Source organism: Vitis riparia, chromosome 16 (assembly GCF_004353265.1).
Source record: "Vitis riparia cultivar Riparia Gloire de Montpellier isolate 1030 chromosome 16, EGFV_Vit.rip_1.0, whole genome shotgun sequence".
NCBI lineage: Eukaryota > Viridiplantae > Streptophyta > Magnoliopsida > Vitales > Vitaceae > Vitis > Vitis riparia.
In genome coordinates this window covers 10307690-10451868 of record NC_048446.1, presented here as the reverse complement: position 1 = coordinate 10451868, position 144179 = coordinate 10307690, and the positions used below count along the sequence as shown (strand labels likewise).

The window sequence follows — 144179 nt, the reverse complement described above, 5'->3', positions numbered from 1 at the left end:
TACCTACATTCAACTAATTATTTTTCTTTGGAAAAAATATTCTGATAAAATTTCCTTCTTTACAATTTTCACAAGAGTTTTTTACTTTGATTGGGAGATTCTTATATCTCAAATTATACTAGAGACAACAAGAAAAACTATTGTGAAAGGTGACTTCTGACACTTAGGTGTACATGAGGCCCTTCCAGCCTATGCTTTATATTTGGCATACACATAACAAGGCTAGGTATATGACTCAAAAGAACACGAGTTTGAAACATCATTCAACCCATGATGATCATAAATCTACAAGAAAATTATCAGTTTGACAGCAAGAATTGAATCTATACTTTTAAATATAGCAGAATACATGTGGGCATGAGTTTGTTGACTTGGAAGAAAAAAAACAAATTTTAAACCCTTAATAATCAATATTCTATCTCATTGAAGTGCTTTTTTGTTGTTTTGCCACAAAATTCTCTATTTGTATTTTGCTGAAGTGCTCATTACCATATATCAGAAAATGTTCGCACCTTGAATTGTATCGTGCGAAATTTTCGCACATTGAACTGACAATTTCGCACCTTAAATGGAGTTTCGTACTAAATTTGGCACTGTGCGAAATTTTCGCACCTTGTTTCGCACGGTGCGAAAATTGGCTTGAGGTGTGCGAAATGACACTCGTGTGCCAGGAATGTGTTTCGCGCGGTGCAAAAATTTTCGCACCTTGAATAGTGGTGTGCGAAATTGAAATTTAGAAAATTCGCACCTTGGACAGGGATTTTCGCACCTTGGATTGAGGTGTGCGAAATTTTCGCACCTTGATTCGCACTGTGCAAAAATTGCCTTGAGGTGTACGAAATAGTACTCGTGTGCCAGGAGTGTGTTTCGCACGGTGCGAAAATTTTCGCACCTTCAATAGTGGTGTGCAAAAATTTTCGCACCTCAAGTGTGCGAAATTTTCGCACCTTGGATTGAGGTGTGCAAAATTTTCGCACCTTGATTCGCACTGTGCGAAAATTGCCTTAAGGTGTGCGAAATGACACTCGTGTGCCAGGAGTGTGTTTTGCACGGTGCGAAAATTTTCGCACCTTCAATAGTGGTGTGCGAAAATTTTCGCACCTCAAGTGTGCGAAAATTTCGCACCTTGGATTGAGGTGTGCGAAATATTCGCACCTTGATTTGCACTGTGCGAAAATTGCCTTGAGGTGTGCGAAATGGCACTCGTGTGCCAGGAGTGTGTTTCGCATGGTGCGAAAATTTTCGCACCTTCAATAGTGGTGTGCGAAATAGTGCTTTTGGAATTTCGCACCTTGAAATGCATTTTCGCATGTTGGATTCCTCCGTGCGAAATTTTCACACCTTGAAATGCAGTGCTCTTTCCCCTTTGCTTTACTCCCCTGCCTTGCTTTTGAAGGCTTCTCCACATTTTTCTTGATTTTTTTTCTGAAATTTAACATCAACATTGACTAGAATTAAGACAAAATAAACCAAGTTTGAGCAAGAATTAAAATAAAAAAAAATAAAAATAAAAATAACAATACAACTATATAAAACTATAAAAAATCATGGACTTAATATAGTCCATGAAACCCTGCTTTCCCTCAAAGTTGCGTGGTTCAAGGAGGTTGATCTCCTCCTTATCTGCATTGTAAGGCTCTATGAATGGCTTGAGACGATGACCATTGACTTTGAAGGTTTGATTGCCTTTGGGATTGAATACTTCCACCACTCCATTGGGATGCACTTCATGAATTATGAAAGGACCCATCCACCTTGATTTCAATTTTCCTGGAAAAAGATGAAGTTTAGAGTCGTAAAGCCATTCATAGAATGCACCCACCAAGGATGAGTGCACCCTCATGCATCGTGCCTCCTCTTGAGCAGTTGATCATAAGGCCCCATATTGTACCCCTCCTACCAAATTTCCATGGAATGGAGAGTGAGAACCCATATGCCCACGTCAAGGAGTTTGAGGAGGTGTAGAGAGGGAGGAGCTTCAATAAACTTGATGAGACTCAAGCTATTCCCTTTTACTTTGAAGGACAAGGCAAAGATATGGCTTAACTCTGGAGCATACAGGCCGAATTTTTTAAAAAAATTTTCCCCGTGAGTTGAAAATTTTTTTCCCCGCCAATAGGACCAATGGGTTGAAGAGACAAATCTCAGACTTTTCTGCCAAAGAAAATGAGAAGTTCCATGAATGTTGCTTGTGATAGAAACAACACACACCCCGACACCAGCGTTATTCTTGTGACAGATGGATTTTGGGTAGCCCAAAGCATGGGCTGTGATAGAAAAAAGACGGTTGATGTGAAGGTGGTAGGGATAGGTTTTTTTGATTGCCTAAAGGATAGGCTGTTGCACGGTATGGCATGGCCTGACATACTTGTCTTGAGCAACTAAAAATAAGCTTTAAAGAGAGGGTGGTATGGCTTATGGGTTAAGATACGTTTTCAGCCATCTGAAATAGCAAGAAAACACGATTGATGGGTGAGAGAAATGGGAAGCTAGGCTAACTACCTATGGAGACTATTGTTGGACGGTTGACGCATGGGTTAGATTAAGGTGTGTTTGCCTTGTTTTAAATTATATGAAGGCTAAATATAAATACTTCATAAAAGCATACAAGTTACATATATTTTTTTTTTTTAGAAAATTAATTTATTTTATATTTTGATGTGTGAATTTTAATATCATATATGGATTTTACTTATGATTCATGATATCTGAATATAATAATTATCTTGACATGTTTATTATAAAAAAAATAACACATTTTATTTTATATTTTAAGACATGAATTAGATAATCATAATAAACTGAAATTTTAATTTTGTTTTTGGTTCATAAAGTATTAAAAGGAGAATTGCTTTGATATATTAATAAACTCAAATCTTTATATTTTGATTTAGGATTCTTGTAATGTTAAAAAGGAAAATTATTTTATCATAAAATAAATCTTAGAATATATATTTAATAACTTTAACATATAAATTAAATAAGATGTAGAAATTCATTATGTTTCTTATATATTATTGTATTAGGATGGCATATTAAATTATAAATAAGAATTTATTGGAAAACAAATATAAATCGTGTTTAACTAACTATCAAATGAAAACTAGATGGAGCTAAATATAATTTTACAGTATTGTGTTTTCCTTTATTTGTATTTTATGATTTTTGATTTATTTAATCTTTTCATGTATTTTCTTTTTTTTTTTAAATAAGGGCAAAAATTTTCTCTTAAGAAGTTCCATGAGAAAACAATTGTATGATAATGATGTTAATTTCTACAAATAATTTTTAGTTTTTAAAAATGAAACTATAGTTTGAATGGTAGTACTATTAGAAAATATTGTTATGATTGATTAACTTGTCTTATCTAGTAAAACAAAAGGTTCTCTCTCCAAGTACAAGATGTCTGTTTTGAGATTAGTTTATTTTTATTTTTTCTTATTTTCTCTCTTTTTAATATTTCTTTTTGTTTTACGATTCCCTAAGCATAATATGTGTTTGTCTTTACATTTATTATAATAATTATAAGAGATGGATGAATGCACCTCCTTGTTTAAATTTTAATTTTGGGTGTTTAATGGTTAAGTTGTAATACCATTATATATTATTTCAGTTCTTCAAAGTACATTGATTTTTCTCATTACCCATTTAAAAAAAATAGATTAATACAATGAGCTTTAAAATTTCATTTTCATCTTGAATTTTTCAAATGAAATGTCGTGTTAAGAAAATTAGGGGAGAGAAAATGGAAGAATATGAAATTAAAAAAAAAATTATATTAAAACTTTATAAGTCCTTTTTTGCTATGTTATGTAATTTAAATTTATATATATTTTATATTAGAAAATGTAGTTTTTTTTAAAATATCCTATTATTCCAAATGGTGGTCATGGTAGTGAGATACTAAATGAATATATATTTACTCAATTCCAAAATTGCAACCAGCATGAGAAAGAGTTCATTGAAAAATAAATTGGACATGACAAAGAGTTCATTGAAAAATAAATTGGACATGTTATCCTCCCAGCCAGCAAGTGTAAAGTCAATGTTAGAGAAGGTTAGGAGCCTTGGAGGTAGTGGAGTCACATCATCATCATCCTAACTATTGAGTGCTATCAAGTGCTTATCGGCTGCATGACTAATGAGAAGTGGAGAATTGTTATTCTTAATAATTATTTATATAGAATGAGGAAAATTTTAACCTCTAATTTAGGAAAAATCAAATTTTTATCCAAACAAAGCCTTATATTTTGTTATATAAAGGAGTTGGGATTTTAAAATGCAAAATTAATAATATTAATTTTATGTTTAATAATGATTTTAGAAAATGTTTTTAATATTTTTAATATTATAAATTTACCTTCAAAAAGCTCTATTTAAGGTAGAATAAATAATCGGAATAATCATTATTAATTATTATTTAAATATAACTTCCCTCCCTCCCATTTTAATCCAAATTATTGATCATAAAAAAAAAAGGAAAAAAAGCAAAGGAAAAAAAATTATAATTCAATGGAAAATCAACAAATATGAGAGTAAAGGGCGTGAAAGGCGGGAGAAGGCGTTTCAGGAGCTAACAAGTTAGATAAAATGTGGTGGATGGGAGTAAAGCGGGTGTAGGCCAAAGCCAAACAGCATCCCCATCATGGAGACTGTGAAAGCTTAGGTGGGAGGGCTTCTCTACTCCCTTGGACCGGCTTGTTTTTTTTTATCTCTACTAAATCCAAAAATCAAAAGGCCACCCACTTCACTGGCTCAGGGATCAAGAAACCATTTCTGAAGTTGCCTTCCAGATATCTCTACTAAATCTAAAAATCAAAAGTCCACCCACTTCTCTGACTCAGGCATCAAGAAGCCATTTCTGAAGTTGCCTTCCAGACGAGAGAATCCCTGAAAAGGCCCTTGTTTTCCTCTGCCACTCTCATTCCTCGCAGGTACTAATCTAATCAGGTTATTATTATTATTATTATTATTTTTGCAATCCTTGTTTGATTCCCAAGAAAATCCATCCCCCATTCGATTTCCGGGAAGATTCATCCTCCTTTGATTTCTAAGAAAATCCATGCAAAACCCCCAAGGAAAACCAAAAATATTCTTTTTTTTTTTTTTGCTCCCTGTGTTTTCTGGATCTGTTCTAGGGGTCTCTTTGCTTTTGTGCCATTGGATTTAAATTTCCTGAACCCTAAATCCACGATTTTTGACCCAGGCTGAAAAACACAACCTTGGCCTGCAAATCAGGATAAGCTTACCGAATAGCATCTTTTTATTTTTATTTTTTAAAAACGGATAGCTTTTGTATCTTGTGCGTGGGTTGGAGTGGTCGGAAATATCGGTAAATTTCCCGAAATATCGGTAAAAATACCAATAAATACAGAAATATCGGAGAAATTTTAAAAAAATTATCAAAATTTTCTAAAATGAAACGAAACATAATAGTTGTTGACATGTAGGGATTATGTATTCCTATATGGGATAGGAACCACCACCTAAACTAGGAAGTTGGAGATGTTAGAATGCATAAGACATGTAGTATAAGTTGATATTAGTTTAACAAGATAGAATCATGAGAGTTAATTATGTTTCTTGGTTTAATATTTTGATATATAATTTTATTTTAATTTTACAGAAATATGCATAATAAATTATCTTTGACGATTCGAGAGTGCATAAAGACTTAAACAAATGTAAGATATATTTATTTCTCATTTGCATGGTAGCACATCAACTAGATAGGATCATAATTCTATAAGAGAACCACATTTATTACTTTGGTTCAATACCTAATGAAATTAAATGTATTTAATAAGATGAAATATCATGAAGTAATAGAAATTTTAAATTGATAATTTGTGGCATTAACTACAATGACATGAATTGAATAAGACAATTTTTATAATTAACTACCCCACTTTCATATACTTGTAGACAACATGGATATATTACATGATGAATCCTTTTGATATATGATACAACATTAACATTTCAAAAGTGTTAAAACAATTGCTTTTGTAGACAAAAAAAAAAAAAAAAAAAAGGTCTAATGCATGGAGCAAGAGCCCTTACTCTTAACAAGTTGATTCTAATGTTAAAATTCCTCATGATTAATTCATTGTGTATTTGAATCATAGAATGGATCGAAGTTGGATGTCTAAAGATAGAATGTCAAGGGAGTACGAGGAAGGAGTTGAATACTTCATTAATTTTGCATTAGAACATTGTCCCAATCAACGTGGAATTCGTTGTCCTTGTATGCGATGTGGAAACTTAATACATCATACACCTAACAAGATTTGGGAACATATGTTTTTCAATGGAATTGACCAGAGTTATTGTACATGGTATTGGCATGGAGAAGCAGGTCCTACTAGTAGCCAACCAACTGAAATGGCACAACGTTATGACACGATGGATTGTGGTGACGTTGCTAGTACAGTAGAAATGGTTCATGCTATAGAAGATGAGTTTATGACAGACCCAATGTCATTTAAAAAATTGCTTGAAGATGCTGAAAAACCTTTGTATCCTAGTTGTATAAAGTTCACAAAACTTTCTGCACTAGTTAAATTGTACAATGTGAAGGCACGGTATGGGTGGTCAGATAAAAGCTTTTCAGATTTACTCCAAATATTAGGGGATATGCTCCCGGTCAACAATGAGATGCCCTTATCCATGTATGAGGCAAAAAAAACATTGAATGCATTAGGGATGGAATACAAAAAGATACATGCATGCCCAAATGATTGCATACTATACAGGAATGAGTTAAATGAAGCATCTTCATGTCCTACTTGTGGAACGTCAAGGTGGAAGGTAAACAAGGCAGGGGCAAGAAACACTAAGAGGATTCCTGCAAAAGTGTTGTGGTATTTCCCACCCATCCCTAGGTTTAAGAGGATGTTTCAATCTCCCACAATAGCGAAAGACCTAAAATGGCATGCACAAGGAAGAGAAAATAATGGTAAACTTCGACACCCAGTGGATTCCCCAACATGGCAACTAGTGAACCAAATGTGGCCTGAATTTGCTTCGGATTGTAAGAACCTTAGACTTGTCATTTCAGCAGATGGTATCAATCCTCATAGCTCCATGACCAGTAGGCATAGTTGTTGGCCTGTTCTCACAATAACTTACAACCTTCCCCCTTGGTTATGCATGAAGAGGAAATTTATGATGTTATCTTTACTAATATCAGGCCCACGACAACCTGGTAAGGATATCGATGTTTATTTGGCACCATTAGTCGATGATTTGAAAACATTGTGGGAGGTTGGGGTGAAAGCCTATGATGCACATCAACAAGAGTTCTTCACATTAAAGGCTATTTTATTATAGACGATTAATGATTTCCCGACATATGGAAACTTGTCTGGTTGCACCGTTAAGGGATATTATGCTTGTCCAATATGTGGTGAAGAAACAAATTCACATTGGCTAAAACATGGGAATAAGAACTCATACATCGGCCATAGAAGATTTCTTCCATGCAACCATCCATTTAGAAAGCAAAAGAAGGCATTTAATGGTGAACAAGAGTTTAGGTTACCTCCAAAAGAACTTACTGGTGATGAAATATTTACAAAGGTTGATATGATTGATAACTCATGGGGGAAAAAAAAAAGGCTAAACAATGTGAATCCTTTGCTAATCCGACAAGTTGCTGGAAAAAGAAGTCTATATTTTTTGAACTTGAATATTGGAGATATTTTTATATCCGACACAACTTGGATGTCATGCATATAGAGAAGAATGTTTGCGAGAGCATCATTGGAACTTTACTTAACATTCCAGGTAAAACAAAGGATGGAGTAAAGTTTCAACTTGATCTTCTCGAAATGGGCTTAAGGCCTGACTTAGCACCAAGGTTTGGGTTGAAGCGAACTTATCTTCCTCCTGCATGCTATACTCTTAGTAGAAAGGAGAAGAAAATAGTATTGCAGACTTTAGCTGATTTGAAGGTTCCAGAAGGTTATTGTTCAAACTTTAGAAACCTTGTGTCCATGGAAGAGCTAAAGCTTAATGGTCTTAAGTCCCATGATTATCATGCACTTATGCAACAACTACTACCAGTAGCAATAAGATCCGTGTTGCCTAAGCATGTCAGATATGCCATTACAAGATTGTGTTTTTTCTTTAATGCACTTTGTGCAAAGGTGGTGGACGTGTCAAGATTGAATGATATACAACAGGACATAGTGGTGACTTTGTGCTTGCTAGAGAAGTATTTTCCACCTTCCATCTTTGACATCATGCTTCATTTAACAGTGCATTTGGTAAGAGAGGTTAAATTATGTGGACCAGTGTATATGAGATGGATGTACCCATTTGAAAGGTACATGAAAGTCCTCAAGGGTTATGTTAGAAATCATAATCGTCCAGAAGGGTGCATTGCTGAGTGCTATATCGCAGAGGAAGCCTTAGAGTTTTGTACAGAGTATTTATCGAGCATGGATGCAATTAGGATTCCTTCTAGTGTGAAAGATGAATGGAAATGTGGGAAACCATTACTTGGTGGTCGTGCAATAACTATTCATGATTATAAATTGGTGGAGCAAGCACATCATTATGTTCTACAAAATACAACCATTGTACAACTGTTTATTGAGTAAGTGTCATATATGTGAATATATGATTTTAAAACTCTAACTAATGTTTATACAAACCATGACTTGCCTATTTTTGCTTGATAGTGAACATATGAAATATTTGAAGACAAAATATCCTCGTCAATCAAAGAGAGTGAAGTGGCTAGAGGATGAACATGTGCGCACATTTAGTTATTGGCTTAGAAAAAAGGTATGAAACTATTCATACTCCCCTTAAAATTTAATGCTTACAAAATGTAAATTACATTAACTTACATATCATTAATGAACCTTATAGGTTTCAGATGACATAAGTAAGAAAGAACCTATTGAAAAGGAACTTAAGTGGCTTGCACAAGGACCAAGACAACAAGTTCTTACGTACCCTGGATATATCATTCATGATTGTCGTTACCACATCAAGAAGCGTGATGAGGCACGAGTCAACCAAAATAGTGGTGTTAGTATTGTGGCATCGACCATGCAAATTGCAAGTTCCAAAGATAAGAATCTTGTGCTTGGTGACATGTGTTTTTATGGGATTATCACAGAGATATGGGACCTTGATTATAACATGTTTAACATTTGTGTTTTTAAGTGTGATTGGGTTGATAGCAAGAATGGTGTCAAAGTTGATGAGCTAGGTTTTACATTAGTTGATTTGAGCAAGATAGGACATAAATCAGATCCTTTCATTTTGGCAACGCAAGCCCAACAAGTTTTTTATGTAGAAGATCAAGTTGATCCAAGATGGTCTATTGTATTATCAAGGCCAAAAATGGAGTTGTTTGACATAGAAGGTGATGACAACATAGCCGACAATTGTATGGAGCATCACCCATTTGCGAATGGGATGCCTAATATTAAGTCTTTTGATGAAGTTGAAGATTATGATGAAATTTGTATGCGTACTGATTGTGAGGGGATTTGGATTGAAAATTAAGCTTAATGCTTTTTTGTGGTTGTGATTGTGATTATTAAGTGTATTATGTGATTTTTGAGTTTTTGTTAATATACAATATGATGCTCAACAATGTTATGTTTTTATTTTATTCTTCTCAAATATATTTTTATTATTATATACTTGCTAAGATTAATTTTCATGTATTGCAAAGTTTGTACAACAATGATTTATTCATACTTATGAAATCATTTCGTAACTAATTTCTTTAGATTTAGTTGAGATACATTTTCAAGTGTTGTTTATTATTGCCTAATTCTGAATTATTTGGAACTTGGGAGAAAAGTGCTACATTTTTACGGATGGCTCCACCAAGAAGAGATAAAAACAGGTAACTATTAAAATATCATGTTTTACTTTTGAATGTAAGATATATATATATATATATATATATATATATATATATATATATCTATGTATGTATGTATTATGAGATTAATCACTTAGTCTTTTGATTGTCATGTAGATGGATGAAAAGGAAGGAAAACAGAAGATTACTTCACCAAAAAGGTTAAGAGGCCCAACTTTAAAACCTGAAATTGCTAAAAAGAGAAGTGAAGGACTGAAAATTAACATTCAATATAATGATGATGGTGAGGGAGTGGGTGAGGGATATGTACAGCTTGTATCATACATGGGTGTGTTAGCACGAACCATGGTGCCAGTTTATCATACTGATTGGAGAGTAGTGCCTGTGGAATTGAAGGAGAAATTATGGGATTGCGTTAAGGTATATAGAAATCTATTGAAATTATTTTTCTATATTTTGTGTAGACTGACATGATCATTAAATAACCAATATCTTCTTATAAAGTATGTAGTAATCTAATGAAATTATTTTCCTTTATTTTGTGTAAATAATCAAGATCTTATATTTTAGGGTGCATTCTTGGTTGATGAGAATAGCAAAAACAACGTCATGGCATCCATTGGACTAGCTTTAGGTCATTCAGGCATAGATTGACAAAAGAGTATATCCTGCCTTATAAGGATAAGCCCGAGTATCTTTTGCAGCCACCAACTGAATATAATTACATTCCAATTGAAGACTGGAGAAAGTTAGTGGCTAATAGGTTGTCAAAAGAGTTTCAAGTTAAATCAAAAAAAGGAAAAGAAAGGAGGGCAAAATACGTTTATATTCATCGAGTGAGTAGGAAAGGATATGCAGGACTTCAAGAAGAATTGGTAAGTTGAATTAGTATATTTTATTTTGTTGGACATTTACTTTTGTAAAGTTTAATTACTTCACTTTTTGTTTTTGATAGATGCAAAAGACAGGTTCGAGGAAACCTATTGATAGATGGGTCTTATGGAAGCTAGCAAGATTGAAAAAAGGTGAATATGATGAAGTTACGAGGCCTGTAGTGGAAAAGATTGTAAGTTGTCAAACCTTTACTTAGTTTTAGTCAATTTCATTTGTTTTTTTTTTTATTTAATATGACTTTTGAAGTATCTTATATTTTTTTGGAGGATGAGTTGACAAAGGATGTTGAGGAAGGGAAGATCACATGTGTTGGCCAAAAGGATATCCTCACTTTAGCATTGGGTACATTAGAGCATCCTGGACGGGTTAGAGGAAAAGGTGGAAAAACAAAGCCCAAACAATTCTTCAACACACCAAAACCCACAAAAACTCTTGAAGAGGAGGAATGTCAAAGGATGTTAATGGAGAAAGTCAAGAGCTTGGAAGAGGAGATCATTGCTTTGAAAGCTGGAAAAAAAGAACCCCTCACACCCCGCTCTGAAGTGAGCAGCACAAACATAAGGAAACAATTGTTGCAACATGAAGAAATAGGAGGGAAGACTGATGATAGTGCTCATGTGGAGAACCTATCAGCACAAGGGACTCGAAAAGCTTCTCCACTAACTCAGGTATATATGCCTTTTTCTAAGTTAAATTTATACAAACAATATATAAAATAACTATAATGAAACACTAAGGATTACAAAATATGTTTTTACAGGTTTATAAATGCAAATTAGCTCTTGAAACTGAAGATAACATTGTTGCATATGGAACTTATTTACGAGATTCACAGATTTCCATTGATGGTGCTGATATATTAGTGGTCATCCTTTACCCTCTTCAACCTAATGCACTTCTTCCATTCCCACTTTCTGAAAACATTAGGACAATAAGGGAGGGTGTTGGATATGAGGTTTTGTGGCCTATTGCATTTGTGATAAATGATGATGATGAGGTGAATAACGTTATACCCAAACTTTCAAAGTTGAGTTATATTTTCCTACACTCTTGGTTTCTTTGTTTTTCATTTTAATGTCATGCATCTATTTATGTGTTTAGGATGTTGGCAAGAGGAAGAATAAAATGAAGAAGATACAAGCATCCCCAAAGAAAATCAAATATGAGAATCCTAGAGATGTACAACTGTTTTCTAAAACAGTTTCAGCAATGTTGGAGGGTAAACCGGCACCCAAAGTTGACTTTCCAATCAATGTTTTTGGGATGAAATTTCAAACTTTCCTCTTGACAAGTGAAATGAATGATGTAATTTCTGCAAAAGAGTTGACTATGAATTGCATATGTTTCTATATTTGGTGAGATTTTGTTGTAAATCTTTATGTTACATTCATGATATAAATAAGTAGAAGCTGTTTTTTTTTTTTTTTTTTTTTTTTGTCAAGTAATTCTAAATTGGGTGATATTTCATTAGGCGGTTGCATGAACATCTGGATGAGACACTACAGGAGAAAATTATATTTATTCATCCAGGAATGGTGTCCAAGGTTGGAACAATAGCCCCACAAATTGAAAAAAGAGCAAGGTTCATTATTGATCGCCTAATTGACTCCAAATTGGCAGACTTGGTTTTTCTTCCATATAACCCAAGGTAAGTTGTTAATCATAATTGTTTTTAATTTCTTAGCCTTATAAATGCTATTTATCTAAATTATATGTTAATATATTGTAGGTTTCATTGGGTTTGGCTGTAATTGACCTCAAAGCACAAAGAGTCTACTATTTAGACTCGCAATTGCAACAGCCATACCAAGATATAAAAGATATTGTGAACATGTAAGCCTACCATAATTTTAGTTTTCATATCTCAAAACGAACACTAATGTAATCTTATTTTTTGTAGGAGGTTTCGAATTTTTGTATCTCAAAAGAAGAAAAGATCTAAAAAAGAGCTCAAGTGGATGGTTGTTGAGGTTACATTTTTTTTTCTCCAAAACTTTTTGAAGACTTACCTACATTTAAGTTGCTTTCTTGAATGAAAATTTACTTGATTTTTGAAATGTAAAGATTCTATATGGCTTTCTCTCACATGAATATAAATCTATATATATATATATATATATATATGAATTTTCTTAGTTTATAATTGTTTTTGTTATTATTTCCTATTTCTAACTTGAGTTGAGAAGGATACCATATATGTTTGTTTCACTACCTTACGAAAATATAATCTAAAATGCTATGAATACAATGTACTCATATGTCCATTTCCACTATTAATTAATGAAGTAGTACTAAAAAAGAACAAACCCATTTTTTCATGTGATTGAAAGATTTATGATCCATTTTTACCTTCTACAATTAATATTTCAAGAAATAGTAATAGAAACTAGAAGAAAAATAGTAAACTTTTTTTTAAAAATGCATGACTAGAATACTTTTTTCAATTGTATTATGATGTGGAAGATCAAACCTTAGAAAATTCAAGCATAAAAAAATTAATATATACATAATTAGTCAATTTGAAATGTTGGTCATAGGAAGAACAATTATTAAATTTTGATCACTATATCCATAGCATTTACAATCCTTTAGAACAATTTAGATGTGTGTGTGGGTAAGGAAGCAATGGGGATCCTTTAGATAGCTTTGATCATGTTACTTAGGTGTGAGTTGTTCTTTATATCTTTCTTTTAACCTTAGTATGTCTTATATACATCCTATATTTAGTTTAGATGTTTCTTGTAAGGCACAACCTCTCTCTCTCTCTCTTTCTCTCTTTAATCAAAACTCTTTACTCTTTTATCCATCTTCAATCAAATTGTTCATATGTAAAACATTTATTCCTTATAATTACTAATTGCATTTCTCTTCTATAATGTCAATCTATGAGATGTAAAATGAGGTTAATAGTACATATTTCCAAATATATTATCGATAATTGCTCTTGAAGCTTGATTGATTTACCTTAATGAAGTCTTCAAAGTCATGATCTTTTCTAAGGGATATTCTCACATAGACAAAAGTTAACTATTATATTTTTTAAAGTTAATCACTATTCTTAATAAATATAATTAATCATTACCTTTATCTATTCATTTTTTTTTTCTCCATATTTCACATATACATGGTATTGTACATTCTTATATTTTACCTAATTTAACCCTCCAAGTTGTAAACATGGGAGCTTAAGGTATTATGATAGACATGTATTGAGTATAATTTAGGTGCAAATTTAACTTGAAACTAACATTATGTCATTCATTCCTTTTTTAAATTTAAAATGTGAATGATGAAAAAATTGACCAAATTTATATGATGTCATATTTTATTGTGAAATTTTGTTGCTATAATTTTGCTCATAGGGGCCCAAACAGTTGGATGGTGTCATGTGCGGATATTTTGTCATGCGATACATGCGAGACATAATTGCAAATAGAAGTCTCTTAACATCTCAGGTTTATCTGCCTATGTATTTTCATAAGTACATGTGAACTTATACATATATTTAATGTTTCACAATAACATATTTTCTCTTGTCATATATTTTAGTTTGAAGGAAAAAAAACCTATTCACGAGCTGAGTTAGATGAAGTGAGATCTGAATGGGTCTCATTTTTGAGCACTCTTATCTTAGACCAAGTATAGTGGGTATGTTAATTTATAATTTTTTAATAAAATTTCAGACATAAATTTCAATTAATGTTGCATCTTTTCTCTTTGCAAGGTTTCGGGTGACATTTGCAGTTGTTGCAATTTTGAGATGACAAGATCATATGTAAGATCTTATTGTCATGCATAGATGCTGAAGTTTTGGATACTTTTGGGTACATACCTATATCTTTTAAAAGATACATTTGATGAAAGTACTAATTCATGTTTTTTTTTATTATGTATGTTTGTTGGATTCTTTTCGCATAAATTTTGGTACATGTTAATATCATTTTAGTAAAATTTCAAATATAGACTTAAAGTAATGTTGTTTTTTTTTTTCTTTTCTTGCAAGAGGTTGGGTGGCATTTGTAGCACTTGCAATTTTTAGAGTATAAAATCATGTATAAATTCTTGGTATCATGCATAATTATTTAATTTTTGGTTCTTTTTTAGTAAATATCTTATATATATATATATATATTTGATAATAGTATAAGATCATGTATACTTGTTAGGTTGTTTGTGGATACATTTTGATATATTTAGGATACATATTTATATCTCTTTAATGAACTTTCAAACACAAATATAAAATAATGTTGTTTTTTTTCATACTTGCAAAAGATTAGGTGACATGTTTAATATACATTGGATGTAGATTTTATGAATAAAAAATGATACATAATCTATCTAAAGCAGATTTTACTTGGCTGTCTTAGAAATGCTACAAAATGAGTTTAACCTTGCCTTTTGTTAATCTTGCAGGTTCATAGAAATGTTATCCAACATAAAGGAAAGTGCCACTCTTCCTCTCCATTGAAATGGTGTTCACCATGGAAGGATTAAGGTTAGCTCCTTGCTAGTGATTAAATTTGAGATTTCAAAATTTTCAAAGATCGTATCAACTTGAATTTGGTTTAGGAGTTGAATGTCTTAGTCCTACATGGTATGCATTTTAAATAACACATCTTGTCTTTCATTTCACATCCATGGAGTTGAGGTTGTAAACATGTTATCAAAATCTAAAGCTGTAGTCCTAGAAGTTGTCCCAAACAACAAAGGGCACTCACAACCAAGTAAGTTGAAGAATAATCTTTCAATGCATTTCTCTTTGGTTATTAATGTGTTGTAGTACAAAATAAGGTCATAAGATAAGTACATTATGAATTTTGTATATACAAACAATGGTCTTTGCTGATCTGATAAGATGTCTTATTTGTTGCACACCATCATGTTATTACTACAGATCATTCTTCTTCTCTGTTATAATAAAATAGGATCTCTTTCAAAGATGGAAAGGTCAATTCACCTCAAAACTTTCTTGCTAGTACCCACTTCGAGGTTGTTCATAAAAATCAAATGACTCTCTTCAATCCCCCATTTGTATATGGTTTTCTCACCTTTTGGACTTCAACTGCTTCTCAAGTGCCATCTTCTAAGTCATATATCAAGCAATCTAAATCAGGAACATACCTTGATTCCTTCATATGCCCAATCAAATTTTCCAGAACTTGATATATCCCCTCTATTTTGGGGCCCACCTCATCCCCAACAACAAAACTATAGACATGATTTCCTACCTCGACCCAGCTCCTACCAGTCTCCTTCTTATTTCCCATTCTTTTCATCAACTTTCTCAGTCTTACAAACTCCCCCACTTACCATCAGCAGCATATATATTTGATAGCATCACATAAGTCTCTGCCATATTAGGCCTCAGATCCAATATCCTGTGAGCAGCAAATTTTCTGGAATTGGGAAACCTGTGTGCTTTACAAGCTCCAAGAAATGGCCCCCAAACGCACTCATCAGGCTTGAATGGCATGCTCTCTATGAGTTCATAAGCTTCCTCAACTTTCCCAGCACGTCCTAGCAAATCCACTTCACACCCATAAATCTCCTGGTCTGGACTAATGTTATAATCACCCACCATTAATTTAAAATATCTCAAGCCTTCATCTACAAGTCCAGCATGACTGCAAGCACTAAGAATGCCTATAAACAAGACTCAGTCAAGCTTAATATCTGACCTGACCATCTTGTCAAACAATTCAACAACCTCTTCTCCATACCCATGAGTCTCATACCCAATCATCATGGTAGTCCAAGAAACCAAATCTCTACGAGACATACCCCAAAAAACTTGGTACGAATCAGCAATATTTCCACATTTGGAATACATGTCTATAAGGGCATTAGACAAGGCCAAATTCCCATCAAGGCCTCTTCGAATAATCCTCCCATGAATCTGTTGTCCACAATTCAAAAATGCTAACGTCACGCAGGCAGCCATAATGCTGGTAAATGTGAAGCTAACTAAGATAAGAAGAAATAACATGTAGGATAAATCACTCAAAGAGGGTATATCCGAAGTCTCAGAAGAATTTGACACTGGTCGGATAAATTTTATACTTATATAGAATGTCTACCCACCTGGTTTGAGTGAAGATCTAATGTCCCTAAAAGAGAAAGTGCCCCAATCTCTGCTGGTAGCAAAGACAACACATTATTCTTGAAACTTGAAGCCACAACAACTAGATGAATATCAAATATAAAAAGATTTAAAATGAAAGAAAATCTACGTACACCAGACACTCCCAAATATCTAAATTTTTTTGCAACAAGGAATGAGAATATGACCCCATATAAAACTCTGCAAGGGAACAACAACCCTTTATTGATACTGGTATTGATGAAATTCCTGCATAACTCAGATGCACATGTTTCATTAGAAGAGTTGAGAGAAAATAGTTCAGATAAAAGAGTATACTTAAAAACCACTATTAATTCCTCTAAAACTTTACATACGTACTGGAAAAACCTTGTAGAGACTAGATTCACTAACTGTTCTGATGAAAGTCAAGACGAATGAGACGTGAAAGCCTTCCAATATTCTCTGGCAAGCCAGTCAACAAGTTTCTTGCTGTGAAAATAGCAAGCAAACACAGTTTTGAGAATACTTTAAGTATATTTAAACAAAGAATCAGATATTGGTGACATCAGATAAAGGACTATTTACATGTCTCAGTTGGATTGGATCTTTCATATCCCGCGATCAAGGTGTTCCATGTGATCAAATCCCTTTGATTCATTTCATAGAAATATCTATTTGCTTCAGAGAAACAACTACACCTGCAATACATGTCTAGTATAGAATTCATGACAGGAAGATTGGATTCAAACCCATGTTTAGTCACTGCTGCATGCAGTTTTGGACTAATTGAATCGAGTTTCTCACTATGAGTGGAATTGGATGAAAATGAGTGGTAGATAGTAGTCATGAGTGGATACATCTAGTGTTCTAATCTTGGTTCAAAACTATGTTTTGGACTATTTGATAATAGTATAAGATCATGTATACTTGCTGGGTTGTTTGTGGATACATTTTGATATATTTAGGATACATATTTATATCTTTTTAATGAACTTTCAAACACAAATATAAAATAATGTTGTTTTTTTTTTCATACTTGCAAAAGATTAGGTGACATGTTTAATATACATTGGATGTAGATTTTTTTTCATTGAATTTTTAATAAACTTTAAAAAATAAATATAAAATAATGTTACTTTTTTCTTTCTTGCCAAAGGTTAGGTGACATTTGCAGTGCTGCAGTTTTTAGAGGAGAAGATCATGCATAAATTTTTGTTATCATGTACAACTACTTGATATTTGGTTATTTTTGGGTAAATATCTATTCTTTTTTCATATATATTTGACAAGATAACAAGATTTTATATAGTTGTTAGGTTGTTTGGGAATATATTTGGATACATGTTTATATCCTTTTATTAATCTTTCAAATATAAACATATATTGATTTTTTTTTCTTACTTGCAGAAGATTTGGTGGCATTTGCAGCAATTACAGCACTTTTGAAGGCACAAGATCATGGCTACATTATATTTATCATGTATAACTATTGGATTTTTGGGTACATATATGCCTTTTTTGGGATGTATGTGAGATAATATAAGATTATGCAAGGATATTAAGGTTTTTTTTTTTTCTTTTGTCAATATATTTGCTTACATGTTCATATTTTTTTTAAAGTATATTTTATACATTCATGTACTTTATATATATATATATAGACACACACACAACAGGTTCAATTTTGATGCAGATTATTTGGGCAACATGTTGACATGTTCCATATGCAACCTTGATATGAAATAAAACAATTTCCTTTATATGAATAAAGAAATCTTGACATAAAAGAAATTGTATTCCTTGACATAAGAATAAAAGAACCTTAACATATTAAATTTCAACTTTGAAAAAAAAAAAATAACAAATAACATCCTTGACATATGTGTAAATTAAATTTAAAAGCATATAAAACAACGTTGACATATATCATACTTAAGCTTAACATATATTGAATATAATCTTGACAAAACAATGAGTTAACCATCACATATTTTTAACCTAACCTTGACTAAAGTGGAAGAAACGTTTTAACATATGTCATATTAACAAGATTCCTACATTGATAGAAATAAGGTCTACTTAACATATGCATATGTCAAGCTAGCTTTTATCATTTCTTGACACTGGCATAGACGACATATGTGAATACTGATCTACCTTAACAGATATACCTTATCTTGACGATGAAAAACTGTCAATGAAGACATTTTTTCTTGTAGTGTCTCTACATTGTCAATTCTTTGACTGAGTTGAGCATTGATGGCTTTTTGGTCTCCAACAAAATCTCCCACAACCTTGCTGAGATTCACTATTGCTTGTTCAAGACTTGAAGATTGTTGAGATGGTTGAGCCGGCTGTTGGTACTGAGGTGCTCTTGGCTTCCATGAGAAATTTGGATGATTCCTCCAACTTGAGTTGTAAGTATTTCCATACAAAGCATTGTTATTGGGCTTGAATTGTCCAACAACATTTTCTTGATCTCCAAACATTTCCCTAGCAGCTGGAATTGTAGGGCACTCCTCCACCAAGTGTTCATGAGATTGACAAATAGGACATGGCTTTACTTGCATTGGTGTTTCAGCAACAGCTTGCACTTCATGCATCTTTTTCAGTTCTAGCTCCTCCAATCTTCTTGTCATAGCCGCAAACTTTGCTTTCATATCATGATCTTCATTCAAGGTATACATCCCAGCCTTAGCATTAAAAGCACTCGGTTGAGACTTCATCTTTCCCACTTCTCCTTTGTTTGGTTCATCCCATCCCCTTGAAACTTCAGCCACATAACTCAAGAAATCCATTGCTTCCTTCGGATTTTTGCTCATGAAATCTCCTCTGCACATTGTCTCGAGGAGTTGCTTCATTGAGGAAGACATCCCATCATAAAAATAACTCACCAATAGCCACGTATCAAAACCATGGTGAGGACAAGCATTGATGGCTTCCATGTATCTTTCCCAACACTCATAAAATTTCTCATTCTCTTTAGTTGAGAAGTTTGAAATTTGCCTTTTCAAGCCATTTGTTCTGTGAGTAGGAAAAAATTTCTTGAGGAATTCAGCTTGTAAATCAATCCAAGTACGGATACTCCTTGGCCTTAAAGAATTAAGCCAAATCTTGGCTGTATCCTTTAAAGTAAAAAGAAATAACTTAAGCCTCATTAAGTCGATTGAAGCTCCTCCTTCTTGGAATGTATTACAAACATCTTCAAATTCCTTGATATGTGCATAGGGTTTCTCACTTTCCATCCCATGGAAAGTTGGTAGAAGTGGAACAATATGCGGTCTGATCACTAGCTGCTCTGTAGGGGGCACTATACATGATGGTGCACTCATACGAGGTGGATGCATTCAGTCCCTCATTGATTACTACCAAAAAGTGTTATTTTGTAGACCTAATTATAATGGTTTTAAGCACCTTTGTGTAGTAATCATATTCATTTAACCCAATTAATTCATTAAGGTCCTTAGTAATTGGTTTTAACCATTTTGTGGCAAGTTTACATGTTTATATCAGCTTATGAATCAATTCAAGCATGCCAAATGATGGAGGAGCTACTTGGACAAGTTAAAGCAAGCTTTTAGCTAGACCAAAGCAATCCGAGAATGAGGGAGAGCTGTATATAGTTCATGGCAAAGCTTTTGGAAGCTCAAATTCATGAATAACCAAGCTTTGGAGCTCCATAGCCCTATGCCAAAGTCGTTCAAAGTATGCAAGGAAAGAACAACGGAGAAGAGGAAAACAGAGTGAAGAAAATAGAGGACAGCAACTGCAGTCTTCCTTCACACTTTTGAAGTACTTCCCGAAGTCCATTTTCTACATGCTATATACCATTTCAAATCTCAGGAAGTCAAGAATCCAACGCTTCAAACCATGTACGATTTGGAGCTGAAATGAGGAAGATATGGCCTTCGGAAGACAACTGCTCCAGGCTTGTGCGAAATTCGCACAGCACCTTCAGCTTGTGCGAATGGTGTGCGAAACTCGCACACCCCATTAGCTTGTGCGAATGGTGTGCGAAACTCGCACACCATTCGCACACCATTCACACAGCCCATGCGTGGTGTGAATTTTCCTCTGTTTCTGCTGACTCCACTTTAGATATTTTCTTTTAGATATTTTTGTATAAATTTCCATTCTTCTCCTTGTAATCCACCAATCATAAGATTTCTTAGCTAGGAAGGTTGGAAAAACTTCTCTATAAATATTCCCTTGCATCCGTTGTAATAGATATTGAAATATAGATATAGAAATAATAAAGCTCTGTTTTTTCTCTCTTCTCCGGTTCTTCCCCATTTCTATTTTCTTAGTAGCCAAACATCCTTGGTGGATGAAATCCCTAAGGATGAGAGGCTAACCTTTTAAGTTTCTCAAAGTATGGATGTTATGTGATGGCTTGGATGCATTCCCATGGAAATTTCTCGCACCTGGAAGGTAAGGTAGTCATTTTTCATTAATAGTTCATTAATGCAAAGTTTGGTTTTTATTTCCTTTGGACAACTTCCAACGGCCAATACTTGATAAGCTTTTGGATTTCTATCCATTAGTTATCTCCTACGAGCTATTGGAAGGTGAGGTTTTTAATTCCAAGCTTTGCATTAATCCATTAGAACCAATTTCAATGGCCATTGAAAGGTGAGTTTACCACCTGGAATGACTTTGAATTGCCAATATTTGGTAAGCTTTTAGCTTTAGACTATTAGTTATCTCTTACAAGCCATTCAAAGGAAGTCTAAGGTGAATAACCATTGATGAAATTCACTACCATCTGTTTTGCCATTTTAAAGGATTAAAACTTGATTTGCTAAATCCATACCTGTTCGGGAAGCAAGCATCACCATAGTTGCAACCCCAACGCGAGGAGCCTATCCTAAGATTTCCAATTTGCATAAGAGCCAGAGCATAGCTATCCTATCTTTGAGAAACTTGTTTTTACACCCTTTCATTTTAGTCTTTAATGTTAGCTTAAATTAGTTTAAATCTTTCTAAAACATTTACATCTTCTTTTAAAGCTAACATCTATAAGAAAATCACCTATTTTCCTAATTTGAATATCACTTGTGTTTGCGAAAACCCTTCCCAGTGAACGATCCTAGAACCACTATGCTATAGTAGCTTGGCTACTTTAGTAATAGTATTTAAGGTATAAATTTTGTTGATATGCCTTTAAAGCTAAGCTACCATGAGTCGCAATCAAATGGCGCCGTTGCCGGGGAAGGTGCCACAAGCACAGTGAAGCAACCATTAAGGGTAACTTGTGATCTTCATCACAAGTTTGGTGAGTTTTCTTATAATTTTTTTTTTTAGTTTAGTTTTTTAGTTAAAATTTTTTATTCTCTTTTCTTTTATTTTTGTTTTAATTTCAATTTGTGCATTCCTTGTTGGATTCGAGACCAAGAGGGAACCCTGGTACAAGTTGAAGAAAAGAGCCTTAGTTGAATATCATTTTTTAGAAATGGAAATTCCACATGAAGATCAAAGCTCTCAACATCAACCGAAAGACAAATTCGCATACCTATCCATGAGGGATCGGATTGAATTAGGGAAAAGGCAAGTTCAACAAAGCCAATGGGGTAGTAAGTATGCTTTGAATGGAGATGATTCATATGAGCATACGGTAGGGGAGTGCCCTACCATTCCAACTGTGAGAGACATGTGCGGTTACCAAAGCTCCTACACCTCAAGTTGGAATAACCATCCCAACCTTACAAACCAACCTCAACCTCAACCATCAATGAGTACATCTTCATTGGAGCAAGCCATTTTGAAGATAAGCAAAGTCATGGAGGACTTTGTAGGTGAGCAACAAAAGATCAACTCTCATCTTAATGAAAAGATTGATAATTTGGAGAGTTCAATAAATGTAAGAATGGAGGAGGTTTATAATGATCTATCACTAAGGATAGAAAAAGTTCAAGACTCCATTGAGAAGCTCACCAATCTCGACATAGCAAGGGGGAAAAGGAAGCTTCCTCCTCAACCCCACCATAACCTTCAAGGAACCAATACAAAAAGATCAAGGAAAGTGTTGAAGATCGACACTTTGGTGGGGGATTGCTATGACAACTCTATGGACCAACCTTCCATTGAAAATCATAAGGTTCAAGATGATAAAGGGTTACCTGAACCCTTTAAAGCATCCACTTCTACAGGGAAGAGAAGAGAAACGAATTCCCTTGGACCAAATGGGAAGGATGCCAATTTTGTTTGGGATCCAGGGAGAATTCAGCATGACGTGGGTGTGTGAGTAAGGATGAGCTAAATAGTTCATCTTCTTTTTGGGGTACATGCTATCAGCTTCATTTAAATTCTATGCTTTCTTTAAATTTATGCATGTTTTAATTTTGATTTCTTGCTTTAATTTTATTTTGGTTTGATTTAACTTTGGTTTTTTGATGATCAACACAAGGAAGCCAAAAACAGAGGAAAACAGAGCAATTCGCACCACCCTATTTCGGAAACTGTTGGGCACATTTCGATCACTTACTGAAGTTCATTTCATACGTACTATATCTCGTTTCAAAGCTTGGGAAGTTAGGAGTCTATAGCTTCAAACGGTGCTCAATTTGGAGTTGAAACGAAGAAGTTATGGCCGTTTGAAGACGACTGTGCAAAGCTTAACGGAAATGTTGCAGCCGCACCCATTTCACTACTGTTGGACACGTTTTTGGAGCACTTTCTGGAGCTCAAATTATGCATACCATATGTTGTTTCAAAGCTTGGGAAGTCAGGAGTCCAATGCTTCAAACGGTGCTCGATTTGGAGTTGAAACGAAGAAGCTATGGCATTTGAAGACAATCGAGCAAAGCACGACAATTTTACATTTGGCGGGTGAATAGTGCCTTGTGCGAAAAATTCGCACAACACCTTATGGTGTGCGAAACTCGCACAACACCTTATGGTGTGCAAAACTCGCACACCACCCTCCCTTGTGCGAAAATTTCGCACACCACCCCCCCTTGTGCGAAAATTTCAGCTTTTCCATCCCTACCCTCCTAATCCTAAAGCCTCTGAGCCTCATTTTTTTGCTCCATTATGCCTAAGACCCGAGGAGGCTATGCCTCAGCTCCTCAGAGCAGTCAAAGAGCCCGCGCACCCTGGGATCACACACATGAAGCCTCTTACTCCATTTCTGACCTCCTTAAACCATCAAAGCCCATAGCTCCAACTGAGAGCTCCAGTTGAGGAGACTATGCCATCTAAGGAGAATACCAGAATAGAGGCTAAAGTCCTGATCCAACCCACTCAGAAGGCCACCACAGATGCATCAGCTCCACAGGACCCTTCCATTACTTGATCATCTCTTTAATTTTTGTATTTACATATTAGTATAGATAATTCCATGTTTTGATGTTTTATATTGGATGTATTACTGATGATACATCATATATAGACATCATTTTTGTTTAAACTTGGCATTTTTCTATTTCCTCTACTCACTAACTCTTATGTTTTCTTTGAAACATGTGGTTTCTCCAATATGACTCAGACTCCATGTCACTCAAGAGGTACCACTTCCTCCCTATTTTTCAATCGCTTTTGTCACATTGAGGAAAATGTTCAGCTTGGTTGGGGGGAGAGTTGAGGAAGGAAGTATTGTTATTAATGCTAAGTTATTTTGGTAATTTAGTTGCTTTTTGCTTAATTTTAAAATTTTTTAAGTTTTTATTCTACTCTCCATGGTTATTAAGGAAAATTTCTCAAAAGTAAATGGGAGAAATTAAATTCTTATCTTATTGCCATAGTCTTAGAGTTTGTATTATGCTTACTAAAGTTGATGAATTGTTGAAACTTCTATTGAATTCAAGCTTAGTTCTTCCACTTTAAGTTATCCACACACCGTGCACAATAGGTTACGTTTATAAGATGAAAAACTATTTCCCCCTTTACTTAGGAAAATTTAGACTTGGTACCTTTGACCTCAATTAATAGTGTTGGGACACCTTGTAAAAGGCCAATGAGCCTTTGGAAAAAGAAAGAAAAAGAAAAATGTTTACTTGCCTTGAAACTCGAGCAAGGTCCGAGGGGTATATGGTGAAAATCTTTAAAACCTGGTGCCCTAAGCCTTAATTGGTTGGGAGTCACCGACCTCAATGCTCGTTACAAGGGTGGATAGGTGGAGTTTAACATACTGTAGGAGCTTGGGTATTTAAAATTCATTCTCAAAAGTCCGGGGTAAAATCCGAGGAGTTAGTGGTTGAAAAATCCTTAAAACTTGATGCCCTAAACCTTGATTGGTTGGGAGTCATCGATGGACCCCCGTTACATGGACAATTTAGAAAAGAATGCCTTTAAGCTTTGCACTCCTACAAGAAAAAATTGTGAAAGAAAAGAGGTGCGTTCTTAGCCTATTGGAGGTTGATTAGTTTGCTAAGCTTTGAAAAGAACTAGGTTGAGGGGAGAGATTAGTTTGACATACTATATCCGGAAACTAATAAATAACACATAGATTTTTGTGGAAGATTAAGAGTTGATCCTTTGGGAGTGAAAATTATTTTGATACTCAAATTTGCATAATGCCCGCTCTTTGCATGTTGTGATAGGTAAGTTATTTGATGACTCTTGTTGATGATTGAGTTTTATATCCTTGACTTGCCATGTGAGAGTTTGATCCAATCATGCCACTCATATCATTTTTTGGAGTGATTTGCATGATCCCTTTTATGTATAGTATTATAGTTTACTTAGTTTTTATCTCCTCCATTGCTAAGGGACTAGCAATGAGTCGGTTGGGGGGTGTGATTACTACCAAAAAGTGCTATTTTGTAGACCTAATTATAATGGTTTTAAGCACCTTTGTGTAGTAATCATATTCATTTAACCCAATTAATTCATTAAGGTCCTTAGTAATTGGTTTTAACCATTTTGTGGCAAGTTTACATGTTTATATCAGCTTATGAATCAATTCAAGCATGCCAAATGATGGAGGAGCTACTTGGACAAGTTAAAGCAAGCTTTTAGCTACACCAAAGCAATCCGAGAATGAGGGAGAGATGTATATAGTTCATGGCAAAGCTTTTGGAAGCTCAAATTCATGAAGAACCAAGCTTTGGAGCTCCATAGCCCTGTGCCAAAGTCGTTCAAAGTATGCAAGGAAAGAACAATGGAGAAGAGGAAAACAGAGTGAAGAAAACAGAGGACAGCAACTGCAGTCTTCCTTCGCACTTTTAAAGCACTTCCCGAAGTCCATTTTCTACATGCTATATACCATTTCAAAGCTCAGGAAGTCAAGAATCCAACGCTTCAAACCATGTACGATTTGGAGCTGAAATGAGGAAGATATGGCCTTCGGAAGGTAACTACTCCAGGCTTGTGCGAAATTCGCACAGCACCTTCAGCTTGTGCGAATGGTGTGCGAAACTCGCACACCCCCTCAGCTTGTGCGAATGGTGTGCTCGCACACCATTCGTACACCATTCGTACAGCCCATGCGTGGTGCGAATTTTCCTCTATTTCTGCTGACTCCACTTTAGATCTTTTCTTTTAGATATTTTTGTATAAATTTCCATTCTTCTCCTTGTAATCCACCAATCATAAGATTTCTTAGCTAGGAAGGTTGGAAAAACTTCTTTATAAATATTCCCTTGCATCCGTTGTAACAGATATTGAAATATAGATATAGAAATATATAAAGCTCTGTTTTTTCTCTCTTATCCGGTTCTTCCCCATTTCTATTTTCTTAGTAGCCAAACATCCTTGGTGAATGAAATCCCTAAGGATGAGAGGCTAACCTTTTAAGTTTCTCAAAGTATGGATGTTATGTGATGGCTTGGATGCATTCCCATGGAAATTTCTCGCACCTGGAAGGTAAGGTAGTCATTTTTCATTAATAGTTCATTAATGCAAAGTTTGGTTTTTATTTCCTTTGGACAACTTCCAACGGCCAATACTTGATAAGCTTTTGGATTTCTATCCATTAGTTATCTCCTACGAGCTATTGGAAGGTGAGGTTTTCAATTCCAAGTTTTGCATTAATCCATTAGAACCAATTTCAATGGCCATTGAAAGGTGAGTTTACCACCTGGAATGACTTTGAGTTGCCAATATTTGGTAAGCTTTTAGCTTTAGACTATTAGTTATCTCTTACAAGCCATTCAAAGGAAGTCTAAGGTGAATAACCATTGATGAAATTCACTACCATCTGTTTTGCCATTTTAAAGGATTAAAACTTGATTTGCTAAATCCATACCGGTTCGGGAAGCAAGCATCACCATAGTTGCAACCCCAACGCGAGGAGCCTATCCTAAGATTTCCAATTTGCATAAGAGCCAGAGCATAGCTATCCTATCTTTGAGAAACTTGTTTTTACACCCTTTCATTTTAGTCTTTAATGTTAGCTTAAATTAGTTTAAATCTTTCTAAAACATTTACATCTTCTTTTAAAGCTAACATCTATAAGAAAATCACCTATTTTCCTAATTTGAATATCACTTGTGTTTGCGAAAACCCTTCCCAGTGAACGATCCTAGAACCACTATGCTATAGTAGCTTGGCTACTTTAGTAATAGTATTTAAGGTATAAATTTTGTTGATACGCCTTTAAAGCTAAGCTACCATGAGTCGCATCACTCATTGATATGAAAGCATTGGGATTGTCCTGGTGACCATGGTGACTATGCTGATCTTCAGGTGTAGCTTCCATGATATTCAAGCTCAATTCCAATTCCTTGTTTTGAGGTGTATCACGTTTTACAAGCCTTCCTCCACTATCTCGTATCCAATTTGGCATACACAACTAGTATCAACTGTAACTAAAACAACAATAGAAGAAAACAAAACTACAAAAAGACTAAAATGAACTAAAAATAATGAATTAAAAGATATATTAAAATATGAACAAGTAAAGAAACAAATAAAAATTAGTAGAATGAAAGAAAAATCACCAAACTTGTGATGAAAATCACAAGTACTCTGAAATAATATCACCGTGAAATTGGCACCTTCCCCGGCAATGGCGCCATTTGACTCGTTTCCAATTGGTGTCCCTTTTACCAGCTAATCCATGTCCTCTCAATGGTCCCCGGCAACGACGCAATTTTGATTTCGCGCCTAGCTGGTGTACCTTGATTTTGGTCCTCTGATGAGAGTAATCAACAAAATTTATAACCTATTACACCATGTACTAGGATGGCCTCAGCTAGCATAGCATAGTGGCTCTAGGATCGTTCACTGGAAGGGTTTTCAATTTACAACTGATACCAATTCAAAGCTGAATTGGTGCTTTTTCATTTCAAGGTTAGCTTCAAAAGAAAACATAAACTTTGGTTGAAAAAGGTTTGGTTTCAAGCTAACGGAAAAGAAAGTAATGGGAATTACTTATAAAGAAAAGCATTTCTTGGAGTTTTAGGATCACTGGGGTCAGGCTCCTCATACAAAACAGAGTTCCGGTCACTTTGGTTCTTTTCCTCGTATTGGAGAATTAACATATAGTTCATTCTCCAACCAGTGTTGTACAAATGCAACCCATTTATGAATTTCAGCACTAATTCCCTCTCACTGATACAACTTGCAATGGCTCGTGCCTCTCACCTAGCATTTGCCATTCAAGGTGATCATTAACCTTGGACTTCCCTTCTCAAGCTCGCAAGAGATAACTAATGGATGTCTCCTTAGAGTCCAAAAGCTTACCAAGTGTTGGCAATTCTAGAAAATCCTACCTTCAAGTCACCTCCCAGAGGCTCGCAAGAGATAAATTAGTGAATCTCCATGGATAGAGATCACTTGCCTTACCAAGTGTTAGCCTAGGTGAATTGAAGGCGTTTTAAGTTAACTAAAAAGATAAAAACCATTAACGGGTTACCCTTTCTCTTCATTAATAGCTGAAACAACAAAACTACCAATTCTTGCATTCGACACCTTCCCCAGCTACCTTAGCTCCAGGAGACAAAAAGTCTAGCCACTCATTATCTGAGGAAACATCCTCAAAGCTTGTTTGGCTAGTAAGAAAAATACAATCAAAATGAAAAGGTAAGGCAGAGCAAAGCTCTGTATTTTACTTCCTTTAAAACTATACAAAAAGTTGATGTCTCTGAGAACAAGATCCCGAGAGATATCTATTATGAAAATTACAAGAACAATATATACATGGTTATTCACCCTTTTGTTCTTACTTAACAACTAAGGAATTCTATAATTGGTGGGTTACAAGGAGAAAATGGGGATTTAGACATCAAATATCTGAAGCAAAATATCTAAAAATGTTGGTCGCAAATATCTGGAAGCACTCAGGAGGATTTCGCAGGCGCACAAGATGGCTGTGAAATTTCACAGACGTACAAGATGGCTGCGAAATGATTTCGCAGCCAAAGGCTGATTTCGCAGCCTGCGAAATTGGCCTTTAGCTTGGTGTGATCGGCTTCCAATGGCTCTAACTTCTTCATTTCAACTTCGATTCGCATACCGTTTGAAGCATTGGATTACTGACTTCCCAAGCTTCGAAACGACATAAAGTATGCATCAAATGAGCTCTAGGAAGTGCTCCAAAAGTGTCAAATAGTTGATGTCCTCTTGAATTCTTCATGTTGCTTTCATCCTTGCATTCTTGATTTGTTTTTGGCAAAGGACTACAAAGCTCCAAAGCTTGAATTCTTCATGTAAATGAGCTTCCAATTGCTTTGCCATGGATTCCATAGAACTATCCTTAATCTTGGATTGCTTTGGTGATCAAATTACTATCAAAAGCACCAAAACTTACACAAATTGATTAGAAACGATTGTAAGGGTACTTAATATGCTAATTGAGTTAAAAGGTAATAACTACTACTCAAAAGTGTTTAAAAGAGTTAATTACAAGCTATCAAATAACATTTTTTGAGTAGTAATCATTTAGTAACAAAATTTTCTAGAAAATATTTGCATAAAATAAATAAAAGAATGTTAGATAACGAGATATAACCTATATTTTCTTTATCTCAAAAAGGAAATTCATCTTCACGGTACTAATGATGAAAATGTCGGTAATTACAGATATATCAGTACTTTGATTTTACGGATATATTGGCGAATATTTTGAAAAAAAAAATATTGATAGACCTAAAATTGATCAAAATTCATGGAAATATAAGAAAAACCTCATAGAAATGTAATTAGAAGTATAATAGACATCTTAAAATTGTTTTGTTGAAGAATTTGATATATGTATGATATGATTTATCACATTTGATAATAATATTATATGCATTGATAAAATATATGAATTTTATAAATGTATATTTATTATTAAATTACATCAAATATTATTTCATAATAATATTGTGATATTTGGCTATAATATGTCGAATTTTAAAATATATTTAATGTTAAAATATGATCCATTTAATTCAATTATTAAATGATATAAAATAAATGATGATATATCCCTGGTTATGATACTTAACAATAATGTTTATAATTCGAAAACATACTTTTTGCATATTCATCTAATTTGGATATATTTAATGACATAAAAGAAATAATGATAATTTGTATAAGTATTTTTTATTTTAAAATTTTGATAATTTTATTCAAAATTTTATATTTATTTTATATATAATTATTATATAAAAGTCACAATAACCAAAATTAATTTATTTATAATAATTTTATTCTAATTAATTTATAGTATTTGTTTATATATATAGTTAATATATTTAATGTTAATAATGTACACACACATATATATATATATATATATATATATATATATATATATATATATATATATATATATATATATATATATATATATATATATATAATATGTTCATTTAATCAAGTGAAGCAAGGTTGGTTGGCTGGTGTTGGTGGGGGATTCTGATTAATTCATAATATTTGTTTATATATATGGTTAATATATTTAATGCTGATAATGTATATATATATATATATATATATATATATATATATATATATATATATATATATATATATATATAATTTGTACATTTAATCAAGTGAAGCAAGGTTGGTTGGCTAGTGTTGGTGGGGGATTGTGAGCCCACGAAGTGGTGGAACGCAAGTGTGCAGTGCTCGGCTGGTGTGAGAGTGTGAGTTGGGCCTGGGCCCATTATAAGAGTTTTGGGGAGAGGGGGGGGGGGAAATGAAATGGGGATCAGCAAAAAAATAGCGATTTTAATGGAAATACCGTACCTCCGATATTTCACCAACCCTGTATGCTACTAAGTTAAAGGAAAAATAATTAACTTCACATTTGTTTTCCTTGTTAATGTCAAAATTTATTAAATTTTGATAAATGATAAACAAAATATATTTAACTAACTAATTTAATTAAAAAAAACAGTTATAAAGATTTTATATTTCTCAAATATATGTAATGAAAATATATAAGTTTCTAATTAATTTTAATTATATTTAATTTTATAATATATTTTTTGTAATAAAATCAAATATAAGAAAATCATTTATGTGTATTTGTATACACTTCAACCGTGTTTGGTATCGTGCGAATAAACATTCCATTTATTTTCTTATTTATTCTTATATTTGGATAACTCAAATGATGAAAATGGAATAAAAAATAATTCAAATGGAAATAAAATCCTACTTATAAGTAAGATTTCAATTATCTCAAACAAGAGGTACTTTGATTCCCTTTGTGCAAGTTGTTTTTAAAAGGATTTTTCATAAAAATAAAAAATCAACAAGTTACTTTTAAAAATGATTTTTTAATTTTACTTTATAAAAGAAAATATGAATTCAATTTATATAATATAAACTAAATTTAATTCAAGTCATAATTTTATAATTATAAATAAATTACAAATAAATAATTTTTATAAAATAAATCATAAATTATATTTTTTTCATAAATATTATAAAAATATAGATATTAATATCCTCATAAAATCATAATTGATTCTCTTTGTTAAAAATAAATAGTAATAATTATTAGTTATTAATTATTAATATTATTTTATTTTAAGTGAATTTGAAAACAAATGAAGTTTAATTTTTTAAGGAATAAATGAGTCAAATTTTTCATTGTATACATACATTTAGTACTCAATTACATATAGACAATTCTAAATTCTTTTATTTAATTTATAATTAATTAATTAATTAAAGAATTTAAAGCATTAATTATGCCTTACATAATTTAGAATACATTTATCTAATAATAAAATTTAGAAAATATAGTTGCATTTATAGAAGAAATAGTAAACCATGACTTATAATGTTTCAGCTTTGGTCTATTATTATTTTTTTATATAGTTGTTATATATCTTTTTTGAATTTAAAATTATTTTTAAAATTATTAGCCTCATTAAAGAATTCAGTGCATTCAATTTTACTTAATTTAGATTTTTCTAGAGAAAAATGCACAAATTTATTATTATATGTAAATAAATTAAAAATTAGCAAAGTCATTCAAAATTAATTTAGGTTTGTGACTTTTAGAGTTGATTTGATAGATTTTGAGTTCCATAACTTTTTAATATTAATTAGATCAACTTTTAAGTTTTAAATTATTTTTAAAAATTAATAAAATTTTTATTAAGTACTTCTTGATTTGGAATCAATTTATTTAATAAAAGATTAAAAGAATTAAAAAAAATACATATTTGAAAATTTTTCATATTACTATTGGGGTGGTGGAGAGAGAATGAGAGAAGAAAGATATCATATTATATTTTATTTGCTTTTTGTGGCTTTTAGTTTTTTTTTTCTTATTTCTCTATGTTTCCTTTTTTATAAGTAATGCTCTAAAAACGGTTGTATAGATATTTCTTTTTTTAAAAAAATTGTTTTTAGAGAACAACAACTAAACAATGTTATAAGTTTTTAAATATTTATTTATTTAATTCTCCATTCGCATTCTCATTGTTGCATAACATTGAAATGAAAACAAGTAATCGTTTGAACCTTACATTCATACATACATCCAAACACAATAATTGTAGTCACCAAATTCATTTCTATTGAAAGAGAAATAGGAATGAAACCAAATCATTCAATTCTACACCCATTCCCATTCCCATTCCCATGTACCAAATATAACCTTTGTATTTTGTCTTTTTAAAATAAAAAAACTTCTATATAAAACTGGAGTATCTTATACAAGAAATATAAATTTATCTTACTTAAGACTTTAAAAATCATTTTCATAAATTTTAAATTTGAGGTAGTAAAACTTTTTTGATACTTTAATTTTTTAAAACAATTCTTGAAACTTATATCTTAAATAATCACTTTCAAAATTTTTAAAATTTGAGGTAATAAAAATTATTTGATAGCTCTTTTTTTATATATATAATTTTTTAAAGCCATTACTATTTTGTGATTTTAAAAGTGAAAAAAAAAAAACAAAAACAAAAATACACACACAAAAAGTATATCCAAAATGGACCCTTATAATTTTTATTTTTATTTATTTTATGTTTTCTTAATATTTTCTTAGAATCAAATATAAACTAATTATTTTGAATTTATAGGACAACAATTGTAGTTTCTTATTCTCATTTGATTTCCAGTGTAAAAGTATATAAAATGAAAAATTACTCATTTATATCATTTTATTTTTAAAAAATATGATTACTCATACATAAATCTTAGAACACATACTTTTATTATATTATTATAATATTCATGTGCATTATTATTATTATTATTATTATTATTATTATTATTATTATAAGTTCCGAAATCAATGAATACATTAATTATTTTGGTAATATTTTTAACTTCAGTAAACTAATGATTAATTAATATATAATTATTTTTGAAATTTTTTATTTCCATCTTTTCCTTTAATAGATGAAAGTGTTAGGCTCAATGAAAGGCTTGTTAACATTCAAGGATTGTAATAGTCACTCATAAAGGAAAAATATTCTCTCATATTTTTTTTTTTCATAGAATATTATTTTTAAAAAAATAAAATATTATTAAACCTAATTAATTAATTTTTGAAATCATTTAGTTATGTTTGTGTAGACTCGTGGACCAAAGGTTTTTTTTTTCTCTTTTTGTTTACCACCTCGAGAAGAGCTGACAGCATGTTTTTGGAGTGGGGGACGACTTCCATAGGAGCTACATGCTAAGACGTGTGGCAAGGACTACCAACTTGCCATGGTGGTGGTTAAGGATGCTGACATATTTGCTGAACCAAGAGAAGTGGAATTGGGTAGAAGCTTGCAAGAGAAGATAGAGGGAGTTGTGGCGAGATTGGGAAGAAAGGGGGAAGGGGGGGGGGGAGAGAGAGAGAGAGAGAGAGAGAGAGAGAGAGAGAGAGAGAGAGAGCAAAAAAAAGAAAGAAACAGAGTACCAAGGAGAGGAATGAAAGAGACTTTTTGGGGCAAGCTAACTGTAGAGAGGACATTGAGGGAAAACAGAGCAAGGAAAGGTTTTTAGTAGGAGAGACTTTTTTTTTTCTTTTTTTTTTTTTAAAAGGAATGTGACAAAGGAGAACGGAAGAAGAGAAAAAAGATTTTGGCTTAGTTTGGAAAAGCTACAGAATCAAGTGCTTAAAGCCGAGCAATCCTTACTCGAGTGGAGTTATTAAGGTGCGGTCACTGCATACTTAGTTATCCTATTTTTGCATCATGTTGCTCTGTTTCTTGCTAATATTTAGGTTTGTTCTTGACGTTTGAGTGTGGACATTGGAAATCATGCATATATGAGATCATCTGCATACACCTTTGTTTGGTTTTTTGGTTTCTATAGAATCTGCAATCATGCTCTATTTCTTTGCTTTGTTTTGGTTTCTTTGTGAGATGCCTACCAATCATTCTTCAAACCCACCAGCCCTCAGGCACCATCCACAACCACAACCATGGATCTCATACTCATAGAGAAAGCTCTATTAGCAGTGTTCTGCACTATAATTCTGGCCACCACCATCTCTAAGCTTTTGGGGAAGAAATTTAAGCTGCCTTCAGGTTCTCTACCGGTGCCCATTTTCAGAAACTGGCTATAGGTTGGGATGACTTGAACCACCAGAACCTCTCCAACTTAGCGAAGAAATTTGGGGACATTTTCTTGCTGCGAATCGGGTAGCGGAACCTAGTGGTGTTGTTGTTGCCAGACTTGGCGACGGACGTTTTGCACACTCAAGGAGTGGAGTTTGGATCACGCACCAGAAAAGTGGTGTTCGACATTTTCAACGGTAAGGGCCAGGACATGGTGTTCATGGTGTATGAAGAGCATTGGCAAAAGATGCGGTAGATCATGACCGTCCTTTTCTTCACCAATAAGGTGGTTCAACAATACCACCAAATCTTCATTTCCATGCTTCTCTCACTTGCGCACCTTGACCTGACAGTTGAGCTTATGTAGTTGAGAAGGAAATATACAGAAGAGAAAAAGGAGAGTTGTTTCTCATTATATTAAGATTACATTGGCACAAGTATTTATAGGCTAAGTAAGGTGGTTAGTTAAGGTGGGTTTGGAGAGGTTACACGGTTGCTCAGTTACAACTGTATGAGAGGCAGTTAGGGTAGAATCTGTTTGGTTATCATCCTCCCTCAAGCTCAAAGGCGGGTAGGTGACTGTGAGCTTGCTACGGAGGTTACAAAATTGTGTAATAGGAAGGTGCTTTGTGAAAATATCGACAAGCTGATCACAGGAGGGAACATAGCAGATTTGAAGTTCTTGGCGTACCACCTTTTCTCTGATGAAATGTAAATCTAATTTGATGTGTTTGGAACGGGAGTGAAAGACCGGATTAGCAACAAGATTATCAGAAATGGTCTTCATCTTGAGAATGTAATCTAGCATAGAATCACCACCCTTCTTTGTGGTCTGAAATTCAAGGCGAAGCTGCATAATTCGAGCCTTGGACGAAGCAGAAAAAATCTTATGTAAAGCCATCCAAGCTTCATGGGAAGTCTGAAACCCAACAATTTGACCCATAATATCTGGGTTTAAGGTAGAATACATCCAACTAAGAACCATGCGATCAAAACGGCGCCATTGCACAAAATTAGGATTGAGATCCCCAGTAGGTAACTCCTTGGGCGGGCAAGATTTAGTGCCTTCGATATACTCTTCAAAGCCATTAGCATAAACTACATTTTCCATCTGAGTTTTCCAGAGAATGTAATTGTTACGGTCAAGTTTGATGGGGAGGGCATGGTTGAGGGAGAGCAAAGAGGCTGAGTTGTGGGTTGAAGGAGAAGATAACTGGTGTTCAGAAGACTGAGTGGATGACGACATCTCTGTAAAAAAAAATCAGGAAGACAAGGGTAGCTCTGATACCATGACAGCTGAGCTTATGCAGCTGAGAAGGAAATATACAGAAGAGAAAAAGGAGAGTTGTTTCTCATTATATCAAGATTACATTGGCACAAGTATTTATAGGTTAAGTAAGGTGGTTAGTTAAGGTGGGTTTGGAGAGGTTACACGGTTGCTCAGTTACAACTGTATGAGAGGCAGTTATGGTAGAATCTGTTTGGTTATCATGACCTAGGATGACTATTGCTTCCGTGACCTCTCTCATTTTAGTCTCTCTATTTCTTTCGCTTTCAAAAATGCAACCTCAAGTCCAATTCCTAAAACCGCTAAGCTCATTCTCCATCTTGAAAAAAGCCAGTCGGAATAGCTTGAGGAGAGTTGACTCAAGAATCTTATTAAGAAACATTCTGAATTTATCTATCACACCCCAAATTCTGGGCAACCTAGAACTCGACTCGTGACCCCAAGTCAAGGGTTTGACTCTAAGGGTTACTCCTATCTATGCTGGCAATTAATCAAAACAACCTGTTTTTTTTTTTTTTTCTAAACCAACCATCACACTATCTCCTTATCACAATTAAAATAAATCCACCAATCATCTTCCTACCCAAGAGCTCAAATACTTACTATAATCTTTAACTCAAAAAGAACATTTCCAACAACATTTTACAATTAACAAAACATAATTTAACTTACAAAAGTTCATTATACATGTCAAAAGGGTAATATACATTTTAAAACAACCATTATTATGGTTCTTTTGCTTTATGGAATACTTCTTGATCTTTTTGTGGTCCCTCAAAGACTATATCTGCATCTAAAAAATTTTAGAAAATAAAGGGGTGAGCATTTTCACGTTGCTCAATAGGGTGTGTTACACCCAAGTGGGTTAGAAATTCTAGGTCAATAAAACACAACCATATGCCAAAATATAATATTACCTTTACTTAATACACACTAAAAGAAACTCCAACCATACAAATTTAAACCAATCAAAATTATCATTTTCTTTATTCAACCAATGTCTAGCATATCAACAATTCTAAATTTACAAAATAAACAAGTCATTTTAGTCTTGAATAATATATTCAAACATACACTTGATAACTAATACAAATATTTCTTCCAAATGCAACCATGATGCAAATGCTTACACGCAATCACACAATGCACTATCGTTCTCGGGTTTTCACTGAAGGATACGCGTCCGTACCCAAATACACTCCCCATTCGGAGTATTCCCAGGGTAAATTTTTGGGTCTTTCACCCTAGGGATCTTTCTCCTTCTTAATTCGCCTCATATGGGCCTTTTCCTTTCATCACTATTTTATTTTTTTCTTTCTTTTTCCATTTCATACACTTTCACAGTTTTTATCCTTTCTTCACACAATCATGATGCAAATGAATGCCATGAGATTAATCACCCTCATTCACAAGTATCACCAATATTACATAAATTTCCAACTAACCCAAATATAATTGAAATCACAATCATACCACAAATCCAAAGTTTCCCAACAATTCCAATAATTTCAATACTCAAATATAATTATTTTTCAACAATAAAATTTCCAAAAATATTCCAACAAATTCTCAAAAATTCATGTATTAATAAATTATAAATTATATCACAATTTCGTAGTTTTCCAACAATTCTAATAATTTCCAATAATCAAATATAATTATTTTTCCACAATAAAATCACCAAAAATATTCCAACAAAATCTAAAAAAAATCACGTATCAATAAATTATAAATTATACCACAATTTCATACTTTTCCAAAAAATCCAATAATTTCCAATAATCAAATGTAATTATTTTTCCACAATAAAATCACCAAAAATATTCCAACAAATTCTAAAAAATTCACATATCAATAAATTATAAATTATACCACAATTTCGAAAATTTTCAACAATTCCAATAATTTTAACAACCCAAAAGCAACCATTCATCAACCAAAAAGAATTTCCTGAAATTACAAAAATTCCAAAAATATTGCCAATCATCCAATAAAATTCTTATACCACAAACATTACCTATTTAACTAATAACGCCAAGATCTACAATTTTTTTCAAGAAAGAAACATATTTAATTAATGTTTTAGGGTTAGGTTTCCCTATCACAAATTTATGAATTAGACCTTTAAAATCAAGATCAACCACCGTAGAATCATTCCTCTCGTCGAGTAGAACACCTCCTCAAATTTTCATATGAAACAAATGACGTTCGGCAGTCCAAGCGACCGACCAAAAATTCGATGGAAAAACCCTCTCCACAATTGCTGAGCTTCTGCCACTTCCTCCACTTCCTTTTCTCTTTTTCCTTTTTAAAATCTCAATTCCTCTTGTTTTAGCCACCAGCCAAGCCCACAACCCACACCAAATAAGCCTTGAGTTCTTTTTCTTTTTCTTCACAACTCCCACGCCAACAAGCCACTTATGGTATTTATATATATATATATATTAAACAATTTTGAAAATGCCATGCACATCCTTTCTCTTAATTAAATTAGAACCATTAATCTTAAACTCACCTTTCATAATTATGAATTACACCAAACTTATGATTTTCCACCTCATGAAACATACTACCGTATTCATAATTTAATTTACTACAGGTCTGCTATTCAAAAAGTATAATTTGACTATAATTACTTGAAGCATTTTTACTCTAAAATTCACTTAAAACATAATATAATAAACTATTAATAAAATTCAATTTCATAAAAATATTAAATACATAAAATAATTTTTCGGCAACCAAGAATTTGAAATTTGTAATAACCCCTAACCCATTAATTTTACTAATATTTATTTACCAACAAAAATTTAAGTAATTTTCTAAAACTTAATTTCATAAATTAATTAGTCATTCAATTTATAAAAATCAAATTCTCAACCATTTGGTATAACTTTTATTTAATTTACGTCATTTGTAAAATTTTTCAATCGCATCAAAATTTCAAAAGTTAAATTCATAAAATTCACATTTAATTAATTTACCCCTTTTACAATTTTTTTTTTTTAAATTCACATATCAAAATTTACTCTTAGTTTAATTTCAATTCAACTCCGTTTAATGTTACATAATTCTATACAGTTTAATTCAAATTATAAAAAAATCAAATTGATTCATTATAAAATTAAATTCAATTTCTTTTTAATTATCCATCATAACAATTTGATATAATATAAATTTTTACCAAGTTTTTCTTACTACGTTTTTTTTTTATAATTACCCGATAATAATTAAATTAATTCCCGTAACGTACTTAATATTCAAATTTTCAAAACCTAATCTCAATGATTTGATGGCTATATTTTTCTCCAAATCTAAATTTAATTTCTAAATTCCTACTTCTTACATATGACATGGAAAAATTTTCAAATTATTGACTTTTAACCAACTTTTCCAAAATCTCTTCCAATTAGATACTAACACATGGATCTTCACCACTCTTTTTGACCATTTGACCCACAATTTTATGAAAGACTTTATGCTCCTAGAATCTGACGTGTCCTTAAAAACCCGGGTATTACATATCAGTTGCTTTATTTCTCTTTAGTTTGAGAAGGACATTGAGAAGGAGATTTCTGTGACAAAGACGAAGAAGACAAAAAGAAAACTGGAAGAAATAAAGGTGGGGAAGTCAAGGTTCAAAAGGGTATATGTTTTCTGTGGAAGCAGCACTAGGAAGGGAAACTACTACAGAGACGTTGCCATTGAACCGACTCAAGAATTGGTCTTGAGGAGGTTGGATCTCATTCATGGTGGAGGAAGTGTTGGGTTAATGGTTTTGGTTTCTCAGGAAGTTTATTGTGGAGGTGGACATGCACTTAGAATCATCCCTAAAACTCTGATGTGTAAAGATATAACTAAGGAAATAGTATGAGAGATTTGACTTGTAGCCAACATGCACCAAAGAAAAGTTGAGATAGCCTACCATTCAAATTGTTTTATCGCATTACCAGGTGGCTATGGAGGGTTGAAGGAGTCATTGAAAGTCATTACATGGACCCAACTTGGAATCCATGACAAGCCTATGGGTTCGCTGAATGTGGATGGCTATTACAACTACCTCCTTACTTTCATAGACAAAGTATTGGATGATGGCTTCATCAAGCCCTCTCAACATCACATTATCGCCTCTGCTTTAAATGCAAGAGAACCTATTCAAAAACTCGAGGAATACGTGCCTATGCATGGTATAATAGTGGCACCACCACCACTAGCAGTGCAATCCCAGTCGCACATAGGGCCCCACTCCTAGAGTGCAATCCTAGTTACTCCCAGTCCCCACTTCTGCATGGCCACCCCAAGTATATTACCCCAAAGGGCCAAGTGTTTGGTCCTCTTAATTCTTCATCTTTTAATATTCAAAATTTAATTTTTATAAAAATTCAATTCTCAAATAATTTTCCGAAATTCCCATTTTTAAATTTAATTTTCAAAACTTCAATTTTCAAATAATTTTCCAAAATTCAAAATTTCAAATTTAATTTTTTTTTAAAATTTCATTCTCAAATAATTTTTCAAAATTCCAAATTTCAAATTTAATTTTTAAAACTTCCATTTTCAAATAATTTTTTCAAAATTTTAATTTTCAAATTTAATTTTCAGAACTCCCATTTTCAAATAAATTTTCAAAATTCCAATTTTTAAATTTAATTTTCGAGATTTCAATTTTCAAATAAATTTCAAAACTTTAGTTTTCTTTCAAATAGTTTTAATTCCACTCAAGTTTTCAAATATATTTTTTAATTGTACAACTTTTCATCTTTTATTAGGGTTTTAGGTAAAAACAAATCTCGTTTTTAATAAACTTGCTAACTTTCCCTTTAGGTAAGTACTTTCTCAAATTTTATTTGATTTTTAAATAATCTTTTGTTTCTCTTGATTTTAAAATAATCTTTTGTTTCTTTTGATTTTAAATAAGCATGAATATGATTTTTATAATTCTAAAACAATGGAATTTAAGGGATTAATTCATGCAAAAATCAACTGGGCTTTGGTGGGGGCCCTACAAATGAGTTTTCTCTTCTGATTGCCAACTGTTATGCTTAATGAATATTATTTGATCTTTGTCTTACTCTTTGATATACATGTGATAATTTTATACTTGAGCTAATCTTGTTTCCATGATAACGCATTATTACTTGTTGCTAAGGTACGATCTCACTCCCACTTTTCTTATTCTTATGCATGATTCGTTTTATTATTTGATCATTGCATTGGTATCCATTGATTTCCTTATCAATTGTCACACTTGCTTCACCTTCTTTAGTAGAGACCCATTTTTAGGGACTTAGATGGGTGCTACGGTCTTTTTACCGTACCTTCCCAATAAGTTACCTGACCCCCGGACTTCACTTTGGTTTTCCACAGACCGTCTTTTCCAAATAAGGAGTCACACTTAGGGTTTTCTTTTTTATTTTATTTTCCCTTAAAAATAAAACAAAGAGTGATGACTCCAAGTCTTTTCTAAAAATCATATTTTCACCAAATAAATAAGAAGCAAGTCACGCCATCGAGTGGGAACGCATCATCCAAAAATACGGGGTCCACAGTTTAATTCTCAAAAAGATTGAGGAAAAGTTAGAAGGAAATAAAATATAGAGAAAAAAATAGATTACTTCAAGATTGTTTCACTTATTTTTTTCCTTTTGTATATAAAAATTATCTTTTGTATTTTCTATAATAAAATGAAATATGAGAAAATTATTTTCCTTGATACTTTTTTTTCTTTCCTTAATACTTTATAAGAACCAATAACATAAATACATTTATAATGTACGAGAAAGTTTTAATTTTGGAAAGCATAACAAATATTAGCTTTTTATATTTTAAAACTAATTGAAAATGTTGGTTTTATAAATACTTAGATGAATGTGAATTATATTTTTGGATCCTGATAATATATATATATATATATATATATATATATATATATATATACATTGGAATTGATGGTAGTTTATTTGAGTTTTAATACAAATAAGAGGCTGAAATTCATTTCTAATCCACATTTTATAATTCTAATGTTGTTATTTTCATTGTTCAATGATGAATTTATAAAAATTTGTGAAATTTAAATTTCATTGAGAATTAGATGAATTATGATACAAAAATATTGTTGCACATGATAGAACTTTAGTTTTGATTTTTGAGTTTTAGGTATTTATTTTGTACTAATTCAAGTGATTTTCATGCTATTGATTTAATTTTTTAGATATTAATTCATGAGGAAACTTTATAAAAATTTTCAAGTATTAGAAATATTAAAAACACTTTCTAGAATCAGTGCTAAGCGGGCTCTTAATCTATTTTTCATTGGACCCCACATTTGGGTGTGGGATTTTTTATATTTATTTTCATGTTAGTTTTTGACAAGGACATTGTTGGTGACTTTTCATGGAAGTTCGTAGAATCCAAATTTAATTAATAAATTCAGGGTATGACCAACATCACCAGTTTGCCACTTATTCATTTCATATCAACTATCTTTATCTTCACAAGGAATTTTTCTTTTATCTCAAGACATGATTAGAGAGTTTAATGGAAGTGTTTTGTTCATATGGAATTGTTTTAAGACTTTCTTAGTGTATGTTGATTGGTAAATAATATTCCACTTGAAATATGCTCAAGATGTCGATGGAGCAAAATTTTGTCTTTCCAAAAGCTTTCACCTTAAATACCTTTTTTAAATAAATCTTTATTATCGTGAGCTCTTTAGGAATTTCAATAATATTTAAGTCATCAACTTATATATAATAATCAATTTTTGACTTCTTAATGAACACACATGGACAAATTAGATGATATACATATTCTTCATTTACTATATTTTTGCTAAGGTTGTTGTACCATATGTATGCAGATTGCTTCAATGTATAAAATATTATTGTAGTTTTATTGAGTATAAACTACAGAGTTCTAAGATTAATGCTTCAAGTATTTTAAATTTGTTAGAAATTTTTGTATATCTTCTTATATGATTTGTTTTATCATTGCTTTCCTCAAGTTGTATATTAGCCTTAAAACCTTCCCCATTGATTATCATGTCAATATTGTATATATTATTAGGGCGTAATACTTAAACATGTCCAATGAAAAATTTTGAATAATGACTTTGAGAACACATTTCCAAAAAAAAAAAAAAAAAAAAGGAAGAGGAAGAAGAAATTCAACCATTAATTTAGGCGGTGTTTGATACATACCAGAAAATATCTATATATTTTTTTAAATAAAATGTTTTAGATTTTATATAAAAGTTTTATTTTTTAGAAAAGAAAATTATATCCAAATAATACCGTACCTTTTTAAGTCAATATAACTTAGAATGATTTTGTCTTTCCTAATCTATTATTGTACACAAATTTTGATTTCAAGACAAAAAATCCAATAAAAGTTAAAAGGAAAAGAAAAAAAAATGAGACTCATCATTAAAAAAATTTCTTTTAATTGACTCATAGAAAAAAAAAAAAAAAAACACCTAAAAGAGACAAACAATATCAATGTGAAATGGTAGCATTAATACAATTGTTGATAATATTTTACTACTAATAATAAAAATAAAATGATCACTGGGTAGTTGGGCATTTTAAGAAAAGAATATGGGTTTGTATCTCCATTGACTTTGATATGAACATGGTGATTATAGATATTATTAATTCAATCAAAACCATCGAGGAAGTGTTGGAACCCACCCAATTAGGTATTGATAATATTTTACTAAAAAAATAAATTTATTGCATTCTCTAATTTAACATAATAAAAAGTCTATTTATAATAAACTAATCATACTTGTAATAGGACTCTAATTCCTATTAGACTAAAAGTTCTAATTAACATAGGAAGCCTAAATAAATAACAATTCCTAACATTTATCAAATTTCTAAACTTATTCTAATTTGACTTTAAGTCGGATTATAATTTCAATAGCTTCCCTTAATTCAAATTATAAAGTCAGTCACACCAAGCATCATCTTCAACTTCTCGAACACGTCTGTCTTTAATGACTTAGTAAAAATATCTACAACTTGATCTTCTGATCTACAAAACTCAAGTTCAATCTCTTGATTTTTCACAAGTTCCCTAATATAATGAAATTTGATGCTTATGTGTTTGCTTCTACCATGAAACATCGGATTCTTTGTCAATGCTATAGTAGACTTATTATCACACAAAATCTTTATAGGACCCTTCTGTTCATACTTCAATTCACTAAGCATCTTACATAGCCAAACGAATTGACATGTTGTGGAAGTAACAACCATGTATTCAACTTCTGTAGTTGATAATGCTACAACTTGTTGCTTCTTTGATGACCATGAGAATGCTCATGTTCCAAGATAAAAAAAAGATGTCCAATAGTACTCTTTCTAGTCTCTACATCACCTCCCCAATTACTATCCATGTAGCCCACTAAACTAAAGTTGTTCGAGTAGGAGTAGCAGATTCCATGATCATGAGTACCATTTACATACCTCAAAATTCGCTTTGCCACTTGCAAGTGTGGCTGATATGGTTTTTCCATAAATTGACTAATAATTCCCACTCCATAAACAATATCTGGTCCAATAAAAGTTAAATAACGAAGACTTTCTACTATGTCCTTGAAATATGTGAGATTTACTAATTCTTCAATGCCTTCCTTTTTCATTTCTAGTCGCTCTGCAATAGAAGTATGGATTGTTGATGATGATTCCATCTTGAATAGCTTTAGAATGTCTAAATCATACTTCTTTTGTGAGATAAAGATACCATCATCTGTTTGTTGGACTTCAATTCCAAGAAAAGAGGACTTTAATCCCAAATATGTCATTTCAAATTGTTGTTTCATTGTCTTCTTGAAATCTTCAAACATCTGTTGACAATTTCTTATGAAGATTAAATCATCCACATAGAGGCATACAATAATTACATCACCATTAGAATTTGACTTGACGTAAAGTGTCTACTCAAAATGACTCTTTTGAAATCCATGTTGTAATAGATAAGTATCAATCCATGTGTACCAAGCGCATGGTGCCTACTTTAACCCATATAATGCCCTATTGAGTTTGTAAACCTATTTCTCTTATCCTTTCTTGATATCCTGATGGTTGTTCAAACAAAACCTTTTCTTCAAGTACACCATTAAGAAAAGATGACTTCACATCCATTTGGTGAATTTTCCACATTTTTTTTAGTTATAAGTGGAATTATTATGCGAATGGTATCTAGTCTAGCAACTAGGACAAAAACTTTAAAATAATCAATACCTGGCTTATGTTTATAGCCTTTTGTAATCAATCTTGCCTTTAACTGATCAACTTTACCATAAGGTTTATATTTTGTCTTATAAACCCATTTAACACATATTGGCTTTTTTCCAACTGGAAGAGAAGTTATCTCCCATGTATTGTTCTTCTCTATGGATTTAATTTCTTCATTCATTGTTTGAATCCACTTCTCATCACTTGCTACTTCTTCATATGAAATAAAATCACAATATGCAAATAGAAAAAAGTTAACTAAACATTCATTAGTAATTTAAGTATCTTTCATGACTTCATAATCCTTTAGATGTGCATACATAATATGAGAACATTTTGGGTGACCTTGTGATTTAGACTACTACTCTGTTTCTATTTGCATAGGAGAAATTCTAATTGGAGAAGAAGTATTTGAAGTAGAAATATCTATTGTAGAATCCTTATGAAAGTAATTTAAGTATCTTTCATGACTTCATAATCCTTTAGTCATTTTTATGTTAATTGTCCCATACTCAACAAATTCCAAAAAATATTTGGAATAAAATATACATCTACTATAGTAACATCAATAGTCTTTAGAACATATTTTAACATTGCCTTTGCCCAAGATCGAAAATTTGGATTTGTTTCCAAAATTAACATCGTCTCGAATTGATTCATCTAATTGTGAAAACAATTCTTTCTTACCACACATATGATTACTGCATCCTGTATCAAGATACTAAACATCTTGTCAATCTACATTTGATGTTGCTACATTATAGGCCAATACCAAGTTCTGCTCTACATTGGTAGTGTTTTCTTGTTCACCTTGTTCATTTTGCAATTTTGTTCGACATTCTAACTTATAATGTTCATACTTTTGCATCTAAAACTGTGGATCCGCATTTTTCACGTGCACCCCCACTCAATAGTTTTGGAAAAATCGGAATGACCACTTATTTTATTTTTATTTTAAAGGGAAAATAAAACAAGAAATAAAACCCTAAAAAATGACTTCATAGTTTTTGGAAAAACATGTCTTTGAAAAACCCGAGTCTAGGTCTAGGGATCAGGTTACTTATTAGGAAGGTACCTCTAGGAGGTAGCACCCCTCTAAGCCCTATAAAGGTCTCTACTATCTAAGTTGAGGGAATTGGGGCAATTAATTGGTTGATTATGGATACTTAAGTAAACAAGGTGATTTAAAAAAATAGCATGCCAAACAAGAAAGCCAATCATAATCATAGAGAAGATTTAGGGTGCGTACCTGGGCTGCTTCTCTAGCGTTATCACAAGACATCAAAGTTCTCCAATTGGTAGTCGTGTGAATGTATCTTCTTTACGTGGAGATGTATGTTAAATCTTCTTTCAAAGGAGTGGTGCGGCTGGTTCTCAATGCATGGTGCGACTATGGTGAGTTCCTCTTCAATTTGCAGTTGTGAGGGTACCTTTGGGCTATTGGGTCGACCTTGGATTCATAGGGTCAAGGCTATTCCATATTCCATTCATTAGAAAGTGAAGTTTATACATGACATGCAGGTCATCATGGTACAGTCTCCTAGAGATATGTTTACCTCTTCCGAGTTTGTGCTTCAGATCATTCATAGTGAGGATGACCTATTTTTGACCGGGTTTACATTTGATGAAGTGTAGACTCTTGAGGTTAAAGACTTCTGCAGAGATTTTGTAGCTATATCATTTGATTGGCATAACAGTACTGTGATACTTGACATGATGGGGGGTATGTCTTTTATGCCTAACATGGGGCTAGAACAATGACAACAAGGGCCTATGAATTTTATAGCTACTGTTGACCATGATACACCATTTAGGCTTGGGTTTGTTCCTACAAAGGCCGACTATAGGTATGTGGCACGTCTGCACCAGGAGAGGGTGAGAGCCCATCTGACTTGCACACCATTCGATTATCTTATTCATCCTTATAGGATGAGCTTGGCAGACTATTTCACCAGAGGATCATAAGTTCATCCTCATATGGTGGATTTTGGCGTTGTGACTGATATAGAGGAAGTGGATGAGATTTAGCATCAGTTTCACCATTTACAGTTAGGAGATGAGACTTTTGGCGCACCAGTTTCAATGATGATTGCTCTTTTGTCATAAGATTGAGCCAACTTCTTATTTTTTGTGCTTTCCAGAGAAGACTACCGATTGTGGAGTAGATGTTGAGCCTATTGGGGAGACTGATGGAGTTTTTCTTCATGATGAGTATCGAGATGAGATGGATATGATGAGTATGAGTCAGATTGCCGAGATGGTTCAGCCTGAGCCTGCTTCACCATTCGACCTGTTCAGGGTGTCTGCTATCGAGGTTGCCGAGGAGATCCAGACAGTCCTTGCTTCAAAGCTTATGGAGGATGTTGCAGTTGGTGATGATTTGTTTGAGGAAACTTTTAGCTCTATTGAGGGAGTGTCCGGCTTTATGGACCCACCTCTTTCATTTGACATTTTATCGGGATTCATTTCCCATCCTGATGATGTTTATGATCCGCATTTATGGATTTGAGTATTTTCAAGTATTTGCCTGTCTCTTATGATAGTATTTGTACATTTGCACCCCACTCACTCACTCCATAGATACTTGATGTAGATGATGAGATTGCGCAACCCGATTCAAATAGAGAGTCTTTTGATCATGACTCAAATCCCATAGATGAAAGAGTTTCACTTGCTACATGGGATGTTGAGACTGTTGATTTTAGCACAGAGGATCAGCCTAAAGAGCTGAAGATTGGTTCATCCCTATCTACAGATGAGAGGAATAGACTTATTCATTTACTTGGGTCATACTTGGATGTCTTTGCATGGTCTTATGAGGACATGCCAGGTTTTGATCCCTCTATAGTCCAACACTATTTGCTTATCTTGCCATATGTCAGACCAGTTAAGTAGAAATTGAGGCGATTGCACCCATGTTGGAGTCTACAGGTGAAAGAGAAAATTCAGAAACAACTCAGTGTTGGATTTATATCAGTGGTTGAGTATCCAGAGTGGTTGGCTAATGTTGTCCTTGTTCTTAAAAAGGATGGCAAAGTTAGAGTTTGAGTTGATTTTAGAGACCTTAATAAAGCCAACCCTAAGGATGATTTTCCTCTCTCACATATTGATTTGTTGGTCGATAGCACTACAGGCCATTCAATGTTGTCTTTCATGGATGGATTTTTAGGGTATAATCATATTTTGATGGCTCCAGAGGATATGAAGAAGACAACCTTCATTACCAAGTGGGGTACCTACTGTTACAGAGTTATGCCAGTTGGGTTGAAGAATGCAGGAGCTACTTATCAGAGGGCCACTATTACTTTGTTTCATGACATGATGCATAGGAATGTGGAAGTTTATGTGGATGATATGATTGTGAAATCCCGAGGCAGAGCAGATCACTTAGTGGCTCTAGAGAGATTCTTTGAGAGGATTCAGAAATTCAAATTGAGGCAAAACCCCAAGAAATGCACCTTTGGAGTGACTTCTGGGAAATTATTGGGGCATATGGTTAGTGAGCGAGGCATAGAGGTCAACTCGGATAAGATCAAAGCCATACTTGACATGCCTGTTGATGTGCTGGTTCATAAGTATACAAATCATTCAAGAAATATAATTGTACCTAAGTACAGATATCGAACCCACAAGAACTATGCTACTAATTACTAAAATTTATTATTTCCACTACTATTTGATCAATTGAATTTTTAAAGTTGCAGAAGAAGGTAACTTAAACAGTTAAAGAAAATAAATTCAAACTCTTATGATTTAAACAATCTAGGGCTTTGATTTCATTACAAACACTTTCATGCAATTGATTGCTTAACCTAATTTATGTTATGCTTTATTTGAAGATTTAAATCCCTAAGCCAACCAATATTTTCTCTCAAAATATATTAGATTGCTCCTTAAATTACTAACCCAACATATCTCTATATGAATTTAAATCTAAAGGAGTAATTAAGATCTATGGAATTATTATAGATTTAACTATTAATCTCTTAGAAGATGGTAATGTATCTCTACTATTCATTCATTCTAACGTAATCTACTCTATGGATGTAATTTATATTCTAACTCTCGTTATCAACCTAAACCATGAATTCAATCAAAACTTGGGCCCTTAAGAATTGAAAGCTTTAAGTGTAGAATAGATACACAAATAAATTGATGCAAAATAGATAATTAAATTAAATTAATCAAAAACATAAATCGTGACTGAGTTACTTCTCAGCCCTAGACAAAGGAAATTAGTTCCTATTAAGATGAAGAATAAACATCCTGAATTTCAATCATAAAGAAAATGGAAGAATAAACCAGAAAAATAGAAAGAAATCTACCAATCCCCTTCTTGTTCTCTAAGCTCCTTCTTCTCCCAAGTCTCCAAGATCCTCAAAATAAACCTTACTTTTGTCTATTTATAGCCCTGGTATTGCAATAACGTTCCACCTAATTCGGATCTGAATAGAATAAGATAAGAACGAATAATTTTCAAATTTTAAATACTGCACTGTGGCGCTTAATGCTTCCCATTGCAGCACTTTAGTCTCGGGTCCTGAGAATTTCTAAAATTCCTTTAGGTGCCACAGCGGACAAGTTCCTCTTGCCACAACGGTTTTGTCTCGGGTCCCCAAGTATGATTTTCCACATGAGTGCGCCGCAGTGCTTAAGTACTTCCCGCCGCAGTGCTTTCCTCTCAGGTAAATTACATAAATTGTCACGTAAGAGGCCGTCGCGGTGCTTGAGAGCTTTCGCCATGGCAGTTTTCACATTTTCGCCGAACTTCATATTTTTCTTCCAATTTAGCCTTGTATTGCTTTCTTTTTGCACTCTGGGCTATTTGAGACCTAAAACAATAAATAGTAATGATTGCTAAGATAAAATTACTCTTAAACTAATGAAACATCAAGTTAAATCATAGATAATAAGTCGCTCTAAATCAACTTATCAAATTCCCCCAAACTTAACATTGGCTAGTCCTCGAGCAAAAACAAAATAATAATCTAACATAAAACTATCCTAAAAACAATTAAATCACAAACTAAATCAAGACTCAAAACTTCTCAAACTTCAAGAATCAAATTCATTCGTCAAGTTTAATTCATTATATTGTCTCAAAGATTACTAATAACACAACACCGTCAAGAATCTATCGAACATTACAAAAATTAGAAAGGTCACTCAAACATTCATTCCATTCAAACCTTCAATCTTCCGAAAAATCCAAGTAAGCAACTTTCAAACAATCAATTCTACTAGCCAGATAATTTTATAAAAACAATTGTAGACAAAGTTGACCTCTAAGAAGTAATGTATGATATCAAATCTAATAGGCTTGGCTTTCTTGTCACTCTCCACTAATGTAGACTCATCATGTTACCTCAGATCAAAAGGTCTTTAATAAGCTTGTAATGTTATGCTAAGGTGTTGGCTCACAAAGAATGGAAATGATAAATTCAAAGAATGAGAACACTCACAATTGAACAAAATGTAACAGACTCAAGAGCTTTTAATACTAACATCAGTTCATATCATCTTGAAACTTTTCATACTTTTCCTTTCTTTCGTGCTCATAAACACTTTTCCTTTCTTTCGTGCTCATAAACACTTTTCCTTTCTTTCGTGCTCATAAACGCTTTTCACATATTTCACCACTAATGCCATTTTTTTTTTCACACATTCTTCCTTTAATTCTTCAAAACCCCCAAACTTATTATAGTTGGGGTTAACAATACACTTTTCCATCATTTTCTCCTTAATAAAATATTTTTGCTCTCAAACAAAATAAATAACAAACATGTAAATGTTCTCATCAAGGGTAAGGATAAGTGTTTAGGCTTAACATAGGTAGGAAGATAGGTTTAAAGAAAGAAGAATAAGCTAGCATTATATAAAAGGGCTCAAATAGGTAACTAGCGGATAAACTATTCTGGGTAAGGTAAGAAAAGCTCAAACGATCCAAAAATAGCCTAAATCATCTCCTAAGTAACATGAAAATCTAGGATTTCACCTCGAGCAACAATCAACCAAGTTCTAAATTTTTTTGAGATCTCTAATCATCCAAAATTGTCTAAATAAAATGTCTCTAAGCATGCAAAATAGGATCGTTATCAAAATCACCATACTAAACCAACATCGAATCTCAAATCCAAGCAGAACAAACACCCAAATTATCCTCCAAATCTAAGTAATATGAAATTCCATCTCAACAACCACGCATCATAGCAATCAAGATATTATCATTGACTATATGAATCAACTCGAAAAAATAATGCTTAAAAATCAAGAAGTTACGAAAACATTTTTAACTGAACTTAGCTAAACCCAAAAGAAATTAATTGTTCCGCCCAAACTTAATTACTTTCATTGCCCTCAATGAACAAAAGAAAATAAAGTAAGGAAAAGAAAAACTCTGTTTTTGATGAATTTTTGGGACACATTGAAAAATCGCTCATTTCTCATTCAGTAGTGTCTAAAAGAAAAATAAAAAGAAAATTCTTTGACCAAATAAGATGGTTAGCTAATATCAGTAATCATAACTTAGATTATACAAACCAAAATAAAATAAAGTAAAAACTAAATAAAATAACAAAAATAGAAAATAAAACATAAAAATTTATTATAGTTTCTTATCATCATCCTCATCACCACTAACATCTCCGTCATCCTCCATTGGTTGTGAAGAGGCATGCTCCTCTGGTTGTAGACAACCCGGAAAAACTGGCATAGTCGAAAACTGAGACATATCCACCGCCATTCCAATTGCCAACATCCTCATCATCTCTCCAGTAGTATTATTTGAGGAATACTAATAATTAATCAATTGTTGTAGCTGCTCACCCTGTTGAGTAACCTGACCCTCTAATTTTTCCATATGCTCGACCATAGTAAGGGGCCTTAAAGAAGAAGACTGTCGCCTTGCCTGTGAACCTTGAACAACCGACCCTATTCTGTCATTCCCCTTCATTGCCTGCACCTTATTATCCGTTATTGCCAACATAGGAGTTTAAGCCTCCTCATTCGGTCCATATTGGACCCCACTAGCAGCGTACATAGCAATAATCAGTGATGGATAAAATAAGGACATGGATGAATGCTTAGCATACTGAATGATATGAGATGATAAAAATTTCCCCAAATCCAGAGACTTTCCGGTAACAATAGAATAAATAAGCACTACCTGCTCCTTATTAATGTCACTAAAATGTCTTATTGGCATCAACCTCGCTGCCAAGAAATAATACCAAGCTTTACATTCCCTAGTTAACTCAATACTTGGGAAGGTGATTGACTTATCATCTGACATCTTCCATTGAGTGCCCAAATCTGTAATAGTCCACAATACCTCTTTATAAAAAGACATTAATAGTATGTCTACTGAAACCTACTTATTTTCCTCTCACAAATACCTTTCGGTGACGATGTTTAGGCGCATTGGCATAAAATTCCCTAACAACCGGAATAATAGCAGCTAGAGGTTGAGCACAAAAATCATCCCATTTTCTCTCTCGAATATTAGTAGTAATGGTTGGCCAATTTATTCCAATTACACACAAACCCCTCTCAGCTATCGGGTTTTGGTTTGAAACAGAGTCATAATATCTATTCTGGGCATTTTGCCTAACAAATTTGGTTTTATCAAATTGTATCACACCCCTGGCCTTCATTTTCTTGCTACCAGATGCATCCATATTCAACACAATCTTCAATCCAATAACAAATCATAGAAACAAAAATCAAAGGTAGAAATTCTTACCAAATTGCAGCTAAAAGGTAGAAACAATCACCCTAAATCGCGACCCAACAAGAAGACGGACTGAATCTGCGAGTTTCCTTTCAAAATTACACGAAATGAATTTCAATCTTGCTAAATCTCTAAAACCCGTGAGTAATCCCAAAAGAAAACAAAGAATTTGAAGTTTAAATATGATTAGGATCGAAAGATGGAGAGGAAATGAAGAGAAGATGAGAAAATGAGCAAAACTATTTGTGAAAAATGAAAAAAGATGGCCCTTTAAAACACCTACTTACTCATCGCGTAGTGGCGCTCAAGTCATTCTGCTGCAGCATAAAACCCTAATTTTTACCAGATAAACTCAATTGGGGGTGATTGTTGTGGTGCAAAGCTTAGCCCACCGCGGCGGTTTAGCCTCGGGTCTTTTTATGATGCAGCATTTGAAGAGTCAGCTACGACACACAATGCCTCCCGCTGCGGCGCCTTTCTTTAGGTATGTAAAAAGCCCTTTTTTTCTTGAAAATAAAGAAAAAGTAGTTAAAAATAAATAAATAAATAAAATCTTAAACTACCAAACAATTAACTCTAAAAATTCACTAACTAAATTAAATTTGAAGCAAAATAAAAATAAAATTGATGAAAATCCTAACAACTAAAATAATTCAAAATTTGAAAATAAAAATTGCTCAAAATAAATTGGGTTGCCTCCCGAAAAACGCTAAAATTTAAGTCGTTAGCTAGACTTTCTCCACTCTTCTACTTTGGAATTGAAAGCACAAATGACACACTTTTGGTGATAAAATTACCTCCTAAAAAATGCTTTAATCATTGCCCGTTCACTATAAAAGTTCCCTTTGATGGATGATGAATTTCTATTACTCCTGATGGTAAAACCTTGCTAACTATGAATGGACCAGACCATCGTGTTCTTAACTTACCTGGAAAAAGCTTGAGACATGAGTTGAAAAGAAGAACTTGTTGAACAACTTCAAAATCGCGCTTCTGAATATGCTTATCATGCCATCTTTTTGCCTTATCCTTATAAATCTTAGCATTCTCATAAGCATTATTACAAAAATCTTCCATCTCATTTAATTGTAACAATCTCTTCTCCCCTGCAGTTCGTAAGTCAAAATTCAAAAATTTAATAGCCCAAAATGATTTGTGCTCCAGCTCAACCAGAAGATGACATGATTTACCATAAACCAATTGATACGGAGACATCCCAATAGGTGTCTTGAATGTCGTTCTATAAGCCCATAAAGCGTCATCCAACTTACTTGACCAATCCTTCCTAGAAGAATTAACTGTTTTCTTCAGAATTCGCTTGACCTCACGATTAGATCCCTCAACTTGACCACTTGGTTACGGATGATAAGGAGTAGTTATATGATTTGTTACTCCATATTTACCCAATAGTGATTCAAATTGACTGTTATAAAAATGAGATCCCCCTATCACTTATGATAGCTTTTGGTATACCAAATCTTGCAAAAATGTTCTTCTTAAGAAATTTAACCACCGCCCTAGCATCATTGTCTGCAATACCTCAGCTTCAACCCATTTTGAAATGTAATCTACAATAACCAAAATAAAATGATTAGCATAAGAGGATGGAAAAAGACCCATAAAATCAATACCTCATACATCAAACAATTCTATTTCTAGAATATTTGTTAAAGGCATCTCATTTTTCTTAGATATATTTCCAACCCTTTGACATCTATCACAATTGGCAACAAAATTAAATGAATCTTTAAAAAGAGAAGACCAATAAAATCCTGATTGTAAAACTTTGGCTGCAGTTTTAGTAGCTCCAAAATGTCCTCAAACTTCACGAGAATGACAATGATGTAGAATACTCTCCATCTTCTCTTCCGACACATATCTCTTAATTATTTGATTGACACATTGGTTATATAGGAAATGATCATCCCATATATAGTACTTAAGATATGAGAAAAACTTCTTCCTCCTTTGATAAGTAAGTTCGGGACACAATATCTTCTTAGCCAAATAGTTGACAATGTCTACATACCATGGCGCTTCTTGATGCGACTCATGGTAGCTTAGCTTTAAAGGCGTATCAACAAAATTTATACCTTAGATACTATTACTAAAGTAGCCAAGCTACTATAGCATAGTGGTTCTAGGATCGTTCACTGGGAAGGGTTTTCGCAAACACAAGTGATATTCAAATTAGGAAAATAGGTGATTTTCTTATGGATGTTAGCTTTAAAAGAAGATGTAAATGTTTTAGAAAGATTTAAACTAATTTAAGCTAACATTAAAGACTAAAATGAAAGGGTGTAAAAACAAGTTTCTCAAAGATAGGATAGCTATGCTCTGGCTCTTATGCAAATTGGAAATCTCAGGATAGGCTCCTCGCGTTGGGGTTGCAACTATGGTGATGCTTGCTTCCCGAACCGGTATGGATTTAGCAAATCAAGTTTTAATCCTTTAAAATGGCAAAACAGATGGTAGTGAATTTCATCAATGGTTATTCACCTTAGACTTCCTTTGAATGGCTCGTAAGAGATAACTAATGGTCTAAAGCCAAAAGCTTACCAAATATTGGCAACTCAAAGTCATTCCAGGTGATAAACTCACCTTTCAATGGCCATTGAAATTGGTTCTAATGGATTAATGCAAAACTTGGAATTGAAAACCTCACCTTCCAATAGCTCGTAGGAGATAACTAATGGATAGAAATCCAAAAGCTTATCAAGTATTGGCCATTGGAAGTTGTCCAATGGAAATAAAAACTAAACTTTGCATTAATGAACTATTAATGAAAAACGATTACCTTACCTTCCGGGTGCGAGAAATTTTCATGGGAATGCATCCAAGCCATCACATAACATCCATACTTTGAGAAACTTAAAAGGTTTTAGCCTCTCATCCTTGGGGATTTCATCCACCAAGGATGTTTGGCTACTAAGAAAATAGAAATGGGGAAGAACCGGAGAAGAGAGAAAAACCAAGCTTTATATATTTCTATATATATATTACATGTCTTCCATAAACGGATGCAAAGGAGTTTATATAGAGAAGTTTTTCCAACCTTCCTAGCTAAGAAATCTTATGGTTGGTGGATTACAAGGAGAAGAATGGAAATTTATACAAAAATATCTAAAAGAAAAGATCTCGTGTGGAGTCGGCAAAACAGGGGAGGGGTGTGCGAAATTTTCGCACACCTGAAGGAGGTATGCGAAATTCGCACACCATTCAGGAGGTGTGCGAAATTTTCGCACACCTGGAGCAGTTTTCTTCCGAAGGTCATAACTTCCTCGTTTCAGCTCCAAATCGTACACGGTTTGAAGCGTTGGATTCTTGACTTCTTGAGCTTTGAAATGATATATAGCATATAAAAAATGGACTTCGGGAAGTGCTCCAAAAGTTCCAAAGAAGACTGCAGCTGCTGTCCTCTGTTTTCCTCCTTGCTTTTCTTTGCTTCTCTTTTGCTTTTCTTTGCTTTTCTTTGCTTTTCTTTGCTTTTCTTCTTTGGTTGGCTTGTCTAAGTAGCTCCTCCATCATTTGGCATGCTTGAATTGATTCATAAGCTGATATAAACATGTAAACTTGCCACAAAATGGTTAAAACCAATTACTAAGGACCTTAATGAATTAATTGGGTTAAATGAATATGATTACTACTCAAAGGTGCTTAAAACCATTATAATTAGGTCTACAAAATAGCACTTTTTGGTAGTAATCACTTCTTCAACTACAAAAAGATGCTCATCAGGAAATCTTTCATTAATATCATCATCAACTCCTTCATTAGGCTCCTCATGATTCATTCTAGAAAGATGATCTACAACTAAATTCTTGATTCCATTCTTATCTTTGATTTCCAAGTCAAATTCTTGTAGCAATAAGATCCAATGAAGTAGCCTTGACTTTGCATCTTTCTTAGCAAAAAAATACCTTTAAGTTGAATGGTCGGTATAGACAATCACCTTAGAACTTATCAAATAAGACCGAAATTTGTCAAAAGCATAAACAATTGTTAAAAATTCTTTTTTAGTAGTTGCATAATTTACTTGAGCCTTTGTTAAAACCTTGGTAGCATAATAAATCAGGTTAAAAATTTTACATTTCCGTTGCCCTAAAACAGTACCTATAGCAAAGTCACTAGCATCACACATTAATGTAAAAGACAATTCCCAATCAGGTGCAACAATAACAGGAGAAGATATTAGTTTAGACTTAAGAGTTTCAAAAGCATTTAAACATTCCTTAGAAAAATAAAAAACTGCATCCTTAACTAATAAATCACAAAGAGGTTTAGAAATTTTTGAAAAGTCCTTAATGAATCTTCTATAAAATCCTGCATGACCAAGAAAACTTCTAACTCCCTTAACATTTGTAGGTGGTGGCAGCTTCTCAATCACATCTATCTTGGCACAATCCATCTAAATTCCTTTTACAAAAATACGATGTCCTAACATAATACCTTCTTTTACCATAAAATGACATTTTTCCCAGTTTAAAACTAAGTTTGTGTCAACACATCGCTTCAAAACTAAAGAAAGATTAAAAAGACAATAATCAAAAGAAGAACCAAAAAAAAAAAAAATCATCCATAAACACTTCAATGCACTTTTCAATCATATAAGAGAAAATGGACATCATGCAACGTTGAAAAGTGGTCGGAGCATTACATAAATCGAATGTCATTCTTCGGTAAGCAAAAGTGCCATATAGGCATGTAAAAGTGGTCTTCTCTTGATCTTCCGGTGCTATGGGGATTTGATTGTATCCTGAATGTCCATCTAGAAAACAATAATAGTCATGACCGGAAAGTCTCTCCACCATTTGGTCAATGAAAAGTAAAGGAAAGTGATCATTTCTTATAGCATCATTAAGCTTCCGATAATCAATACAAACTCTCCAACCGGTTACTGTTCTTGTGGGGATAAGTTTGTTATTATCATTCTTCACGATAGTTATACCTCCCTTCTTAAGAACTACTCGAACTGGACTTACCCATGTACTATCCGAGATTGGATAAATTATACCTACATCAAAAAGCTTCACAACCTCATTTTTAACCACTTCTTGCATAGATGGATTTAATCTTCGTTGTGGTTGAACTATTGGTTTCTAGCTTTCTTCAAATAGGATCTTATGCATACAAATCGATGGGTTTATTCCCTTGATGTCATCAATAGTGCATCCAATAGCTTTCCTATGCTCCCTCAATACTCTTAATAATTTTTCCTCCTCCAAATCATTCAAAGAAGAGTTAATAATAACAAGATAAAAACTAGAATCTTCTAAGAAAGCATACCTGAGATGAGATGGCAATAATTTAAGTTCAAGTTTAGGAGGCTCCTTCTTTAATGTATGATTGTTAGCATGAATGGCCTCTAATCCCTCAAATTTTAATTTTTTTTTAGAAACTCATAAGTTGGCAATGCATCAAGATTATTAATACATTCAATTATATCATCATCACCACAAAGAGTTCCTAAAGTTCTACCATTCATTATACAGTTTTCTAAAGGTGAAGTAGGAAGAGTTTCACTAAATGTTTCAGCTACCATCCTATCCAAAACACTAATTACAAAGAATGCATCAACATCAGATGGAAATTTCATAGCCTCAAAAACATTAGATGTAACTTGTTCATCTTGAACCCCTAAAATCAACTTACCTTGATGAACATCTATAAGAGTTCTACCTGTAGCAAGAAAAGGTCTTCCTAATATAAGTGGAACTTCCCGGTCTTCTTCCATATCTAAAATAATAAAATCAGCCAAAAATATAAACTTATCCACATTTACAAAAACATCATCAATAATGCCTCTTTGATGTTTGATAGATCTATTCACAAGTTGCAAAGATATCGTAGTAGGCTTCACTTCCCTTATTTCAAGCTTCCTGAAAATAGAAAGAGGCATCAAATTAACACTTGCACCAAGATCACATAAAACTTTATCAAAATCATAATCACCAATAGTGGAAGGAACTCCCTGTATCTTTTATCTTAGAAGGAAGCTTCCTTTGAAGAATGGTGTTGCACTCTTTAGTGAGTATCACCTTCTCATTGTCCACCAATTTCCTCTTATTCGATAACACCTCTTTTAAGAATTTAGCATATTTTGGCATTTGCGCCAACATATCTATAAAAGGAAGATTGATATGTAAGATTTTAAAAATATGTTTAAATTTAGAAAATTGCTTATCTAAATTTTGATTTTTTAGCCTTTGAGGAAATGGGATGGTATTAGATAATGGTTTTGGAGTAGATGGTTGTATAGGAGTGGAAGCATCTTGTTCCTTGGGAAACGAAGTATCCTCCTTATTTGCTTGCTATCTAACCTCCTTTGATTGTTGTAACTCTTTCCCACTTCTAAGAGTTATGGCCTTTACATGCTCCTTAGGATTTGTCTCAATGATACTAGGAAGTGCTCCTTGAGTTCTCTCCGTTAATAACTTAGAAATCTCTTCCACTTGATGCTCAAGGTTGTGAATAGTTGCACCTTGGTTCCTAAAATTTGCTTTAGTATCATCAATAAAATCGTTAGTCTTTTACATAAATTGGGTGAAAATTTCTTCCAAGTTTGGCTTCTTCTCTTGAGATTGGAAACCAGATGGTGGTTTTTTCACATTAGCGTTGTTACTCCATGAGAAGTTCGGATGATTCTTCCTCCCCTAGTTGAAATAATTGAAGTTGGGATTGTATTGACGTTGATTATTGGCCAGATAGTTCACTTGTTTGGATGAATTTGCTTCATATGGGCTTCCAACTTGACACTCCAAGATAGGATGACTACCTACACAATTTTCACAGACTAAATTAGAAACGACAACAACATTCATTTTCTTAAAATTATTATTTAAAATTGCAATCTGAGCAGTCAAATTATTAAAAGCATCGATATCATTAACACCGACTATCCTTTTTTGTGCATTCATATCCGTAGACTTCAAGAAATTGTTACTAGCCATCACTTCTATAAGCTGATATCCCTTATCTAGTATCTTATTAATAAAAGCTCCTCTGCTTGCTACATCCACCATGGTTTGAGTATTAGGGTGCAAAATATTGTAGAACGTTTGTACTTGCATCCACATTGGTAAGCCATGGTGTGGGCACTTTCTTAAAAGATCTTTGAACCTCTCCCAAGCTTCATAAAGAGACTCTTGATCTTGCTATAAAAAGTTAGTTATATCATTCCTCATCTTTATAGATTTTACCGGTGGGAAGTATTTAGCAAGAAAAATGTTAACCAGTCCATCCCATGTAGTGATTGTCCTTGGAGGTAATGAAGTTAACCATGCCTTAACCTTGTTATTTAGAGAGAATGGAAACAATTGAAGTCTTATTGCATCATTGGTCACACCATTATGCTTGAAGGTATCACAAATTTCTAAGAAATTTGCAATATGTAGATTAGGATCATCATTAGCCAATCCTCCAAATTGAATCATTTGAATAATTGCCGATTTGATCTCAAAATTGTTAGCTTGGATAGGTGGCCTTCAAATGCTTGAGACACCCATATTAGGAATAGAATAATCCTTGAGTGCCTTGGTTGGGACCCCATTATCACCATGATTCTCATCCCAATTGCAGGAAGCTCTTGAATTACTTATTGCTTGCGTTTTCAATTTAACTTTTGTAGTGTTTTGTTGATATCAAGGTCGATTGGTACTAAGTCCAAACTTCTTGTACGTCTCATACACTAAGAAAACCTAAAAAGAGAAAAACAAGTGAGTATGAATAAAAAGAAAATAACTCAAATTAGCAAATAAATAACTAGTATTAATATTTGTAACAAATAGTCCTCAACAACGGTGCCAAAAACTTGATGTGTTGGTTCTCAAGTATATGAATCGTTCAAGTAATATAATTGTACCTAAGTACGGATATTGAACCCACAAGGACTATGCTACTAATTGCTAAAATTTATTATTTCCACTGCTATTTGATCAATTGAATTTTTAAAGTTGTAGAAGAAGGTAACTTAAACAGTTAAAGAAAATAAATTCAAACTCTTATGATTTGAACAATCTAGAGCTTTGATTTCACTACAAACACTTTCATGCAATTGATTGCTTAACCTAATTTCTGTTATGCTTTATTTGAAGATTTAATTCCCTAAGCCAACCAATATTTTCTCTCAAAATATATTAGATTGCTCCTTAAATTACTAACCCAGCATATCTTTATGTGAATTTAAATCTAAAGGAGTAATTAAGATCTATGGAATTATTATAGATTTAACTATTAATCTCTTAGAAGATGGTAATGTATTTCTACTATTCATTCATTCTAACGTAATCTATTCTATGGATGTAATTTAGATTCTAACTCTCGTTATCAACCTAAACCATGAATTCAATCAAAACTTGGGCCCTTAAGAATTGAAAGCTTTAAGCGCAGAATAGATACACAAATAAATTGATGCAAAATAGAGAATTAAATTAAACTAATCAAAAACATAAATCGTGATTGAGCTACATCTCAGCCCTAGACAAAGGAAATTGGTTCATATTAAGATGAAGAATAAACATCCTGAATTTCAATCATAAAGAAAATGGAAGAATAAACCAGAAAAATAGAAGGAAATCTACAAATCCCCTTCTTGTTCTCTAAGCTCCTTCTTCTCCCAGGTCTCCAAGATCCTCAAAATAAACCCTACTTTTGTCTATTTATAGCCCTGGTATCATAACTAACGTCCCACCTAATTCAGATCTGAATAGAATAAGATAAGACGAATAATTTTCAAATTTTAAATACTGCACCATGGCGCTCAATGCCTCTTACTGTAGAGCTTTAGTCTCAGGTCCTGAGGATTTCTGAAATTCCTTTGGGCACCATGACGGACAAGTTCCTCCCGCCGCAACGGTTTTGTTTCGGGTCCCCAACTATGATTTTCTACATGTGTGCGTCGCAATGCTTAAGTCTTTCTTGCCGCAACACTTTTCTCTTAGGTAAGTTATGTAAATTGTCACATAAGAGGCCGCAACAGTGCTTGAGAGCTCTCACTGTGGCGGTTTTCACATTTTCGTCGAACTTCATATTTTTCTTCCAATTTAGCCTTATATTGCTTCATTTTCGTACTCTTGGCTATTTGAGACCTAAAACAATAAAAAAATAATGATTGTTAAGATAAAATTACTCTTAAACTAATGAAACATCAAGTTAAATCATAGATAATAAGTCGCTTTAAATCAACTTATCACCTGTGCTAAGGACTAAGAAAAAGATCAAGGGTTTTCTGGGTAGGTTACAGTACATCAGTAGTTTCATAGCTAGATTGATGGACGTATGTGAGCCCATCTTTCGTCTTTTGAGGAAAAATCAACCAACAGTTTGGAATCATGATTTCCAAATTGCATTCGAGAAAATCAAGGAGTACTTGCTTTCTCTTCCTATTTTAGTGCCTCCTGTGTCGAGACGTCCATTTCTTCTGTATTTGTTAGTTTTAGATATGACCTTGGGATGTATGCTAGCTTAGCTTGATGACTCAGGGAATGAGTGAGTTATTTACTATCTGAGTAAGAGGATGATGGAGTATGAGATGAGATATGTTATGATTGAGCACCTCTGATTAGCGTTAGTTTAGGCCACCAGGAGATTGAGGCATTACATGACTGAGTATTCGGTGTGTTTGATTTCTTGACTAGATCCATTGAGGTATTTGTTTAACAGACCCGTATTGACTGGTAGATTGATGAGATGGCTCGTACTTTTGATAGGGTTTGATATTCAGTATGTTTCTCAAAAGTCTATTAAGGGAAGCATTGTTGCCAATCACTTGGCCTCATTACCGATATCTAAGGGTAGACTAGTTGCTGATGATTTTCTAGATGAGGAGTTCATTGTTATGATTAGCTTATCAGGGGTGGTGCATGTACTTAAATGGTGCAGCCAACCAATCAGGGTTTGGGATAGTCATTTTGTTGATATCCCCCTAGGGTGATCATATTCCGAGGTCAGTTTGTTTGGCATTTTTAGATCGACATCCCACCATGAACAACATTGTTGAGTATGAAGCTTGTATCCTCGGTCTATAGACTACATTGGAGCTTGGCATTAGACAGATGGTGGTATTCAATGACTCCAATTTGGTACTTAGATAGATTTAGGGTGATTAGAGAACTCGAGACGTAAAGCTTAGGTCGTATCATGCTTATTTAGAGTTACTGGTTGGGAGATTTGATAACTTGAGATACACTCGTCTACCTAGAGTGTAAAACCAGTTTGCTGATGCCTTAGCTACCTTAGCTTCTTCTGTGGGCTTTCTGACTGGTGTGGTTATATGTTCATTGTTGATTGAGTCAACATTTGCACCCGCTTACTATTGTCTGACTGGAAAGACAAAGGTCCAGGATGATTTACCTTGGTATCACGACATGTATTAGCTTCTTAAATCTGGCACATACCTTGAGGCACCCACAACCAAGGATCGGAGGGCATTGAGGTAGTTGGCCACTAGATTTATGATTTGTAGAGAGACTCTATATAGCTGATTAGTTGATGGTATGCTTTTATTATGTTTAGATCGAGCCTCTATAGATCGAGTGATGAAAAAGATGCATGTGAAAGTTTGTGGTCCACACATGAGAGGACACATGCTAGCCCGTAAGATTATGAGGACAGGTTACTTTTGGTTAACTATGAAAACAGATTGTTGTCAGTTTGTTTAGAGATGTCTAGAGTGCCAGATTCATGATGATTTCATTCATGCACCGCCATCAGAGTTACATGCCTGGACCTCGCCATGGCCATTTTCAATATGGGGTATTGATATTATTTGGAAGATTTCACCAAAATCTTCCAATGGTCATGAGTTTATCCTAGTTGCCATAAATTATTTCACCAAGTGGGTGGAAGCTGTATCATTTATGAGGTTGACATCTGCTAGAGTTGCCAGTTTCATCATATCATCATCTGTCATTATGGGGTGCGACATGAGTTGATTTTAAATAGAGGGGTACAATTTCGAGTTGAGGTTGACACTTTGTTGCAGAGATATGACATCCTACATCATAAATCTTCTGCATACAGACCATATACTAATGGGGCAGTAGAGGCCACAAATAAGAACATTAAGAAGATTTTGAGGAAGATGATTGAGACTTCTTGAGATTGGTAAAAAAAAACTCCTTTTTGCGTTATGGGCATATCATACCTCTTTTCGCACCTCTACAGGAGCTACACCTTACTCTCTAGTGTATGGTATGGAGGTTGTTTTTCCAGTTGAGACAGAGATGGGTTCATTGGAGTAGCTCTCGAGTAGCAGATTTCTGAGACAAAGTGGGCTCAGGCTCGATTTGATCAGCTTAACCTTTTAGATGAGAAGAGATTAAGAACAGAAGATCATGTTCAGGCCTATTAGAGAAAGATGGCTCGTGCTTTCAAGAAACAAGTTAAGCCTAGACCATTCTAGAAAGGGGATTTGGTTTTAAGGATTCTCAAAGGCTTAGTTGGAGACCTTAGAGGGAAGTTTAGACCTAGTTGGAGTGGGCCTTATGTTATTCGACAGTTGACTCTAGAAGGGGTTGCATGGTTGACCGAATTAGATGGAAACTAGTTTTCAGAGCCTACCAATGCGGATCAGCTGAAGAAGTATTACGTTTGAGATTATGGCCAAAGGATGGGTGGCTATCGTTTTGGTTAGCCTTACACCTTATCACCTTTATTGATATATTAGATCATTGCTAACCCATTGAGCCTCACATGGTATGCTATAACCTTTTCTTTTCTATAGCCTTGCTTATCATTTCTACACCCGGGTTGGGACCCTTTGTTGTGTAGTTTTGCTTTGCTAGCAAAGTCTCATGAGCTTTGGACTTATAGGCTTATCTTCCTCATCCTTTATATTACCACCTCATCACCCTTTCTGCTACATTCCTTTATTTTCACATCTTCATCTGTATCTTGGCTTTCATTACTGGTCATTACACTTCATATTCTCTTCACTTGGCATGTTGATTCTTCACATATTGATGCATAGAGAGTAGTCATATCACCCCTTTCATTCCATTATTTAGCATCGATTCAGAGATTTCAGCTTGAGAGTTTGTCTCATGGGATAGGGTTTCATGTTTTCGTTAGTAATTTAAGGGGGTTCATTCATTCCTTTTAGTTTCTCATTGGAGTAAGACTTATTGATGACCAAGGTATGTGCATGCAAAAAAAAAAAAAAAGTGAAATGTTTGTACTTGACATCCTACTCTTTTGAGCATGTGTTGTTATTTAAGGGTTTATTGGGTTTGACATTGAGAGTTTGTGCGAGTTTTCCATGAGGACTTTTCATTCCTTGAGCCACTCTCATTATGCATTTGGAGTATCGAGAGCTCATATGAGAGGTTTAGGAGATCATATGCTTCTTGGATCATGGTTGATATATATTAGGTATAAGAGATGAGTAACCTTTTACTAGGGTCTCCGGATCATTGTCTTACCCACCATTCCATCATTAGTGATATGACTTTCCTTTATTGCACTGATATGCGTTGCTTATCATTCCTTTTTACCTTCTTACTACCTTCATTTGATTTCCCATCACTTCTTTCCCACTATTTATTCTTTTTTTTTTTCATGTCATTCCAACACCTATATACTTTCCTGATTCGACACCTTTCTTCACATCATTTACATGACTTGTTGATGGCTTGACCACTTCTCCTCCTTTCTCATTTCACCATTAACATTCCCATTGACCCCTTTTATGTTCACACGCTTATGAGGTTTTCCTATGCGTTGTACATATTGTACACGAGGGTATGGGTTTGATCATTGGGTATTTGAGACTAGTTTCCCTTCATTTCTTTCACCCTATCACCCTGGCCTACATTACATCCCGTGTCTTAAGACCACCCTAAGGCCACAAGATCAGACATTATCTTTAACGTTTTTCACTTAGACGGGCTTATGTAGATTGGTTGAAGTATATTTGTTACTATGTTTTCTCTTATGGGAAATAATTTTGGAAGCATTTGGTTCATTTCTCCTACTTGGTATATCGATGTTTGCTAGATTTTTGAGTTGGAGACAGTCCACTGATGATATTAGATTCATCATTTTGTTGTGCATCAGATATCCACACTAGGCCATATTTCCCCTTTGCTTTGAGATCCTTAGTCCTGGTTGGGTTGTGTGGCTATCCTTGATCTTGATCATTGAGATATTTGATTGATGTTATCAGGTGATTAATTAACGTTGACAGATGTTTGGTTGACGATGTCATGTTCTTTATTGTGTACCAGATATCCATACTGGGGTATATTCCCCTCTCTTTGATGAGATTGTGCATAGATAGATGATTATTATTGGTTGTTTACCTCATGATTTCGACATCAGATATCCATACTAGGGCATATTCCCCTCTCCTTGATGAGATTGTGCATAGATGGATAATCATTGTTGGTTGTTTGCCTCATGACTCTAACATCAGATACTATAATGGGGCATACTGCTCTCCTTGATGAGATTTTGTTTGCGTGGTGGTATGAGAATGGATGTTTGATGTTGGTTGTTTATCTCATGACTTTGACATTAGATCTTATACTGGGGCATATTTCCCCATTTTCTTTGAGTATCCTTAAGATTGGGACAATGACCAGTTTGGTTTTAGAGTGAGTACTAGTATGAGGCTTCCAATGATCAACTGTATCAAGACCTCCCCACATGGATTTGTTGAGATATAGATGGATCACATTAGGTTTCGCTCGAGGCGCATAGGTGGATCCTTTAACTAGATGCTCATGAGATAGATTGCTTTTATCATTGATTACCTTGTCGATTGGGTTATCCGGTTGAGCATTATTTTTGTGCACTTTGAGATTTTCTTTTAGATGAGTCATGATATACACACTCTGAGATTTACCTTTTGAGATTTGTCGATATAGTAGCTCTTGAGACATAGAGAGTTCTTTCAGTTCAGATTTTTCAGAAGTTCACCACGATGCATTGGTTTTTGACCCATTGATTTCAGTGGATAATTGATTCATTGGTTGTTTCAGTAGTGCAACCACCCTGGATATTGAGGCATATTTCTCCTCCTAAGTTCAGTAGTCCGACCCTCGACATTTCAAGCATAGGGATTTGAGCCCATTTGTTTCCTATCCACTTTTGAGTTGGTTTTCATTTCTTTTCCATTTAGAGCCTAGATCTCTCGACCCAAAGTCATTTTTCATTTATGACTCAGACTCATTTCTTTTCCATTTAGAGCCCAGAGCTCTTGACCTAGAGTCATTTTTCATTTCTGACCTAGAGTCGTTTCTTTTTCATTTATAGCCCAAAGCTCTTGACCTAGAGTCATTTTTCATTTATGATCCAGAGTCATTTCTTTTTCATTTAGAGCTTAGATCTTTCAACCCATAGTCTTTTTTCATTTATGACCTAGATTCATTTCTTTTCCATTTAGAGCCCAAAGTGCTCAACCCAGAGTCGTTTTTCATTTGTGACCCAAAGTCATTTCTTTTCTATTTAAAGCCTAGAGCTCTCGACCCAGAGTCGATTTTCATTTATAACCCAGAGTCATTTCTTTTCCATTTAGAGCCCGAAGTTGTCAACCTAGAGTCGTTTTTCATTTATGACCTAGAGTAATTTCTTTTCCATTTAGAGCTCAAAGCTCTCAACCCAGAGTCGGTTTTCATTTATGACTTAAAGTCATTTTTTTTCCCATTTAGAGCCCAAAGTCGTTTTTCATTTATGACCTAAAGTAATTTCTTTTTCATTTAGAGCCTAGAGCTCTCGACCTAGAGTCATTTTTTTCATTTATGACCTAGAGTCATTTCTTTTCCATTTAGAGCCCAGAGCTCTTGACCTAAAGTTGTTTTTCATTTATGACCTAGAGCTCTCAACCTAGAGTCGTTTTTCATTTATGACCCAGAGTAATTTCTTTTCCATTTAGAACTCAAAGCTCTCGACCCAGAGTCGGTTTTCATTAATAACCTAAAGTCATTTCTTTTCCATTTAGAGCCTGGAGCTCTCGACCCAGAGTCATTTTTCATTTATGACCCAGAGTCTTTTCTTTTCCATTTAAAGCCCGAAACTCTCGACCCAGAGTCGTTTTTCATTTATGACCCAGAGTCATTTCTTTCCATTTAAAGCCTAGAGCTCTCAACCTACAGTCGTTTTTCATTTATGACCCAGAGTCATTTGTTTTCCATTTAAAGCCTAGAGCTCTCGACCCAAAGTCGTTTTTCATTTATGACCCATAGTCATTTCTTTTCCATTTAAAGCCCAGATCTCTCGACCTAGAGTTGTTTCTCATTTATGACCCATAGTCGTTTCTCTCATCTATGGCCTAGAGTCATTCTTTTTATGTAGAGCCTTGAGCTCACGGCCTAGATTTGTTCCATTTTTGTCATTGCGACCTTGTGTTCTGAGCTTACTCTCGTCATGTGCTAGGACAAAATCTTTGGTCCCTTTCTTTTAGTTCTTCAATATAGTTCACTTTGTTTCACTCATTATTCGTATTTTACTCACATTCCCTACACTCGTGATCTCTACTGAAGAAGGGCATATTTGTAAACCCTCTATTTTGTCCTCCTAGCACATGTCCTATTAAGTATTTGTCCGGTACTTTACAGCAATTCCTTGGTGGCCCACTACTACTCGTGTAACCTATCTTTTCTAAGCCACCTTGGGGACTTTGGTTAAGGGATGTATCTAACCTCGTTGTGACTCTTGGCAGCCCTAATTTAGACTTAGGCTCACTTAACCACCCTAGGCCCACTTAGGCACCCTAGGCCCATTTGGATACACTTGGCCCATTAGGCACCACCTTAGGCCCACATAGGCACTTTAGGCCAATTAGGCACCACCTTAGGCCCACTCAGCCACCTTAGGCCCATTAGGCACCACCCTAGGCCCATTTAGGCACCCTAGGCCTATTTAGATACACTTGGCCCATTAGGCACCACCCTAGGCCCACTTAAGCACCTTAGTGTCACGGACTTAGTCGTTCACTAAGCTCGTGCGGCACTTAGACAAGCCAAGACACTTGATCTTGCTAAGTCAGCCTTGCTCCCCAATGCTTAGCTTGCTTGGCTAAGACACTTGCGACTCAAAAGCTCAAGAAGCTTGGTAGGCAACCCTTGAAAGAATGGAAGCTCTTTATTACTCAAAGAAACCTTTACAAGTGCTTGGATGCTCACTTGCTTGGTGCCTTGGCCAAATGAGGCCCTCACCTATTTATAGGCACCAATGGAACTCTCTGGAACCTTGGAGGGTTCCTTACAACTCAAGACTATTCTAGAATGTCCTACATCATTCTAGGTACAAGCCTATATACAAGTATATACAAGAGTCTTCTAGATTTCTCTAGAAAGCCCCGGACTCCTCTCGTGCCTTCCACCATGGTGTAGAATTGTGTGGATTCCTCCAGGCTTCTCTAGAACCTTCCACACTCTTCCCACTCTAGGAGTCTCCAAAAGCTTCCTGGCCCTTATATAAGGCCATGGGGAGGCTCATTTGAATAAGCTTGTGACATTAGGCCCACTTAGGCACCCTAGGCCCATTTAGGCACCCTAGGCCCATTTAGATACACTTGCCCCATTAGGCACTACCCTAGGCCCACTTAGGCACCTTAGGCCCACTTAGGCATCCTAGGCCCATTTAGGCACCCTAAGCCCATTTAGATACCCTAGGCTCATTTAGGCACCCTAGGCCTATTTAGGCACACTTGGCCCATTAGGCACCACCCTAGGCTCATTTAGGCACCTTAGTCCCATTTAGATACCTTAGGTCCATTTAGGCGCACTTGGCCCATTACGCACCACCCTAGGCCCACTTAGGCATCCTAGGTTCATTTAGGCACACTTGGCCCATTACGCACCACTCCAAGCACACTTAGGCACCTTAAGCCCACTTAGGCATCCTAGGCCCATTTAGGCACCCTACGCCCATTTAGATACTCTAGGCCTATTTAGGCACACTTGGCTCATTAGGCACCACCCCAAACTCGCTCAGGCACTTTAGGCCCACTTAGGCATCCTAGGCCCATTTAGATCATTTTTTGTATGGATGCATGGTTTGCATGGCTTGCATGGTTGCATGACTCGTATGGCTTGCATGTGCTTGATTTTGGTTTTTGTATTTTTTTTATCTCTCTCTATTTATTAGTTTTATTCATTTATTTACTTATTTTTAGAAAATTGCATGAGCTTAATAATCATATTAATTTTGTTTTTATTTATCTATTTATTAATTTATTTTGATAGAGAGTTGCTTGAGTTGATAATTCATTTTAGTTTTGCATGTGATCTATATTTTTAATTTCGTTTAAAATTGCATAATTTGAATTTTTAATTCTTAGTTACATGTTTTTTTTTTTATTATTATTCTAACCCTTAGTTTTCTTTTATTTTCCTTTTATTTTTTTATTATTTGTTTTGCATGGGATTTCATGTGCTCCATATGGGAAAGGAAATGGAGCATGCATGGGAAAGGAAGGAAACACCATTAGAGAAAGAAAAATTCTGACAAGTGGCTGGTGATTGAAATGAGAAGGATGGAGAAGAAAATGGAAGGTGTGTGTTGATGTAACAACACAAACATTCATCTTGTAACTGGAAATTTCCAATTACCAAATTGTTGTTCAGAGTAGTAGAACAAAAATTCTAAAATCTCAAGATATCAATTTTAAAAAACTAACACATCAAACCAAGTGTTATTGTCCAAATAACTCTAAACTCAAATAACTCAAATGAGAAATAAATTTTAACATCTAAACAATGCTCAAAATAAAGAGAGTTTTGATAAATGTCCTAACAAGCCAATTTCCTCTCCTAACTATCACTTCTTGCCCGAACTAAGGGTACCTAGAAAATTATCAATAAAGGGAGATGAGCTTAAAACCCAATAAGGAACGTTAATATAGTTTCACGGATCAAATATTTTCAATTATATTCACAAAGAGGAGATATAAAATACACTCTATTTATAAAACTTTTGAGTTAAACATGCTAATACATTTAAACTGTTCAACCAAACATTTTCGTATATATAAAAATCATTTCGTATCCATTTCAAATTAAATACATTTAAGTTGTTTTCACTCTGGTTATCAAATAATAAATAGTGCTCAATTAAGAGGGACTTTACAAATGGGTGGCTAGTCTCAAATGTTCCTTTTTAAGGTGGATGAAACCAAACACTACTAGTACTAGTAACCTCTAATCAAACCCCTAGAGGTTGGGGTCCAAATAAATTACATTTCTCACCATGAAAATGCAAGGGTGAACTATTATATCCCATTCACAAGAGACGAAAAGTCAACTATTATATCCCATTGACAAGGGCCGAACAAACCAAAGTCAAATTCTTTGTTTTATTCATTCAACTTACAAAAATAGAATATCATATCTCCATAATTTTCATTTTTCATAAATAAAGAAAATGTTCAAACATATTTTTTATACAAAACATATATTTGATCCACGCATAGAGATAAAAATGACATTTTTACACATTTCAAAATACAATATAAAAGAAATTTATTTTCTTTTACAAAATCCGCATTAATTTCCCTTACCTCAAAAGAAGTTCTCAAAAACTTTAGAGAAAAATAATTATGGAAAATCTACTCTTCACCTAACAAAGCATAAGAGAAATAACCATTACTATTTATCTAAAATTATAGGTTTGACAATCCTAAAATTTTAGGTATTCAAATTAATGTTTTTAATTATGAAAGACAATTTAATCTATTTCTATTTTAGAAAAATTAATAAATTTCTAATTCATATAAAACTTAAATTTTATTTTTAATTTATTTCTTGGGACACAACATAATTTAATTAAACTACAATTTATTTCACTAATTATAATATTTATCATTAATCTAATTATAATACTATAAACTTAACTAATTTGTACTTCACCTCGTTTTATTTGTACATAATTTATTTTACCACTTTCATATTTTCCAAACACAACTACCAATATAATATATATATATCATCTACCACACGGACAAACTCCATGCATAGTGCATGTCTTTCTTTTTATTATTATTATTATTTTCATCATTCTTCATTCTTCCCACATGCACACATTCTTCGTTTTTTTTTTTTTAAATGGCCACTATGAACAGAGTCTCAAAACTTGTTTATTATTATTATACACTTCTAAAAATCACCCAATACATTGAAATCTTATAAATTTTTTATCTTCCTAATATTTTCCATTCCCTTAAGCCACATATAATCATATATTTATTTACTCATTTAATTTTTGAAATTTCATTGCTTAGATCTATTCATCCAAGAAAATTTTGAATTTCCCTATTTTCATCAATGGAAAAACCTATATTCATAATTTCAATAATTTGACCTAAAAATTTTAAATAGATTAACCCTAGCCTAAATCAAAATCTTTCAATGATTTTTTTTTTCATCTAAATTAAGATTTCCCAATTGCCAACAATAAATCAACCTATAATCTTAAATTTGCAATATTTTGTTCTTAAAAAGAATTAAATGAACTAACCCTAATCTAAATTGAAAAATTTTCAAAGAATATCTAACATGTTCAGAACTAATTAACGAATATAATATATTAATTTAGGGTTAGAATCTTACTTGAAAAAATTTGAACTTCAAACTCCGAACCTCCAAACCTTCAACCCTACGATCTCCAATTCTCTAATTTTTGTTAATAGGGTTTTCTAAATAAAAAAGGCAAGAGGAAAATCTAATTTATGCCTAGGATTATTAGTTGTAAAAGGACTCTTTTACCTTTAATGAGTTTAATTAATTAATTAATTAATTACTTTGTAATTTATTATTTTTCCCATAGAGTTAATTTTGGGGTGTTACATCCTCCATTCCTTAACAAAAGTTTAGTCCTCTAAACTTGACATACCTGAGTCTTGAAAAAGATGTGGGTGTTTTTCTCTCATCTCCTCTTCTAATTCCCCAGTGGCTTCTCAAATACTGTGATTGCTCCATTAGATCTTTACTAACTTAACAATAACATGATGTAGTACCTTGTCCATCACATCTATAATCTGAATTGGTAGGTCTTCATAAGTCAAGTTTATAGAAATCTGAATAGGCTCCAACTCCATAATATGAGGGATCAAAAACATATTTCCTCAAAGTTGAAACGTGGAATACATTATGAACCTTAGATAGGCTTAGGGGCAAGGCCACTTTATATTCCAAAGTGCCTACTCTTTCTAATATTTCAAATGGACCCATAAATCAAGGATTGAGCTTTCCTTTTCTCACAAATCTCATCACAGAGTTCATAAGAGAAACTTTTAAGAAAACATGATCACCTACCTCAAACTCCAAATCATGTCTACAATTGTCAACATAACTTTTTTTATCTACTTTGACCTACTTTTAATCTCTCTTTAATTAAGGCAATTTTTTTCAATAGTCAACTGTACAAGTTCAAGCCCCAAAAGTTTCCTTTCTTTAACATCATCCTAACAAACAGAAGATTGACATTTCCTACTAGCTAGTCCCTCAAAAGATGTCATCCCAATGCTATCTTGAAAGCTATTATTATAGGCAAACTCTACTAAAGGTAAGTAATCATCCCAATTACCTTTTAGGTCTAAAGTACAAGCTTTCAACAAATCTTCCAAAACTTGAATGACCTTTTTTTAGGATGGAAAACAGTACTAAAACTCAACATAGTACCCAAAGCTTTCTGTAGACTATGCCAAAATCTAAAAGTAAAATGAGGATTTCTATCAGATGCTATAGTAACAGGTACACCATGCATTCTCATAATCTCCTTGACATATAAAGAAGCTAGACGGTCCATGGAGAAGTTGACTTTCATAGGTAGGAAGTGAGCAGACTTTGTCAATCGATCAACAATCACCCAAATAGCATTATTGCCCCCTAAGGTCCTTGGTAACCTTGTCATAAAATCCATAGTAATATGTTCCCACTTCCACTTAAGAATAGAAAGTGGTTGCAAAGACCCTGTTGGTTGTTGATGCTCAATTTTCACTTGTTGACACACCAAACACTAAGCCACAAATTGTGCAATATCTCGCTTCATACTTGACCACCAATAATTCTATCTCAAATCTTTGTACATCTTTATCTCTCTTGGGTGGATCTCAAGCCTAGAATAATGATCTTCCTCCAAAAGCTCTCTCCTTAAGTCTCCATCATTTGGGACACAAAGTTTAATCCTAAACCTCAAAATCCCATCATCTGATACAACAAAGTTAGGCTTGCAACCATTTTTAACCTCCTCCATAAGTTGCACTAATTTCAAATCATTCTTTTGTAGGGCCTTAATTATCCCAACTAAGTTTGGTTGGACTCTGAAATTCACCACAAGTACTCCTAAGTTCATAACTTTAATATGGATATGTGAACTCCTCAAATCCTTTATCAATCGCCTCTAACAACCTTTAATAGCTACTAGGGAATGAAATAATTTCCTGTTTAAGGCATCAACTACAACATTCACCTTCCCTAAATGATACTGAATAATGCAATCATAGTCCTTGAGTAGTTCTATCCAATTTTTTTTGTCTCAATTTCAATTCCTTTTGGGAAAACAAATACTTCAAGCTCTTATGATATCGGTGAATATTTCACAAGTTTCACCAAAAAGAAAATGTCTCCAAATCTTAAGTGCAAAAATCATTGGAACTAACTCCAGATCATGAGTGGGGTAATTTCACTCATAACACTTCAACTGTCTAGAAGCATAAGCCACAACTTTATCATGTTGCATAAGGACACAACCCAAACATTGATGAGAGGCATCACTATACACTACAAATCCTCCTGAACCTAAAGGGATAGTCAAAATAGGAGTTGTTTGTAATATATTCTTCAACTCCTGAAAGCTATGTTCATAGTCATCAGACCACTCAAACTTAACCCTTTTCTATGTCAACTTAGTCAAAGGTAGGGTGATATTAGAGAACCCCTCAATAAACCATCTATAGCAACCAGCAAGTCCCAAGGAACTTCGAATCTCAATCACAGTACTAGGTCTCATCCAATTTGCCACAACATATACCTTTCAAGGGTCAACTAAGATGCCATCCTTAGTTACCACATGCCCAAGAAAAAGACTTTATCTAACCAACAATCACATTTTTTCAATTTAGCATACAACTACTTATCTCTTAGAATCTACAATATAATACTCAAATGGCGCTCATGCTCTTCTCCACTCCTTGAGTACACTAAAATATCATCTATAAAAACCACCACATGTTAATCTAGATAGGGTTTGAATACCCTATTCATTAAATCTATAAAAGTAGTAGGTGTATTAGTCAGACCAAAAGGCATAACCAAAAACTCATGTTGCCCATATCTAGCTTGAAAAGTAGTTTTGGGTACATCCTCACCTCTGACCCTCAACTGATGATATCCAGACCAAAGATCGATCTTAGAGAATACACAAGCACCCTAAAGCTAATCAAACAAATCATCAATTTGAGGAAAATGATACTTATTCCTCACAATCATTTTATTCAACTCTCTATAATCAATGCAAAGTCTCATTGATCCATCATTCTTCTTCACAAATAAAACAGAAGCTCCCTAAAGTGAAACACTAGGTTTAATAAAACCCTTATCTAACAACTCTTGAAGTTGAGCCTTCAACTCCTTAAGCTTCACAGGTGGCATCCTGTATGAAGTCTTAGAGATAGGAGTTGTTCTAGTACTAAATCAATGGTAAACTCCACCTCCCTTTCTGGTGGCAAGCCAAGCAAATCTTTTGGAATAACATTAGGAAAATATTTTACAACGGGTATGTCCTCCAACTTTAAGTCATTTTCTCCACTCACCACATAAGCCAAAAAGCCTTGATAAACCCTTCCTAAGCAAAGAACTAGCTCATAAGGTTGAGATCATATGTAGTGGTCTATCCGCATGCTTCCCCTCAAAACTGAACTCAGGCTGACCAAGGATGCTAAATATCACCCTTTTCCCAAAACAATCAACAGAAGCATGATAGGAAGCTAACCAATCCATCCTTAAAATTGCATCAAAATCTTGAAGGTTAAGGAATACTAAGTCAACTGGCATTTCCCTATAACCAATCATCACAAGATAATCTCTAAGCATTTTACTGGTCACAACAGAATCTCCCATAGGAGTAGCAACAATCAAATCAAAGTCCATGCTAGCAACAGGCATACCCAACAAACCAACAAAAGATACTAAAACAAAAGAGTGTGTTGAGCCTGGATCAATTAGGGTTTTAGCAAATACAGTGTGGATTCGGATAGTATTTATCACCATTTCAGAAGTAGCTTGAGCATCTTGATGAGTCATAGCAAACACCCGCCCTAAGGCCCTAGGTTTCTGTTTATCCTCTTTATTCTCCTCCTTAGGCTTCCCAATGATAAACTTTTTATTCTCTGGACAATCCCGAATCACGTGTCCTTGCTTCCCACAACCAAAGCAAACTCCAGTCTCTCTATAGCATGGCCTACCGTCATGCTTCTTACCACAAGTAAGATAGATCACATCTAAATTTTGTGTTGTCTTCCCTTTATTTTGATTTCTAGTAGAGGCAGACCTTTTCTATGCTTGGTTACCATGAGCACAATCACCCTTATTCCTCTTCCTTTGTTGTTTCCTATACTAATAAAGCTCATCGTTACCATTTTCTACAATAAGGGCTCTGTCCACAACCTTTGAATAGATGCCAAGTTTTAGAATAGATATCTTGTTCTCCAAGTAGGGCTTTAACCCATCTTGAAACTTTAATGCTTTTTCCTCCTCTATTGCAATCAACTGTGGGGTAAAACATGACAACTCTATAAATTTGGCCTCATATTAGACCAATCATCTCTCCCTATTCTAAATGAATAAAATCTCCCACCTTTTATCGTCTAACGCTGTTAGGGAAGTATTTCTTGTAGAAAGCCTCCCTAAGCTGTCTCCAAGTTATAGATCCCTAATCCTTAAAAAGCTTCTTAGTCATACACCACCAATGATATGCTTTTTTGTCTAACATGAATGTTGTATAAGAAGTCTTTTGCTTCTCAAAGCAATCTATGATATAAAAAAAAATTCTCCATCTTAAGAATCAAAGCCTCTGTTTCTGTTAGATCTGAAGTGCCAGAAAAAATAAGGAGGACCTATCTTCTTAAAGTCATCAAAGGGGCTACCCTTAGAAGATGAGGATAATCCTTAGCCATTAGTCTCTGGCTCTCTAGCTTGATGCTCAACCAAACTACTTAAAGTTCTGAGTTACCTATAAAGTCCTTTTGCATTCATGGGAAGCAAATGCTCAAGTAGAAGAGGTACATCATCATTATCCTAACTGTTTTGGGAAGATGTTGTTCTTCTTGGTAGCATGATCTCCTATAATGCATAAGGTATAGCTAAATTAGTCACTAAGAAACCAATTAGACAATTTGGATTTATAAAGAAGAATAAGAGTTTATACAAGATGAAGTTAAAACTTAAACTAATGCACCACTCATCTATCCCCAAAGTAAACTAAAACAAGTTCCCAACAAGATCATAACCTAATGCTCTAACACCACTTTGTCATACCCCAAAATTCACTCTAAGGGCATGATGATCATTTCACACTTCAAACCCAAAGGCTCAAAGTGGAAACAACACAAACATTCATCTTGTAACTGGAAATTTCCAATTACCAAATTGTTGTTCAAAGTAGTATAACAAAAATTCTAAATCTCCATATATCAGTTTTAAAAACTAACACATCAAACCAAGTGTTATTGTTTAAATAACTCCAAACTCAAATAATTCAAATGGGAAATAAATTTTAACATCTATACAATGCTCAAAATAAAAAGAGTTTTGATAAATGTCCTAACAAGCCAATTTCCCATTCTAACCGTCAGTCCTCACCCAAACTGAGGGTATTTGGAAAATTATTAACAAAGGGGGGATGAGCTCAAAGCTCAACAAGGAACATTAACACAGTTGCAAGGATCAAATATTTTCAATTATATTTACAAACAAGAGATATAACATATACTCTATTTATAAAACTTTTGAGTTAAACATGCTAATACATTTAAACTGTTCAACCAAAGATTTTCATATATGAAAAAAACATTTCATATCCATTTCAAATCAAATAGATTTCAATTGTTTTCACTCTAGTTATCAAATAACAAATAGGGCCCAGTTAAGAGGGACTTTACAAATGGGTGGCTAGCCTCAAATGTTCCTTTTTAAGGTGGATGGAACCCAACACTACTAGTACTAGTAATCTCTAACCAAACCCCTAGAGGGTGTGGTCCAAATTAATTACATTCCCTACCATAAAAACGTAAAGGTCATGTATTATATCCTGTTGACAAGGCCTGAAAAAACTAGAGTCAAATTCTTTGTTTTATTCATTCAACTTACAAAAACAGAATATCATATCTCCACAATTTTCATTTTTCATAAACAAATAAAATGTTCAAACATATTTTTCATACAAAACATATATTTGATTCATGCATAGAAATAAAAATAACATTTTTACACGTTTCAAAATACAATATAAAAGAAAATTATTTCCTTTTACAAAATTTGCATTAATTTCCCTTACCTCAAAAGAAGTCCTCAAAAACTTTGGAGCAAAATAATTTTGGAAAATATACTCTCACCTAACAAAGCATAAGAGAAATAATCATCACTACTTATCTAAAATTATAGGTTTGACAACCCAAAAATTTTAGGTATTCAAATTAATGTTTTTAATTATGAAAGACAATTTAATTTATTCCTATTTTAGAAAATTAATAAATTTCTACTTTATATAAAACTTAAATTTTATTTTCAATTTATTTGACTAATTAAATTCTATGCTACTTATTAACTTAATATTTATCATTAATCTAATTATAATACTATAAACTTAACTAATTTGTACTTCACCTCGTTTTATTCATACATAATTTATTTTACGACTTTCATATTTTCCAAACATCACTACCATAACAACACTCACACAACTACCAATATAATATATATATCATCCACCACACGCACATCCTCCATGCACAATGCATGTCTTTCTTCTTATTCTTATTATTATTTTCATCATTCTTCATTTTTCCCACACGCACGCATTCTTCGTTTTTTTTTTTTTTTTTTAAATGGGCACTATGCGCATTGTCTCAAAACCTGTTTATTATTATTATACACTTCTAGAAATCACCCAATACATTGAAATCTTATAACTTTTTTTTCTTCCTAATATTTTCCAATCCCTTAAGCCACATATAATCATATATTTATTTACTCATTTAATTTTTGAAATTTCATTGCTTAGATATATTCATCTAAGAAAATTTTGAATTTCTTTATTTTCATCAATGGAACAACCTATATTCATAATTTCAATATTTTGACCTAAAAATTTTAAATAGATTAACCGTAGCCTAAATCAAAATCTTCCCAAGAATCTTTTTTTTTTTTTTTCATCTAAAAACTTATGATTTCCCAATTTGTAATAATAAATCAACCCATAATATTAAATTTCCAATATTTTGATATTAAAAATAATTAAATAAACTAACCCTAATGTAAATTGAAATTGTTTCAAAGAATATCTAGCATGTTCAAAATGAATATAATATATTAATTTAGGGTTAGAATCTTACCTGGAAAAATCTGAACTTCTAAACCTTCAGTGCTATGATCTCCAATTCTCTAATTTTGGTTAATAGGGTTTTTTGAAAAAAGAAGGCAAAGGGAAAATGTAATTTACACCTAGGATTGTTAATTGTAAAATGACTCTTTTACCTTTAATGAGTTTAATTAATTAATTAATTAATTAATTATTTTGCAATTTACTATTTTGCCCTTAGAGTTAATTTTGGGTGTTACACAAGCAATCAAAAGTGGAGGCTCGCAAAGTGTATGCTTGGCAATATAGCTGCATGGTCCACAAGTTGCAAGTAGGTATGTTTAAGAACCCCAAAAACCCTAAACTTGTCATGCTTTGAAGAATAACACCAGAACAAGTTTGTAAGTTTGTTCATAAAAAAATGGTGAGACCTCAAAAATAGTAGGAGTCTAATATCATGAGGAATATTTCCTTGGAAATGATTTTTAGATTGCTCACTTACAAAGTCAATGAATTTAACTCTTTCAAATAACTTAGATTGGTAAGGTGCTTTTCAAACACAACACCTTTGAAAAGGTTGTTGGAGCACGATGGATATTAGAAGGGCTCAAGGATTATATTTAGTCATGAGAATGATGACTATATAATTTATTTGTTAAATTGGACCAGCAAGCAATAATAGTGACAATTTTCTAGGGCTACGTTTTTGGTGTTGTGCTTAATTTAAATTTTCATTTACACCAAATTTTCTCAATAAATGAGTTATTAGCAACCATTATAAGAAACTAGGGCTACCGACAGTGATGTGTGAAAGTATTGTTACAGGTTTAACCAAAATTTACAAATTTGATTATCTAAAAATATAGCCTTTTGCTTTAGTAAATCAAATGCACTAAAAATGATCTTGAAGATAGTTTCAATTATTTTGTTTTAGATAACTAATTGGTTGATTTTCTTTGAATATGATTTACTAAAACATTAATAAGTTTACAATGTTTGAAAATCTATCTTCATAGTTAATTTTTTATGGTCATTTTTTTTATACATCTTATTGTCAAATAAATAAATGAATGAGAAATTAAGATAATGTGTTAAGTAGTAATGTAAAATTTGATGGGGTAATTGAAATTTTGTGGAAAATAACTCAATGCTCTATGATTACAAGCCTCACCCAATTAACCTTGATAAATTAATCCTTTCTTCAAATTTTGGTTTCTTGCATCTTTATTCCTATCTACTTATTTAGTAGGATGGCCCTGCAAGTTCATTGATAATTTTCAACAACTTTTTTTTTAACAATCTTAGAGTATATTTGAGACTATAGATGCTTTCCTAGCTCTAGTCATGCCTAACACATCTAAGATAGACCTATTTAATGGATCTCATTTTAAGAGATGGCAAGAATGCATGTTCTTAGTTGTTGATGTGGTTAACTAGGACATATATTTTGACATTTTAACTAATCAAAACTTGATGAAACCTTTGGTAATTATACTAATTGTGAATAGAGAACAAACAATTTCACTATGCAATATTGAGTACCCTATCAAATGAATTGTTTGATATTTACTTCTCTATGAAAAATATGAAAGATATGTAGAAAAAATTAAACAAAAAAATGTCCTACAAATTTTAGAAAATTTCAAATGATTGAGGATTTGGGAATTAGTCCTCTCATGTGTAGGATTTCCTCTTTCCTATTTATCTTGAAACTCATTGAACCAATAGGTAATGGGTGGAAGCTACCTCAACTCAAACAAACTTTCTAACAGCATTCCCAAGGGTAAGCCAATAACTAGAATAGGCTCCAAATGGTAGGATTGGATAGCCCTGAGAAAGCAAGCGGTCTTCCAAATAAAAAGAAAATTCTTAGTCCCATGGCAAATAGTTTTGATCACTTGGTTGAAACGATCTAATCAGAGCCAACAAACAAAGGGTTTGAGAGTACCTACTCCAAACAACATTGTAAAAATAATACAGAAAGAATGAGAGTAAAGTAAAAGCAAAATGAGAGACAACCGACTAACTTGGCCATACAAGCTACAAAGAAAACCTAAATTGCTTCTTGTCTTGGTCTAAGCCTTCTCATTAACTATAGATCAACAAACTAAGGAGGAAAATATCGCGATATGTCGGCGATATATCATCGATATATCGTGTATTGGAGGGTATCGATACGATATTTCATGGAAAAATATCGGTCCGACGATATTTCGGGAGAAATCCCCAAAAATCGGCGATATCTCGCAATATATCGGTGATTTTGTGCGAGATATCGCCGATTTTGGCGATAAATCGCCCATTTTTCCCAATATATCACATGGTCAATGTGGGTCAACGGAGGTCAAACGAGCTACAGTGAAGTCAAATATGCTACAGTGTCGGAGAAAATCCCATTGTTGTTGAGGGGATTTGAACCCCAAACCAAAAGGTTTAGGCCTCACTCCATTTACCATCCGAGCAAACTTATCTTTGATATATAATGTGCAGTAAAAATATATATAGTTAAACTTATTATATAAAGAAAATATTAAAAGAATATTTTAAAGAGCAAATTAATTATAATTATTTTATAATTAAATGCAAAAATTCTTTCAATTGATTACCAAAAATATAAAAATGATATAATTTTCTTCATAATGTTTTTAATATCATTAATAATTAATTAAATATTAAAAAATTATACATATATCATTATTTATTTTATATTGTTTAATACAATTGAATTAAATGGATCATAATTTTAATATTAATATATATTTTAAAATTAGACATATTATAATCAAATATCATAATATTTGTGTAATTTAATAATAAATGTACATTTATAAAATTCTTATTTTTATTGATGCATATGATATTATTATCAAATATGATAAATCATATTATACATATATCAAATTATTTGTAAAACAACTTAAAAATATCATTATACTTCTAATTATATTTTTATGAAGTTTTTCTTATATTTTTATAAATTTTGATAAATTTTAGGTTTATCGATATTTTTTCCAAAATATCCGTCGATATATCTCCGATATATCCGTAAAATCGAAGTACCGATATATCCGTGATTACCGATATTTTCATCCTTGCAACAAACAACTATTCTTCTCCCATCACTCACTGGAATCAAAGAAGTTAGATATTAGAGTTCAAGGATATTAATTTCAATTCTTGTGCAATTTCATTATTGAAGAAACAAATCTCTCCCAAACTTAGGTACCGTAGAGTTCAGAAATGCTACAAACATTAATAGTTGAATGATAATAAGGTGAAACCTAGATGGATGAACGCATGAGAAGCAATAAAAATGGGTTATAAGAGTTGACGTACATGGGCAAGCGAAATCCGACCATGAAGTAGGGTATAAGGATGATGTTGTCTCCTTTAGGGATGTCATAGACATGCTATTAGGAGAATGGATTGCTCAAGATAACACCTTTTGACATATGAAACTATCATATTGTGGTCTATATTGGTCTTGTTATGCTACATAAAAGATGTTGAGGGTTGAGTTTCTTGTTTAACTCGTAGAGGTTGAGTTACCTAGTCAACTTGTGAGGCTTAAAGAGGGCAAGATCTTTTTTTTTTATTTGTTAAATAATGATTTTGTCCCTTTAGTTATTGTATTTAACCCTCCTATAACTTAAGTTTTTGTAAATAAGTGAAAAGAAAATAGTGTGTAGTTGCAATTGAGAGGAGAAAGAGAGCATTCATCATTGTAACCTTTCTATCTTTATTTGATTAGTGAATTCTTGAGTGTTGGTGTGCCCTATAAAAGTAGGGATCACATTGATTGTTGAACCACATTAAAAATATCTTTCTTTTTTCTTATTTCTGTTCTGTATGTGTGTAGTTGTGTTAACAAATAGTATAAGAGCACCTAGGTTCACAAATCCAAACTTAACATGTTTGACCAATCGCCATTTGTGTGGAAGTAATGGGATTAGAGAAGGATTCACACAAAATAGAGAAATTTGATAGTATGAATTTTAGTTTTTGGAAAATGTAAATGGAGGATTATCTATGTAAAAAAGGTTTATATCTATTGTTACAAGGGAAACCAAAGTCGATGGATGAAAAGGAATAGAATTTGCTCAATTGCAAAGCCATTAGTGTGATTCGATTAACCTTGTAGAAATCGGTTGCTTTCAATGTAAATATAAAAAACAGAATATGTTGCCTTAGAGCCAGTATGTACTAATAGCCTTCTACAACAAATAAGGTACACTTGGATAAGAAGCTATTTAATTTGAAGATGTCTAAGAATAGGAATTTCAAGCAACACCTTAATGAATTTAATGAGACCATGGGTCAATTAAATTCAATTGACATTAAATTTGATGACGAAATTCAAGCTTCATTAATCCTTATTGCTTGAGAGTTGGAAGGGTGTTTTCATCTCAATCACTAGTTCATCTAGGAAATCCAAATTGGTGCTTCTGAAGATAGTGGACATGATAATAATTGTGGTGATCATGAAGCATGAAAAATGTATTTCCAACTCAAGATCAATATTAAACATGGAGAACGGAGGTAGAAATAAGAAAAAAGGTAATGCACACAACATATCTAAATTGAGAAATGGCATGTCAAAATCCAGAAATCCTAGGAATGTCTAACATGACAAGAGTAAGAAAGAAAGTGAATACTAAAATTGTTGAAAGTTGAGACACTATTAGAATAAGAGTAAGGCTGCCAAAAAGGATAATGTCAACAAGATTGACACTATTAACAATGCCTATCTATTTTTTATTATTGTTTTTGAAAACTTATTCTTGGATCACTCTTTTTTCTATTTAACAAAAGAAAATTTGCTTTTAGGTTTTTTTTTTTTTTTTTGGTTACTTGAGATTGAAAAAAAGATGTTATATTAAGTGGAGTGGCCTAGTTGAGTGGGGAATGCATGGAATTTACTTCTATGGACATAATGAACCTACATTAGGTTTCTGTCTTTTTGAGGAAATCAAGGGCGGCCAAAAAGACAAAAAAGGAAAAAAATAACAAAAAAAAGAAAAAAGAAAAGTAAACAAAGGAAAAAAAAGAAGAGGGCTACTTCATTTATCTTGTTTGTGGTTTTTGTTATTCCAATTTGATGATAAAATTAGGGGAGCTAAAAGACCACTTTGAGTCTTTTTTTTTTAATGTTATTTTGATATTGAATTTTATTCTATTTCTTTCACCTTTGGTTGGTTGTTGAAAAAATGAAGGAAAAGGAAGAGATAAAGATAGGCTTATGACTATGTATATTTATTCATATTTATGTATGCTTGTTTTTAATTATCTTGTCTTGATTTATGGTACAATTCACATTTTTGTGCAACATGCAAATCAAGTTCTCCTCATGAGAGGCTGGTGGTTAACTTTTTCAATTTTTTGAGCAGAGGCTGTTGCTGATGCAAACAGAGCAATTGAGTTGGACCCATCAATGTCTAAAGCATTCTTGCGGAAAGGGTAAGAACCTTGGACTTTGCAAATTGGTATATATATTTATTTTATGTCATCAGTGGTGGGGCCAATTCATTAAGCAGCATTTCAGCATATGCTTTCAGTGTACTTAAACTACTACTATTCAGCACTTGGCAGTCTTCTGTATGTGAACTGCAAGCACCTGATCATCTGTCTTGAGGGAGGAAGGATGGTGTGGAGGTCTATTTTATTAATCGTAGCATAAATATTTATATTGTTTTTAATCATTTTGATTTGAAAGTTTTCACAATATAGCTTAATGGATGGAAGTTATTTTTGTTAAATTACTTTGTGATATTTTGCAGGTTTTGCTATAAGCAGCATTTTGATCTTATTAAAATGCATGTTTACATTTTTTTTTTCCCTTGTAGACATGAATTAACTCAATGGAAAATATTATATTTCTCATTGATTTTCTTGACTTTTAAGTGTTAGAGGTGGTCAATGTGCTCTCATAATTTCTTATAGAGGCTTCCATAAACTTTTCTGATTGAAGAATACAAAACTAGCAATCATATATGATCTCTCAACAAGGAAATTCAACCAACCTATGCATGGTGATAAGGTTGGGTTCAGAGACTTCAAAAATATGATCCTAAAAGATTAACAGCATGAAAGATATACGACTTGTTTCTGGCAGATTTGGCCATCTTAGACTCTTTAATTTGCAGTTTATAATTACTTCATTAAGCTTGGTTTGTGGTTGATGGCTTTCTTTTTTCAGTAACCTGCATTCTCCGGATGTCAGTCTTCAATATGTGTTTGGGACATTGAAAGTTTGTTGTAAAGTTTTGCAGGAAGGAATGGAGGGCAACTCCAATTTGTTTGCTGTGGTGTATTTGAAAGGAGAAGAATAAGGAAACTTGTCAAGGGTTAGATTTATCATTCTGCAAGTAGACAAGAATTGTAAAAGGTTATAGTTTGTGCTGATGTAAGAATCATTTTCAGAATTAAGTAGCTTCTTTCTCAATGTTATTTGAAGATTGAGGGACGGTTGTTTTCGCTTCCTTCTCCATGTAAGTAACTACTTCGTGTAAGTTGTAAGATTTGAAGAAGTGGGGCAGGATTTTTGGAGGTTGCCTTGTTTTTTTATTTCGATGAGTTAGTTATAGTAGGGTGCATGGTCTTGCTATGTTTCACAAGTTGTTACATCATGCATTAGTATTATTGATTCTTCATTCACTCGTTATTGGTTGCCTTGTATTTCAATTTATAGCCCACTGCATTTGTGCCCTGGTCCTCGCTATCGTATACTGTAATTACCTGCTCTGAATCACAGTTGTCTTATGTTTTTACCTTTTTTGGCAGTCCTCTTTTAGCATTTCCCCAGTAATCTCATTTATTCATTGTTTTTATTTCAGAGCAGTGCATGCATGAAGCTTGAGGAATATCCAACTGCTAAGGCAGCCTTGGAAACAGGGGCTTCCTTGGCACTCGGAGATGCAAGATGCACTAATTGATCAAAGAAGGTGAAGAGCGCATTGCAGGTCAATTCTTGCCTGTAATCTGTATACTGGTTTCTGTTGTTTGCATTCCACAAGACTGATCTCTACAACTTTTTTCCAAGGATGGCAATCTGTACCTTCTGCCTTATGGTTAATTTTTTGAATTAATTATTATTCCATATTTTTTGTGCTTAGACCTGAATGCATTAGTATTACGGAATTGTTTGTTTCTCATTTATAATTGGGGGACTGTAAAAGTAATGCCTACCATGTAACTTGGTTGCACTTGTCTGGCCATGATACTGAAATTACCAAAGCATTTTGGAATGCTCCCTGAGAGGCTGTTGTTTGCAAGGTCTAAGACTTGAAGGGACTCAAGGTGACAGAATTCCATAGGAATACTCCCAGTAAATTTATTTGATCGTAGGGCAAGAACCATAAGATAGATTCTTCCCCACCCAAATCGGTATGCTTCCAGAGAATTCATTCTCACTGAGGTCTACAAATGATAAACTTTTGCAACCTTGCATGGAAGGCGGTAAAGTACCAGAGAGACTGTTGTTGTGCAAGTGCAATGATCTTAGCTGAAGCAGGGAACCCATCGAGCTCGGCAGATGTCCAGTCAGAATATTATTCTGTGATCTCAACACCGTAAGTAGTGTCCAGGACGCCCAACAGTCTGGAAGTTCTCCAGATAGAATGTTTCCGGAGAGGTCTAAAGACCACAAAATTTTCTCTTCATTGTTCTGTTGACACAAGATGGGTGAAAGGGATCCATTAAAGGAGCTATGGGAAAGATCTAATGAAAATGTCTTGGAAGAGATACGGGGCAGTGGGCCAGTGACTTTGTTTGAACCAAGATAGATCTGATATGCAGTTGGTAAGCTTGGAGCAGTGCCATAGATCCGGTTGTTCGCTAGGTTTATGTAGTCAAGATTGAGACTCAAGAACCAAGATGGGATGGCATCTTTGATTCACACTCTGGGTATGTCTAGATCCATCCGATCCTTTTGCGTTTGCAGCCATGCAGGAAACAAAGGCCCCAAATGCCAATATCCCATTTTCAAAATTTCTACTTGGAATGGAGGATTCCATGCTGGCTTTGATATTTTTATAAAATAAATAATTTTTATTTAAAGGGAATCTTATTACTATTTTTATTTTTTATCATTTTTCATGTTATTCATATATATGCAAATCATTTTCTATTATATTTCTCTTTTATTTAATTAGCATGTTTTAGGAACCAAACATCTTATTAAAATTTTAGAATAAGTTCATTACATAAATATTTAGAAAAACATTTCATACAAATGATGGCTAATAATATATAGATATATATATATAATTAAATATCAACAGTAAAAAATTAATAAGAAAGAAACAAGATTAAAAATACTTGTATTTATTTTGGGAATGAATTCTAATAAATGCTTTTGGAATTTGATCGAGAGACCAAGATTTTAAACTTTGAGAGTTTTAGGTTGAAAACATTGGATAGAGATGGTAATGTGGTGAGTTCCTGATGGATCATCCCCATTCGAATCCTATCTCATTTATTTATATCTATTTCAACTCATCCCCACCAAAAAAATAAAAAAATAAAAATTAAAGAGGGCAGAAAATGAGAAAGTATAAGACATTACTTTCTAGAAATCATTGAGTAGGGATGCTAAAGAAACGAGTTCCAGATGGATCACTCTCATCCCAACCTCGTCCCGTTTATTTATATCTATTCTCATCTTCGCTCCAAAAAATAAATAGATAAATAAATAAATAAATAGGGCTAGGTAGAGTGGGTATAGGAAATTCTTATACCTGCCCCATCTCATCCCATTTATTTTTATTTTAAAACTTTTAAATATATTTTATAAATAAAGAAATATTATAAATATCTATAATTTATTTTTTTGAAAAGTAATATTTTATGTAGGCTAAAAAAATTGAAAAAAAAATCAACTAAAATAATTTTTTATTTAGAATAATACATCATCGAGGTAGGGCGAAGTGGGATAAAGTTGTACCTAAACTCCCCCTAAACCCATCCAAGTTTTCAGAAACTTCACAAACCTATCCTGAACCCATTTATCTTTATCCCAATCTCTTTCTATTTGGGGTGAGGCAGGTAGGTATTCGGAAAAACCTATCCCATTGTCATCCCTACTATTGGATCATGATGAAATTATCATACTCTTATATTAAAGAGTAAAAATCACTCTATAAAAGTAGAGATACATGTAGCATGCACCTTGTATAAATCTAATGTATATACATTAATGTTATACCTATAACAGTATCATGACCTGTGCTTTCTCCGTGTGAAAAATTTTAAAATATCAAGGATTAGAAGGATGACTCTTTCCTGCCATGGTTCTCTTGCAAGTAATGAGAGGGACCGTGACAAAATTTTCCATGAAGAGAAGAAAGGATAACCATATGATCTTGTCCTTCTTGTGATTTGCTCTACCATATTGCTCAACTAGTAAAAAACAATGTCATGAGAATATTGTCTGTTTGCAATTAGGCTTGGCCATGCTTGATTAGCAAAGAGGCAAATGACAAAATCTTCTGGGTTTTGCAGTTTGCTGAGTTTATTAAAAGAAAAATGCAATTTTGCAAATGAAAATGTAATTTATAAGAGGATACATAAATTTGTCTCTCCTCACTCAATATGCCCTAGACACAAAGTAGTTTTAGGATCATCATTTTTTCCTCACTAAAAAAGAAGCTATTGGCAAACAATGATAAGTATAGCCATTAGCAGCAAAAAGAAGATTGCTGCAACATTTAATCACAGTTACTTAAAAGTCCATTAAAACTTGCTTGTATTTTCATCTTCATTTCCATGCAGAAAATTTGGCAATCGAAAATATAATATGCATCTGTATAGAACTTCACGTGTAAATCTAATTAAAAGGACATCTATTCCTCGATTTGCATACATAATAATCCAAATTATATGTTTTAATTATTTGGGTCAACCTTCCACATGGTTAGGAACAAATAACGAAAAAAAGAAGTCATCTATTGACTCTTCTCGATACCCAACAGCAGAAGCAGACAATTGGCCCGTAGGTGGTGAGGAATCTAAAGCTCAAAATGAGATGGCTTTAAAAAACTGCATCCAGAAATTGAAAGAAATGAAATTTTAAGCAGCACGCCAATGTGGAATCTAAAGCTCAAAATGTGAATGCAATATATATATATATATATCTCCTTCAACAGAATGGACAATGATCTTTGCCCGTAGGTAGTGAGGACATGAGCTTGATCCATAGGCTATGAAAATGAGATGGCTTTAAAAAACTGCTTGCAGAAATTGAAAGAAATAAAATTTTACTCAGCACGCCAGTGTGGAATTCTCATTGTCAATGCGTTTGATAACAAAGTTCAGACTCATTAAACTAAAAGTTTAGAGTAAAGAAAGAAATTGAACTTGAAGGTCAAGCCATGAAAAGCCTGGGAACTTGAGGGATTAGTTTTAAATTCAATTCAGCCAGAGACCAAAGCCATAAAAGGAACTTGGTTTCTCCTGTTGAGTAATGGTGTTTACATAAGTCGGCCCCTTTTCTCCCTCAATATGCCTAAGACAGGGTTGTAGGCTCTTTCTTACAAGAACTGAAAGAGCTGTTAACTGTGGTGACAGTAAACTAAAGTTATCTTGATCCTGGAAAGTTTGAAGTTATCTTGATCCTAGAAAGTTTGAAGACAAATGCAAGGGAAAGAAAATAAAAAAGAAAAGTAGAAGGAAAGAAACAGTTATTAAAGTCAATAAATTATTTTTATATACTATGAGAAACTTTGTTCATTTATTTAAATCTTTTATATAAATATTAAATAATTTTAAAATATATAAATTTCTCAAAAAAATTAATTATATTTGACTTTCTTTGACATTTTTTATTATAAAACCAAATATGAGAAAATAATTTTTCTTTCCCTACTAGAAACAATTCTATAGGTTTAATACCATTTGTGATTTGCTTATAAATTTATCCAGAATTGTATTTCATATCACAATGTTAAATGTCTATTTTTCCTTCATTACTTCATGTACTTCTTTTCAAATGGATAACCATTCTAGAGAATATTTAGCAATGTGAAAGATTAAGGTATTGTTTGATAAAATAAAATATAATTAGCAATGTGCACTTTAATCCTTTTTGCCATGGTTATTCCTCGTGTTTCAAATGTCCCTATACGTTTAGCACCTTAGCCTCTACGCTCTAAGCGAGCCTCAGCCTTACTAAGAGTGCCTCATGTTCATCCTTGTTGTTCATAACATTGAAGCCTAGGCGATACTAAGGCCACCCATGCTCTTGTATGGACGTGGCTGTCACTGACCTGTCCACCCTAAATTCCCATGGCAAACTTATGCTTAGATTCTCATGTTGTGTCTGGTTCTTTACTTTTCATGAAGTCTACCAGGAAATTTGCAACCATTTGTCTTCAAGGTGATTAGCATACATGGCTTTGTTAATTATTAATCATAGTTGATCTTGAAGAAACTTTCAGAGTTCTTGCCATTGTTAAAATCCTTCAATCTGGCATCAGGATTTCATCTTTGACAAGCAAACGTTCAGAATGAGACCTTTGGGTGATAAAATGATTATACAAATTGCAAAGGTTTGAACAAGGGTGTAGTTAAAAGTTTGAAGAATTCTAAATCCTTTTCGAGAGCTGCTATAACAAACCATGGTAATCAACTTTGTGAAAACTGAATGGAGTAAATTGCAGTGAGGCATCAACTTCATGAAAAAAGACAAGTCCAAGTTGAAGCCACAAATAGATAATAAATGGTGAATGAAAGGCTAGAGAATGGAGTCAAGATGATAAGATTGAATATGTGAGCAGTTGAAACTAATATGAATATTGAAAGTATAAAGCGACAATGAGGTAGTGAATTTCATTATCATTGTGGAAGTAGCTTGAAAATGCTGAACTCACCTACCTCAGAAGATACTTTTGTTAGCTTTTTTCCTATAATGTGTTGCCCTATATAATTACATTTGTGTAAATATTATTTAAGGGTATCAATTGATAGGTAGGTGAATCAATTGATTGGGCATCCAAGGGTCTTATGTATGGAAGACTCAAATTATAAATGGGGAGTTAGAAAATTTAACTCATATGAATGTGGTGTTACAACTTTTGTAACCCCATCATTATGAAATTTATTTTTGTACATTATGTTTATGAGTAATGGAGGAAAATGGAAAAGTTTAACCTATGCAATTATAAAGATGCATTCATGTTAATAACCCACCATTATCCATTAATTTGTACATAATGGGTGTAAATAATGAGTATAACTCCCATATAGTCTTTGATGGGAAGACTAAGAGTTGTATAATTTATATATATATATATATATATATATAGTTGAGATCCCAAGCCACACTCTCATTCTTATGTCATTTTTTGTTGTTTATTTTAACAACATACACCACACAAGTGAGCCATCCACTATATGAGAGTAGTGAGTTGAAGACCTTGACAATCCAATTCACAAGATGACTCAATCTCAGTTATCATGGATCAAGGTAAGAATATGATCATTATTTTAGTACTTCAATTTATTTTGTTTTATGTATCCAAAATTGTTTTAAAAATAATTATCAAAATTGTTTTAAAAATAATTATTTCCGCATAAAGTTTATAAAAGTTTGGTTTACAACTTTAACTGTGGTTGCCAAGAAAATTGAGTAAAGGCTATGGAAGAAAATAAAAATTTTAAATCAAAGAACCACCTGGGGCAGGTTTCATCTAGGAAGAAAGAAACATTTTAAGGGGCATTTTGCAATTACTCATAATTTTATTTCACAGATTGCTTCTCTTACATTTACAATGGCATGAGATTCGTTTGCAATGAATAACATTTTTCATAACTAGTTGTGTTAGACTGACATTATATATATATATATATATATATTCGTATATTGATGGCATCAAAACACCAGAAAATTAAGCAAGGTATAAAAATCTCTCATGCACAAACTTTAACTAATTAATATATCTTAATTCTTTAGTGTCATGACAATTCCCTAATTCCTGTTTCAGGAAATCTACTCAGAGTGATGATGAAGATTAACATGGATTTGAGCAAGATACATCTTTTTGCCTTTCAAGTAAAAGCAGTTATGTAATTTGATCAATTGGGGGAGTGTTATTGAACAAAAGTCTGGAATCTATTTATTTTCTGTAAATATAATGTTTAAGCCACTTCTCTTCAATATTTTAGTTGGTAGTTATTTTTGTCTTACTTCCTCAAGAATCAGCTATCACAAGTATTTTATCTCTACACCCCTATTAACTCTCCTCCTCACATTTCCTTATACATATATATTGGTTATAGGTGGTATTTAAAAGGGAAGGTATATTTCCCAGATTTTGCAGGAAAAAAATTCCTGGGAAAGTAGTACAAGAGAATTGCTCTAATCCTCTGTATCCCCTTGGGAAGTTCTACTTTGTAGCTACCCAAATCCAAAATCCAAACAATCCTAATGTGAGCTCATACTGACGTAACTAGAAATTGTTTAAATCTAAACAGACAAATGTAATGACGACGCTAACTAAAGCGAATAAAATAATATATCCTCAGGGAATCAGAATAAGCCACCCAAATCTCCTGAAATAGAGGTGAATATGCTATTGGTTTTCATCAGCGATAGTCCGATGGAGGGAACCACCACGGGCTCAGGTTCAACGGCTAATTCATTGAAATATGAATTACAGTTCAAGAACTTTGTTTAGCAATTGGGTGTTTGTTTCAGGTGTGGTGTTGTAACAGGGGCCGACAAAGGAATAGGATTGGAGATACGCCGTCAGCTAGCATCTAATGGGATTTTGGTCATATTAACTGCTTGAGATGAGAAAAGGGGTATCGAAGCTGTCAAAAATCTGAAAGCAGCTGGACTCTCTGATGTGGTTTTTCATCACCTTGATGTAAAAGACCCTGCCAGCATTGCTTCATTGGCAAAATTTATTGAAACCCATTGCAGAAAATTACATATCCTGGTGAGCTACAAATTCAATTCAAGAATTAATTTCATCTTTTCTCTTTAACTAATTTCATTTGAGAGAGAAATTTGAACATTTGTTGCTATTGATGCCTATGCCAACTTTGTTATAGGTTTTTGTTTTTGGTTTTTTTGTTTTTTTTATATGGTTAATTAACTATATACCATCTTATAAAATATTACCATCCATGCTTTTTTTTATAATTAATCATAACCTATTCTTGGTTTATTCTTCAATTTCAATTTTGTATAATTGTACATGACCAAAACTCTGTCTTTTGCTTTAGGTTTTAGAATGTGGGCTTGGTATTAGTTATAATTGTACTTTTCTAGGAACTAGGTAAATAAAACATATGTTTAGCCTTTTGCAGATTTTTGTCAACTATGAGACTTATTCAATGAGAAGTAGAGGAAGATATCCTCTTATGAAGCGCTATATTTAAAGATGTGATCCATCACAAAACCACACCAAAGTAAAGAGAAGAGAGGCAATGTGAAAGTTGGAAATGCTCAAAGTGTTGCTTTCTTTATCTCCACTTAGGAGGACTCCTATGTTGGTTCTTCTTTATGTGATTGTGAGAAATATTAAGGTAGAATTATTGCCTCCAATCCTATACATTTTAAAACTATTAGTATCATATATTTTGATGTTTTCTACCATTAATATTTTTAGGGCCAAGAACATCTATGTGAACTTTTTCATCTTCATCTGTTTGTTTGCAAATGCATTTTCTAAATAGACATTGTCCTTTTGTATTTGTTTTTTTTTTGGGCCCATCTTTGTTCTTATTTTAGTGATTCCAAGTATTTCATTTTTGGTTTCCTTTTTCATACTATTATCTAATCTTTAGTTCATTTTGTTGATACTCTAATGTCTGTTGCTATGAATAATTTCAAGTCTATGAGCATCTATGCCACCTTTACATTCATGTGGCCTTTTAATCGGCTTTAATTAGCTCATTATAGTAGGATTGCACCTTTTCTCTTGTCATTTATCAATAATACCAAATTATGTTTGGGATTGGTGATTTATTTCATACTTAAACTAAGCTTGCTTTTTTTTTGTGCCCGTTATTATGGACAAAAAATTTTGAAGTTTCGTTTACTATGCTTCACACAAGGAAAAATTGTTTTAAGTGGCCTTTAGATCATGTGATGTCCCAAAATGGAATATAGCACAGAAAAGGATTCATTCGTTCCATGTTAGTGTTACTTTTATTATTATTATTATTTCTTCCTATTCTCATCTTCATTATTAAATTTGATATTATAAATTTATAATCGACATTAAATCATATAATGGGAGTAGCTAGTAGTGAGAGTGATGATCAAAGATTCATAAGCATGCTACAATAGACATAATATTGTGCAAACTAACCATATCCTTTCTTTTGCTTTTTCTTCTTCTTTAAATATTTTTATTTCTTCATCTTGAATGCTTCTACTCATCCGGTGCTTATATTTGTTGTTAAAACTTTAATTTTTGCATTTGAGGGTTTCTTTAGTGTTTTCAGGTGTATTTTCATCTTGGTATGATAGATTCGAAATGAGAGAACCATTGATGATCGTTGAGGTTTGGCTGAACAAATGTGGAGAAAGCTTGTGAAAATAAAATATTATCACAACTGTGTAGTTTTGTATAGTAGTGCACAAGGGTCTACATAAGCTCAATTCAGTTATGCTCATGTAGAGGTTTGCACACACCCTCAGTTACCAAGTCTGTGTACTTGGGAGCCTCTTCAAGTCTACAAAGGCAGACCTACAGACCAACCAGTTGCCATTGAGTACTTCTCTCCTGCAAATTCAGTTATTTCTAATATGGAATATTTATATGAAGAATGTAAATAATTTTTTATTTTCTTCTATTAGTCTTATATTTTTGGGAAGAGTCCTATTGGGATTGTGCTAGTGGAGTCCCATTCCACTTATAAGTAGATTCCCCTTCCACTTTGAGTCATGTTCTAATTACAAGTAGAGTCCCATTGGGATTGTGTTAGTGGCCTATAAAAGTAGGTCACCCCTCACTCTTTATATACAAATACCAATTTTTCAGAGAGTCTTTCATACATCTATCTGGAGGAATTTTTTTCAGAACTGAGCTGTACACATCTCGCTTATAAAGTGCACCCAAGGCGAGATCTAGCTGTTGAATCCTAGAGGTAGACCACTAGTACCCTAGTGCACCGAGTTTGTCTTCAAGGATGGTGGATCTATTTCAAGGACAGTGCTTGTCATAGCTCAGCCGATAAGTTATTCTTCTTATTCATTTTGTTCTTTGTTTGTGTCTTTTAGGCTAGTCTTTTGTTTCTATACCCTTAAATCCAACAATCTTGAAATATATCCAAATGGAAGCTTCCTTAGTTCACACCTGTTCTGACACCTTTAAAATTGATCCCTTTAATGGGACATTCTTTAAGAGATGGCAGGAAAGGGTTTTCTCTGCAATTGATGTAGTGAACTTAGGACAATTTTGATTAAGCTAAAACCATAAAATGGTTCTCATCTGTTACCAACCTAGGAAACTGGAAATAAACAAGTTAGGCATGTTATTCTGAGTACCCTTTCTAATGAAATTTTTGGTATTTATTGTCAATTTAAAGTTGCAAAAGAAATTTGGGATGCAATGAATAAAAAAATATATTTTGGAAGATGCAGGAACTTAGAAATATTCCATAGGGAATTTTAGAAATTTTCAAATGACCAAGGATAGAAATGTATCATCTCAAATCCATGACTACCACTTGTTGACTAATGACTTAGCTATTGAAGACATTAAATTACCTAAACCTTTTGTGGCTGGTTATTTAGTAGAGACTCTTCCTAAGTCTTGGAAAGACTATAAGAATAACATGAAACATAAAAGGAAACAAATGTCCCTAGAGGATATCATAATCCAGTGATTGCCAAAGGGAAAGTTCTCCTCAAGCTAACCTCTAGAAAAGTGCTTACCCTTAGTGATGTTCTTCATGTGTCAGATATCTGCTAGAACTTGGTGTCAGTATCTTTGCTTGGAAAAGCAGGAGTGAGGATCTTGTTTGAGTCTAATAAAAAATAGTTTTAACCAAGAATGATGCATTTGTGGGATAGGCGAATGTAATCGGGGTTTATTTATGTTGAATGTTTATGATATTATCAATAATAATGCATCTTCTTCTTCTATTTACATAGTTGACTCTTGTGATATTTGGCATGGTAGACTAGGACATGTGAACTTTTCATATATGAAGAAAATGGTTGAATTGAGTTTAATCCCTAAACTATCTTTTGAAAACCATAAAAAATGTGAATCTTGTGTAGAATCTAAAACCACAAAGAAATCTTGCAAATGAATTGAAAGAGAATCAGATCTACTAAGTTTAATACACAGTGACTTAGGAGACCTAAAAAATATTATGACTAGAGGTGGTAAACAATTCTACATAACTTTCATAGATGACTACTCAAGGTATACAAGGGTATATCTTTTGAGAAACAAAGATGAAATAAGAGATGTTTTCATCAAGTGCAAAAATGAAGTGGAAAATCAACTAAGTAAGAAAATTAAAAGGCTTAGAACTGATAAGGGACGAGAGTATGAGTCCAACCCCTTTAATTTTTTTTTTTTTTTTTTTTTTTGTGAAGATCATGGGATCATTCATGAAACTACTCCTCCTTATTCCCTTAAGTCTTAAGACCTTAAAAGAAATTATGAATGCAATGTTGGTAAGTTCTGGAGCACCCTTGAACTTGTGGGGGGAAGCTATCTTATCCGCATGTCATATTCAAAATAGAATACCTTACAAGAAAACTGGTAAAACTCCTTATGAGTTGTGGAAGGGTTATGCACCTAATATAGCATACCTGAAAGTGTGGGGGTGTTTAGCTAAAGTTCTTCTCCCTGAACCTAAAAAACAAAAACTAAGTCCTAAAACCTTTGATGCAATGTTTATTGGCTATGCTGAGAATAGTGCAGCATATAGGTTTCTTGTTACTAGGTCAGAAAACAGTGTTGTAGATGTCAATACTATAATAGAAACAAAGAATGCGAATTTCTTTGAAAACATTTTTCCTATGAAACTAAATGGTAAACAACAAGTTCAAAAAACAAGTAGAGACAACTCTATTGAACCTTTTGAATTTGAACCTAGAAGGAGTAAAAGAGATAGGAAAGAAACAAATCTTGGAGATGGTTTCTACACCTTCTTAATAGATGAGGACCCTAGATTGTACAAAGAAGCTATAACTTCTCCTGATGCACCATTCTAAAAGGAGACCATTAATAGTGAAATCGAATCAATGATGTATAACCATACATGGGAGTTAGTAGACTTACCTCATGGTGCAAAGACTATTAGTTGTAAGTGGATCTTTAAAAGAATGTTAAAACAAGATGGGTCCATAGAGAAGTATAAAGCTCGTTTAGTTGCCAAAGGCTTTAAACAAAGGAAGGATGTAGATTACTTTGACACCTTTGCCCCTATGACTAGAATAACATTAATTAGAGTATTGATCGCTCTAGCTTCCATTCATAATTTGGTGATACACCAAATGGATGTCAGGACTGCAATCTTGATTGGGGATTTTGAAGAAGAAGTTTATATGAAACAACCTGAGGGTTATGTAGTTCTAGGGAAGGAGAAAAAAAGGTGTAAGTTGGTTAAATCACTATATGGGTTAAAACAATCTCCCAAACAGTGGCACAACAAGTTTGATCATGTGTTAGTAACTAATGGATATTCCATTAATGATGTTGATAAGTGTATCTACAACAAGTATGAGGATAACACATGTGTAGTCATCTGCCTTTATGTTGATGACATGCTGATCTTTGGAACTAGCCTAGAGGTTGTGTGTGAGACCAAGAAATTCCTAGGTTCTAAGTTTGATATGAAAGACTTAGGAGAGGTAGAGGTGATTCTAGGAATTAAAATAACTCGAACACCTAATGGGCTTAAACTCTCTCAAGAGCACTATGTTGAAAAGATCCTAAGGAAGTTTGAACCCTTTGATTGTAAACCAATGTCAACTCCTTATGATCCCAGCTCACAATTGAAGAAAAGTAGAGAACATAGTGTTGCCCAAATGGAGTATGCTTAGATCATAAGGAGTCTAATGTACTTAATGAACTGTACTAGACCTGACATTGCTTATGCAATAGGTAGATTGAGTCGTACACCCAAAGTTCTAATTAGGACCATTGGACTGTTGTTCGTAGAGTCCTTAAGTATTTGAGAGGCACCATTAACTATGGTTTGTGCTATAGTGGATTTCCAAGTGTCCTTGAAGGATTTAGTGATGCAAATTGGATCTCTGATTTAGATGGGATGAAATCCACTAGTAGATATGTTTTCATCCTTGATGGAAGTATAGTTTCTTGGAAGTCTGCCAAGCAAACTTGCATTACTCGGTCTATTATGGAGGCCAAGTTTATTGCCTTAGAAAAGGCAAGTTTTAAGGCTAAGTGGCTTAGAAATCTCTTAGCATATATCCCTTTATAGACAAGATCAGCCTCGTCTGTGTCTATGCGTTGTGATAGCTAAGCTGCAATTGCTAAGGCTAAGAGTCAAATATTTAATGGGAAAAAACAGACATATACACCTAAGGCTTAATATTGTGCGACACCTGCTTCAAGCAAGGGTTATATCCCTAGAATTTGTGAGGTCAAAGTTGAATTTGGCCAATCATTTGACCAAACCACTAAATAAGAAACTAGTGGAAGAAACATGGAGGGAGATGGGGCTTATGCCTATTACAGAAGTCAAGAGTGGCGGTAACCCAACCTATTAGAATGGAAATTCCATGAAATAGGTCCATATGGGTAATAACAAATCACTTGTTGACTTGATGTGATCTATCAACTCTAATTGTATGAGAATCTATCCATATGGTGTAGATAGAGCATATTTCGCATTGATTAAGGTTGAGTGTTTACTCTTAATGAATACCATATTCCTTATGGATGGTATGTTTAAATGCATAACATACTTGATGGATTCACCAATAGAAGAGTGGAGGTGGGGCCGCTTCCTATGAGAACTTAGGCATGTTCTCTATAGCTCTCATGAATATCCAGGCAGGGTGCATGGCCTATTTGTGCCAACCTGTTTTATACAGCTCGTAGTGAAGTTGAGAAAACCAATGTGGACAAAAGTCCCTTGAGTTACATCAAGAAACACTGGTTCATAGAAATTTATTTTCACCGTGTTTTGTGATTCAATACTTATTTGTCCTAAGACTGGTTCATAGCCCTTGGGCATCAGTACTGAGGCATTGGATTTTTTTTTTTCCTCGAAAAAAAAAATGACGTTTACACTCTGTAGGGGACTGTAGGAAGAGTGTAAATAATTTTTATTTTATTCTATTAGTCTTATATTTTTAGGAAGAGTCCTATTGGGATTGTGCTAGTGAAGTCCCATTCCACTTATAAGTAAATTCCCCTTCCACTTTGAGTCATGTTCTAATTACAAGTGAGTCCCATTGGGACTGTGTTAGTGGCCTATAAAAGCAGGTCACCCCTCACTCTCTATATACGAATACCACTTTTTCAGAGAGTCTTTCATACATCTATTTGGGGGAATTTTTTCAGAACCAAGCTGTACACATCTCGCTTATAGAGTGCACCCAAGTCGAGATCTGGCTGTTGAATCCTGAAGGTAGACCACTGGTACCCTAGTGCACCAAGTTTGTCTTCGAGGAAGGTGGATCTATTTCAAGGACAATGCTAGTCACGCCTCAGCCGATAAGTTTTTCTTCTTATTCATTTTGTTCTTTGTTTGTGTCTTTTGGGCTAGTCTTTTGTTTCCATACCCTTAAATCCAACAATATTTAGAAAGCATTAAAACACCAATAAGACATCATTCCATAAAGAGATCTTCTTCTACCTTCATCGCCATTGCAGCTACCTCTCATTAATTTGTGCTTTTATTTTCCAGTTTTCTCTATGATTTGTAGTTGAGTGTTTTAGTTTGGATTTGGCAAACTACCTTTAGTTCATAGTTCTGATGTAAGCTTTCTTAGCTATAGTAAGCCTTGATTATCATTTGATTAATGAATTTCAAGTTTAATTTTAACATTTGAGTACTCTTACATTATCTAGTTTATGTAATGTTCTTTTGTGTTTTTCCCTCCAGATAGTCTCATGTTACAATAAAATGTTGGTACTCGAAATAATAGTCATAAAAATTGCATAAGAGCAAAACCTATAAAATAATGAATTTTTCAACATTAATTTTTATGATAGGAGTGGATCATTTATTTAAAATTTTAATGTATTCAGCGTTTCTTTGTCATTAAGGGCATATTTGACAACTATTTTTGAAAGCGACCTTCTGTTCTCCAAAACAAAAAACCTGAAAAATTCATTTGATAACCAAAAACTATTTTTTATTTTTTGTTCTTAAAAAAAAAAAAAACACAGTGTTTTCATATAACATTGTTTACTTTTTTTTTTTGTTATTTTCACTTGTTTTCTGGGGTTTGTTTTAAAAAATAATTATACAGAGATTTAGAATGATTGAAAATAAAATACTACACATAAAAATTATTTTTAAAATTTATTTAAAGATACTAAAAATAAGTATAAAACATTTTAAATTTTAAAATAGATCTTTGTTTTACAAAACATCATAAGACAGTATTCAAAACTATTCTTATAAATCTTTATTTTTTAAAATCTATTTTGAAAAATAGTTACCAAACATACCCTAAATATCTAAAGTTATTTATTTATTTACCCTGGTTTAACATGTATCATATCAAAGCAAAAAGCAAATGATATGCCATGCACCTCCCATTATCATTAAATCAAATTAAAAATAATTAGATGAGATCTTATGGAATTAGTAAAGTAAATATGGGGTCCATCTCCCACTATCATTACAACCAAAGTGGAGGATTTAATAAGTAAATGGCCATCTTTGGCTCTTGGAAAACTCATAAAATGAATTGGGTCCCACATTTCGCTAGTATTATTGGGGTCTGAAAAGCCAGAAAGCAAGATTGCATCTTCTTTGCCTCATGTTGTGCTTGGAATCCGGACCTATACCATTTAATATTTAATTACGTCAATATAAAACTTTATGTTTGTAAAGGAATAATAACGAGAAATAAAATAAAGTATAGAGAGGAGAATAAAGAGAATTGGAGACAATCGTTTTGTCCTCCATGGTTTTAATAGATGGATGAAGAATCTTAAAAATGCCTTTTATAGGCTTATAAAAGGAATATGAATGTGTTATATTTAATATTGACCCTTAAGATGAGCAAAGGAGAGAATGTGGTGACATCCTCACTTGTTCTGCTTCCAATACTCCAATTTGGATGTACCATACATTAACAAAAAAAAAAAGTCTCATGGAAATCTTGTTAGAAAAATTTTGTAGAAAAGAATTAATAAAAAAAAGAGTATAATATTTTGTAATTCTTTAAAATAATCTTGAACTATTAGGATTTCCTGGTTAAAAATCTTTCTAATTCAAATCCACCGAGACAAAACTTGGCTAAACAAAAAATCTTGTTGTAGAGATCTTCATGATATAGTAGTATCGCCACAAGTAAATATATATCCTCTTTGGGATTGACTTTATGAGGAGGATTCGAAAAATAATTTGCATTTGCACATCTAAGTACTTTTGATTTTAAATTTTTTGAATAAAATGAGCTCATATTATTTATCCCGCGAAGATTGCATAATACATGTTTGACATCATTCTAATATCTTCTAGTTAGAATGAAGTTATATCTAGTAAATTAACAGAAAAAACAATATCTTGTGTCTACAACTTATAAGATAAATAAGGGTACCAATTACATTGTGATATAATTTTTTGGGACCAAGCAAATATTTGTCATCTTCACAAGGACAAAATGATTTTTTAAGTAAATGGAAAACCATTACGGAGTTGAATAGAAAAGTTTTGTCCATATGAGAGCACTTTGGGACTTTCTCTATGTATGTTGATGGACAAATATTCCACTCCAAACATGCTCAAACAACATGTCAAGCCAAATTTTGTCCTTTCAAGTATTTTTTTATCTCAAATTACTATTTCAAATAAGTCATTGTTCTTGTAAATTCTTGTAGAGTTCCAATAAAATTTAAGTCATCAACATATACTATAATAATTGTAAATTTGATTTTTTGACTTAATAAGCATATGAACATATTGGACTATTTACGTATCCCTTTGATAAGACATTCGTTAAGGAGGTTATTGTACCACATGCATTTTGATAACTTCATTATGTATAAGGATTCTTGTAGTTTACTTGAGTACAAACTGTGAAGTTCTAAGATAAATGCTTCAAGTATTTTAAATCTATCAAAGATTTTTACATATCTATGCATGTGGTTTGTTTTTTCTTTACGTTTTTACATTAAAATGTTAACATTAAAAGTATAAACACTACACAATTTTGGGGGTGCAACTTGGGCGGGTTAACCCGATCAAACCTGAACCTAACCCAACATTTTGGCAAACTTGGACAATCATTTTCAATACTCAAGTTGAGCTTTGGTTAGGTTTTTTCAACTTGAACTCAATTTGGGTTAGGGTTGGGCTAAGGCTAGGACAATCGAGCCTAATACGAACCCGATTTAATGTTTTTATAATATTTATAATGTTTATTATCCTATATAATAATAATACTCATTTTTATATATATATTTTAAGAAAAATATCATATTAGGTTACACCATTTTTTTTTTTCATTTTTAAGAAAGATAAATAAATTTATCTTTACTTTTTTGTTGCTATCTTGGAATTTTGTTTTATTTACTATTTAATTTTTTTTGTTAAAATATATATAAACAATTTTAAAAAAAAAATACTATAGATGGATTTTCAATTATCTAGCTCAATTAATTTGTCCAACCTAGGTCTAACTTGACCAACCCAAATTCAATACACGTTTGGAAAAAAATGAGGTTGATTTCAACCAAGACGAACCCAACCAACTGAGACTTGCTAAGCAAGTTATTTGAAATTGCCAAAAGAGGCAATGCTCTTTGCTAAAAGCCAAGAGACAGATTTTGACACAAAAAATATAGGCTAAGCATGCACAAACGCATAACAACAAACCATCAAGAACATTCAAAAGCAGAAATAGCAAATGCAATCTCCAAAATCAGAAAGCTCAAACTTAAAGAAATCTAAATATAGTAGTTGAATATTGCACTACAATGAAGACAACTAGATAGAAAGCACTAACCTAAAAGGAGAAAGATTGTCGATGATAGTGTTGAAAGCCAACGATTAAGTCAAAATCATCGGCGGCAATGGAAAAACATTGGACGTAAAACCTTTGAAGTGAAAATAGGAAGAAAAGCCCAAAAAGCAACCCTATATGAGGCATGGGCTTGCATCAAGGCATTCGAGCAGACACGTCGCCTGATAAGTCGCCCTATTATGACCCCTTATGATGCGCACAGTGGACGCGTGTCCCATGGCGCCAAAAATTTGAACTTAGTGGGCAACAAAATTATTTCCTTTGGCCTTCTGGAGGCTAGTCAGACCCAATTGCAAGAATTAGGGGGCATTGTGGGGTGTTCACTATCGTCCAACATAACACATGTTGTGATAGTCACCATGCAACACCATCCGTCTACCTTATGGTACAGAGAAAAACTAACTAGGTACCATGCATTTCCGTTTGACAAGCATTTACTACAATAGGCATTAAGTGCATTGATAGACACAACCGTTACGAAGCTAAAAAGCTAGACTTCAAGGCTCATCAAGGCACAATAACCATTATGAGCCGACAATCATTGGCATTAAAGAAGGTAAAAGCATAATCAAAGGCACAATTAAGGTACTAAGAAGACGTTACTCTTGAGTGAGGACAAATAGCCATTATTTAACAAAAGAAAGGTATGCTGCCACTTTTCTTAAAAAATCACTTGCTCAAGTATTCCAACTCTAACTTAAGCTTCGAAGGGACGTGCTCGGAAAACCCATTCGAACATTCCTTTGTGCAAATCCATTCGTCGTCTAGGTCAAGTGGAGGCCATCCGAACACTAAATTGTCTGTCATGCACCAACACCTAGGTCATTTTTTTGTGCTTTAGTACCTAGGTCGCATTTTTGGTACCTTAATATCTTGGTTGCATTTTTCATACCTTAGTACCTAGGTCATATTCTTTGAACTTAGGTCATATAACAAATAATAAAAAAATATTATTTCTACAAAATATAAAAAATGATTCTTAAATTAATATTTAATTTTTCAAATTAATAACTCAAATTTTAAACTTATATTATTTATTTAGTAATATTAAGTGGTTTTTATTTGATAAATTTTTTTTATAACATCGAATGTTATATCAAATTTGTTTGCATTATAATAACATTATTTATGTCATCATCAAGCTGGATCCATAAAGCTTGTTTTTTTCCCCCTATATTTATATAACTCTTTTTCTAACTCATTGGATGCCCCTTTATCAATATATTTTTTAATATCTTTATAGAATTTCTTATTTTATATATTATTTCTTGAATTTTTTTTTGTTTGAAATTTATATAAGTTTTGGATTTTTTTTTTCAAAATTTTGTTCCATTTTTATAGTATTTCTCAAAAATTTTATAAAATCCAATAATCTCCTATATTTTAATCCTTACTTAAATCAACCTACTTTTTTTTTTCTTTTTTTCTTTTTTTCTGTTTTAAATTTTCTTATGATTTTCTATAAAATAAAATAAAATAAACAAAAAAGGAATAATAGAAATGAAAATGAAAATAACAATAAACAAATAAAAATTTTAAAAATAATAATGAAAAGATAAAAGAATTAATTAGTTAAAAGAGATGAATTAATCTTCATATTTGTAAATTTAACTTCTTCCATGTTTTTGTTTGAAGTGTAATCCATTATTGACATAAATGTCCTTAACTATTTCAAGTATTTACATGCATGTTCTAAAAGAATTGGTTATTTTTACAAAGAAAAAATGAGGGCATTTTTATCAAAATAAGGCTAAAAAATGATAAAGGATTAGATTTTTAAAATTGGGTATTCAATGAGCTTTTTAATCAAATAATCCAATTAATAAAATTGGGTCTATATCATTCAGCGAACAAAATCAAGCATATATAAAATGTTTGAACCCAATGAAAAATTATTTAGCTTTCAAAAACTTTTTTCTTACTTTGACATTATTTTCTTTCAAAATCTATCAAGAAAAGTTATCATATAAATTTTACATAAAGAATTATTATCATATAACTAACAATATTTGTGAAGTTTGTATTAATCTTCACAACCACGTATGCTTTTTGTGAATGATTTTTAAAAATGGTGTCCATTTGTTCAAATAAAAAAATTAGTAATAGATTTTAACTTTCTTTCAAAGTTGATTTTGGATTTAATGCAATTTTCATAATATAGATATGCATTAAATGCATTTTTAATGTTAACTGGCATTTGGAGAGTATGGCTATCCTAAGAAAAATTTGAATATGAGATAATTAATGGGAAAACAAGAAACATAGATAAATAAATTTATAAATGAATCTCAATCTGTTACATTATGCCATGCTTTCTAGGGATCAATTCCAACAAACTCCCACTAGCCCTAAAGCATGTTAGAAACACATCTGACAATTAAACTATCCCTATGACTATCAAAGCCTCTAGTAGACAAAATCTTCATGAAGGCACCTGTCAGGTTCTCCGAAGAAGTTATCTTCTACATAGCCACATCTCTTCTTATTACTATCTCATATATCAAGTGATACTTCCTCTCAATGTGCTTACCCTTTCAAGGGTTTCTTGGTTCTTTAGACTATGTCATCGCTTCACTATTATCACAAAACAATATCAAGGGCAATATAATCAAAGGAATTACCCCAAGTCCCATTAGGAATTTCCAAAGCTAAATAACTTCCTTTGTTGCTTAAGAAGTAGCAACATACTCAACTTCCATAGTAGATTAAATAATACAAGATTGTTTCACACTTCTCAACTAACAACCCCACAACGTAAAGTGAACACAAACCCTAAGATAGACTTGCAAGAGTCTTTATTAGACTAAAAGTTCAAATCTGTGTACATGAGGGGTAACAAATCATCACAATGATACACCAACATATAATCTCTCGTTCTCCTAAGATACTTGAGTATATGCTTGATTGTCATCCAATGTTCCTTGCTCAGATTGGACTGATATCTAATCATCAAATATCTAGTTTAGTACATAACATTCCATATATAAGGTTACCCATTGTTAAAGCATAGGGTACTACTACCTTCATGTGATCTTTCTTCTCAATGGTTTTAGGACACTGATCTTGAGAAAGAAGTAGACCCTTCTTAGAGTTCTGCATCACATACTTAACCAAAAGTTTATCAATATGTAGGTAGCCTGAGACAATGCAACCTTCTATTCTTACTATTTCAAAGGACCTTAATTCCAAAAATATATTGTGCCTTACCTAGATCTTTCATCAAAAGATTATTTTATTATTATTATTATTATTATTATTATTATTATTATTATTATTATTTTGCACTTTACCATCATAAAACTAAACTAAAATTGATAAGGTCATTAAATGAAATTGCGATCTTTAAAGCTTCTATGATTAAGATCTCAGTAAATTGATTTTTGCTTTTCTAGAATGGGTATAAAGATTAGGGATGTCAAGTCACAATGCAGTTACATTTTTAAATTCATCTTTGAACAAGCATCATAGTATATACACCATTCTTTGATGTCAAGTCAAAGATTGCACATGCCACACTATCACCACAGTCGCACCAATAAAAATTCACCTTTAAATCTCTTTGAAGGTTTTAAGATATAGAAGGCAACCCTTCCAAGAATCTTAGGTTACATTTCATTATAAAAAGGAAAAACGCTAAGAGTTCGGTTTTTGAAGAGTACATAAAAGAAAAATAATTCTCTCCTATTTGGTTTTCCATGGAAATTATTTATAAAAGAAATAAAATAAAATATTGTTAAAATTAATAAGAAACTCATATATTTTGAAATGATTTAGTTATATTTGATTCCCAAAAAATTTGAGAAAAAAAATTAGAAAGAAAGAAAATAGAGAGAGAAAAATTAAAGAAAAAAAAAATAGATTTAAGTTGATGAATTATTTTATATTACTTCAATCTCATTTCACTTATTTTTTTCCTATTGTGTATAAAAAATTTCTTTTGTATTTTCCATAATAAAACAAAATATGAGAAAATTATTTTTTGAATAGTTTTTTTCTTTTCTTTCTAAGAACCAATAAAGAGAAAAAAAAGTTGATGAAAACATTTTTTTCATATTTGGTTTTATCATAAAAAATATAAAAAAAGTCAAATATAATTAAAATTAATAAAAAACTTATATATTTTAAAATTATTTGATCTTTATATAGTAAAGTTAAATATATTAAATAAGTTTAAAGTAATATATAAAAATAGTTATTAACTTTGAATTTACATTTTATTTTCCTTTATTTTTGCTTTCCTACCACTTTTCCTCTATTTTTTTTCCCTCACATCTCCTTCAAATTTTCTAGTAACCAAAATAACCATTAACTTTTTGAGTTTTACCGTAAGAGTCAACTTTCAGGACACATATATACATATACAGATACTTTCCTCATCTCAACTTAATGGACAACCATTCTATCTAAAAGAATTGTCTATATATGAGTATTTTAAGACTTTCTTGGTTGTTGTGAGCTTAATGAACAATATTCAAGTCATCGGCATACACTATAATAACTGTGAATTCAATTTTTGACTTCTTTATGGAAACACATGGACCAAATGGGTTATTTGCTAAGGTTGTTGTACTATGTGTTTGAATTGGTCCAACTATATAAAAATTCTTGCGGTTTAATTGATAAAACCTTCCCATGTGCAGGGCATTCGAGGAAGACTTTGAAGGAATTATTGGGAGCACATGGCGTGTTTTAACTTTTAAAGGCTGTGGACCCAAACTGCATGAAATTATTGATGTCCTTCTGACAACTTGGCATGATACCCCTCAGTCCTAACCAAAGAGAGGGTAGTGGTGGTAGGGCCCAGTTTGAATTATTGAACCCATAACATTTTGTAAATTTGCAAAGATGATTTCTGATCATCTCATTTATCTTGGGAGTTGCAAGGGCTGACCAGTGAGCAGTCATCAACAACTTCAGCGACATGGCTGAATCGTTTTTGTTTAGCATTGCAGACAACGTCGTGGGGAAGATCGGCTCTGTCACTCTCCAAGAAATTGGCTTAGCATGGGGCGTCAAGACTGAATTGCAAAAGCTGGAATCCACCTTAACCGCTATCAAATCCGTCCTCCTGGATGCTGAGGAGAAGCAGTGGAAGGATCGACAGCTACGTGATTGGTTGGGAAAGCTCAAACATGTGTGCTATGATGTGGAAGATGTGCTCGATGAATTTCGGTACCAAGCTTTGCAGCGCCAAGTGGTGAGTCATGGCAGCCATAAAACAAAGGTACTTGGCTTCTTTTCATCTTCAAATCCGCTTCCATTTAGCTTTAAAATGGGCCATAGAATCAAGGAGGTGAGGGAGAGGTTGGATGGCATTGCAGCAGATAGGGCTCAATTCAATCTACAGGCTTGTATGGAGAGGGCTCCTTTGGTGTACAGGGAGACCACCCACTCATTTGTGCTTGCTTCCGATGTTATCGGAAGAGATAAGGATAAAGAAAAAATTTTGGAGCTTTTGATGAATTCAAGTAATGATGATGAGAGTATTTCAGTCATTCCCATAGTTGGTCTTGCAGGTCTTGGAAAGACTACTCTTGCTAAACTAGTGTATAATGATCAGTGGGTAGTTGGGCATTTTAAGAAAAGAATATGGGTTTGTGTCTCCAATGACTTTGATATGAAAAAGGTGATCATAGATATAATTAATTCAATCAAAACTACTGTGGAAGGGGGGAGTGGTATTGGTTTGCCAAACCACACTGATTTGAATATGGAGCAATCACAAACTCTTCTTCGTAGTACTTTAGGGAATGAAAATTTTTTTCTTGTCTTGGATGATATGTGGAATGAGGATCGCCAAAAATGGATTGAACTCAAAACTTTGTTAATGAATGGTGCAAAGGGCAATAAAATTGTTGTAACAACGCGGGGTCAGCCGGTGGCTTCGATCATGGGCACTGTTCCAGCATATATTTTAGAGGGTCTTCCCCATGGCGATTGTCTGTCTTTGTTTCTAAAATGGGCATTTACTGAAGGGCAAGAGAAACAACATCCAAACCTTGTAAAAATTGGGGACGACATTGTAAAGAAGTGTAAAGGAGTTCCTTTGGCGGCAAGGACTTTGGGGAGCCTACTGTTCTCAAAATTTGAGCAAAGGGATTGGTTATATGTGAGAGATAATGACCTATGGAAATTAGAACAAAAGGAAGGTGATATTTTACCTGCTTTAAGGTTGAGTTATGAACAATTGCCCTCTTACTTAAAATGTTGCTTTGCATACTGCTCAATTTTTCCCAAGGATCGTGTGCTTTATAACGATGAATTGGTTGACATGTGGAGCGCACAAGGGCTCATTGAACCATCCACAAAGAAGCAAGAATTGGACAACATTGGAAACAGATATATTAAAGAATTGTTATCGAGATCCTTCTTTCAAGACTTTGAAGATTGTCATTCTTATTTTAAATTTAAAATGCATGATCTGATGCATGATCTTGCATCATTCATATCACAAACTGAGTGCACTGTCATAGATTGTGTAAGCCCAACTGTCTCTAGAAAGGTTCGCCATGTGTCATTTAGTTATGATTTGGATGAGAAAGAAATCTTAAGAGTTGTTGGTGAGCTAAACGACATTCGTACAATTTATTTCCCCCTTGGGTTAGAGACATCACGTGGAGAACCATTTCTTAAAGCTTGCATCTCAAAGTTCAAATGCATTAAGATGCTAGATTTATCGTATTCGAACTTTGACACATTGCCAAATTGTATCAGTAATCTAAAGCATCTCAGACTTCTCAACCTCAGTGGCAATAAGAGGATAAAGAAACTTCCAAATTCAATATGCAAGTTGTTTCATCTGCAAATGTTGTTGCTTCTGGATTGTAACGGACTGGAGAAGCTGCCCAGAGAGTTTGGGAACCTCATCAGTTTGAGGCATTTACGGATCACCATGAAACAGAGGGCTTTGACAGGGATAGGACGCCTGGAATCTCTTCGTATTTTACTTATTCACCAATGTGAAAATCTAGAATTTCTGCTTCAAGGGACGCAAAGCCTCATTGCCCTTCGGTCATTGCATATTCGCGGTTGTAGGAGTTTGGAGACTTTGGCACCTAGCTTGAAACAACTGCCCTCGTTAGAGCATCTCATGATTTGGGATTGCAAAAGGCTCAATTCACTAGATGGAAATGGGGAAGACCACGTTCCAGAGCTCGGGAATCTACGAGTTTTGAAGCTTGTAAAATTACCAAAGTTGGAGGCATTGCCAGAGTGGATGTGCAAGTTCACATCCCTTGACAGACTTGAGATTAGAAAATGCCCTCAATTGACCGAAAGATGCAAGAAAACAACAGGGGAAGATTGGCATAAAATCTCTCATGTCTCAGAGATATATATTGATGGCGTCAAAACACCAGAAAATTAAGCAAGGTATAAAAATCTCTCATGCATGACCTTTAACTAATTAATATATCTTAATTCTTTGGTGTCCTGACAATTCCCTAATTCCTGTTTCAGGAGATCCACTCAGAGTGATGATGAAGCTTGACATGGATTTGAGCAAGATACATTCTTTTTTCCTTTTTTTCTTTTTGCCTTTCAAGTAAAAGCAGTTTATTCATTTATGTAATTTCATCAATTGGGGGAGTGTTATTGAACAAAAGTCTGGAATCTATTTATTTTCTGTAAATATAAAAGTTAAGCCACTTCTCTTCAATATTTTACTTGGTAGTTATTTTTGTCGTAATTCCTCAAGAATCAGTTTGTTTTGAATTGATGGAAGTGGACTTGTTCAGCCCAAAGAAATGAGGTGATTGATTTTTTATTTTCCTTTTCTGCTTAAGGTGGTTTTGAAAGCCCAAGACTTGGCTTCATTGTTCCACAGTCATAACCTCAAAAGGCATAAATAAAAGCTTCATGTGTCTAATTCAGAAGCAGATAATATTTGTGAAAGAGGAGAGGAAAAGAGCGGAGAGCCATTAATCATAGTAGGTTAGTGCTGTAAGTGTCTGGGATCCTGCATCCTTCCTAGTGAGGTAAACTCTCTTCCTATGGAATTTCATGTTTTCTCTGGGACCTCTTTCAGTTTTCCATTACTTTATACTCAAATATTGTTGAAAAGCATGTGCAAATAAATAGTTATCACTCCTATCCATGACACACTAAGTAGTGGTTTTGAACTTGTTCATTTTATTATTGTAAAAATACTGTCTTAGGGGGACTTGTTAATTAAAATATTACCATTTATATGGTATAAGATGCCTATACCATCTTATAAAATATTACCATCCATGTTTTTTATAATTAATCTTAACCTATTCTTGGTTTATTCTTCAATTTCAATTTTGTATAATTGTACATGACCAAAACTCTGTCTTTTGCTTTAGGTTTTAGAATGTGGGCTTGGTATTAGTTATAATTGTACTTTTCTAGGAACTTGGTAAATAAAACATATGTTTAGCCTTTTGCATATTTTTGTCAACTATGAGACTTATTCAATGAGAAGTAGAGGAGGAAGATATCCTCTTATGAAGCTCTATATTTAAAGATGCAATCCATCACAAAACCACACCCAAGTAAAGAGAAGAGAGGGAATTTGAAAGTTGGAAATGCTCAAAGTGTTGCTTTCTTTATATCCACTTAGGAGGACTCCTATGTTGGTTCTCCTTTATGTGATAGTGAGAAATATTAAGGTAGAATTATTGCCTACAATCCTATACATTTTAAAACTATTAGTATTATATATTCTGATGTTTTCTACCATGCATATTTTTAGGGCCACAAACATCTATGCGAACTTTTTCATCTTCAACTGTTTGTTTGCAAATGCATTTTCTAAATAGACATTGTCCTTTTGTATTTGTCTTTTTTGGGCACATCTTAGTTCTTATTTTGGTGATTCCGAGTATTTCATTTTTTTGTTTCCTTTTTCATACTATTATCTAATCCTTAGTTTATTTTGTTGATACTCTATCTTTGATGTCTATTAATGCTATGAATAATTTCAAGACTATGAGCATCTATGCCACCTTTACATTCATGTGGCCTTCTGATTGGCTTCAATTAGCTCATTATAGTAGGATTGCTCCTTTTCTCGTCATTTATCAATAATTCCAAATTACGTTTGGGATTGGTGATTTATTTTGTACTTAAACTAAGCTTGCTTTTGTTTTGTGCCCGATATTATGGACAAAAATTTTTGGAGTTTCGTTTACTATGCTCCACACAAGGAAAAATTGTTTTAAGTGGCTTTTAGATCATGCGATGTCCCAAAATGGCATATAGCATAGAAAAGGATTCATTCGTTCCATGTTAGTGTTACTTTTTTTCTTTTCTTTCTTTCTTCCTATTCTCATCTTCATTATTGAATTTGATATTATAATTTTATAATCCACATTAAATTATATAATGGGAGTAGCTAGCAGTGAGAGTGAGGATCAAAGATTCATAAGCATCCTACAATAGACATAATATTGTAGCAAACTAACCACATCCTTTCTTTTGCTTTTTCTCCCTCTTTAAATATTTTTATTTCATCTTGAATGCTTCTACTCATCTGGTGCTTATATTTGTTGTTAAAACTTTAATTTTTTTGCATTTGAGGGTTTCTTTAGTGTTTTCAGGTGTATTTTCATCTTGGTATGATAGATTCAGAATGAGGGAACCATTGACGATCGTTGAGGTTTGGCTGAACAAATGTGGCGAAAGCTTGTGAAAATAGAAGATTCTCACAGTTGTGTAGTTCTGTATAACAGTGCACTAGGGTCTACATAAGCTCAATTCAGTTGTGCTGATGCAGAGGTTTGCACATACCCTCAGTTACCAAGTCTGTGTACTTGGGAGCCTCTTCGAGTCTGCAAAGGCAGACCTGCAGACCTGCAGACCAACCAGTTGCCACCGAGTACTTCCATAGAGAGATCTTCTACCTTCATTGCCATTGCAGCTACCTCTCATTATTTTGTGCTTTTATTTTCCAGTTTTCTTTATGATTTGTAGTTAGTATTTCAGTTTGGATTTGGTAAACCATCTTCAGTTCATAGTTCTGATGTAAGCCTTCTTAGCTGTAGTAAGCCTCGATTATCATTTGATTAATGAATTTCAAGTTTAATTTCAGCATTTGAGTACTCTTACAATATCTAGTTTCTGTAATGTTCTTTTGTGGTTTTCCCTCCAGTTAGTCTTATGTTACAATAAAATGTTGGTACTCAAAATAATAGTCATAAAAATGGCATAAGAGCAAAACCTATAAAATAATGAATTTTTCAACATTAATTTTTATGATAGGAATGGATCATTTATTTAAAATTTTACTGTTTTGAGTGTTTCTTTGTCATTAAGGGCTTATTTGACAACTAGTTTTGAAAACGACCTTCTGTTCTCCAAAATAAAAAACCTAAAAAATTTGTTTGATGATCAAAAACTGTTTTCTATTTTTTTATTCTTAAAAACAAAAAACAAGGTGTTTTCATAAAATATTTTTTACTTTTTTTTTTTTTGTTATTTTCACTTGTTTTATAAGGATTGTTTAAAAAAATAATTATACAGACATTTAGAATGATTGAAAATAAAATACTATACATAAAAATTATTTTTAAAATATATTTAGAAATACTAAAAATAAGTTAAAAACATTTTAAATTTTCAAATAGATCTTTGTTTTATAAAACATCATAAGACAGTTTTTAAAACTATTCTTAAAACCCTTTTTTTAAAATCTATTTTGGAAAATAGTTACCAAACATACCCTAAATATCTAAAGTTATTTATTTATTTTACCCTGGTTTAACATGTATTAAATCAAAGCAAAAAGCAAATGATATGCCATGCACCTCCCCTTATCATTAAATCAAATTAAAAATAATTAGATGATATCTTATGAAATTAGTAAAGTAAATATGGGGTCCATCTCCCACTATCATTACAACCAAAGTGGAGGATTTAATAATTAAATGGCCATCTTTGGCTCTTGGAAAACTCATAAAATGAATTGGGTCCCATATTTCGCCAGTATTATTGGGGTCTGAAAAGCCAGAAAGCAAGATTACATCTTCTTTGCCTCATATTGTGCTTGGAATCCGGACCTATACCATTTAATATTTAATTACGTAAATATAAAACTTTATGTTTGTAAAGGACTAATAACGAGAAATAAAATAAAATATAGAGAGGAGAATAAAGAGAACTGGAGACAATCGTTTTCTCCTCCATGATTTTAATAAAGAAATATGAATGTGTTATATTTGATATTGACCCTTAAGATGAGCAAAGGAGAGAATGTGGTGACATCCTCATTTGTTCTACTTACAATACACCAATTTGGATGTACCATACATTAAAAAAAAAAAGTCTCATGGAAATCTTGTCAGAAAAAAATTAATAAAAAAAAGAGTATAATATTTTGTAATTCTTTAGAATAATATTTAACTATTAGGATTTCCTTGTTAAAAATCTTTCTAATTCAAATCTATTGAGACAAAACTTGGCTAAACAAAAAATCTTACGAGTTAAAAATCTTGTTGTAGAGATCTTCATGATATGGTAGTATCGCCACAAATAGATATATATCCTCTTTGGGATTGACTTTATGAGGATTCGAAAAATAATTTGCATTTGCACATCCACGTACTTGTGATTTTAAATTTCTTGAATAAAATGGACTCATATTATTCATCCTGTGAAGATTACATAATACATGTTTGACATCATTATAATATCTTCTAGTTAGAATGGAGTTATATCTTACTAGTAAATTAACAGAAAAAGCAATATCTAGTGTCTACAACTTATAAGATAAATAAGGGTACGAATTACATTGTGATGTAATATTTTGGAACCAAGCAAATATTTGTCATCTTCACAAGGACGAGATGATTTTTTCTTCAACTCAAGTAAATGGAAAACCATTAGGGAGTTGAATAGAAAAGTTTTGTCCATATGAGAGCACTTTGAGACTTTATGTATGTTGACGGACAAATATTCTACTTCAAACATGCTCAAACAACATGTCAAGCCAAAATTTATCCTTTCAAGTATTTTCCTCTCAAATTAATTTTTCAAATAAGTCATTGCTTTTATAAGTTCTTCAAGAGTTCCAATAAGATTTAAGTCATCAACATATACCTAATAATTGTAAATTTGATTTTTGACTTAATAAACATATGAACAGATTGGACTATTTATGTATCCTTTCGATAAGATATTGGTTAAGGAGGTTATTATACCACATGCATTCTAATAACTTCATTCTGTATAAGGATTCTTGTAGTTTACTTGAGTACAAACTATGAAGTTCTAAGATAAATGCTTCAAGTATTTTAAATCTATAAAAGATTTTTATATATCTATGCATGTGGTTTGTTTTATCTTTACATTCTTACATTAAAAGCATAATCACTACAAAATTTTAGGGGTGCAACTTGGGCAGGTTAACCTAATCCAACTTGAACCCAACCCAACATTTAGGCAAACTTGGACAATCATATTTCAATACTCAAGTTGAGCTTTGGTTAGGTTTTTTCAACCTGAACTCAATTTGGGTTAGGGTTGGGCTAAGGTTAGGACAACCAAGCCTAATACAAACCCGATTTAATGTTTTTATAATATTTATTATCCTATATAATAATATTCATTTTCTTTTTAGATTTTTAAGAAAAATATCATATTAGATTACACCATATATATTTTTTATTTTTTAGAAAGATAAATAAATTTATGTTTACTTTTTTTGTTGCATCTTGGAATTTTGTTTTATTTACTATTTAATTTTTTTTTTTTTGTAAACATATATATAAAAAAGTTTTAAAAAATACTATAGATGGATTTTCAATTATGTAGCTTAATTAATTTATCAAACCTAAGTCTAACCTGACCAACTTGAATTCAATCCACGTTTGGAAAAAAATGAGGTTGATTTCAACTCAGGTTGAGTACCTTAGGTTAGAGGTGGAGTTGGTTGAACTCGAATGAAATGTTTCTTAGTTCTACTTGGGCTAGTTGTAGCCCTAGACAGTTTTGACCAATATATTATGTCAATATTAATTCAACCATTAATTTAGGTGATATTTGATACATATAGCTTTTCTCCCTTTTAAAAACGAAAAATTAAATCTAAAAAAAATATAGAAAATCATAATCTTAGAAGGAACATAAGTATTTTTAAGAGCAAACTTGCAATGTTGACTTCTGATCATCCCATTTATATTGGAAGTTGCAACCTGTCTTATAGCTACCAGTGAGCAGTCATCAACAACTTTAACACCTTAGCTGAATCGTTTTTGTTTAGCAATGCAGATAACGTTGTGGGGAAGATCGGCTCTGTCACTTTCCAAGAAATTGGCTCAGCATGGGTCTTTAAGACTGAATTGAAAAAGCTGGAGGCCACAATAACCACCATTGATCAAATCGGTTCGCTTGCGGAGGAGAAGCAGCAGGACCAAAAACTACGTGATTGGTTGGGAAAACTCAAAGATGTGTGCTATGATGTGGAAGATGTGCTCAATGAATTTTGATGCCAAGCTTTGCAGTGCCAAGTAGTGAGTCATGGTAGCCTTAAAACAAAGGTACTTGGCTTCTTTTCATCTCCAAATCCACTTCCATTTAGCTTTAAAATGGGTCGTAAAATCAAGGAGGTGAGGGAAAGGTTGGTTGCTATTACAATAGATTGGGATCAATTTAGTCTACATACTAGTATAAAGAGTGCTCGTATGGTGTACAAGGAGACTACCCACTCATTTGTGTGTGCTTCGGATACTTGGGCATTGTAAGAGAAACAATCATGGAAGGGGAGGGGTGGTATTGGTTTGCTAAAGTACAATGATTTTTGAAGGTTAATTTCAATGATAAACTATACTTTAAGGAAGGGTGAACAAGTGCTTTTAAACATATTCAAGATGTAACGACCCGCACCCAACCATGTAGATATTGTCCGCTTTGGGCCCAAGAGGGCCCTCACGGCTTTAAAACGCGTCTACTTGGTTAAGAGGAGTCTCTACATATATAGCGCCAGGAACTTGCTCCCCTATCCGATGTGGGACGTTACAAATACCCCCTCATGCAGACACAACGTCCTCGTTGTGTCCCATGGGATTGCGGGGCCAAACAGATAAACACCCCTTACGGAGCCAAACAAACCCCCACACCGGGGTTGGGGATCGGCTCTGATACACAAACCCCCACACCGGGGTCGGGGATCGGCTCTGATACCATTTGTAACGACCCACTCCCAACCGTGTAGATATTGTCTGCTTTGGGCCCAAAGGGGCCCTCACGGCTTTAAAACGCGTCTACTTGGTTAAGAGGAGCCTCTACATATATAGCGCCAGGAACATTCTCCCCTATCCGATGTGGGACATCCCTCACGGCTTTAAAACGCGTCTACTTGGTTAAGAGGAGCCTCTACATATATAGCGCCAGGAACATTCTCCCCTATCCGATGTGGGACATCACAAACACCCCCCCATGCAAACACAACGTCCTCGTTGTGTCCCATGGAATTGCGGGGTCAAACAGACAAACACCAGGCCAAACAAACCCCCACACCGGGGTCGGGGATCGGCTCTGATACCATTTGTAACGACCCGCACCCAACCATGTAGATATTGTCCGCTTTGGGCCCAAGAGGGCCCTCACGGCTTTAAAACGCGTCTACTTGGTTAAGAGGAGTCTCTACATATATAGCGCCAGGAACTTGCTCCCCTATCCGATGTGGGACGTTACACAAGAGGTCCCTAACACATTATCTTACCTTAGAATTTTTCATAGTTTATATTCTTCTCTTGCAATACTTTCCAACAATGATTAAAAGTTATATGCAAGTATAAATACAACAACACTCTCCCAATAATTTATAAATGTAAGTCACATGCAAATGCTTCAACACTCCCCAACATAAATATATAAGAACAATTTCTTCCTTTAACACATCTCCAATTACTACTTGATATCAATCAAATTGAGCAAGAATTATTCAAGAATACCAAAGGATAATCACACCTAGTTCAGTTCTTTTTCTTGTCCATATAATGTACATGTTCAAGTAACAAATGATATTAATTATTACAAATAAATCAAATAACAGAAATAGAGGGAGAGAGAGAGAGAGAATGACACCAGATTTTACATGGAAAATCTATTGAGAGATTAAGAACCAAGAGTTTACTGTCAACCCCTCAAACTGAGCATGTCGGCACTATAGTCTCATGTGGGGCAGCACCTTAGCCCCTTGAGCAACCTGTGAGCAATGCAAGGTGCAACGTGTGGGATGGACACCTCGGAATGGTGTGCAAGCTATTAGCGCACATGGGCAACAACAACACATAGGCATGCTAGCGCAGCAGCATGCAAAGACCCACACACATGTACAGGCTCGATGCCTTCATGTGGCACAACCTGTGGGGACAACAACACGGAGACCGTGGGAACGTAGATGGGATGCCTTAGACAAAGAAGCAAAGTTGTAGTAGGGATGAGCATAGCCTCAATAGTAAGGGCCTTGATATGTGAGCCCAGCACACACAGATGCAGCACCACATGAGTCATGTGCAAGCAGACTTAAGTTAGATCATGTAAGGTATTCTTGGCATCGGGATGGGTCTAAGCAAGGTGTGGTCTTCTGTAGCAGGAAGCACAATGAGTTGATGCATCCTATGAGCAAGACTCCTTGATTCATCCCCAATTGGTGTACTCTTGATTCAGTCCTCAGACGGGAGTTATCAATAAAATTTATAAACCTATTTCACCATATACTAGGGTAGCATAGCTAGCACAGCACAGTGGTTCTAGGATCGTCCACAGAGATGAGTTTTCATTTCACGCATGATATTAGTTTAAAGAATTGGATTGGTGCTTTTCCTTTTATAAGTTAGCTTTAAAAGAAAACATAAAGATGGTTGAAAAAGGTTTGGTTTAAAGCTAACAAAAAATAGTAACTGATTTTAATTACAAAGAAAAGGTTTCTTGGATTTTCAGGTCGCTAGGTTCAGGTTCCTTATACAAAAGGGGAGATTCCGGATCTTTTCCTCGCATTGGGGATTTAACCTATAGTTATCCTCCCAACTGGTGTGTTACAATTGCTTCCCATTAATGGTTTCAATGCTAAATCCCTCTCACTGATGCATCTTGCAATGGCTTGTACCTCTCACCTAGTATTTTCCATTCAAGGTGATCCTTAACCTTGGATCACCCTTCAAAAGCTCGCAGGAGATAACTAATGGATGTCTCCAGGGAGCCCAAAAGCTTACCAAGTGTTGGCTATTCTAAGTAATCCTACCTTTAAACCACCTCCCAAAGGCTCGCAAGAGATAACTAATGGATTTCTATGGATTGAGTCCGAAAAGCTTACCAAGTGTTGGCCTAGGTGATTATACGGGATTTTAAGTTAACTAAAAATATAAAAACCATTATCGGGTCACAACTTCCTCTTCATTAAAAACTGAAACAAGGAAAACTCCTATCTTGAGGTAAAAATCTAATGAAGTCGGTGCAAAATATCTGAAGATTACATGAAGATTTCGCAAGTCAGATATGGAGTTGCGAAAATTTCGCAAGAGGAAAAGGAGTTGCGAAATTTTCGCAATGCTTAAAAGAAGTTACGAAATTTTCACAATGCTGAAAAGGAGTTGCGAAAATTTTGCAAGTGGTGAAAAGGAGTTGCGAAATTTTCTTCTGTCTTGCAAAAATTTCGCAAGTGGTTGCAAAATTCTTTAGTGTTAGATTCCTTCTCTGATTCTCTTCCTTGCACACTTGATTGATTTGGCAAAGGCTTTGAAGCTCTCCAAAACTTGGATTCTTCATGTAATTTAGCTTCAATCTTGCTTTGCCATGGATTATACCAAGTTCTCCCTCATTCTTGGCTTGTTTTAATGATAAAAAAGCTATCAAATCAAAACTTGCCAAAAACTGATTAGTAACACTTGCAATGGTCCTTAATGTGCCAATTGAGTTAAAAGGTAATAAATACTACTCAAAAGTGTTTAAAAGAGTTTATAAGAAGCTATAAAAGAACACTTTTTGAGTAGTAATCACTCCCCCCAACCGACATATTGCTAGTCCCTTAGCAATGAAGCAGAGAAAAACAAAAAAATAAGACAGTAAAATAATTTACAAAATCATGTTGATCACTCCAAAAAATCATAAGTGGCATGATTGTAAAACATACTCTCACATGGAATATGAAAGAAGCAAAACTCATCCTTCAACAAGAGGATATAAAAAATCTTACCTGATCATAATTCATAAAGAGTAGGCATTATGCAAATTTAAGTATTGAGAGGATTTCCACTCTCCTAGGCTCAATCATTACTCTTCCACAAAAATCTATGTGTTAAGCTTATTAGTTTCCGAATATAGTACTCTGAACTAATCTCTCCCTCCAACCTAGTTCTTTCTCAGACTTTAGCAAACTGACCACTTCCAATAGGCTAAGAACGCACCTCTTTTATTTCACAATTTTTTTTCTTGTAGGCGTGCAATGCTTAAGGTATTGTTTTCTAAAGTGTCCGTGTAACGGGGATCCATTGATGACTCCCAACCAATAAAGGTTTAGGGCATCAAGCTTTAAGGATCTTTCAACCACTTACTCCTCGGATTTTACCCTGGACTTTTGAGATTGGAATTTAATACCTAAGCACCTATAATATGTTAAACTCCACCTATTCACCCTTGTAACGAGCATTGAGGTCGGTGACTCCTAACCAATTAAGGCTTAGGGCATCGGGTTTCAAAGACTTTCGCCATATACCCCTTGGACCTTGCTCGGGTTTCAAAGCAAGTGAAACACTTTGTTCTTTTTCTCTTTTTTCAAAGGCTTATTGGCCTTTTATCAAGTGTCTCAACACTATTAAAATGAGGTCAAAGGTACCGAGTCTAAATTTTCCTAAGTTCAGGAGGTGATATAGTTTTTCATCTTATAATCGGAACCTAATGTGCACAGTGTGTGGTAAGATTAAAGTGGAAGAAATAAGGTTGAATTCAATAGGATTTTCAATAATTCATCAACCTCAATAAGCATAATACGACTCTAATATTCAAGTAAAAAGGTAGGAATTCAATTTCTCCCATTTCATTTTGAGAATTTTTCCTTAATAACCATGGAGAATAAAGTAAAAACTTTTTAAAATTAAGCAAAAATTTTAAAATTAAGCGAAATGTACTATTTTAACAAAATAAATTAGAATTATTAACAACTTCCTTCCTTTACTCTCCTCCCAACCAAGATCAACATTGCCCTCAATGTGGCAAGAACAATTGTAAATAAATGAAGGAAATGGTACCTCTTGAGTGACATGGAGTCTGAGTCGTATAGGAGAAACCACATGATTCAAAAAACAAAAGATTAATGAGTAAGGGAGATAAAAACAATTGCCAAGTATAAACAAAAATGATATGTATATATTACTCTGAGAAAGTACAATGAGATATGATCATGTAATACATCTAATCCCAGAATATAAAATATCTACACAAGTAATAATGCTTACTAATATAGTAAGTAAATACAAAATAAAGAAATGATTAAGGAGCGGGGTTCTCTGGTGGAGATGATGGCTTAGTGGTTGTGTCGTGAGTGGCCTGGGGTGGAACATCGGCTCTGATGGTCTCCTTAGCTGGAACTCTCGGCTCTGATGGTCCAGGAATGTCAGTCTAAGGTGGTGGTAGTCCTAGATGCTGTTGAATCTGACGAAGGATAGCAGTATGCTGGTTCTGCTGAGCATGTATGTCTGCCATCTGCCGGAATAGAGCATTGTGCGTAGCGATTAGTGTCCTGAACAACAGTACCATGGCATGAAACTCCAAGCCATGGTACGGTGATAAAGTCCTCTGATGTAGGAGGTGCAGCTGGTAGAATAGGGGGTGTAGCAGGAGGATCAGTAGAGGTGGTCTGAGGCATAGATGGTGCAGCAGGGGTGAATGGAATAAACTCTGTGGGACGCTCGTCCTACTGTGTCTGCTCAGGTTGTGATGGTATTGGAGATGCTGGCCTGAGTGGGACTGCTTCAAGTGCTGACTCCGTCAAATTCTTACCTACCAACTGTGTCCATTGGTCGAGAGTGAAATGCTCTCAATAATGGTGGTGACGCTCAAGATGGGGCTCAGTAGGATAGCCCATATGCTCCAATATATGGTAGAGCAGCCTCGGAAATAGCAATGGGATAGTGTCGGCTCACTATAGCTTCTTTCTGTGAACTTTCTCCTCAAAGTATAGGAAAATGGCCATAATCAGGTGATGTGGCCCAAAATAGAGGCCCTCAGATATCCTTAATAACGCATCCAGGATGGGTCCTCACCTCTGTACTAGATGCTGAAAAAGGAAAATGGACTGCAACAATACATCTACTAGGAACATCCCAGATGGAAGCTCCTTACGTAGAAGGAATGAATCTCCAGAAGTTCCTCTTGATAGAATGCAGACCATGTCTCACTGAGATATAGAGGACCACTGTTTGAAATGTGCTGGATCCTCTGGCTAAAATGGAAGATGGAGAGCCTCAGCAATGTGCCTAGCCTCTAGAATACCCTGGCACCCATCAATGTTGAAATGAATGGCGGTGGGACTCTAGGCGCCCTGAGTAGTCATGGACTGATAGAAGTTCATTGCCACTTTGGGGTAGAAAAACTCCCTAGGAGTCATCATGGGCTCGAGATGGTACCTCTGGAGTAGTCCAAATGAATCCCGAAGCTCCGGCTGTTGTCGCATAACCTCAATGTCGAAATAGAGCTTAGAATGAAATGACCTGACTCTACAATCTGAATTGCCCTCAATGGGCGGCGAGGTAACCATAGGTCTCTTGATGATGGCTTCCGGAGCAATGCCGGAAGGATACTGAGAATCCGTTGGGCCCTGAGAATTAGGTTGCGCATGCCTAGATGTCTCTCTAGGGCCTGAGGTCCTGGCTCTCTTTGGTGGAATGCGGTGTACTAACGACTCAGGGAGTGGAGAGGTTGGTGGTCTCCATGTCAAATATTGGCGCTGAGGAGGGCTAGAGGGCACCCCACCCTTAGAAGATGGAACGGTCGGGGCCTGAGGGGCCTGAGATGAATCCTGAGGAGCGGAGGCGCTTGGCCGAGCCTCACGAGATGCTGACGGGTTTGTATGGCCTCCTATGATGCACTCCATGGCTGAAATGGGCGAGGGGCGGAGGTCTCTTCTTTTTCTTGGTGGTCGTGGGGCGTGGAATGGCAAGGAAATTGCTTCGCAAGGTGGCGGTGAGCTTTTTGCAATAGAAGATGGGTCGTGCGAAATAAACAGAGGCTTTGGAGGTCTTTAAACAGGATTTTTAAGTGACCTTTAGCTTTCCTCCTGACCGTTGGTATTTCGTACGAGAGATCGTTGACATTTCGCATGGGTTTCACAAGGCAAAAACGGGTTACGAAATTGCTGGTAGCCTTTGCTAAAATTTTCGCAAGTGAATTTATGGGCTACGAAATTTTCGTAAGTGGATTTGGGTGTTGCGAAATTTTCGCAAGTGACTTTTAGTGGTGTGAAATTTTCGCAAGTGATATTTGGTGTTGTGAAATTTTCGCAAGTGACATATGGTGGTGCGAAATTTTTGCATTCACTGGGAAATGCTCTATTTTTCCTCTGTTTTGAAATTCCCCTGCATTTAATCATCAAGAATTAAATTAAGTCATAATAAAATAAAATTAAAGCAAGAAATTTCAATTTAAAACATATACTAAATCAGTAAAACTTGAAATTAATATTAAAACAAATATATATATATATATATATATATATATATATGGACTTAGTGTCTTCCGACAAACTAAGTCCATTTAACCATTTGTCTTTTCGAGCTTGATGTGGTTCAAGGAGGTTGATTTCCTCCTTGTCTTTAGAAAATGGCTCCAAGAATGGCTTGAGACATTGGCCATTGACTTTGAAACTCCCGGTACTGTTGAGTAGCTCTACTACTGATTCGTGCCCAGCTGGTGTATGTCCTGTTGATTGGTGTTCAATCAACTGGTGTACCTTGATTTCGGTCCTCAGATGGGAGTAATCAACAAAATTTATAAACCTATTTCACCATGTACTAGGATAGCCTTAGCTAGTATAGCATAGTGGCTCTAGCATCGTTCACTGGGATGAGTTTTCAAATTACAACTGATATTAATTCAAAGCTGAATTGGTGCTTTTTCATTTCAAGGTTCGCTTTAAAAGAAAACATAAAGATGTTTGAAAAGATTGGTTTTTAGGTGAAACCAATAATAAAGGAAATTACTTACAAAGAAAAGTGTTTCTTGGAGTTTCTAGATCATTGGGCTTAGGTTCCTATTAAAAAAATAGAGTTTCGGTTACTTGAATCTTTTCCTCGCATTGGGGATTTAACATATAGTTATTTCCCAAACTGGTGTGGTACAAATGCTTCCCTTTTATGGATTCAAACACTAATTCCTTGTCATTGAATCATCTTGCAATGGTTCATACCTCTCACCTAGTATTGACCATTCAAGGTGATCTTAACCTTGGATTACCCGTCAAAAGCTCACAAGAGATAACTAATGGATGTCTCCTTGGAGTCTAAAAGCTTACCAAGTGTTGGATATTCTAGAAAATCCTACCTTTAAACCACCTCCCAAAGGCTCACAAGAGATAAACTAGTGTATCTCAATGGACGGAGACCACTTGCCTTACCAAGTGTTGTCCCAGGTGAATTTAAGGCATTTTAAGTTAACTAAAAAGATAAAAACCATTAACGGGTCACACTTTCTCTTCATTAAAAAATGAAACAACAAAACTTCCAATTTTTGCAACCTTACCCAGCTTCCTTCACTCCAAGAAACAAAAATCCTAGCCACTCATCCTCTGAGGAAACATCCTCATAGTTTGTTTGGCTAGTGAGAAAAATACAATCAAAATGAGTAGGTAAGGTAGAGCAAAGCTCTGTGTATTACTTTCTTCAAAACTATTCAAAAGTTTGTCTCTAAGAAAAAACTCTCGAGATCCCTTTAAAAGAAAAATTACAAATGATTATATCGAAGGTTATTCACCCTTCCTTCTTACTTTCTAACTAAGGAATCCTATGATTGGTGGATTACAAGGAGAAAATAGGGATTTAAACAACAAATATCTAAAGAAAAAATCTAAAAGAGTCGGTCGCAAATATCTGGGAGTACACAGGTGGATTTCGCAAGTTGAAACATGACTTGCAAAAATTTCTCAAGTTGAATTGTCCATTTCGCAAGTTGGACCTTGATTTTGCAAGTTGACTTTTGTGATTTCGCAGCTTGCGAAATTGTCTTTCAGTTTGGTGCGGTTGTCTTCAAATGGTCATAACTTCTTCATTTTAGCTCCGATTTGCACACCATTTGAAGTGTTGGATTCTTGACTTCCCAAGATTCGAAACGACATATAGTATGTATAAAATGGACTCTAGGAAGTGCTCGAAATGTGTCATGAAGCTGATGTCCTCTTGAATTTCTTCATGTTAGATTTCTCTCTCTATTTTTCCTCCTTGCATTCTTGATTTGGCTTTGGCAAAGGACTACAAAGCTCCAAAGCTTAGATTCTTTATATAAATGAGCTTCCATTTGCTTTGCCATGGATTATACAGAGCTCTCCCTCAATCTTGGATTGCTTTGGTGATTAAAAAGCTATCAAAAACACCAAAACTTAACAAATTTTGATTAGAAACGATTGCAAGGGTCCTTAACATGTCAATTGATTTAAAAGGTAATAACTACTACTCAAAAGTGTTTAAAAGAGTTAATTACAAACTATAAAATAGCACTTTGTGAGTAGTAATCAACTACTCCATTTGAATATACTTCTTGGATAGTAAACATACCTATCTACCTTGACTTCAACTTTCCCGGGAAGATATGGAACTTAGAGTCATAAAGCAAGACTCTTTGTCCCTTCTGGAATTCTTTACGGGAGACCAACTGATCATGCCACCTTTTCAATCTCTATTTTGCAATGTTTGAATTGATATAAGCGTTATTTCTCAATTCCTCAATCTCATTAAGTTCTAGAAATCTCTTCATGTCGGCTCTGTTCAAGTCCATGTTGAGAGTCTTGATTGCCCACCAAGCTTTATATTGCACTTCAACAGGGAGATGACACACTTTGCCATAGACTAGGCGATAAGGAGACATTCCAAGAATGGTCTTGTAAGCTGTTCTGTAAGCCTATAGTGAATCATGAAGCTTAACAGACCAATCTCTTCTGCTCGTATTCACCACTTTCATCAATATGTTCTTGATCTCCTGGTTGGCTAACTCAACTTGCCCAAAAGTATGAGGGTGGTAAGGTGTAGCTACCTTATGCTTCACCCCATACTTGGCTAAGAGAGTTTCAAACGACTTGTTACAAAAACGAGTACCCTCATCACTGATTATGGCTTTGGGTACTCCAAATTTGGAGAAGATGTTCTCTTTGAGAAATTTGAGAACAACTCTATGATCATTTCGTTTGCACGGGATTGCTTCAACCCATTTAGAAACATAATCCACTCCCATCAAGATGTAGGAATAGCCAAAGGACATAGGAAAAGGTCCCATGAAGTCAATGCCCCAAACATAAAAAATATCAACTATTAAAATGGGGTTCAAAGGCATCATGTTCTTATGTGTTAATTTCCCAAGCCTCTGGCATTTGTCACAACTCCTATACATGGTGAGGGCGTCTTTGAAAAGTGATGGCCAGCAAAAACCCAATTGCAACACCTTCATAGCTGTCTTCTGAGAAGCAAAGTGGCCTCCACATGCACTTTCGTGGCAATGACTGAGGTTTCCCTATTGCTTTTGCTCAGGGACACACTTTCGTATTATTTGATCTGCACAATATTTGAATAGGAATGGCTCTTCCCAATAGTAAGCATGAATTTTTGCAAATAAGTGCTTCTTATCTTGTGCTTTCCACTCACTGGGAACTTCTCCAGTAACTAAATAGTTAGCAATATGAGCATACCAAGGAGCGACTTCTATCAACATGAGTGACTCCTCTGGAAAATCATTATTAATTGGAAAACTATGGGAATTATGTGCGATGGCTAGCCTCGACAGATGGTGGACTACCACATTCTCGACTCATTTTTTGTCTTTGATCTGAAGCTTGAATTCTTGAAGTAAGAGAATCCATCTAATCAGCCTTGCTTTTGCATCTTGTTTAGTCAACAAATATTTCAAGACCGAGTGGTCAGTGAAAACCACAATGAAAGACCCTACTAAGTAAGCGCAGAATTTGTCTAAGGCAAAAACTATAGCCAACAATTCTTTCTCTGTGGTTGTGTAGTTTCTTTGCGCTTCATTCAACGTTTTGCTTGCATAATAAATCACATAGGGATTTCCATCTTCTCTTTGCCCAATAACAGCTCCTATAGCAAAGTAACTGGCATCGCACATCACTTCAAAGGACAATTATTGAGATTAGAGCTTGATGATAGGAATGGAGAGGTTAAGTGCTCCTTATAGTACTCAAGCACTCTTAAGGGCTTCTAGCACCCTTCGAGAGCTCAGTGACTCAAATTTGCTTCCAACGCCCTTCTAGCGCTCAAAGTGCTTGAGCTCTAATCTAACTTGGAGTGCTCTTGTGCATGCTAAAGGCTATAAAATGTATTTCAACACCTTGTTGTGTTCATTTCCTCTATCCCCAATCATTTCCTACGCTCTTTCTTGGTGTCTACTTGTCTTTTATCATTTTTTTGGTTTGGTTTTCACTTGTTCCAACTTTGTAAGAGTGTTGTTGCTTTCTTCTTGAGCATTTCTAATGGTTCATTTTTACCAAGTAGCTTCTAGATTTTCATGTGTCTTCATTTTTCACTCTAGGCTAAGTGTGTCGAGTCATGGGCATCCTAAGGAGTCATCTCCTACCCCTTTATTCCATGAGCCTACCATAGCCATCCCCTTGACCTTGATGATCTTTCAATTGAGTGTTTCTTCTTTATGGTGTCTTGAGAGTGATACCGTGCTCAATTCTTTGTTCATAGAATTGAGATCAAGTGGGCTATCGTCTTGAGCACTTTTTGTGACACTGATCTTCCAACTATTTTCAGCGAGAGAGGTTGGAAGCCTTTTGCGTCACTTTTTATATACCTTTTTCAAAACTCCTCTATCAAACATAGATTTGTGGGTCGGTCGCCTGTTTCATCTATGCCATTCCCTTTGGGTAATCGATAGATATCGCCTAGGTTATCTTTTACATCATGGCTACATACCGTGAGTTGTCTCATCTTGGAAGCCTTCCTTTCATTCTGGTTGTCTCCCACATCCTAGTTGATTTAGTTTTGAGACTGCTTAGTAGCTAGGTATGCTTGGACCGCATGCTCTCATCAGCAAGAGTTCATGGTCTAAGCATGTTAGCCATATGTTTGCCTCGATTGCTTTGAAGGTCATTCAGGAGGAGGAGGAGATCTATGTGATGGAGTAGGATCCACCTGTTGAGTTGAGTGATGAGCACCTAAAACCCATACCTAGAGGGTGTAATAATCATGAGAGAGCAAGCTCTTCATGATCATCATTTGCTCCTTGGTCCTTGTTTGTGATGAGTTTAGGCTTTTATAATTGATAGATTCTATTAACTAGCTTCACTTGTGGATAGATGCATCAAGTACTCATGTGGACACACACCATCGCAAGTTCATGAAGCATATAGATGCTTGCTTTTAAGGCCTCAATCCTTGCCTTATGGTTGATGTCTCAGAGTGCTTCCAACTCTGTAAACTTCATCTGATTTGGAGTTTTGGTTGTTCTATGCTTATGTGAATCAGTTTCTTTTTGCACTAAAGTCTCCTTAGCTCGGTTTATCTTATATTTGTTGGTCTGGATGTACTTTTTTTTTTATCTTTTGTATCTAAAACCTTTTGATCATATGTAGATATCAATTTACATCCATTATCTTTTTTTTTTCCCTATTTTTTTTTCTTGCTTTATCATTCTCTTTGTCATTTTTGTGACAAAAAGGAGGAAGATTGTTATTGATTGGTTGGTTGATTGCTTGTTAGATATCCATTGTATGCATGACTCACATTCATTTACCTTTTCACTCTTATCATAATTTGATAGAATTAATGAGTTATATATTTTTTTTCGACAAATTACTTTACTTGGGTATTTTATTTGTTGGTGTGTGCAAGTTACAAGTATTGAGGTATTGCTCACCTTTGGATGTGGTTTATCATCATTTGCATGTTAGAAAATGAACTGGTTTAGACGAGAGTTATTGAGAGATTTGTTAACTTTATTTGAGAGTACTAGGGGGAGGGGGCTTATGTAATCTATATTTTATCACAAAATTTCCAAAGAGGGAGATTGTTGGTATGTTAGCTTATGTGGTTTAATATTGGAAATTTTTTCCCATTTATTTTAACATTAGAAATTTTCTCTAGATTGTGTCTTGCTTTCCATTTGAGACTCGAGGTTGTTGCTTGATCAATTGGGATTACATAGGTAAATAAAGAAAGGCTCAGGAAAGGCAAATTGGTGTTTGGTAAGGCATGGTGTAGATCAAGTTTTTTAAAACTAAGTGAAAAGTTTTTAAAAGTGTTTTGAAAATCCCCGGAAAGAGTGTTCAAGCCCTCCTAGGAGCACTCAAGTGCTCAAAGGGTGCTTGAGCATTTGTGATAGAATTCTCTAGAATTCTAGAGATATGTCTTTTCTGGGTTAAAAAGTTCTATTTTTAGAATTTTTTAGATTTGGTCTATTATATTCCTAGGCCTATATATACCTTGCATAAACAAGTTTTTGATGGGATGCTCTGAGTTGAAAAAAACCTAATTTTTCTTCTTGTCCTTAAACTCTTAAAGAAGCTTGTAGTTGCTTTTGCTGTGTTGTGAAAGAGATTTGTATCCCCTTAAGCATTAAGGTGAGATCTTCTAAAAGCACATGAGGTGTTGCGTGGCGGATGAAAGTGGATTTTAGGTACCAAGGAGTAAGTTTTAGGAGTAACTTCTGCTAGGTAAAATTGTGTACTATACTTTCACATATTGGATTGTCAATTTGAGGTCTTTGACCCCTTGGTTTTTACATCCACACATTTGTGTGGATGGTTTCTATGTAAAAATGTTTGCCTCTTGTGTGTTGGTTACTTTTTAAGTATCTCTAATCTAAAAAGTGATAGTTAATCATTTAAGTTTTTTTTTTTTTTGGGCTAAAAAGGGTTCAAACACTGATTCATCCCCTTTAGGTGTTATCCATACTAGATCATATAACTTTCAAGAGATCATAATTAAGTAAATTACAAGTGAGCTTGATTCTCCTATCAATACCCAAATAAACTTGAGTAAATTAATAGTTACAAAATTAGCATAAAAGTAAAACGGTCATTTAGATCATGTAATATAGGTTGATTATCCAAGAAGAACATTCCAATCAATGAGACTCTTTTTTAATAAATCAAGGGATCTTTATTTTGATGATTCTCATGGGATATTTTTTAACATATTAAGCTAAAATCAGAGGTCATCCCGTTCAATTCCTTCTAGTAAATGATGTTATGAATCTTATACCTATTATTATATCATATTTAATAATTTTTGTAGTATCAGGTTTCACCATTGAAGCAAATTTCATAATTTTAGAAAATACTAAATTTTCACTCAAACAATCTATGTAAACTTAATAAACACCAAAAATTCCTTTATTAAATGCATTTCATAATTTACATAATGTCAATACACATAACACAAGAAGTTGAATATTAATTAATTAAAACTTCCACAAATTTAAAAGACCACACACAAAAACAAACACATTTTAACAAGGATATAATAAGGAGTAGAATAAAATGCATTGACAATTAGCTTATGTGTATGAATAAAAAAGAGAATGAAGAACGATAGTGCTCTCAAATGAGGGAAAAATCATTAGAAATTTCTCTAATAGGAGCAACATTTGTAGTTTATCTCAAATGAAGGAAACTATAAGGCAAATCCAATGTACCTAAAAAGAATGAAGATGATAAGAACCAAAGGGAGTAATATCATTTCAATATAAATGAATATAAAACTTAGAGGCAATGTCTATAACATATATTTTGAATAAAAAAGGCAATGTCTATACCTTCATCCTAATTTTGGACTACACACTTAAAGGAAAGACAACAATAAAATTATTAAATCAAACACAATCATTTGGGAAGTTTCTTAGTACAAAATGATAAAGTAAAAGAAGTTTGATCACAATCGATATTCATTTTACTCATTATATAATATATCTATGTGTCTATGTTTTATTAGTTATGAAATTAAATATCATTTTGATCAAACGACGATGATTATACATTCAAAAAACATTTGAGATCCCAAAATAAAAGGATTAGTTATTTTCTAAGGGGAAACTAAAAACTCATTGAAGAAAAGAGAAGCGCAAAGAAGAAGCACAAAAAGTCTAGCAAAACAACATTAGATATATAGATAAAAGTAAGCATTAAGTAAAATATGGCAGACCCCTGAACTTCATTTATTACAAGGGAAGTGGGGCATATCAACTTAAGTTTTGGTAGAACAACCTCAGCACTATCACAACACAAAATTGAAGGCTTCTTCTCATATATATATGTTAAATCAAATTTCATCCTCAAACTTGGTTATATTTTCAACTACAATACTAGACTCTTGATTTCTTTCTTTGGTTTATCCATTCTTAAAGACCGTCTAGTTGTGGATAAAAAGTCAATATTGACGAATGACAATGATCACTAAGGTAGTGTTTATTTTTTTTTGGCTTTTTGTTGAAATCAATTTGTTTTTAGAATTTAAGTTATTTGTTTTTCTACTTTTTCATGTCTTATTATAAACTTTTTATTAAATAGAAAAAGCCAAAATATGTAGCTTTTTCTAAATAGAAAAAATAATATATTGGTTTTAATTTTTTTTTTTACTTTTTAATACTTAATAAAAATAAATACTACAAAAACAAATAACCTAATATTTGATACTATTAAGCATTAAGGTTCTATTTAGAATTAAGTAAAAAGACAAATGCCACCTAAGACAACAACTAACAATAAATAAAACGATAATAGCCAAAAACCAAACAATAAACTAATTGTATAGAGTTTGGTTTTATTTAGATGTCCTAATTGCTCATAATTACCTAATTAAAAATGTTTTAGCACTTAAATAACATCAAATTTATTGAGAATCCTATATACATATATATGTGGACCCCGCATTTCGGCTCATGCGTTTCCCACTCGATGGCGAGCTCGATTTTTATTTAATTTGAAAAATGATTTTATTTATTGTTTGAAAAAGGACTTGGAGTCGCCACTTATTTTTGTTTTATTTTTAAAAGGGTAAACAAAATAAGAAAGAAAAACCCTAAGTGTGACTCCTTATTTGGAAAAGGTGATCTACGAAAAACCGGATCGGGTTCGGGGGTCAGGTTACTTATCGGGAAGGTACGGTAAAGACCGTAGTACCCCTCTAAGTCCCTAAAGTCGGGTTTCTACTAATAAAATGAAGCTGACATGGCAACCAATGAGAAAATCAATGAATACTCAAATCAATCATGCACGTATGAGAATTAGAAACAAGCATAAGGAGTGACCATGATGCGAGAAAATACGTACCTGGGTGGCGAACCAATATGCGCTATCAAGTGGAGGGTTAATGCACAATTAAGAAATAATTTCGAGCATGTCATAGAGTAGAATAAAAATCAATCATGCATGGCAATTAAGTCAATCAGTCAGTCAATCAATCGATCAGTCACATATGTGGGGCCCCCACCAAAGCCCGTTTATTTTAGCATGAATTAATTCCATAAATTCCATTATTCGGAATTACGGAATTTAATTCTTGCTTACTTTTAAAACATTAAAAAAAAAACATGAAAGTTATGAAAATTGAGTGCCGAAGAAAATGGCAACAAAATTCTATTAAAAGTGTGATTTTTGGGATTTGAAAACTTTAAGGATGAAGATTTGAAGAAGGGAAATTATTTGGAAAATGGGAGTCAAAAATCATTTAAAAGAAAGATCCAAAAAAACTGGAAAATTATGCAAAGAAAGAGACTTGGGAAAAAGTTATTTCCAAAACCAAGAATGGTGAAGATGAGAGAAATAAAGGGAAGTGACACATGGCCACTAAAATTGGCATGCCAATGGTGGCCATGCAATTGGATGTACGTATGAGTGGGCTCAGCATGCAAGTGAGAATTGCCATGCGGATAAGGATCCAAATCATCTTTTGTTGCAACAATGAGGCAAGGCACCTCACAGCTAGTATTTTCACCATGACTAGCGACTTCCACAAGTAACTCAGCTGCTCTCTTCCATAAGGATTCATCAGGACTGTCATACACAAACAGTGCAATATCACCATATGCCAGCATCTGTATTAGGAAATCGGGTCTCCCAATTTTCATCTTTAATCTGAACTTGATTTGATGAGGATGTTTCATCTTTACCCTCAAAGTCTTCCTCATTCAAAAACTTGGAAGTGTCAATGACAATTATGGATTCATCCTTCGGTGATGCCGCAGTCTTCAGGTGTTCACTTGGCCCATTAATTAGAGATTTGACAGAACTAGCATCGCTGTTATAGTTCTCCGTGTACTTAGACTCGGGCTGCCCACAATTCGATGAGATTTCTTGAAAATCAACCCCAGAAGATGAAACAGAATTCAAGCAATCTGTGACCTCTGCTATTAGACCCATATGAGAGCCGTACCATCATGTCTGCTGTTATAGGAAGCAATTCCTTTGCTGTTGCATTCAAAGATGTTGGCTGTTCATTATCACCACTGTCCAACTCATTCGCATGAAGAACCTTTGAGGATGGGGCATCACCCACTTCAATATTATCCTTAACTGGACGTTCACAACTTTTACTTTCCTCTATTGTCACCATGATCAGATGGGGAATGAGCCTTGCAAAAGCGGACTGATCTCATGGTGAATCTTATTATATACCCATGTGCTGTCACGCTGCACATCAGTACCGAGCCAAGGTTACACGCAGCTGTTTTGACACACCGGTAGCAACTAACGGGATACTCCACGAGGGTGATCGTCCGAACCAGTGTTCATCACAATTGAGGTGTCGATTAAGTTTTGAAGCGGAGACTGGTATGAGAGGGCGTGATTAAGGGTGTATGGATGAAAGATAGAGTGAGTGAGTAGGAAAGATATGAGAGAGACGTGCATGATTCCTGTGAGTACGAGTAAGAAATGAGTATGGTTGGCATGAAAGGTGGAAGGATGAAAGATGAAGTGGGTCAAAGGATATTAAAGAAATGGTGATAGGTGTGGAAGACTATGAAGAATGAAATGGTGAGCTTAGGAGGCATGAAGGTTTTGGATGGCATTCATGGGCTTGATGTTGGAGAAACAATGGTGCTTCATGTACTCAAGGATAGATAAACGACTGTCATGCTGCTTGCTGTTTATGGAAGATGATCAAGCCTGTGAACGTGACCTCTGAAAGTTTGCTGTACGTGAGGACGTCTTGCCCAACTTCTCAACCTCTAAATTATTATTTTGCTACTACCCATTATTACAAAGGTAGCGTCTCAGCCGCAAGGAAAGGGAGTGGACGTTGTGAGTCCGATGCTGTGATTTTCGTCTTACAGCAACCTTATGATTGAGGAGCGTCTGTGTTACCCATAGACAGGCAAGAGGATGGCCTCATTCTTCTGGTCAATCTGAATCATGCAGTCTCCTGGAGGGCAGTCATTGCAGTTGACGCAGCTCCAACTATCCCAACGAAATGCTTGTAACTGTAACAAAGAAACCCTCATTTCCAGGGTAAAAACCAACAGCCTGGACCCAGGTTCTCCCACACCGTTTCCGGAGCTAGAAAAGAGGTCTGAATTTCCAACTTATTGATGGCCCAGACAGTACCCGGTAGCCACCAGGACGTAAAACTCGGTCAATTTCCATCAGTTATACTCCATCATAAGCAGTCCATGATACAAGACATTTGGAGTAGTGTGCCATATCAAAAGATCTTGATGGGTATGGTTGGACTGGCGCTTCGATGATGGCGAAGGCGTTTCGCCGCCGGCATCTTGAGGATAGCTTTGCTTACTTTATTCTGTGCAAATTCTCTCTGAAAGATCTGGGTGAACAAATCTTACCCTAGGGCTGCTGATCTCATGGAATTCATTTTCTCTAGGAGCACTCCGGTCATGGATCACAAACTCCTCAATCAGTTATCCAAAGGATGGACAATGGACCAGAGGCAAGTCAACTAGCAGCTAGTGAACAGATTGCATCAGGGACACCCATATACTGCTACTGATCCACACAAGGCAGAATCTGCAACTTCAACAAATTCATCGACTTAAACGATCTGAGCAATCTCATCTGTTTTCCTTGTCCAGATATCTACTAGAGACTCTGATGCTAAGCTCCTTCAGACGCACCCCAAACCAGATTTCCTCTGGCAATGCTTTACTCTTTTAGGTAGAGATGAGAAATCTGATACTCACCATGGCAGAGCACCAAGAACAGGGGAAAACAGCAAAGGAGCAAGCACAAAAACAAAGTAGCAACTGAACCAAAGAAGACACCGACCCGAGCTCCATTTCATATTGGAGTTAATGGGTTTATGCATGGATGGGAAAAACCAAAGGGAACGAAGATCTCAAAGATATCACTCAAATATCCAAAATGAGAGGTATAAAGGAAACAAATTACTTTAAAACAAATTTCCACTGAAGAACAAAGTATGGATACTTCATCACATAGTCACAGCAAAACAAAAGATATCAATGACAATTAAAATGTGGTCTAGCAAACGTACCTGAGGGTGCTCCCTTTCTTCCCTCTGTTTTCTTTTTAATTTCCTCTGGTTTTCCTCAGCTTGCTTCTCAAGAATGTCACTCCTTCCTCTCCAGAAACATGCTCTGTTTTGCTTAGCTTGCCTCACTCACCTTTCCTCTCAAGACTTGCCCCTCAAAACCCCTCCCAGAGGTCTCCTTCTCCTCAAAATATCTCCAACGGCCAGCTCTCCCCTAAGCATCACCTCTCTACTCTCTGTAACCCAAAAACCCTTTTTTTTTTTCTCCAACAGAAACGCTGCAATATCTCTCAAAAAACACGTCCAAAAAGCAACCTACCCCCCTCTGCAGCTGCCAGACGCTCCTCCATAACGGCCTGAGGATTTTAGAATATCTCCATGCCATGTGTCAAACTCTCACTCGCTCCTCAATTCCACTACTCTGATTCCCAGCAGCCATCCACGAGCAGACAAGTGGTCTCTCAAAGCTCCTCCACGTGGCAAGACAAGCTGCATGAAGAATGAGGCCCAAGTGGGGGTCTACAATATATCATTTCATTAACGTTGATATGATATTTCATAATTTATATAACTTCATTAGTAATCCAATTTTGAATTTACTTTTTTTTTTCTTTTGCTTTAACTTCTTTGATTTTCTTGACAAGAAATAATATTACCTTTAAAAATCTAAAGATAGAAAATTAAAAAATAAAAGAAATTTGAGATTTGAAGTATAGGAAATTTTTAGAAAATCTAATAGTTATGTGGACTGAAATATATATGCTTTTAATAATAAATACTTTTATGTCATACCATATTTGTCACCAACTATATATGTAATTTGTGATATAGAATAGTTGATCTAAAATAAGTAACCAAAGATAAAATTAAAAAAATTACTATTTTTTGTGGCCGAGTCTTATCGTTATAATAAAATAAATAAATACTGTCATGACAAAGAATTTTATTATAAAAAAGTAAATACTTTTATAATTTTAAAATTTTATTTTTTGTGATGGAACATTATTGCCGAAAATTATTCATCATTAAAAAAATTATGACAAAATATATATAAGTGTGTGTGCCAAGAGTTATTCATCATTAAAAAATTATGACGAAATATATATATAATTCTTTTCTTATTCATAGTATAATATAATCCTTGGCTTTATTTTGTAGACAAGGCATCAGGGATCTTCATTCTTGCCCGATCTAAAGCAGAGATTGCTTCTGCCCCAAAATGAGGCAGCACAAGCTGGGACCCGGTACAATGTGCCCTTGATGAACTCCCGTGTCCTTTATGTGGGAATGCAGGTAATGTGCCCCCTGCCCCCCCTCCCTTTTTATTTTTTTATTTTTTTTATTTCTCTCTCTCACCTTGTAAGTTTTGGTTAAGTAACAAACCGTTGGTTCTCTTCGTATTATTGAGATATTCTCTTTGGTTTATTAATCTCCAAGTGGATGTATGTATTGCAGACCATCCAGCAATTACAAACAAAAAGCTCGCCTCCACTTGCACAGCAGATGGCCCACAATGGTCCGCTGGAGTTGTATTTGATGGGTTCTGCCATGGACATCTTCCAGACTCTGATTGCGGAGCTTGATACAGAAGGGCGTTACCTCTTCCTTAATGCCATTGCAAATCAGCTGCGCTATCCCAACAACCACACACATTTTTTCTCCTTTGTTCTTCTCTACTTGTTTGTGGAGGCAAGCCAGGTGAGACTCCCCCGACTTCCAACACCCTCCCACGGGACATGATCACTTCTTATAGTCTCAACCTCTGATGGTGCAGGAAATCATCCAGGAGCAAATTACAAGAGTTTTGCTGGAACGCCTGATTGTAAATAGACCCCACCCATGGGGCCTTCTCATCACTTTTATCGAGCTCATCAAGGTAATTAATTTGATGATTCTTTTTTTCTTCTTTCTATCTGGTCCACACACGTTTTTTCTCTAAAAATAGTTAATGAATTTCTCTCCTTTTTGTGTTAGCAGAATTCAAGATACAACTTTTGGAGCCGAACTTTCACAAGGTGTGCGCCGGAGATTGAGAAACTGTTTGAATCGGTTTCTCGATCTTGCGGTGGACCCAAACCTGTAGATGATTCCATGGTCTCCGACAACATGCACTGACTGTTTGTCATTTGTAAATAACTAGCGTAATTTTATTACTGATAATGTCCATAGATAGATGTAATTATGGTTTCTATCTTGTGCTGTTTCTGTATCTTGTGATGTTTATGTACTTTTTTATGGGAAACATCTTAGCTGACTAATTTGGCAATGACTATTGTGCAACAGAACTTTCGGTTCAGATTATGACCATATAAAAGGTATATATACTTGCAAGGGTTGTTGAAATAAAAAAAAAAGTGGCTGTAATTAGTTTAAGCAAATTTGTACGTCCCCCTCCCTCCAACAAAAAAGGGGAAAATAGTAATTTTTTTCATACATTATTGGATTCTTTTTCACTTTCATTCTTTTTTCTGTGATTTTCATTAAGATGGTCGAAATGTTTGAGGGTTTAATTTTGTTGAAGTAATTGATCAACCATTGGTTGTTTTATGTAGAGTTGTGATAGGGCAAAAATTTAGGCGTGTATAAAAAATTCTTACTAGTATCAATTTTTTGGATCTAGATTATAGGTTTAGTGTGCTTACCAAGATCAAGATGTCGTTGATCAACTCCTATTGGTGAAGATTGTTACAAATCCGTAGATGGTCTTGAAAACTCAGTAATATTCTACTTGATGATTTGTCCTTGAAACTTGGCACTCAAATGGTGGAAATATGGGAGGGTGGAGGCTATGATTCTCTCTCTCTTTGGAATATATGAGAGGGAATAGTGAATGTAAGAGTAAAGATCATATTTATAGACTTCCCTTTGGCTTAAGTGACTTGAGTGAACTTAAGTCCAAGGATCATAATTGATTAATTAGTCTAATTGAGCTCTTATTAATCAATTAGCACAGTTTAAAGAGATCATTCATTAATTAGTCTAAAAAAACTTTGATCAAACATAAATTGAAACAAAATTGTCAACATATAAATAAAACATAAATCTTTTTTTTTTTTTTTAGAGCATTAATGTATGTTCAAGTGAGGATAGAGGAATCGGGGGAAAGTGATCACAAGAGTTATGGAAGGAAAAAACAAATGCTAAAGCATTCATTTGAAGCTCCAAATAGCCAATGAGAAGAGATAAAAGCTTAAATTTAGTTGATGTTTGATACATGTTGCTTGTTTTTTTTCCTTTTTAAAATATAGAAAATTATAATTTTGAAAGTATTTTTAAAAACATAAAGTGTATTTCATGGATTATTGAACAGTCATCAACAACTTGCAAATTTGCAAAGATGATTTCTGATCATCTCATTTATATTGGGAGTTGCAAGGGCTAAGCAGTGAGCAGTCATCAACAACTTCAACAACATGGCTGAATCGTTTTTGTTTAGCATTGCAGACAACGTTGTGGGGAAGATCGGCTCTGTCACTCTCCAAGAAATTGGCTTAGCATGGGGCGTCAAGACTGAACTGAAAAAGCTGGAAGCCATGTTGTCATGAATAAATTATTATTTGATTAACAGATGATGTTATTGGGATCCACACTTTTCCCATAATTTTCTATCACACGGTTACATAACAAATGGCATAATGCAAAATTTGGTATGGAATACAATACTATAAGCTAATAATTTGATTCATTTATTTAAGTTACTAATCTAAATATCATTTATATATATCTATATATATATATTAGAAAAATATTTCTTAAAAAACCAAAGAGAGAAAAAAAAAAAAAAAAGGAGAGGCTGATTTTGAGGTAGGGTTGATTCATTGGAAGCCCAAACTGGAATTTCTGGAGCTAATATTGAGTGGGCCGGCCCATTTACATGTGGCCCACCTTTTTGGGCTCGGATGTTCCGGAGGCAGAAACATTGTACGCTGATTTTGAAGTGTACGTGGATGAGACTTTGGAAGGGAGAGGCACATATGGAGTGGCCGAGTTTGATTCCAATAAGGGATGCTGATTTTGAAATGTGGATAAGATTTTGGAAGGGAGTTGCAAGCGCTGAGCAGTGAGCAGTCATCAACAACTTCAACACCATGGCTGAATCGTTTATGTTTAGCATTGCAGACAACGTTCTGGGGAAGATCGGCTCTGTCACTCTCCAAGAAATTGGCTTAGCATGGGGCGTCAAGACTGAACTGCAAAAGCTGGAAGCCACCTTAACCGCTATCAAATCCGTCCTCCTGGATGCTGAGGAGAAGCAGTGGAAGGGTCGACAGCTACGTGATTGGTTGGGAAAGCTCAAGCATGTGTGCTATGATGTGGAAGATGTGCTCGATGAATTGCAGTACCAAGCTTTGCAGCGCCAAGTGGTGAGTCATGGCAGCCTTAAAACAAAGGTACTTGGCTTCTTTTCATCTTCAAATCCGCTTCCATTTAGCCTTAAAATGGGCCATAGAATCAAGGAGGTGAGGGAGAGGTTGGATGGCATTGCAGCAGATAGGGCTCAATTCAATCTACAGACTTGTATGGAGAGGGCTCCTATGGTGTACAGGGAGACCCACTCATTTGTGCATGCTTCCGATGTTATCGGAAGAGATAAGGATAAAGAAAAAGTTTTAGAGCTTTTGATGAATTCAAGTGATGATGATGAGCGTATTTCAGTCATTCCCATAGTTGGTCTTGGAGGTCTTGGAAAGACTACTCTTGCTAAACTAGTGTATAATGATCCGTGGGTAGTTGGGCATTTTAAGAAAAGAATATGGGTTTGTGTCTCCGATGACTTTGATATGAAAAGGTGATTATAGATATTATTAATTCAATCAAAACTACTGTGGAAGGGGGGAGTGGTACTGGTTTGTTAAAGTATAATGAATTGAATCTGGAGCAATCACAAACTGTTCTTCGTACTACTCTAGGAAATGAAAATTTTTTTCTCGTCTTGGATGATATGTGGAATGAGGATCGCCAAAAATGGATTGAACTCAAAACTTTGTTAATGAATGGTGCAAAGGGCAATAAAATTGTTGTAACAACGCGGGGTCATCCGGTGGCTTCGATCATGGGCACTGTTCAAGCATATATTTTAGAGGGTCTTCCCCATGACGATTGTCTGTCTGTGTTTCTAAAATGGGCATTTGATGAAGGGCAAGAGAAACAACATCCAAACCTTGTAAAAATTGGGGACGACATTGTAAAGAAGTGTAATGGAGTTCCTTTGGCGGCAAGGACTTTGGGGAGCCTACTTTTCTCAAATTTGAGCCAAGGGATTGGTTATATGTGAGAGATAATGACATATGGAAATTAGAACAAAAGGAAGGTGATATTTTACCTGCTTTAAGGTTGAGTTATGAACAATTGCCCTCTTACTTAAAATGTTGCTTTGCATACTGCTCAAATTTTCCCAAGGATCGTGTGCTTACTAATGAACAATTGGTTGACATGTGGAGCGCACAAGGGCTCATTGAATCATCCAAAAAGAAGCAAGAGTTGGACGACATCGGAAACAGATATATTAAAGAAATGTTATCGAGATCCTTCTTTCAAGACTTTGAAGATCGTCATTATTATTTTACATTTAAAATGCATGATCTGATGCATGATCTTGCATCATTCATATCACAAACTGAGTGCACTGTCATAGATTGTGTAAGCCAAACTGTCTCTAGAATGGTTCGCCATGTGTCATTTAGTTATGATTTGGATGAGAAAGAAATCTTAAGAGTTGTTGGTGAGCTTAACGACATTCGTACAATTTATTTCCCTTTTGTATGGGAGACATCACGTGGTGAACCATTTCTTAAAGCTTGCATCTCAAAGTTCAAATGCATTAAGACGCTAGATTTATCGGGTTCAAACTTTGACACATTGCCAAATTCTATCAGTAATCTAAAGCATCTCAGACTTCTCAACCTCATGTGGAATAAGAAGATAAAGAAACTTCCAAATTCAGTATGCAAGTTGTTTCATCTGCAAACGTTGTTGCTTCAAGGATGTGAGGGATTCGAGAATCTGCCCAAGGAGTTTGGGAACCTCATCAGTTTGAGGCAATTAGGGATCACCATGAAACAGAGGGCTTTGATAGGGATAGGACGCCTGGAATCTCTTCGTATTTTAAGGATTTTCAAATGTGAAAATCTAGAATTTCTGCTTCAAGGGACGCAAAGCCTCACTGCCCTTCGGTCATTGGTTATTGACGGTTGTAGGAGTTTGCAGATTTTGGCACCTAGCATGAAACAACTGCCCTCGTTAGAGCGTCTCGTGATTTTCGATTGCAAAAGGCTTAATTCACTGGATGGAAATGGGGAAGACCACGTTCCAAGGCTCGGGAATCTACGAGTTTTGTTGCTTGGAAAATTACCAAAGTTGGAGGCATTGCCAGAGTGGATGCGCAACCTCACATCCCTTGACAGACTTGTCATTGAAGAATGCCCTCAATTGGCTGAAAGATGCAAGAAAACGACAGGGGAAGATTGGCATAAAATCTCTCATGTCTCAAAGATATATATTGATGGCATCAAAACACCAGAAAATTAAGCAAGGTATAAAAATCTCTCATGCACAACCTTTAACTAATTAATATATCTTAATTCTTTATAGTGTCCTGACAATTCCCTAATTCCTGTTTCAGGAGATCCACTCAGAGTGATGATGAAGCCTAACATGGATTTGAGCAAGACACATTCTTTTTTCTGTTTTTTCTTTTTGCCTTTCAAGTAAAAGCAGTTTATTCATTTATGTAATTTCATCAATTGGGGGAGTGTTATTGAACAGAAGTCTGGAATCTATTTATTTTCCGTAAATATGAAGGTTAAGCCACTTCTCTTCAATATTTTACTTGATATCAGTTTGTTTTGAATTGATGGAAGTGGACTTGTTCAGCCCAAAGAAATGAGGTGATTGATTTTTTATTTTCTTTTCTACTTAAGGTGGTTTTGAAAGCCCAAGACTTGGCTTCATTGTTCCACAGTCATAACCTCAAAAGGCATAAATAAAAGCTTTATGTGTCTAATTTCGATAATTATAAAAACGAAATTATAATTCCAGTATTATTTTATTATTATTATTATTATTATTATTCTCACTCCTACCCCTTCATTTACTCTGGATTTATTTGATCCATACCCTTCTCCTACTACTTTCAGAGCAGTGCAGTTATTACTTTTCGAAGCAAGAAAAAAATTTCATCAAAGTCATAACAATGTTCTTTATATTATATTATATTATTATAAACATTTTTGTCTTTTATTTTTTACTATAAGAAAAATTAATACTATCATGTTTAATATCTATAAAAATTTAAAATTTATTTATGTTATCTATTTTTTTTTAAAATAATAAAATCAAAATTGTATCCTAATGATATTCTAATTATTTATTATATTTAAATTTTAAATTTATCTTAAATTCATTAAAATTATGTTAATTATTTATAATTTTAATCTCATAATAGAAAATAAAAAAATCAATTGCTATATGAGCCACTATCAAACAGAAGTGGATCAATTATTGATATTGTGTTAATATTATGATTTTAATGTTATTTAGAGTGTGAAATGACAAGTGATTGAAGAAGAAGAGCTCATAAAAAAACTTTCAGTATCCATGTGCAGTCTCATAAAAAAACTGAGCAAATTTAAAGCCTTTGAGTTTGGAAATTGTTACACGCATGCTTTCATTTTCCTTGAGCAATCAGTTATTTTTATTATTTATTAGTTTTTGGGTCATGACTTGCAACCCCTGACTTATTAGATGCATACGTTTCTCCTATTATGCATCTCATTTAGTACTTTCAAAAATCAAAAGTGAAAAATAAAAATAAAATCATCAAAGTTAAAAAAAAAAAAAAAATCTTCTTTCTTTATATTACATAATTATGCAATATCTTTTTTTTTTTTTTTTTTACAAGAGAAAAAATTA

General features: G+C 34.0%; 3 protein-coding genes, 1 non-coding gene and 2 pseudogenes across 8 annotated transcripts; 5 read left to right on the top strand and 1 right to left on the bottom strand.

Moving 5' to 3' along the window:
* The first annotated feature begins 7832 nt into the window (after positions 1–7832).
* On the top strand, positions 7833–9525 carry LOC117933240. The gene is made up of 2 exons (XM_034854624.1): positions 7833–8585; positions 8881–9525. The coding sequence occupies exons 1-2, from the start codon at positions 7833–7835 to the stop codon at positions 9523–9525; spliced, it is 1398 nt and encodes a 465-aa protein (XP_034710515.1).
* A 6159-nt stretch (positions 9526–15684) lies between these two features.
* Positions 15685–16736, bottom strand: LOC117933239 (annotated as a pseudogene).
* Positions 16737–34596: 17860 nt separating this feature from the next.
* Positions 34597–93286, top strand: LOC117933238 (annotated as a pseudogene).
* Positions 60069–60175, top strand: LOC117934321. Its single transcript, XR_004654460.1, has one exon. It is a non-coding gene; the product is annotated as a small nucleolar RNA R71 (small nucleolar RNA).
* A 15222-nt stretch (positions 93287–108508) lies between the features above and the next one.
* LOC117933676 (putative disease resistance protein RGA3) lies at positions 108509–143091 on the top strand. Of its 5 annotated transcripts, none has more exons than XM_034855152.1 (2): positions 108509–111015; positions 142891–143091. In XM_034855152.1, the coding sequence occupies exon 1, from the start codon at positions 108566–108568 to the stop codon at positions 111008–111010; it is 2445 nt and encodes an 814-aa protein (XP_034711043.1). In that variant the 5' UTR covers positions 108509–108565; the 3' UTR covers positions 111011–111015; positions 142891–143091. The 5 variants fall into 5 exon arrangements, 4 of the variants coding, with proteins under 4 accessions (XP_034711043.1, XP_034711044.1, XP_034711046.1 ...); XM_034855153.1 differs by lacking the exon at positions 142891–143091 and adding an exon at positions 111103–111305; XR_004654353.1 differs by lacking the exon at positions 108509–111015 and adding an exon at positions 140312–142801 and having other exon boundaries at positions 142891–143089.
* Positions 137420–138526, top strand: LOC117933678 (CCR4-NOT transcription complex subunit 1-like). Its single transcript, XM_034855156.1, has 4 exons — positions 137420–137561; positions 137724–137966; positions 138043–138144; positions 138246–138526. The coding sequence occupies exons 1-4, from the start codon at positions 137529–137531 to the stop codon at positions 138381–138383; spliced, it is 516 nt and encodes a 171-aa protein (XP_034711047.1). The 5' UTR covers positions 137420–137528; the 3' UTR covers positions 138384–138526.
* Positions 143092–144179: the final 1088 nt, after the last annotated feature.

What these genes read in the sequence shown, in the direction of transcription:
- LOC117933240 (XM_034854624.1), top strand. Translation starts at nt 7,833, where the DNA reads ATGGGCTTAAGGCCTGACTTAGCACCAAGGTTTGGGTTGAAGCGAACT. An exon ending in TTCTACAAAATACAACCATT is followed by an intron (nt 8,586 to 8,880) that starts GTACAACTGTTT and finishes TGAACCTTATAG; the next exon opens with GTTTCAGATGACATAAGTAA.
- LOC117933676 (XM_034855152.1), top strand. Translation starts at nt 108,566, where the DNA reads ATGGCTGAATCGTTTTTGTTTAGCATTGCAGACAACGTCGTGGGGAAG.
- LOC117933678 (XM_034855156.1), top strand. Translation starts at nt 137,529, where the DNA reads ATGAACTCCCGTGTCCTTTATGTGGGAATGCAG. An exon ending in TGTTTGTGGAGGCAAGCCAG is followed by an intron (nt 137,967 to 138,042) that starts GTGAGACTCCCC and finishes CTGATGGTGCAG; the next exon opens with GAAATCATCCAGGAGCAAAT. An exon ending in CTTTTATCGAGCTCATCAAG is followed by an intron (nt 138,145 to 138,245) that starts GTAATTAATTTG and finishes TTGTGTTAGCAG; the next exon opens with AATTCAAGATACAACTTTTG.